Consider the following 144,179-nt stretch of genomic DNA (forward strand, 5'->3'; position numbering starts at 1 on the left):
TCTATGAAAAATACTATTGATATTTTGATAGGGATTACGTTGAATCTGTAGATTTCTTTGGGTAGTATGGACCTTTTAACAATATTAATTCTTCCAATCCATGAGCATGGTATGTCTTTCCGTTTGTTTGTGTCATCAGTTTCTTTCATCAGTGTTTTATAGTTTTCAGAGTATAGGTCTTTCACCTCCTTGGTTAAATTTATTCCTAGGTATCTTATCTTTTTTGGTTCAATTGTAAATGCAATTGTTTTCTTAATTTCTCTTTCTGCTATTTCATTAGTAGTATATAGAAACACAACAGATTTCTGTTTATTAATTTTGTATCCTACAACTTTACAAAATCCATTTAATACTTCTAACATTTTTTTGATGGAGTATTTAGGGCTTCATATGTATCATGTCATCTGCAAATAGTGACAGTTTTACTTCTTCCTTACCAAATTGGATGCCTTTTATCACTTTTTTCCACTCCAACCAGTAATCTATTATTTATTTTTATTATTATTATGTTATGTTAATCACCATACATTACATCATTAGTTTTTGATGTAGTGTTCCATGATTCATTGTTTGTGTATAACACCCAGTGCTCCATGCAGAACGCGCCCTCTTTAATACCCATCACTAGGCTCACCCATCCCCCCAACCCCCTCCCCTCAGTTTGTTTTTCAGAGTCCATAGTCTCTCATGGTTCATCTCCCCCTCCGATTTCCCCCCCTTCATTCTTCCCCTTCTGCTATCTTCTTTTTTTTTTTTAACATATAATGTGTTATTTGTTTCAGAGGTACAGATCTGTGATTCAACATTCTTACACAATTCACAGTGCTCACCATAGCACATACCCCCCCCAATGTCTATCACCCAGCCACCCCATCCCTCCCACTCCCCACCACTCCAGCAACCCTCAGTTTGTTTCCTGAGATTAAGAATTCCTCATATCAGTGAAGTGATATGATACAAGTCTTTCTCTGATTGACTTATTTCGCTCAGCATAACATCCTCCAGTTCCATCCATGTCATTGCAAATGGCAAGATTTCATTCCTTTTGATGGCTGCATAATATTCCATTGTATATATATACCACTTCTTCTTTATCCATTCATCTGTCGATGGACATCTTGGCTCTTTCCATAGTTTGGCTATTGTGGACATTGCTGCTATAAACATCAGGGTGCACGTACCCCTTTGGATCCCTGCATTTGTATCTTTGGGGTAAATACCCAGTAGTGCAATTCCTGGATCATATGGTAGCTCTATCTTCAACTTTTTGAGGAACCTCCATACTGTTTTCCAGAGTGGCTGCACCAGCTTGCATTCCCACCAACAGTGTAGGAAGGTTCCCTTTCTCCGCATCCCTGCCAACATCTGTCATTTCCTGGCTTGTTATTTTTAGCCATTCTGACTGGTGTGAGGTGATATCTCATTGAGGTTTTGATTTGGATTTCCCTGATGCTGAGCGATGCTGAGCACTTTTTCATGTGTCTGTTGGCTATTTGGATGTCTTCTTTGCAAAAATGTCTGTTCATGTCTTCTGCCCATTTCTTGATTGGATCATTTATTCTTTGGGTGTTGAGTTTAAGAAGTTCTTTATCGATTTTGGATAGGAGCCCTTTATCTGATATGTCATTTGCAAATATCTTCTCCCATTCTGTCAGTAGTCTTTCGGTTTTGTTGACTGTTTCTTTTGCTGTGCAAAAGCTTTTTATCTTGATGAGGTCCCAATAGTTCATTTTTGCCCTTGCTTCCCTCACCTTTGGCAATGTTTCTAGGAAGAAGTTGCTGCGGCTGAGGTCAAAGAGGTTGCTGCCTGTGTTCTCCTTTAGGATTTTGATGGACTCCTGTCTCACACTGAGGTCTTTCAATCATTTTGAGTCTATTTTTGTGTGTGGTGTAAGGAAATGGTCCAGTTTCATTCTTCTGCATGTGGCTGTCCAATTTTCCCAACACCATTTGTTGAAGAGACTGTCTTTTTTCCATTGAACAGTCTTTCCTGCTTTGTCAAAGATTAGTTGACCATAGAGTTGAGGGTCCATTTCTGGGCTCTCTAGTCTGTTCCATTGATCTATGTGTCTGTTTTTGTGCCAGTACCATACTGTCTCAATGATGACAGCTTTGTAATAGAGCTTGAAGTCTGGAATTGTGATGCCGCCAGCTTTCCTTTTCTTTTTCAACATTCCTCTGGCTATTCGGGGTCTTTTCTGGTTCCAAACAAATTTTAGGATTATTTGTTCCATTTCTTTGAAAAAAGTGGATGGTATTTTGATAGGGATTGCACTGAATGTGTAGATTGCTCTAGGTAGCATTGACATCTTCACAATATTTGTTCTTCTAATCCATGAACATGGAATATTTTTCCATTTCTTTGTGTCTTCCTCAATTTCTTTCATGAGTATTTTACAGTTTTCTGAGTACAGATTCTTTGCCTCTTTGGTTAGATTTATTCCTAGGTATCTTATGGTTTTGGGTGCAATTGTAAATGGGATCGACTCCTTAATTTCTCTTTCTTCTTTCTTGTTGTTGGTGTATAGGAATGCCACTGATTTCTGTGCACTGATTTTATATCCTGCCACTTTACTGAATTCCTGTATGAGTTGTAGCAGTTTTGGGGTGGAGTCTTTTGGATTTTCCACATAAAGTATTGTATCATCTGCAAAGAGTGAGAGTTTGACTTCTTCTTTGCTGATTTGGATGCCTTTTATTTCTTTTTGTTGTCTGATTGCTGTGGCTAGGACTTCTAGTACTATGTTGAATAGCAGTGGTGATAGTGGACATCCCTGCCGTATTCCTGATCTTAGGGGGAAAGCTCTCAGTTTTTCCCCAATGAGAATGATATTCACTGTGGGTTTTTCATAGATGGCTTTTATGATATTAAGGTATGTACCTGCTATCCCTATACTCTGAAGAGTTTTGATCAAGAAAGGATGCTGTACTTTGTCAAATGCTTTTTCTGCATCTATTGAGAGGATCATATGGTTCTTGTTCTTTCTTTTATAAATGTATTGTATCACTTTGATTGATTTGCAGATGTTGAACCAACCTTGCAGCCCAGGGATAAATCCCACTTAGTTGTGGTGAATAATCCTTTTAATGTACTGTTGTATCCCATTGGCTAGTATTTTGGTGAGAATTTTTGCATCCATTTTCATCAAGGATATTGGTCTGTAATTCTCCTTTTTGAGGGGGTCTTTGGTTTGGAGATCAAGGTAATGGTGCCCTCATAAAATGAGTTTGAAAGTTTTCCTTCCATTTCTATTTTTTGGAAGAGTTTCAGAAGAATAAGTATTAATTCTTCTTTAAATGTTTGGTAGAACTCCCCTGGGAAGCCATCTGGCCCCGGGCTTTTGTTTGTTGGAAGATTTTTGGTTACTGCTTCAATTTCCTTAGTGGTTATAGGTCTGTTCAGGTTTTCTATTTCTTCCTGGTTCAGTTTTGGTAGTTGATACATCTCCAGGAATGCATCCATTTCTTCCAGATTATCTAATTTGCTGGCATATAGTTGCACATAATATGTTCTTATAATTGTTTGTATTTCTTTGGTGTTGGTTGTGATCTCTCCTCTTTCATTCATGATTTTGTTGATTTGGGTCATTTCTCTTTTCTTTTTGATAAGTCTGGCCAGGGGTTTATCAATCTTGTTAATTCTTTCAAAGATCCAGCTCCTAGTTTCGTTGATCTGTTCTACTGTTCTTTTGGTTTCTATTTCATTGATTTCTGCTCTGATCTTTATTATTTCTCTTCTCCTGCTGGGTTTAGGCTTTACTTGCTGTTCTTTCTACAGCTCCTTTAGGTGTAGGGTTAGGTTGTGTACTTGAGACCTTTCTTGTTTCTTGAGAAAGGCTTGTATTGCTATATACTTTCCTCTTAGGACTGCCTTTGCTGTGTCTCAAAGATTTTGAACAGTTTTCATTTTCATTTGTTCCATGAATTTTTTAAATTCTTCTTTAATTTCCTGGTTGACCCATTCATTCTTTAGTAGGATGCTCTTTAGCCTCCATGTATTTGAGTTCTTTCTGACTTTCCTCTTGTGATTGAGTTCTAGTTTCAAAGCACTGTGGTCTGAAAATAGGCAGGGAATGATCCCAATCTTTTGGTACTGGTTGAGACCTGATTTGTGACCTAGGATGTGATCTATTCTGGAGAATGTTCTGTGGGCACTAGAGAAGAATGTGTATTCTGTTGCTTTGGGATGGAATGTTCTGAATATATCTATGAAGTCCATTTGGTCCAGTGTGTCATTTAAAGTCTTTATTTCTTGTTGATCTTTTGCTTAGATGATCTGTCCATTTCAGTGAGGGGGGTGTTAAAGTCCCCCACTATTATTGTACTGTTGTCGATGTGTTTCTTTGCTTTTGTTATGAATTGGCTTGTATAATTGGCTGCTCCCATGTTAGGGGCATAGATATTTACAATTGTTATATCTTCTTGTTGGAGAGACCCTTTAAGTAGGATATAGTGTCCTTCCTCATCTCTTATTACAGTCTTTGGTTTAAAATCTAATTTGTCTGATATAAGGATTGCCACCCCAGCTTTCTTTTGGTGTCCATTGGCATGGTAAATGGTTTTCCACCCCTTCACTTTCAATCTGGGGCTGTCTTTGGGTCTAAAATGAGTCTCTTGCAAACAGCATACTGATGGGTCTTGTTTTTTTATCCAATGTGATACTGTGTCTTTTGACTGGGGCATTTAGCCCCTTTACATTCAGGGTAACTATTGAAAGATATGAATTTAGTGCCATTGTATTGCCTGTAAGGTGACTGTTACTGTATATTGTCTGTGTTCCTTTCTGGTCTACGTTGCTTTTAGGCTCTCTCTTTGCTTAGAGGACCCCTTTCAAGATTTCTTGTAGGGCTGGTTTTGTGTTTGCAAATTCCTTTAGTTTTTGTTTGTCCTGGAAGCTTTTTATCTCTCCTTCTATTTTCATTGACAGCCTAGCAGGATATAGTATTCTTGGCTGCATATTTTTCTCATTTAGTGCTCTGAATATATCATGCCAGTCCTTTCTGGCCTGCCAGGTCTGTTGCCAATCTAATGTTTCTACCATTGTAGGTTGCAGATCTCTTCTCCCAAGCTGCTTTCAGGATTTTTTCTTTGTCTCTGAGACTCATAAGTTTTACTATTAGATGTCAGGGTGTTGACCTATTTTTATTGATTTTGAGGGGGGTTCTCTGTGCCTCCTGGATTTTGATGCCTGTTTCCTTTCCCAAATTAGGGAAGTTCTCTGCTATAATTTGCTCTAATATATTTTCTGCCCCTCTCTTGCTTTCTTATTCTTCGGGGATCCCAATTATTCTAATGTTGTTTCATCTTATGGTATCGCTTATCTCTTGAATTCACTAATCCCTCGTGATCCAGTAGTTGTTTATCTCTCATTTTTTCAGCTTCTTTATTTTCCATCATTTGTTCTTCTAGATCACTAATTCTCTCTTCTGCCTCATTTATCCTAGCAGTTAGAGCCTCCAGTTTTGATTGCACCTCATTAATAGCCTTTTTGATTTCGACTTGGTTAGATTTTAGTTCTTTTATTTCTCCAGAAAGAGTTTCTCTAATAACTTGCATGCTTTTTTCAAGCCCAGCTAGTATCTTTAAAATCATCATTCTGAACTCTAGTTCCAACATCTTATTAATGTCGGTGTTGATTAGGTCCCTGGCAGTCAGTACTGCCTCTTGTTCTTTTTGTTGAGGTGATTTTTTCCATCTTGTCATTTTGTCCAGAGGAGAATAGATGAATGAGAGAATAAAATGCTTACAGGGTAACAATGTCCCCAGAAAATATACACTAAACAAATCAGAAAAGACCTGAAACTGGGGGAAAGAAAGGGAAAGAAAGAAAAAAGAAAAAGAAAAAGAAAAAGATAAAAACAAACAAAAACAAAACAAAGCAAAAAAAACCAGAATATGATCAAATATGATCAGGTTGGTGCATAGATCAGTGCCACACACTAGATTTTGGGTGTATTTTGGTGTGTTAGAAGAAAGTCCGTCCCTAAATTTTAAAGAAAGAAAAACTTATATATGTACAAAAATAAGGGTTAATACGATGAAGGGATGGAATATGACTGTAAAGATGAAAATTATAAAAGATTTTATAAAAGGAATTGATAAGATAAGAAGTTGGTTGAAAAAAGAAAGAAGAGGATTTTAAAAAAAGAGAGAGAGAATGTGATCAGGCAGGAGACTAGAACTAAGCCATACACTAGAGATTTAGGGTATATTTTGATCTGTTAGAAGAAACTATATCCCAAAATTTTAAAGAGAGAACAACTTATATATATACACCAAAAATAAGGGTAACTACTATGAAGGGATAAAATATGACTCTAAAAATGAAAAATAAGAAATATTTTTTAAAAAAGGGATTGATAAGATGTTGGTTGAAAAAGGGAAAAAAAATTAAAAAAAAAAAAACAATTAAAAAAAATAACTTTGAAGGACTAAAGAATCATGGGAAAAAAGCCATGAATTCTATGTGCAGTATTCCCCTAGTGCTGGAGTTCTGCCATTCTCATTGATCGGTAAACTCGGTCTTGGCTGGCTGTTCTTGCTGATCTTCTGGGGGAGGGGCCTGTTGCCATGGTTCCCAAACGTCTTTGCCAGAGGCGGAATTGCCCCGCCCTTGCCAGTCTGGGCTAAGTAATCTGCTCGGGTTTGCTCTTGGGAGCTTTTGTTCCCTGCAAGCTTTCCGTACAGCTTTGGAGGCGGAGAGTGAAAATGGCGGCCTCCCAATCTCCGCCCCGGAGGAGCCGAGAACTTGGAGCCCCGCTCCTCAGTGCACCCCCAGAGAAAAGCAGTCAGTCACTCCCATCTCCCCAGTCTCTGGCTGCACTCCATGCTCACCTGGCCTGTGACCTAGCGTTTCTATTTCTGGCACCCGACTCGGTGTGGAGTCTCCAAACCCAGCAGATCCCTGTGGTGCACTCCTGCGCCGCTCCTCCCGGGGGACGAAGGGGAGTCTCCCCGGATCTGCCACCTGTTGGGTCCCTGCTGGAGGAGCGGTGGCCCGACTGTGCCGGGGATCATGGTTTATGGCAACCCTGAGCTCAGAGCCTGCTCCTTGGCTCCGTCTCTGCAGCTGGCTTCCCTGCTCTGATACCTGGGAGCTCTGCCGCACTCAGGCACCCCTGGGCTTCCTGTGACCCCGAGGGTCCTGAGACCACACTGTCCCATGAGGGTTCCACCCCCCACTTAGCCACCGGAGTGACGTCCCTCAGCGGAGTTGACTTCTAAAAGTTCCAATTTTGTGCTCCGCGGCTCTATCACTTGCCAGAAGCTGCTGATGGAGGCCCCCTCCCCTGCCGTCTATCCTCCCGAATATCGCCTCGGATTCACTTCTCCGCACGACCTACTTTCCAGAAAGTGGTCGCTTTTCTGTTCAGAGAGTTTTTGCTGTTCTTTTCTTTGATCTCCTGTTGAGTTCGTAGGTGTTCAGAATGGTTTGATCCCTATCCAGCTGAATTCCTGGGACCAGATGAAATCCAGGTCTCCTAGTCCTCTGCCATCTTGCTCCCAACCATTGGATGCCTTTATTTTTTTATCTGATTGCTGTGGTTAGGACTTCCAGTACTATGTTAACTAAAAGTGGTAAGAGTGGACATTCTTGTCTTATTTCTGATCTTAGAGGAAAAGCTCTCATTTTTTCATCATCAAGTATGATGTTAGCTGTGGGTTTGTCATATATGGTCTTTATTATGTTGAGGTATGTTCCTTTTAAACCAGCTTCGTTGAGAGTTTTTATCATGAATGGATGTTGAATTTTGTCAAATGTGTTTTCTGCATCTATTAAGATTATCATATGATTTTTATCCTTCATTTTGTTAATGTGTTATATCATGTTGATTGATTTGCAAACACTGAACCATCCTTTCATCCACAAAATAAATCCCACTTCATCATAGTAAATGATCCTTTTAATGTATTGCTGATTTCAGTTTGCTAATATTTTGTTGAGGAGTTTTGCATTTATGTTCATCAGAGATATTGGCCTGTAGTTCTCCCTTTTTGTAGTGTCTTTGTCTAGTTTTGGTATCAGGGTAATGCTGGCTTTATAGAAGGTATTTGGGAACTTTCCTTCTTCTGTTTTTTAGAATAGTTTGAGGAGAATAGATATTAATTCTTCTTTAAACATTTGGTAGCATTCACCTGTGAATCCATCTGGTCTTTGGTTTGTTGGAAATTTTCTCATCACCAATTCAATTTTATTACTAGTAATTATTCTGTTCAGATTTTCTATTTATACCTGATTCATTTTTGGAAATTATATGTTTCTATGAATTTTTCCATTTCTCCTGGGTCGTCCAATTTTTTGGCATATAATTTTTCATAGTAGTCTCTCATAATTCTTTGTATTTCTGTGGTGTTGGTGGTTATTTCTCCTCTTTCAAGAAAATAAAGATTTTAAGTTTCGGGGTTTTCCTAGGGAATCAGAGGGGAGTGTCTTTCTAAGCTCTCCAGGTCTCATAGAAAAACAAAATCTTGTTGTGAGTATGGCTTAGAGTGATCTTTCTGATCTCACCTGCCACTGGTACAGCATGCTGAAGTCATTGGTAAGTCTAAGGTGTATGTAGTGGAAAAGGAGAACAGGAAGGGGGAAAAGGAGAAGAGAAAGACAGTAGACAAGGAAAACATATAAAGAGATAAAAAGATTGGGAGAAAGGCATGTTTCTGAAGGAGAATCGTAGGGTAGTCATTAGGAATTGCAGAGCAGCACCTTACCTTACCTATAATTTATAATGCAAATAATCACTATGTGGTCAATGGGCTGCCACTTCCTATCCTGTACCCATGGCAGACATTGACAATCAATTCTCAGAGTTTTTCTTGATTAGGTGCGGCTCCAGAGTTCTAAATGGTGTTCCAAACATTTGCTACCCAATTATCATAGTGACATGAAAGATGGATATCATTTGCTGACCATAGACTAGATTATACAGGAGATAATTTACCAGCAATTGTCGCCCAAGTGGTAAAAACACAAAAAGGAGAAATGTCTACTTGGCTTGATGCTGTTTGTAAGGTCCTACTTACCTGCTTTATAGTTTCTTCCAGAGTCACCCTCTGGGCCTCCTCTTCCTTTTATCTCTCCATCTCTCAATCTACACTTCAAATTTAGCTCCCTCTCTCCCCATCCCAAATGCTCTGCCATTCAAGAATCTTACCAAGTCATAAGGTATTTCTGGCCACAAGCTCCACTGTGAATTTTCAACAGTATAAAATGGTGTCTGACCAAAGACCTGCAAAAGAAAGCTAGGAAATAGCCAAAGAGGTAGAGCTTCTCTTCACAAATGTGTTACACTCCAACGGTAGCCACAAGGGAAGGGGGTTCCATTGATTTCCTATTTTAAGCGACATTAACTCTTAAATTCATTCCCCTAAATCAACTTGCCTTGCAGAAAAACACCCAAAATAGACTAAACTGCAAGATTCATCAATCTTTTGGGTCTGCCCTGTCCCAACCTGGGAGTTATCTTGTCTGTGTATAAAGGCCAAAGCCCAAGATATTAAAAGGTATTTACTTTTGCATTGAATTATTAATTTCTTTTTTTTTAAGATTTATTTATTTATTTGGGAGAGAAAGAGAGAGAAAACACGAGCGGGGGAAGGGGTAGAGGGAGAAACAGAATCCTCAAGTAGACTCCCCAGTGAGTGCAGAGCCTGATGCAGGGCTCGATCCCAGGACCCTGAGATCATGACCTGAGCCAAAAATAAGAGTCAGACACTGAACCGATGAGCCACCCAGGCGCCCTGCATTATTTATTTCTGCATGGATTTAGAGAGAGCAGACTAGAAGCCTTTTTATGAAGAGAAACAGTTTTGGATTTGCCTAAACTCTTGAACTGGAGAAAGTAGAGGGACCTAAGGATGAGGATTAGGGGTACAAATTACTTAGTGGGGTCATTAAGAGTGTCCAAAATTGATAGATAATTCTATGTTACTGTCCTGGAGAAGGGACTGTGACCCAGGCAACCAGCTTTGAGACTAATGGGCAAGGGCTTCTATGTTTACAGGTATGTAAGCTTAGCAGTCTCACCATAGGCACCAACATGTCTCAAAGTATCCCCACATCATTTGTGATAAACTAGAGGGGCTGAAGCCCCAAGTCCTGGCTGCACTTTTAGCACATTATGTCAGCCTGACCATCTCCCCAAGACTATCAGCCCCATATTTTGTCAGTCTGAGGCCCTCTCCTTTTCTCCCCTTTGTCCTTGGCTATGAGATATAAAAGGAAGGCAATGGTACTGATTGCTTACAAATATCAGCCTGTGAAGGAGGCTCAGTCCTTAGTGACCCCTCTCTGCTCGGCACTCGGGGTTTGACATGACACGCCCTGCCCGGCATGTGAAGTTGTCTTTATGAGATGTATGGTAGGGCTATGTAGTCATGAGATTATGTGGGAGTAGTGCATGGAAGCAGTTTCACCATGTGACATTTGTACCACAGAGGGCATGAGGCTGATGCCAGGTATATACATGCCAGGTATAAAGCCTCAAAACCTGGTCAGATCCCAGAACTTCCCCAGACTTGCCATGTGTTCTTAGTCAAGTCATTTAATTTCTGAGATCCATCTGTAAGAAGAGAATGGTGTCCATCTCACAGGGTGATTATAGAAATTAAATGGTCAAAATTTATAAGTTGACAGTGGTATTCAACATGAACTAATATTGTCTCTCTAAATAGACCACAGCTGCCTAAATGGCCAAAACTTTCTTACATTCTTGGCTGGGATTCTACTTCCCACATCATTCTCACCATTTCTAGAACATTATTGTAGGCTGCATGAATTGTGTTGATGAATTAACTAACGAAAATGCCTCAAGATTACTTCTGTAACCTTTCATTAAGACAGTGATACCACCTTCCACCCAGGCACCTGACTCCTCCCCTCGTTACCACCTCTCCCCGACATTCAAACAGTGACAAATCCAATATTTTTCTTTGTAAAAAAAAAAAAATCTCCCTTACTTGTTCCATTCTTCATTCTCTTGCCTTTAGGCCCCCATCACTGAAATAATCTCTTAACTGGTCTCCCTGCCTCCACCATGATCCACCTGACAGCCCAACCTGTGGTCAGACTTCTGCAGAAATAATTTTCCCAAATGAAAGTCTGATCATGTTACTTCTTTACTTGAAGCCCTTCAATGGCTCTCTAGTACCTTCAGGATGATGCTCTCAGAGGCTATCTATGCAGTTTTGTCTCTTGCTATGTCTGCCTCTCACAACTTTTTCTTCAGCCTGCCTTAGTTGCTTAGAGTTTCTCCCCAAGTACCATAGGATTGTTTTCCCTGGTACCTTTACTTACTCTATTCTGTTTGTAAGGCCTCTGCTTCTTAATACTCAACCCCTCCCCCCACCCCCGTCTTTTTCTCCTACCTCTTTATCTACATTTTTCTCATTTTCTTCCCCAGCCAATTGTCAAATATGTTGTCTTCTTTAAAAACTTGGCTTGTATCACCTATTCATTGAAGCCTTTCCTGACCTATGAGGTAGGAGTGGCCGCTCCAGCTCTGATGCACTTATATACTCTTCCTGCCTTCTAAACACTCCTATCATGTCACCTGGAACCCTTTTTGCACTCACCTTAAATACTACTTTCTCTCATTAGACTGGGAATTCCTTGAGAACAGGGATGGCATCATTAATATCTGCATCCCCAGTACTAAGCCCACTGGCTGGCACAAACTAACTACCCAATAAATGTTTGTGAGGTAGTATAAAGTGTTCTTCCCCCAGTTGCATGAATTTCACCTTTTAATAGGTAGTTTTCCATGGAAAAGGACACACTGAGTCACAAATTATAAGGCACCAACCTTAAGATATAACCAGAAACTTAAACCAAAAAAGATATGGAATCAGTCTAGGTTTGGATCTAAGAATATTTTGATGTTCGAGATTTTAGTTGCACAGGTTAAGAAAATACATGTTTGGTTTCAGGCAACAGCTCAAAAAGTGCTAGGTTCCAAACACCTGGTAAGAAGAATAGAGCAAAATAAATAATCCAAGGTCCTTGTCCTCCAGGAATTCACATTCTCACAATTAAGTGGGAGAGACAACACCCATATAACACAAGAGGGTTGGAAAGTGCCAAGGGGCACAGAGGCAGGGAGAAATAAATTCTGATTAGGAGAAGATAAGAATTTCTCAAAAACAGGATTTAAGTAGAGATTTGAAAAATGGTTAAGACTTTGGTAGGTGGAGGGGTGCCTGGTGGCTCAGTCAGTTAAGCGTCTGCCTTCAGCTCAGGTCATGATCCTGGAATCAAGCCCAGCATGGGGCTCCCTGCCCAGCGGGAAGTCTACTTGTTCTTCTCCCTCTGCCCCTCCCCCGCTCATGCTCTCCCTCTCTCTTTCAAATAAATAAAATCTTAAAAAAAAGACTTTGGTAGGTGGAATTATAAAAACTAACAACACAGCCAAGAAGTGGTGCAGAGGTGAGAGAATGCCAGGTGTACTCCATGAGGGCACAGTTGCTGTCACTGCAGATCTGGGTACCAGCAGAGGGTGTGATGGGAAATAACTGGACAGGCAAGGGCAATCAAGGAAGCTGAGGGTTTGGGATTTATCCGTAACGTGAAGCTCCTAGAGATTTTAAAGGAGATTCGGGTTCCTATTTATTTCCTCAAATTTAAATAGTTTTGAGTTAGTAGCAGTTTATTTTCTTTTTTTAATGTACTCAGCTCTGTGAGATTCACTATTTGGCTGTTGATGAAACATTTGAATTTAATTCTGGGAATACTTACCGGAAGAGAAAGAAATGTGTTGAAAAAATCAGCAAAGATTTCATCCTCTAGCAGAATTATAAGATTTGTAGAACCGATTATCTCTATATGGGAAGAAAAAAAAAAAGCACCCCATGAACTAGGTTTGCATTCAGGATGAGAAAATGAAGCAATAGAATGGATTATTTCACATGGCCAAATCTCAGCATTTGATGACCCTTAGGGTCATCTATCTTGATTTTTCCCTCTGCAATACCACTCTGCAATATCACTCTGCTTAAACACTCCCAGCTGTGGGGACCTCACAGACTTACAGGGCTACCATTCCATTTATGAAGAAATGAAATTATTAGGAAGATTTTCCTACTGTAAACTGCCTTCTTTTATCTTCTTTCCATTTGTAGAAATTCTGCCTTCTGAAGCTCAACAGAATTCATCTAAGTCCTCTTAAATGGGTCGATGCTCCCATATTTATAAAAACATCTCAACCTTCTGTCCACCTCCAACCCCTCTGGCTAGGCAGTCACTAAGCCATTCTTCAGCCATTCCTCACATGGCCTCCTTTCTACCTGGGTCCTCCCTCTCTGGCTAGAGTGGCACCCACAACTCAAATACTCTGCATGCTTCCCAGGGAAAAGCATAGACAACTTTGCCCATTTATATGTTCTATTAGTGTGGCCCAAAATGGGATTAGCTTTGGGTGCTCTCACATTATACTATTAACTCCACTATCCTTTATTTATGCAGTCACTTTTCAGAAACCAAGGGCAAGAATTTACATTTATTCCATTTGAATTTCAACTTGTTGATTTGGGCCCAAAAAGAACTTTTTTGAATACTGATTTGGTCATGCAAAGTATTTATTACTCCTTTTAGGGTTGATCATTGTGTAGCAGAATTTAATCTGAGGAGATGAATGTTGAATGTCATGAAGCCAAGCATAGAGACCATAGGTGGACTAGGTGCCCCCTCAAAGTTTGCTCTAACTCACTGTCTATGCTCTTTAATGCACAATATTCAACTAGTGAATAATCCAGTTGTTTCATCAATGCCCAGCATTTTTCTATCAGACCAAAAGTTTATAATGAAAGACTTGTAAAATGAGCAACATAAATACTATATCAGTCCTATCTCTCAGTCTAGTTAAATGTCTGGTGAGAATAGTAAGTGCCACTCACAATTGCTAGAGTGCAGTTACGATAATTTAAGAAAACTAAACAGTCCCCTCCATCATTTTTCATGATGATGGTAGTTATTGTCTTTGTATAATAGAAACAGGAACCCAGACAATCAAACACTATTGTAACAGAGCCGATGTCAGTTTTTGCCCTTTGCTACACAGATGCCACTGCTCTTCTTTTTAGAAGCATTCCCTGATCTATTTCATATATTCCACATGAATGATTACAAAACATATGTTTTGAGTCCATACTTTTCCTTGGCTCTAGTTCTAAATACCAAATGAGCTATGGGACATCTCTCCATGGACATCTACCAGCACTTCTATCTCAACATTTTCAAAGCCGATCTGATCATTTTGCTTCCTAACCTAATCTTTTTCCTATATTCCCAGTCTCAATCACTAGAACCACCCTCTTCCAGTCATCTAAATCAGAATCCTGAAAATCATCTTTGATTACCCCCTTGTTCTTTTTCTCTTCCTCTCAAACACTCCCATATGCAATGGAGGACCATGTTATGTGGTCTCTCCTCCTACATATCTCTGGAATCTATCCTCTCATCTCCATCCATTAAGTCACTGTCTTTTTTAAGGTCCTATCATCTCTCACCTAATGGTCTATCTTTCCTTTCCAAGCATTTTCCACACACTGCCACCATAGTCTTCTAATGCTGTTATTGTTAAAGCCCTTCAAAGACTACTCACTGTCCTACAGAATCTAAAGCTTCACCAGATCTGACTTTCGGGTTGTGTGCCAGCACCATCTCCTACCGCACCATACCATGCTTCCTCCTGTTTGCCAGCCAAGATATTGCTCTTTCCTGCACATGCTATACACTCTCACTTCCAACCTCCATATCTTTGTTCCCATATTCCCATCACTTAAAATGTCTTCTCAACCCATCTCCTTTGCACATCACTAGTCATCTCTAAAGAACTGGTTTACATATGATCTTCTTGGTGAACCAAGCATGGTAGAATCTACCACAATGGTAAAATCAATCACTACTCCCCTGCACCATTATTTACATCTCCCATAATTATAATTAACAAGTCACTGTTTTCTTCCATTGATGTATCATCTGTCTTCCTCAATAGACTGAGCTCTCTGAGATGAGGAACTTTGTCTTTTCACCTTTCTTTCCCTAGGCACTAAAATTGCTTACATAATATCTAAATTCTATAAAAGTTGAACAAATTGTTCTTTCAAGAGTTCTTCGATCTTTTGAGCTTTTGTTCAGTTGTTGGTTTGTCATTCATAGAGCCTGGCATGGATTTTTTAAATAAGATTATTGAGACAATCTGAATGCAGGAAAGTAGGGTTTGCAGAAATTTCCCCATTGATTGTGTTCCATAGCTATACACACTGTTGGTGACAAGGGGCTTGACTATGACAGAATTTGCCATTAATAAGACAGTCTTAATGGGGTATAGCAACAAGGCTTTCCACATCTTCCCTTTCCCTAACCTACTATGTCTTCATTCCTGTGTTTCCATTATCACCTGTTCTGCCTCAAAACTTCCTAATAATTTGGGCAGGCCTTCAACATTCATTCCATACAATAAAAATACTGATTTGGGAACAAAAGAAATCATTGACCCCAAACCTCATGCTAGCCCTCTCCCTGGAGGAGACATGGCACATGATAGCCCAATCTGCATTTTTCTTCCTCCTTCTTAGTTGCCTTGTTGTTTTATGAATGGGGCTCTGTCCTATTCTTAAAGATCAGGTGGCATAAAGTGGGGGTGGGAGTTGGAAAGGAGAAGAAGAGAAAAAGAAAACAAAGGGCATAAAACATAAAAGCCACATGTGGTTTAAGACCCGGCAGGTGAGAGGTTTGCCTTATGTAGGAGGAGCTAAAACCCTCCGAAACATCCCTTTTAGATACTCACCAGCATTGCTCATGTTGCCATGCTTTCCCTGCCACTGTGATTGATTAGGAGGCAGAATTTTAGCCCCCAGTCAACAGAACTCCACCCCTTGTGAACACGCAGTGACATCCCTTCCAAGGGGTTCCAGATTCTATCAGGAAGTGGCCTATTTATCTTTGGTGTACACATCAGTCTGAAGATAAGTCTTTGTTACCTGATCTCCTGGATCTCCTGGAATGTACCAGACTCTTCCTATACTTAGGCTTTTAGTCCATACTATTTTGTGTGCACTGATAAGTTCTTTATAAATTGTTTTCCAATTATATAGATCCTGAGTTTTAGTTCTGTCTCTTTAACTTGATTCTATGCTTCAGGGAAGCAAAGATCTGTTCATTTATTTCTAATGTGTCTTTTGTATCTAATATCCTTCTAGAAATTTAACAGGTATTCAGTGAATGTTTAATGACTTATCTTTCAGATAAGCTGGCAAATTCAACCAAATATCCAAGTGTGTTTTCCACCCTGTCTCCTCTTTCCCAGATAGTTTCTCCTCTGGCTATGGGTTACTTCATAATCCACTGGCTTTGAAAAGAAATAGAATAAACATTCGTTGAATATCTTCCATTAGGTAAAACCTAGGCTAGGTATTTATACTTTGTTCTCATTCAATTCTTAGCCCCACAAAATAAGGGTTATTACCTCCCTTTCACTGAAAGATAGTAAGTACAACACAGATTTTAGTCTGCCCATTTGATGCAAGAACCCATGTTATTTCAAATATGCTAGTAAATCATACCTACTTTTCACATAAAAAATGCATTTGAATGGACTTAAAAATAAGCCCCTTGGACTTCCTCACAATGATCTATTTTTCTGTATCATTCCTCCTAACACTTCTTGTGTGTATCCTTCCATGTTTAATTAGACTTTCTTTCCTGCAGATGTTACAAAAGAAGTAAACCGTATCTCCAAATCTATATGGAAAGGAGATACTTAGAAAAAGTAATCCCGTATATCTAATAATTTACCAGAATATTGAAACAAAGCCATTTAACATTTTCATCAAATCATAGCATAGGCAACAACTGGAGATTTTCTGTGACCAATTTTGACCCCAAAGTTTCTAATCCTGATCAGTCCCCCATTCTTCTAGACCAATAATGCCAGAAAAGACAGAAGTAAGCAAGAAGCAATATGGGGAAGAAGCTATATTTATTTGTCTTCCATTTTAACTTTTCTCAAGATGGTATAAAGTTTTTCAATTGTAAACTAGGCCAGGCCTGCTTATGCGCTATCATGACCAATTCAAAGAAAAGAGCAGAACACTTTATCCACATAGAAATGGTCCTAGAAATGAAGAACAATCATAAATGAAAAGAAAGGAGAAGGAAGAATTTTCTAGAATATTTCCAGTTTACCAAGGTTTAAAATGTTTGTTGCAAGTTGGAGCATAAGTTTGCTCACAGAGAACAACTTGTGGTAAGATAAATGTTTAGAATAGTTTAATATGGAAATTAGATTTTGTTACTCATTTTTTTATTGCCTTAAATGGGTTTGAAGATTAAGATCTTGTTCACTTTAAGGATAGGTAACTCATTTTTGGGTAGTCCAGGCTTTGGGTCTGATTTACCACATTTGGATCTTTCTTTGCACTGTCCTAGGATACCTGTAAATTAGCCCAAAGAGGGTCCTGAACACTGAGTGGGGTCAGGAGAAAGTATGTTTAGTAGGGTTTTCTGCTGTTTTGTATTGGTCACTCAGTTTCTGACCACTTGTCCTATTTGGATGAATCTTTCTGCCCTGGCAGAAAGGACATGACACCTGCCCTACACTCCACCCAGAACTTTTCATCTTAAAGGCATGACTCAAAATCTGAGAGGCAGTCAGAGACTATTTTTGATGGTGCTATGAAAACCAATGCTCAATGGTGGGGTGCCAGCAGCAGTGGCACACTGTGAATGGCCACAAATGCTGAAAGAAGATGCTCTACTTGAAAATGAGCTTTGAGGGACGCCTGGGTGGCTCTGTTGGTTAAGCATCTGTCTTTGGCTCAGGTCATGATCCCAGAGTCCTGGGATCAGGCCCCGCAATGGGCTCCACACTCAGTGGGGAGCCTGCTTCTCCCTCTGCCTCTGCTTCCCCTGCTTGTGCTCTCTCTCTCTCTCTCTCTGACAAATAAAATCTTAAAAAGAAAAAAAGAAAATGAGCTTTGATTTAAATGGGAGGTGGTGCTTACCACCAATGACAAAAATATATGTGGGTATCATAATAGCAGCTATGGCAATGTGGGTATCAGAATGATCTAACCCACAGATTCCTTGTGATGGCTATTGATCATAGGATCCCTTGGAAAAATGTGTGGGTAGGCCATTAGGATTCTACTTCAGAACATAAGCTCTGTGATGGCAGGGATTTTTGGCTGTTTTGTTTAATGATGCATCCCAAACTAGTGCAGTTTCTGTCACATGGAAGTGCTCAATAAATATTTGTGAAGTGAATGAATTAACATAAATAGGACACTATTTATAATTAGTATAAAAATGAGCCATCACAGTGGAATATTGGGTCTCTCATTCAGTTTTCAGTCCTGAGTCAGACACAGGAGTTTTAAGTAAAAAGAAAGCATTTTTGCCCTTTAGGTAGAACTTTTGCAATATTTTCGCAAGAAATTACTGTGAATCTCTTTCTTAATCTTTGCTAAAGAGATGTGCTGCCATTTCCAGGGTAAAGATACATTGGGGTAAAGGAGACACCCAGAGCTTTGGGAAATCATTGCATTGTAGATCTGACCCAACACACAGCCACTAAGTATCAGAGCTGAGATGTGAACTCCAATCTATCTAATTCAAAAATTTCCTGTATTTGCTGGACAATAATAATCATCTTGGGTCACTTGTAAAATATATGGATTCCTGAGCCCCACCCCTGCCCTTCTAAATCAGAATTATCAGAGGAAGGACCTGGTAATGTACAAGTACCCCAGATGATTCTTATTATCACACAAGTTTGGGAGATATCTGATTCCCTTTCCTTTCGGCAACTAGAAGGTCTTGAAGGGTCAGGGATCAAGCATTTCAAGCCTGTAATTGGTGATGTTGGCTTTTAGTCCTTGCCATTGTTGGAGTGACAACACTCCCTTAAGTTGTTAATGGCTCTAGTAGTTAACCTCTGGGCTGTGGGGAAGATGGTGGATCAGTGATCAGGAGTAGAGAATGCCTGCACATAGCTTCACTGAAGACAAGTCTGAAAGCACACTGTGTTAAGGAATGTGGGTATATATCAGTGTCATATATGCCATTCTTTTAGGAAGAGACTGAAAGTTTTTTTTGTTTTGTTTTGTTTTGTTTTGTTTTGTTTTGTTTTGCCCAGGTTGTGATAGCTCTTTTCCAAAGAACATGATAAGATAAGGAATAGATGAGATTAGTAAACCATCCAGGGCTTCATCCTGATCTCTTTTAAGATGTGTGTGTGTGTGTGTGTGTGTGTGTGTGTGTATTATACTGATTAACAAATGAGGTAGTTGATAATTGATTGTCATATGATAGGCTACCAACTCATCTTGGAACACAAAACATCAAGATGTAATGAATCTCTTCACTTTAAAAATCAAAATCACTTTAAAAAAGAGTATTTGGTCTTTACATATACTAAAGAAAGTATAAAACTTTTTCAAATGTAAATGATATATTTTTGGTGGTTCATTATTAACATTCCTTCCAACTTCCAAAGTTCTTCTCTTCTATGGGACAACAAGGTTTTTTAGATATGACATGCTTCCCAACCTAGAACTTTTCAAGTCTTTTAACCCTCTCTTGGGTATGACATTGAATGACTCTCTTCTCAGTAACTTTTGGCTAAATTACTAGGGTTTATAGAGGTTATGGTCTTTCATCTGGATATTCACTTCCTATGAGAAGAGAGCCAGAGAAATGGAAGAATTATTTAATAAGATAACAAAGTGCCTGACAGCCCTTTAGAGAAAGGGAATTCAAGCCTCTTGTAGGCTGATGTTTTCAGTGAACAGAGTGTCCAGGAGATATTACTTGTCAAAATAATATTAACTAGTTTACAAAACCCTTGGAAGCTGAGTTTAGTGATTCAAAAGTCACAAGGTTGGAGAGGATGGAGTCATCTGGAAAGGGACTTAAGAAAGGTTGTTAAACAAATAGAAAGCTGGATGATAATAAATTGAAATAGCTGCCCCCTTGCAATCTGTTCTCTCAAACTGGCATCCTATTTTAACAGTAGGAAAAGAAATCACAACAATCAGGAATTGGATGAACTCAGCTGAAAGGAAATGGCATAGAGGCAGTAGTACTCCACGTCCTGTAGTGCCCAGCAGTAGTAGGTGCTGGATAGTGTTTGTTCAGTTCAGCTGAGAAATGGATGTGAAGGCAATATGGAAAGCTTGAAGTCCTGCACAAATATAAAGACCTAAAAACTGTGATTGAGGAATGGGGACACTGAAAGAGGGTGAGGGAGAGACAAAGCAAGTAACATAGAGTCATTGTCCAACTGTTAACTTACAAAAGCTTTAGATATAATATCGACAGACAATAGACTTCTAAGCAAACTATGCTTTCTGATTCGGAACTTTGTGTTCATTGCTGCTCCTTGTTAGCTACCTAAGGAAAAGATACAGCATGTAGAATTTAGACCTTATTCCTAACTGTTGCCATCTTTGCTGATGTAATAGATTTCAATCAAAGACTTCAGAATGGTGGTCAATGCAATACATGTAAGTTTTAAAGTCAAAGGAGGTGCAGTCTCATCCTAGATAAAGGGTTCAAAATGCTATTGGTACATAATAGGTCTTGGTGCAATTATCTACAGTAACACAGAAAGAGAATAAAAACTGGAAGTCTTTCACTAAGATACCCTATTTAGCTAACAATTCATTTTAAGGAAAGATACTGAGTTATAAGAAGTACAATCTTTTGTGACTGATGATTAGTGAAGTCTTGGCCAGAGGCAAAAACAAAACAAAACAAAACAAACAAACAAACAAACAAAAAACCCACAAAAACCCCAAAAAACCTCATGGATATAATCATACAAAGGGTTAGTCTTGATCCTATACTCTTTGACCTAAAATATGTATTAAAAATTCTGAGTTTTGGACAGAGAAGCCTCAAGAAGTTGGCAACAGTAATTTTCTTTCTTTTGGTTGAGTGGGTAAATTTAAATTTTAAATTTCATAATATGAAATGACTAAGGAATTTTAACTAACAAAATTTGGAAATGGTATCTGTTTAGGAAAATTTGATTTATCAAATGCATGATTTTATTGAAATATAATGAACAAATGATAGCAATTTTAAATAATATTACATTTATAAATAATTGTATATGTCAATTTTAAAAATTTAATAATTAGTATATTAAGTGTATGCCTAATATATTGAACGTTGATTACAATACAAGTAATTGCAATTATTTTTGTTGTTTTGGCACAATAGTCCCCTTCAATTAGTAAGAGCCCATTAATAATCTTCTGCCTTCAAATTGAAAAGTAAATTATTAAACTTTTCATAAAACAATTTTGTGTGGTTCTTCCTTAGCCACCCACCCTAAGGGACAGGAACTTGGTAGTTTTCTCTGTATCATTGGGCCATGAAATTCCGTCCCTGGAACTGCACTGCTAAGCTTGTGTTTGCTGAGCTTTGGTGTCTGAGCATAGGAACATATAAGACCTCAAAATTTCTGCCCTGAACTCCTCTAACAAACTCCTACTTATCCATCAAAACCCAGATCAGAATTAAACCAACATTTCATCTATGTTACCTGTACTAGATACTTTATTTACTCATTCACCAATTATTTGTTGCATACCTATTATGTGATGAGCTAAACAAGAACATTTTGATTATTTTATAAAGTTGCTAAAAAACAGTAGCCATTTCAGCTCAAAGGGCATTGTACACGGTTTTGTTTTTGAGATACACACATATCTGTATATGTATGCATAGACATCTATACATGTATATACCTATATATACGTTATGTATCTATGTATCTGTTTCCTTTATCTTATCCACATATAATCTATATTGATTGAATTCTGTGCTTATTCATGTCCACACATCTAAGTTTAACAAGAAACAGACCTTCATTATGTTTACCAGATGCCTGCATGACACTTGGTTATGTATTTTTTCCCCTCCTCTTCATCCCTTCATTTCTTTTAAATTGATACTTCAATACCAAATGGAGAGCAAGGGCCTTTTCCAGGCTCATGTAAAGATGATGGCCTCTGGTGGACAGTGGTGAATATTACACCTTTCTCTCCAGAACTCTGGGTTTTGTTGTTGCTGTTGTTGTTTCTAAACTTACCTGCAGTTGGCTTTACATTCCAAAATGGTTAGGATTACTTTCAGAGTGCTCATACCGACTGTGATGTGCTGTGAAGAGTACAGAAAGGCCTTTTCATCCAAACATCAGGCCTGTCCATTCCGCCATTATATCAGGCCTCAGTAATAATTCTTTGTGGCTTTGTAGGACCCTGCTAATATTTATTTTATCTCAAAGGTACATATTGTGAGACATGATAATATTGGGAGGCACTAATTTACTACAAGAGATGAGTTTATCAGTATCTAACAGGAGCTCAAAAGTACTCAGAAATGGGCAGATCTGTCAATAGATGGCTGTGGTATCTCTCGAACTTCTATCTTTGTAGAGAGATAATATCTTGAAATATTAATATATTAATATTAGGCTTTGCTTTTCCACCCTTGTAAATAACTTTTCTCCCAATTAGTGACAGACATTCTCTCAAGATGAGGTCTGATTGTAATTGTAAAAAAAGAAGAGTCGATTTTTAGTTTAAAAAAATCCAAAATATGCTCTTAATACAAAAATAGGAGGGCTGAGTGAAGTAGAAAATAGGGGTTTGCCATATTGGTAGGAAAGAATGTAGAGGAAAAACAGATTCCCTACTTTCCCCATCTCAGGACACTAGAGGAGGTTCAACTTGGGTTCAGGATGGAGATGCTGCAAAGCTAGGCAAGGCCTGAAAAATACCCAAGGTTGTGGGGGAGAAACAAGGGGAAGGGAGCCATCGGTGACAACCAGGAACAGGGAAGAACCTACAGGGAAAACTGCGGAGCTCCACTGGTCACCAGGACCAAGGAGAAACACAGAAGCTGAACTAATGCCTAAGAAATATTTTATTTCCACCCCAGGGACCACTGCTCATCTCCAGTGGAGAGCAGCATTGTTACCTGATTGGCTATCCCACTGGTGCAAGGTGAAAGCCTTCCATGGAGAGTTGCTGCCTGCTGCTCACATGCATGCCATCCCGCATTCGGAGACATTGCTGACCACCATTGAAATGGGAAGCACCTCCCCCCTTTCAGTAACTCAGAATGCTCACAAGCTCTTCAAACCACAGAGTAGAAAACCTTAACAACCAGACAATAATTCACCCCTGCTACACCTGAACTTTTGAACAAGAAAATTAACAAGGAAGATTAAGGCCAGAACCAAAGGAAGACAGGTACCTCTAGTCCTCCTGAGGACCAGAAGCAAAAGGGAAACTAGAAGGATGATGACCCCCTAGAATCCCTGCCCCAGCCCCACTCTGTCCTAAGCCTGGATATTAGAACCATGACCAAGAGTAAGGGAAGCCTAACAGATTGGCCATATCCTGTGGACAGCAGGGAAAGAAGCATAACAGGTGTCATAAAGACATTCTTTTCAAGTTGCCAACAATTTAACTCTACTACTCAGAATTCCACCTCCCTTGACACCCAGATATAGCATTATGTGACATAACTAAATAACTAGCCTTAAGCTAATTTTTTAACCCTTTTGAATTTTAGATTATCATCTATAAACCTACATGATAAGATAGTTGTGAGGATTAAAAAGAAAATTTTGTGGAATAAATAATCCATTGAATTTTACTACACATGAGAACCAGAAAGGAGTGGTTCTAGGTGAGTCTACTACTTGGAAATTGATTGAGGTAAGTGCAGAATAATGGGCTGATTTACCCAGGTAGAAGAATCTGACAGATTCTACACTCAAGGAGACTGATAGATAAATTCTGGAAGCACCTGGATCCTTTTGTGTTCTCACTATGTGCAAAATGTTGCTCTGTTCTCCTAGACCCCGCAGAGGAAATTGACTTCAAGGAGTGTGGTGATGTTATCATGGTATCACATATGTCCAAACTCATCAAAATATATACATTAAATATATGCAATTGTTTGTAAATTAAGTATATCTCAATAAAGCTGAAAATAAAAGATCTCTTTGTTGGACAAATCATAATCTAAAGAAAGAATTCAACAATAGTTCTCTGAGTCCTTTATCATTAAAATAACAGTTTAGATTTAGTATAGGTATTGAAGAGATCCAGAAAGAGAAAGGGTGAGGAGGTGGTTATTATGATGGGTCAATTATTATGATGTACTAAACGTAACTAGTGGTCAGTATTATCTCTCTGAGGATATTTATAAAGACCCAAAGGCAGGATCTAATACATTTATTTTCATTTTCTCCTGGGAGGGATGTGAAGAGTACAGAGAGGAGAAAGGCAAGGAGAACACCTTGGCTGGAGTTTAGGAGAGGGAGGGGAGGTGGGGGAAATACTTGGGGAGCCGAAAGTGAAGTTTATAGTAACATGCCTCCTGTGTTTCATTTGCCTGTCCCGGCTCACTGCTCAGCAAATGAGACTGAGAGAAGCCAGAAGAGGAAAGGGTATGTCCATCCCAGCAGAGTCTGTTGCCTTGGTCATCTTCCTCTCTAACACTCTCCACTTCCCACAACTTCTCATCCAGGTGTTCCAGAATGTGCAGGTGATAGGAACCATTCTGAGTTTACCCAGGTTCAGACATCAACAAATGTAACAATACCACAAAAAGGAGAAGCCATAGACCCAGATCATCAAAATGGCAATGAAAGCCACATGCCAGCAGAAGAAAGTGGTGACAAATATAATGTTGTTTTTGTCATCATCCATCCATTTGTAGCCAGAAATTGGTTTGTACAGCATGAAGCCTATCTGAATCAGCCAAGAGCCTGTCATCATATAAAAAAAGGCCTTCATCACCCAAAGCTGCAGCATATTGGGAGCCCACAGCTCTGCGATCACCACCAGCACCAGCAGGAATACGGCCTGAGTGAACAGGATGTGAGACTGCAGCTCCACACCTTCTGAGTCCTGCATGTGAGACACCATCAGAGGCAGAAACAGACACATGCCCAGGGCTTGGGCACCTTGCTCCAGAGCAGCACACCTCTGGGGCAGCAAGTTCTGGCTCACCACATCCACACACCCGCTCAGGAAGAAGGTCATATATAGAGTGAGATGTTGCCACTGTTTGCGGTACAAAAAGTTTCTCTGACGATATATCTTGCTGATAAGTACAAACTGTCCATGTATGTTATGTAGCTCTTGGGCTGCTAAAATGAAGGCACTTAATATCTTCACCAGCCCAACATAGTATATTTGCTGCAGTCTTGCCCATTTTCCTTTGCTCCAGGGATGGCGTGGCAGATATTGGACAGGGTAGTTGCATATTAAGGCCCTGGAGACTAGTCGTGCATGATAAAGTCCATAGAAGAAGAGAGACAGCCCCGGGTACAGATGACCCTCAAAGCCTCCCATGGAACTGAAGGTAGATCTGACCAAAGGTAGAGGCAAGCAGCTCAGGAATGGTCACCTCAGGTTCTAGAGTGTGGAGGGAGCTCCCTGAAGCCTACTTATATCTTCTCTCCAGCTCATTGCATCCACATACACAGGGGAAATGGTTTTGGAGGAAACCCAAACTTATGGTGGGGTGGGTGTCATGGTTTCCGTTCTGGTCTTCTGCTCTGGTTCATTGATAGCTAACCAACCATTGCCAAACAGTAAAATAAGCATATTCTCCATCACAATGTCTGGACATCTGTAGTTCTCAGAGATTATGCTATGGACTCCCCTTCCCTCTCCTCCTACTTGTCTTTCATGCTATTGCTACCTTCCTTACTTCTCAAATTCATAGAACATAAGGAAGAACTGAGAGAAAGCATGGAGAGCATACAATGTAGGGCATATCCCTTAAGATTCCTCACATATAATCTCATACAAGTACTAGGTACAAATGTATCCTCCTGGGTATAAATAGTCTTAAGTAAACACATACAATACTCAATTTCTCTGACGTTGTTTGAGGTTTGCCAGAAAAATATTCACTCCTGAGAATCTGTCTTCTGCTGATCTCCAGATCAGAAATGAGGTGCCACAACTTGAGATTCTTTCCTTTGGGCTGAAGCAATGTTTTTCCAAGTTAAAATGCAGGTGAGTAAGTTCTACTCAGAGGTACTGATTGGGAATTTCTTGAGGTTGGTGTCTTGAAATAAGCATTCCAAGACACCTTCCCAGGTAGCTCTTAGGCAGACTAAATTTTGAATCACTGAGTAAAATGTATGTACTGGTTAGAAAGAAGATCCTATTAAGCTAAGCTTAGTGTGAATTAGCCATCAAATATCTTCTCTCATGAAATAAGCATTTAGTTAGAATGTAATGGTCATATTACTCTTCATGACAGTCAAGTACAGGAATGTCTCAAGTTAAATTTGTCTCATATTGATCCTACAGATTTCCATTTTGGTTTATTTGTTGGTAAATTCTCTTTTGTTCTTTGTATGAATGGATCTTCCATTTTATTTTATAATTTTTACTGATATAAAAAACCATAATTTTAGATTGATCTTCATATTAACCATCTTGTTGCATGGACCTACTGCTCTTACTAATTTTCAAATGATTTTATATAATCATATTAACTTCAATAATGAAAAATGATCTCCTTTTAGATATACCTTTGTCTTTTCTAATTGTCTTTCCCAGTTGCATTAGCATGACAGAATTCTATTATTGTTTTAACTATGAAAGCTCCCCTCTCCTGGGAAGTGTTTCCTCAACCCATGTAGGTTAATGGGAGCTGTCATTTGCTGACAAGTCCTGCTTTCCTAGTCACAGATCAGTCAAGGGATTGAGCACCTAACCCAGTGAGGCTAATCTAAGCCCTTCACCAACAATTTAACTAAAGAAAACAGCTCTCAGCCCTTTCATAGATTATACAAATTCTGTTTACAGAAGAACTAATTCGCATATTTGGATTATATTTCCTTCTCCATGGATCCAATAATGTATTCATTATCTGTTGCTGTGTAACAGTTTAACACAATTTAACTCAGTGGCTTAAAACAACATGCATTTATCTCCCTTTATGTGGGTCAGGATGCAGACAGAGAGCTTCGTTGGTCCTCTGCTCAGAGTCTCACGAGGTACAATCATGGTGTCAGCCAGGCTGCACTTCACGCTGAAGCTGAGTCCTCTTCCAAGCTTACAGGGTTGTAGCAGAATTCAGTTCTTTGTAGCTGTAGGATTGAGGTCCTCATTTGCTTGCTAGCTATCATTTCTCATCCACTAGACTGACAAAAATTAGCTTGACAACTGTCTGACAATGTGAAACAAATAGAATAATTAATATATTGCTAGCAGGACTATAAATTGATGCAATCACTTTGGAAAAGAATTTGATGTTATATGGCATTATATAGAGAGTTGAAGATATACATCCTTACTTGTTTATACTATACAGTAACTCTCATACATCCATACAAGGATCATATGCAGGAATGTCCCTAGCAGCACTGTCTCTATAGCTGGCAGAGAGAAGGAGGAATAATCAAAATGTCCTTCAATATTAAAAATTTGTAAGATATTCAAAAAATAAAATATGATAGAGAAGTAAAAATGAAAAATACAGCTACATTCAACAACATTGTGATAGTTAATTTTAATGTGTTGACTTGACTGGCCACAAGGTGCCCAGATTAAACATTATTTCTGGGTGTATCCATGAGATTAACATTTGAATCAGTGGATTTAGTAAAGTAGATTGTCCATCCCAATGTGGGTGGGCCTCATCTAATCTGTTGGGGCCTGAACAGAACAAAAGGCAGAGAAAGATGGAATTCATCCCTTTTTCTTCCAGCCTGTCTACTGGGCTGGGACATAGGTCTTCTTCTGCCCTTACACTGCGGTTTATACCATCAGCTCCCTTGGTTCTCAGGTCTGTAGACTCTGACTGGAATTATAATACAATGTCTCCAGCCTGGAGACAGCAGATGGTGGATTTCTGTGCCTTTGTAATCACATGAACCATTTCCTCATGATCAATCTCCTTTATATATATCTTCTATTGGTTCTGCTGCTCTGGGGAACGCCGGCTGATATCAACATGGAACCTCAAAAATATAATTTTAGATGAAAAAAGAATGTCACAAAATAATATATACTGTATGTTTCCAAATATATATATGGAATATATATATATATATATATATATATATATATATATGGAATCTATATCTATATCTATATATATAGAGAGATGTGTATAAGTGTATGTGTGTAAGTGTAACTATAGAGCTGTGTATAAGTTGCATAGAGAGGTATCCTTCCTTGTTGGGAGGAGACAGTACTTGAGCTGAGCTTTGAAGGAGAAAGAAGGAGTTTATATATATATATGTTCAAAAACACACAAAATTAAACAATGTGAACACATACATGGAACCATAAACAAAATTCAGGAAAGTGGTTACCTCCCAGAGGGGGAAGAATAGGATAGATTTGAGAGGGACACAGGCATGGCAAATAACAATGTTTTTCTGCTCTTATAGTTGGGGGGACCACAGGAGTGCTGACTATATCCCAACTCTGTAGAGTTTATATGTATTCTATAAATGTTATTTTGTATCTACTCAATATTAATTTTTTTTTACAAAAATAAGAATTCTAAGTAGAAGCACTGTAGCAGATAAGTGTGACTTGATGTCTATTCAGCCTACTTTAGGGGGAGAAGGTAGGAAGACAGCTGTTTGCAATGGGCCTTTCCCAAATGCCCAAATGAGTTTTTCTCTAGAACATCAACACTTACATATATCATTCTACTACTGGCTGTTTTTCACTCAGTCATAATGTGTTGGAGACAGAACTATTTTGTTATATATATAGAACTATTTTGTTATATAGACAATAATACTGATGCATTTAATATTATATTCTTTATCTAGTCCCCTAGTGATGGACGTGTTGGTCTAGCTAAAATTTACTTTTTTAAAAAAATTTTTTTAATTTTTAAAAAATTTTACTTTATTTTATTATGTTATGTTAGTCACCATACAGTACATCATTAGTTTTTGATGTAATTACTGTTTAACAAACAATGCTGAGTAAATATTCTTCTTTAGAGGAAATAACCATAACTAGCATTTCTGAGTCATAGACTATTACCTTCTTAAGATTTAATACCTAACGACAAATCTCCCTTTAAAGTGGTGGTACCAATTTTCACTCACCCCTACAATATATTAATCAACAAATTCTCCAGATTCTTTATCTCCACCTATACTGTCTTTGTCCAAGCATCCCCAACTCTGCATTATTGCCACATCTCTTAACTGGGTTTCAATCCTCATCTATTCCTATCCACATTGCAACCAGAGTGAGCCTTGGGAAAAGAGAACTAATAATGCCACTGGCTGATTTAAATTCTCTAGTAGCATCACATGGCTTTGTGGATAAAATCCATACCCTTAGATTACCCTTGAAGGTGCCTCTCGCTTTGGCCTGGCCTCATTTCCAGTCCCTTCCCACATGTACCATCATTATCTCCAGGCATGTCAGAAGCTTCCAAGTTCAGCCTGGAATGGACTTCCTGATCCACATTCTTTCTCTATTTGGGAAACTCCTCCTTTCTCCTTCAAAGCTCAGCTCAACTACTGTGTCCTCCCAACAAGGAAGGATACCTCTCTATGCAACTTATACACAGCTCTATAGTTACACTTACACACATACACTTATACACATCTCTACAGTCACATGGTTTTACCACTCCTTATTTACTGGGAAGCATTTGAAGTTGGAGACCATGTCCTGTCTTCTTTGTCTCTTTAGAATCTAGCCCCATGACTGGAGGTACTCAATGAGAGTTTGATGAATGAATAAATGAGTGAACTATCACATGAACACATGATCTCTACCATAAAATGCTTTATGATCTAATTATAAAGACAGAACAGATACATACAAATGATGCAAGGCCACTAATGCTAAGAGCTAAATGCCAAATAAGTGAAACAAATGACCAGACCTATTCAATTAGAGGAAAGAGCTCATTCCAGCTGTAGAAGTAAGGGCAAATATGATCATTCCCAGTGAACAGCTGGAGACGCTAACATATGTGAGGTCAAATTTTATCTTCGACTCCTTTGTTCTTGGATGAAAGAGTATGGAGGACTTAGAATAACTGTAACACAAATACTCTCTTAGGGGCAATATTCCCTGTACTGAGAGCACATAGTATAAATCAAGGGAAGAGTGTAATACCAGCAAAGAGCTTGGTAATGCAGCACAGGGCTCATATTCAAAGAATGTTTGTCTTTCAGTGATAGGCATTGAGGGTTCATTAGTGAGGGGTAGACTAGATGGCCTCAAACCTCTACCAGGTTCTGCATGTGTGGCTGTAAGAGCCCACAGATTTCATGGTGAAAGTCCTGGTATAGTAACTAGAAAACTCATGTTCTATTAGAGGGACATAAATGAAAATTGCTCTCCTCTTACTCCTTTACAGCCAGTAACAGGGGGACAACTGTATGAAAGAAGAAAGTGTCATCTAAAAGGATGAAAGGAATGGTGATTCCATCTATTGATTTGGGTGTTTGTGGCCAAAAATAGGTGGAATGTAAATCAAGAGCTTCTGTTTGACCAAATGTGGCAGAAGCCAGGAGTTCCTCTTATTGAGCCAGATATACCACTGATGGGGCAGACACCTGGGATGGGGAAGGAGCAAGTGCCAAACTCACTAACTGAGGTTTCATAACCTACAAACAAGGCCTCCACCAGAGGCAACCCTCCTAGTACTGTAGTGGATACTTGGCTACTCATTGACTCACCCCTAGGGACAGGGTCTGGTGGGTACAGGCCCCAATAGTGAAGTATGAACCTTGCTGTTCACAATAATTATCTCAGAAGAGGTTTTAGAAATACAGAGTACTAAATTTTCACCCTGACCCTACTGAATAGTCTTTGGGTAGGGGCCTAGGAATCTGCATTTTGAGTTATAACCAACCACTGCCCCCTCCCCCCCATTGGTGATTCCAATGCAGCCATCTTTCCTGAGACTTGGAAACCATTGCACTATACTAGTAAACATCATCCTGATCATTAGGCCATGCTTGGGCACCATCTTCCTGCCCTAAACAACCCATAAATTCACCCAGGAGTATGGGGTGACATCTTTATAAAAGCAGAACCCACAACGTTTATCAAGAGAGGCTGGCATGCAGGAGGAGGAGGGGAGAGGGCAGAGGTGGGAGGAGGCTAAATGGGGGAGAGAGAGGGAAGGGAAGGTGGAGGAGAGAAAGAGAGATGGAGAAAACTGAGAGAGAACACAGGGAACTCAACAGAAAGGAAAGAAAGGGTGAAAGCAGCCCAGTCCCTGAGAAGAGAGACAAGGAAAAGGGGAATCAAGGGAGCCAGCTGCTGTGCTTTCTCTCCCAAGGGTGGGAGAGAAGTAAAAAACCCTCTTTGTCCAGACTCCAGAAAATCTTATCAGGTAGTGATTAAGAAAATGAGGAGTCTGATTGGTGTTTGAGACCTAGTTTGGCCATTTGCTAGGTGGTTGCCTTAAGACAAGGTATTCATTTTCTATAAGATTCATTCTTCTCATAGGTAAATGTGGAATTGTGGGGTATCCATGAAATATTGTATTTTAAAGCAGGTTATAAATGTAAAGTATTTTAAGTTGGTAATCTTAGGGCTGGATGAGATCATAGAGCCTATTTCTTCCAAATCTCTGAAGATTCACAAAGGAAGGAAGGAACTGAAGCACAGAAGGTGATTCACAGGATATCACATGGTTAGTGGGTTAGTTCGTAACAAAGTCTATGCTGAGATACTTAGTTAATCACAAGCTGACTGTCACTAAGAAGTACAAGGCAAGTCCAGCTCAACTTGAGGCAAAGTATAAGTGGGGCAAGGCTGTGAGCCCCCTTTTCACCTAGCTCCTCCACTGATGGGGCCCAAGACCCCAGAGAGACACAAATACTTGGAAACAAGAATGTATCTGTCTTTATCCAGCACCATCCAAGGAGAAAGACTATTGGGAGAAAATAAGTACTCTATTATAGAAGTAAAGTCTTTTTGGAAAAGGGACAATTTATCAAGCTTTTGTTTCTTTCTTAAGATTTTATTTATTTATTTGACAGAGAGAGAGCACGCACAAGCAGGGGGAGTGTCAGTCAGAGGGAGAGGGAGAAGCAGGCTCTCTGCTGAGCAAGGAGGCCAATGCAGGGCTCGATCTCAGGACCCTGGGATCATGACCTGAGCCAAAGGCAGAAGCTTAACTGACTAAGCCACCCAGGCACCCCTGTCAAGCTTTTCTTTTACCTGCAAGTTCATTTAGTTATCTACATTCAGTCAAGGTTCTGAGCTAAATTATCCAGAGCCACTTTGATCCTAGGGTGAGGGGTTGTGGGACAGGGAGCATGGATGGGTGGTGGGGAACAGGAGAGTATCTCATTGGCCAACACTGGTATTTCCATCACTGGAAAGACAGATCCTCTAATGCTAATTAATAAATTGGCCTTCTGGTTTACATCTTAGTGTCACTCAGTCTTTTAGAACCTAAACAGACTGACAAAATTGAGTTTCTGGATCTGTAATGCTGATTTATTCTGTCTTCCTATGAACCCCAAATCCTGCCCCACCCCACTTTCTGCCACCCCAGCTACAGCTGTCTAATGCTGCCCAGATCCCATATTTGCATTTAAAGGAGACACCTCAGAAACATCAATGCCTTAATTTGATTCATTTCAATTCAATGAATGTGTATTAACTACATATAATCAGCCAGACACTGTGCTAAAAGCTGGTATTACAAAGATGAATAAGACATGACACCTGCCCTCAAGGAACTCAAAAGCAGTACCTTGCCATTCAAAGTGGCCCACAGGCCACCAATGTCAGCATCACTTGGGAACTTGCTAAAAATGCAGACTCCTAGGCCCAAATCAGACCTATCGAATCTGAATCTCTAGGTGATTTGTATGCATATAAAGTTTGAGAAGCACTGATTTAGTAGAAAAGACACAACTAAAGCCATTTTGAATTAAATTTTATGTTGAATAAACCAAGCATGATGGAAACATAGGGGAAAGTGTGGTTAACTCTGATGGAAAGGCAGACATTTGCACTGAAATTTAAATTCAACAGGCCAACAACTTGGGGCTGGGGACCAGATGAGAGAAGGTGGGGAGGATTCAGGTGTGGAAAATGGCATGAACAAAGCTATGAATGTGTATGGTATCTGAGGGCAGGGATGAGGGTGAAGGTAGGCCACATGCAGAGCCAGACTAGGACAGACTGGAACAAAAGTCTTTTAACAGCTTTTAGATCTCACCCTGGGATGGATGCCACTATCTAGGCTTAGATGCCGTACCCTCCGTTGCTCTGACTTGGATGGGGAGTCTCTCCCTACCCTTGTTACCAGTCTTCCACACTAGGAGCTGATCAGTGTGTGGACAGGGAGAGACCTCTTCTCAACCTCTAGCCCTCAGTGACCCCTCAGGAATGAGGGGCTGATGTTTGCAGTCAGCAAAGGATGCCGAGTCTCAGATCTCATGCCAGGCCACCTGGTCCCTGGCAGCAACTCTGAAGAGTGGCCTTGGGAGGGAGTGGATGCACAGATTCCCACACATTCCCATGGACTCCCACGAATTCCTGGCAGCCCAAAAGGCTTTTAGGGAGAGGAATTCCCTCTTACTCAGGTTGTTAAGGGAAGTTGACTGTGGAGAAAGTCAAGAAAGTAATGACAAATGTTGGAAAGGGATTAAAGCAGGGTCTGGAGGCTGGGTTCCAGTCCTGGCCTGGCCTCTAGGACATGAAGAAGTCTGGGCCTCAGCTATAAAATGAAGAAGATGTATATATGATTTCCAGGGAGCCCCAACAGCCTGTAATTATGGCACTTTCTAGTTTTAGAAAGGGCTGCCATTTTCCCATTTTTCAAACTACTTAGATTCTCTTGATATTCACCACCCAGTGGCAAAATAAAACATTCTTCTTGGGGACACAGTCTCCACCAAACACAAGGGCATCTGGGTTAGATTGTCCATCAGGGTTATATTTAGGGAAATATATAATATATATATATTTTTACAAAGCCTCCTTTGCTCTGACTTGGATGGGGAGTCTCTCCCTACCCTTGTTACCAGTCAACAAAACCAAAAGACAACTGACAGAATGGGAGAAGATATTTGCAAATGACATATCAGATAAAGGGCCAGTATCGAAAATATATATTAATATATATATTAATCATGAAATATATATTAAATGTCTACTTTGTGTTTTGTTTGGTAGCTGAATTGGGCACCAAAGAAGCAGAAACTTGGGTTCTGGTCAAAAATATTCTCATATATATATTTGGAGAAATATGACACATCTTAGTAAAGAAGAAAGCAGTAAACAATTCCACAATGAAGTGTTTTATTAATGATAATTGTTAACATTTCACAGTGCTAAACACTTTATAGGAATTACCTCATTTATTCACATAAATCTATGAGGTAATAAATCACTTAGGATGTTTGGGATATAAATAATAGAAAACCCTGATTCCACTGACTCAAACATTAAGAAATGTATTCTCACTTAACAAGAACTTCACAGGTAGTGCAGTCCCAGAGCTGGTTAGTACAGTGACCGAGTGAAGTCATCAAGGACTCAGATTCTCTCTAGTTTTTCTCTCTACCATTCTCATTGGTCTTGTTCACAGATTAGCAACCATGATGGTTTCAAGCTGCTGCCACACTTCCAAACAGCACATCCTTACAGAATGTCCAGAGGCAGAGAAGAGAGCTTTTTTCTTCATTATGGGTATAAAGCCACCCAGTCTGGACATATATAGATATATACATAAAGGCTTTCCTTATGATGGGGACATTTCCCTGACTGGACCTGGATTTCATGCCCACACCTAAACCCAACACCAACAAGAGAATCACCAATGGGCTCAATCTGCTTCACTCTCTGCAGCTGGGGCTGGTGCCCAGGCCCACCTCCTCTGATACACAGAAAAAGAAGGAGAGTAACTAGCACAAAAAAAAAAAAAATTGGGGATGGGGGGAGGAAGATGTTTCTTTAGGATGAAAGAAGAGGCAGGGGGCTATTAAGAAGGCAAAAAATAATTGTTTCCATTTTACAGTTGAAGAAACAGAAGTTTTGAGAATTAAGTAATTAGTTCAAGGTCATACAACTTGTACACAGAAGAACTGGAATTAAAAATGGAGCCCACAGCTACAGACATGCTAGACATGTCTCCAAAGGTAAGGGAAACAAAAGCAAAAATGAACTATTGGGACTTCATCAAGACAAAAAACTTTTGCACAGCAAAGGAAACAGTTGACAAAACCAAAAGACAATCGACAGAATGGGAGAAGATATTTGCAAATGACATATCAGATAAAGGGCTAGTATCGAAAACCCATAAAGAACTTATCAAACTCAACACCCAAAGAACAAAGAATCCAGTCAAGAAATGGGCAGAAGACATGAACAGACATTTCTCCAAAGAAGACATACAAATGGCCAACAGACACATGAAAAAATGTTCAGCATCACTTGGCATCAGGGAAACACAAATCAAAACCACAATGAGATACCACTTCACACCAGTCAGAATGGCTAAAATTAACAAGTCAGGAAACAACAAATGCTGGCAAGGATGTGGAGAAAGGGAAACCTTCTTACACTGCTGGTGGGAATGCAAGCTGGTACAGCCGCTCTGGTAAACAGTATGGAGGTTCCTCAAAAAGTTAAAATTAGAGCTACCCTATGATCCAGCAATTACACTACTAGGTATTTACCCCAAAGATACAAATCTTCACCCCAATATTTATAGCAGCAGTGTCCACAATAGCCAAACTATGGAAAGAACCCAGATGTCCATCAACAGATGAATGGATAAAGAAGATATGGAATATATATATATAATGGAATATTACTCTGCCACCAAAAATAATGAAATCTTGCCATTTGCAATAATGGGGATGGGACTAGAGGGTATTATGCTAAATGAAATAAGTCAATCAGAGAAAGATAATTAACATATGTTTTCACTCATTTGTGGAATTTAAGAAACAAAACAGAGGAATATGGAGGAAGGGAAGGAAAAATAAAACAAGACGTAATCAGAGAAGGAGACAACCCATAAGAGACTCTTAATCATAGGAAACAAACTAAGGGTTGCTGGGGGGAGGGTGGGGGATGGGGTAACTGGGTGATGGACATTAAGGAGGGTACATGATATAATGAGCACTGGGTGTTACAAACAACTGATGAATCACTGAATGCTACCTCTGAACCTAATAAAAAAAAATAAATGTGAAAAAAATAAAATAAAATGAAAAAAAAAAAAGAAAATGAAGGCAGAAATGGAGGTGATGTTTCTACAAGCCAAGGAGTACTGAAGACTGCAAGTGAACCACCGGAGACCAGGGAAGAGGCACAGAACAGACTCCTCCTCACAGCCTCAGAAGGAACAACCCTGCTGACACCTAGAACTCAGATTCTTCACCTGCAGAATTGTGAGAGAACAAATTTCTGTTGAAACTGCTCAGTTTGTGGTACTTTGTTACATCACCTCTAGCAAATTACTACAGTCTCCTTCAGCAGGGGGCCATAAATTTGATTGTGAACCCACTTCTCCTGGGGTTACTTTTTCCTTTTGGAGTTTCATTTGCTTCTGCTGGACACCCCATGAGTTTCACTAGGCTGGTGCTAACTATATTTTACATTAATTTCATGGCTTGAGATTCTTGTACCCCCCATATTTGAATAATGTGAATTCAGAGAGGCTTCAGATTCTCACTTGGGCCTTGTTTTATTTTCTACCCTGGGCTCTTAGAGAACAGTTTCCTTACTTCCTGAGCTGGTGGGAAGAGTTGGTTTAGTCTCTTTTACATGGACAGGACCATTTCCAAATCTAGTCTTTATGTAGAAATCTATGTTTTAGCTTTCCCAATGTCTGAGCCCAAGCCCATAACTCCTATCCCCCTATTGGCATGAAAACCTCAGCTAATAGGGCCTCTATCTGGGACTGGTCAAACCCTGCCTGCCACAGAATCAACTCACAATCTTGCCATCTATGTCGGCGCTACAGTTTTATCACCTGGGGATTGGGAGTTTGTTCTTTAGATCTTGGATAAAAAAATAATAATCTTGTTCTGCTACATCTTATTTATTTTATCTCCCATGTCTTTTCCTGTGGAGGTGGGAGGGGGGTTAGATCAGTCTGTTATGTTGCCAAAAACATAAGTCCTTACAGTAGTTACTAAAGAGAAGCTCATCTTTTAAAGGGAGCAAAGGTGTTTGAGTTGTGGCAGTTCACACATCTAGGTGCGTGCTTTGCTTTCTTCTGAGGGCGTGGTGTTGCTGGTCCAGCCAAGCCACTGTGTGCATGGGGCTGGGACAGAGTGTTCCATAGTCTAGAAAGAGCCTCCTCTGGGGGCTGAGGTTGCCCTGATAGGAGGGCCCCTAATGTAACTAACTCTCTTTCCTCCCACATCCATTCCTGTCAGGAGCTTTATAATACTCATGAGAAATCAGAGAACATTGCTGGACGGCAACAGGAGCTTTACAATACTCATGAGAAATCAGAGAACATTGCTGGACTGCAACATTGCTGGAATGCAAATGAAAAGGGTTTTGATTTCTCCTTTCATTGGGAGGATAGTCATAAGGGAGCCAATCACAGAAAATCCTAACTACTTAAGTCAGGGTTACAGCCATCAGAAATATCCCACTAAACCCATAATCTGTGTTAATGATCATAACTAAGGGGACCTACCCACTCTCATTAACATTATCTCCATCATGAGCTTAAGAGACTCAAGCCCACAACAAGCCCAATTTCTCATGTGAGGGAAGGAGTAGAGGGTCTATTACTTTAAGGCCTTCTAAGAACCTGAAGTCTCCTGAAGTGTTCTTAGCAATTCCATCTGCATCTACTAGATTTGGCACTGTGATGCTTCAGCCAGCAAGTTAGCCAGCCGAAGATGCTGACCAGCTTTCAGAATAACCCTAAAAACTACGAAGTACTCCATGCAGTATGGAAGCTCTCATTTCTCACGATGGGGAATTCAAGCAAGTTTCCTCTCTCAGAGGTACATCCAGGGCCCAGACTTGATTTTTATGTGTTGCAACACAAGGCTATTCTGATATATCTTCGGCTGGCTAACTAGCTGGCTGAAGCATCACAGTGCCAAATCTAGTAGATGCAGATGGGATTGCTAAGAAGAAGAGCATCAAAATGACTCATCTCCTTTGAATAGCCATAAGAACGGATGGTTTGGTTATATGAACACCAGACATGAGAAGATCTAGCCCTTTTCCCTGGTCTCCTAACTATCAGATATAAAAAAATTATACATAAACAGTTTCACACCCTATGGACAGAAGTAATGTCACTCACTTCTGAAATGAAAATACAACTGGCTCCAGCCCCAATCTACCAGATTGTCAGGAAATGGATCCTTCATCATCTACCACTACTTATCCCCCTCCTTCTCCAAGAACCCCATGACTAATGCAGTCCCATAAGTCTGTCAAACAGCCTTTCTCAGATAGAGGAGAGACATGATACGGTATTCTTGCTGTTGATACAGCAACAATGTCCCTGCCCCTCCAGCTCAGGAGGGGCACTGAATCTCTATGTTTCTGGTGATTTAGCTTCAGTAAGGTAGTGGCTGCCACAGTCCAGTCCCTGCTCAAGCCAGCAGAGGCCTTCGAAGGAGGGCCACTCTGAGCAACACAGTCACTTGGTACGGCCTCAGACACCAGTGCTTGTTACCTGGGCCCCAGGACCTTGTCTCTTCCATTCAAGCCTGTCGGGCCCCTGGTGTCCCCTCCAAGGCCCTACTCAGAAGAAATGATTGCATTTACTCCCAGTCCCTGGGATTTCCTCCAGGACTAGGCTGCTCCTCGTTTTTAACTTCCTGAAGCCCAAAGGTCCATTCAGACTTTTCTGCTTCAAGAGTCTGAGCACCACCAGGAAGGGTCTGCATTTTCAGGACAAAAAGAGAGCCGTCCACCCTCCCAAGGAGGAGGATCCAAACTTTAGGAACACAAAGGCCTATTTGCCACCCTGTCAGCGTAGGCAGGACAGTATCTTTTATTCCTTCTGGATGAGTTTCTACCTCTTTTCCCAGGACAGAAAGGGGAACTTTTACTGCAGCAGGGACACACACAACATACAAGTGAAAAGTCCCACCAGGTCTTCCTGATGCACAGAAACAGAAAACTCAAGGTGAGTTTTTAATGGCTTACTCTTTTGTAGCAGAAAAGGATGTGCCATGACTTTGAGATCTGACCCACTGGTCCTCTGCACTTAATAATGTTTATGCAAATGAATTACTTTTTAGTGACAATAAAACCTAAGTTTGTCTGCCATCCAATTGCCCAGGAAATTGGAATAAAAATAGGTTTTCTTTTTATTCAATTTTTTAAAACTATTTTTGCATGATTATTGCTAAAATATATTAAAACATATCTGCTACCTTTGATAAGGTATGATGAATATATTTTACTTTTTTATCTTTTTATGGCTCAGTTATCTTCTTCGGGCCATCATATAGGAAGGCACACCATGAAGCAGGGGAGGGAGCACTGCGAGTATGTACCCTTAGACCCAAACTGTTAAATTCTTTTAAGTTTTATTCCGCTTGTCACAGTTTCTTTTTCTTTTTCTCTTGTCAGGCCACCAACTAGTTCTTATCTGCTATCAATATGTGAATTTTCTTCTTCAGTTGCTACGCTGCTTCTAATCTATGACCTAGGGAATGAATCAGTAAGACAAATTAACATTGCATATATAGAGAGAGTAAATTGGTTTTGAATGAGATTTTTAGGTACCTCTATGCATAATTGTCACTGCTTTAACCTTAGAACATTAACTCAAACTAAAATTTTAGGGGTGCTCCTTTCTTTTCTCTTGGACATTCTTTACATTCTGAATACTTGAGGTTCCTATATATGATCTTTCAAAGGTGAGTTGAATGTAACTACAGCTCTATTCTCAGAGATTCCACTAGTTAACATCTAATTCCGCATAAAAGCGCGGATTTGGGTGCCCTCTTGTTTTTCCTTCTGTGTGCCCTCCCATTCCCAATACTGCTCTGTCCCCTTCTTTCCAATCATTCATGTTGGCAGCATGTGGTGATAAAATAAAATTGGCATTGAAGTTGGACCACCCCATCGAATCCTAATTTTTCTTATGACATGAACTTGGGAAGTCACATAGCTTCTCTGAACCTCAATGATCTAATTAAAAGGAGTGATGATTCTTCTTATATATTAGGGTGTTTTGAAAAATGACAGTGATAATGCTTGGGAAAACATTTTTTAAAAATGTTGTTATTATCCCAATGTAACATTCTTACATCTCCTTGTTCCTAACATTTACTGAGGTACTCTGTGACAGACACTGAGTTAGGCTTTATTGTTTATGTGGTTTTTTTAAAGATTTTATTTTATTTATTTAATTTATTATTATTATTATTATTATGTTATGTTAGTCACCATACAGTACATCATTAGTTTTTGATATAATATTCCATGATTCATTGTTTGCATATAACACCCAGTGCTCCATGCAATACGTGCCTTCCTTAACACCCATCACTGGGCTAACCCATCCCCCCACCCCTCTCCCCTCTAAAACCTTCAGTTTGTTTCTCGGAGTCCATAGTCTCTCATGGTTCATCTCCCCCTCCGATTACCACCCCCTTCATTTTTCCTTTCCTTCTCCTAATGTCCTCCATGCTATTCCTTATGTTCCACAAATAAGTGAAACCATATGGTAATTGACTCTCTCTGCTTGACTTATTTCAGTTAGCATAATCTCCTCCAGTCCCATCCATGTTGATGCAAAAGTTGGGTATTCATCCTTTCTGATGGCTGAGTAATATTCCATCGTATATATGGACCACATCTTCTTTATCCATTCATCTATTGAAGGGCATCTCGGCTCTTTCCACAGTTTGTCTATTATTATTTTCTTAGATTTTATTTATTTATTTGACAGAGAGAGAGACAGAGAGAGAGAGAGAGAGAGCACAAGCAGGGGGAGCAGCAGATGGAGAGGGAGAAGCAGGCTCTCTGCTGAGCAAGGAGCCCAATGCAGGACTCAATCCCAGGACCCTGGGATCATGACCTGAGCTAAAGGCAGATGCCCAACCGGCTGAGCCACCCAGGCATCCCTAAGATTTTATTTTTATTTATTTATTTGAGAGAGAGAGAGAGAGCATGAGCAGGGGAGGGGTAGTAAGAGAGAGAAAATCTTAAGCAGTTCCACGCCCAGCATGGAGCCCGTCAAGGGGCTCAATCACACGACTCTGAGATCATGACCTGAGCTGAAATCAAGTGTCTGACACTTAACTGACTGAGCCACCCAGGTGCCTCTCGACTTTATAGTTTTTTGTCATTTAATCTTCACAAAAATATCTGAAATTATGCTAATAATAATGCTAATTATTATCTTCACTTCGAGAATGAGGAGACTAATGATGAGAAAGGCTAACTAGTTAGGGGTGCCTGGGTGGCTCAGTTGGTTAAGCATCTGACTCTTGATCTCAGCTCAGGTCTTGATCTCAAGGGTCATGAGTTCAAGTCCTGCATTGGGCTCCATGCTGGGTGTGGGGCCTACTTAAAAAAAAGAAAAAAGAAAAAGAAAGAAAGGCTAACTTATTATCACAAGTCCAGCTAATAAATGCTAGAGTCTGGGTTTGAGCTCCAGATCCCAGGTCTGGCTCTCCATACAATGGCAGAATTCAGGTATTTTGGTTCATGGAGATCAGGAAAAGAGAAGAGGCAACTTAGAAGAGATTCTGGAAGGCCCTTCAGATCACACCTTGGTGTGTGGCTGTCTCTCCACCTCTCTCTACAGGCACAGAGGCTGCCCTGGGCCCCGGTTCTCATGGCCAGCCTTCAAAGTTCTACTTGAAGAATAATTCAAACTCCTTTCCAGATGGAGGGGTCAGACTCAACTCCCTGACTGGCCATGCTGAATTCCTGTGGCTGCCCATATGTAGCTGGCTATTGCAATTTTTCCATGGTGGAATGGGGCAAGCCAGGCTCTCACACTCAAAGAAACGTATCTGGTGTCTCAATCATCCTAGCCAGCAGTGATGATCTAATAGAAAGCTACAGTTTAAGCTTCTTAGAGAGTCCAAAGTCACCTATTTACATTTTCTTTGCCTGCTCATTCCCTGCAGCTATGCACCTGCCTAATCTCTCTAGTAAAAAGCCCCAGGATCCAAAGAGATACTGATAATTAGATTATTGATATAATCTAATAACCTAAAAAATAAATCAGAAATGACTGCAATCTCCTGTTTGAGCTTTCCTTACAACCCGTACCTTGTGAACAAAATAGGATTGCCAAAGAGTGCACTATAATTTGAGGCATAGAGGGGTTTATCTTGGTGGAACCATCATGTTCCAGCCTAAAACTCTGCTTCTCCCCCATTGTTCTCCATTTACTCCATCATTTATTGCCTGGACAGAATTTAAAAACTAATGGCAGTAATAAATATTCTTCTTATCAGCAAATGCTGGTGATAACTAATCCTTGCAATCAGCATCATCTCTATTTGACAGATAAAGTAATCAAGGTTCAGGGACTTGCCAAAGGTCACATAGGCAGGAGGTAAAAGATTGGAATTCAAACTCAGGTCCAGATGGAGCCACTTAAACCCATCCTCACCACTCATTCCCCTGTGTCCTGGGACTGCACCAATCATACCTGGTCAGAACCTCAAGGCCATATGTGACAAGATGAATGGCCCTGACTCTAAAATATCCTGTGAGGTCACTGTTTCCTCACCCTGATTCATGGAAATGGGAGAGACGCCATTAAGGTGTACACAACCCTGCCTCAGAAACCAGAAACAGCTGCTAATGGGGCTAGCTGAGACAGCAGACCCTGGATTTCTGCAGAAACAGTCTGTTTTTAAGCCAACATCAAATGTGCTTATTCAGAGGACCCCTTCTCCCCACACCTCCTTAAATCCCTAAAGTGAGTTTCTATTTTCTATTAATCTTTATCCCTAGAATTTTATTCCTAGGATTGTCCTAGCCTAGAGAAGAAACTAAAGGTTGGAGTTAGCATAAAAACATGTGCTTCTCATTAGATTGGAACATGAGTTGTAACCTGCCCAACTTCAACACTTGGAATAGAAGCACAGCACATAGTTAAAAATATAATTATGCTATATTCCCATCATGTCCCTGACTGCTCAAGATCTCTGGCCCCCTACTGATTCATCAGACTCAAAATAAATGCCACAGTCTGGCATTCAAGGTTTTCTGTCAGCTGTGTCTCCAGGTCCTCCTCTTCAAGCCTCCTATTTGGAACCCCCCAAAACTCCCTGGCTTGGCAGACATCTGTCCAACTTGGTTCCCTGGCTTGTGCCTGAAACACCCTCTCACCTCTACACTCCTCCTCTAACTCCATCATTTCTTTTAAAGCTCAAAAGAAAAGACCCCAAGAAGCCCTTCCTGACAAGCCCCTATGGCTACATGTCTTTTTATTAGTACCCAGTCAATAAACCATTTCCTGAGCACCTCCCATGGGTCATCAAGTCCTCTTCTGACCAACATGTACTGAGCCCTTTCTGTGTGCTAGGTATTGCGCCAAATGCTCTGCATATCAACCTATTGCTCTGCTCCCTGTTACAGAAAGCCTTCTCAAAGAAGTTGTTTATACTCCTGTCTCAACTCCTGTCCTCTCATGCTCTTTTGAACCAACTTCAAACAGACTCTTGTCCCCACCTCTGCACTGAAATTGCTCTTTTCAAGGTCACTAATGATTTCTATGCTTCTAATTCCAATGGTCAATTTCCAGTGCTCTTCTTCATTGATATCTCAGCAGTATTTGTACAAGAATCTGACTATATTATATCTTCTCATAATGAATGAGTTTTAAGAGAAGTTAGATAATATTCCAAAAAAAATCTTCATATTTGACCTTATGAAATAAAGGTGGAATAAATATATATACACAGGGCGCCTAGGTGGCTCAGTCATTAAGCATCTGCCTTCGGCTCAGGTCATGATCCCAGGGTCCTGGGATTGAGCCCCGCATTGGGCTCCCTGCTCCTCGGGAGGCCTACTTCTCCCTCTCCCACTCCCCCTGCTTGTGTTCCCTCTCTCGCTGTGTCTCTCTGTCAAATAAATAAATAAAGTCTTTAAAAAATATATATATATATATACACATACACATAAAATCACTATAATTGTGTCAGCTATAATTGTAGTCTGACATAAGTACAGCTGCTTGAATAACTGGTGTTGCTGCTAGCAATGTATTTTTTTCCATAAATGGTAACTTTGATAGAATTCTAAACAAAGGAAAGTACAATGTTCCTTTGATTTAAATGATTAAATATTAAGTGTATAGTAAGCTATACTGAAGATATTTTGTAAAGTAGAAATAGAGTCTAGACTCAAATAATTCAAATAATTATATATTTTTTTCACTAAAGTGAATGCTTGACATTAAAAGTTGTATGGGACATGAGATAAGTCTCTTTGTGTGATATTGCCCATATATTACAGGATATCTAAAATCCCTGGCTCCTGCCTATGAAATGACAGTAGCACCTCAATCATTATAAAAACAAAAAGTGCCCCTTAAAATTACCATAGTGTTCCTTAGGGGGTGATACCATGTGAAGAAACTATTTTTCATGGTGTCTTGTGTTTCTGTACAACTCATGAGCAGAGATGATGACTGACTTTATTCTGAAGATGTTTGTATAGCAAACAGATTTTAAACACAGAGATAGTGTCCGCTCAGAGCAAAGGGTAGGCACACGTACTGCCTATTACAAAAGATTCAGGTTTCCTCAGCCTAGGGTTCCTCTCCTGTCATGCAACCCACTGCATTTCAGGTATCTCTGGCCCTTCCACGTTGCCCTGGGGAACTGAGACTCAGGGAACCAGGGAAGGAAAAGGTAGATACTCTGCCTACTGTGGTTATTGTAATAAAGGTCTTTATCTATGACCCCAGAGGCTCATGTCTTCTGCCAGCATCCATGATGCTGTGGGAGGCTGACTTGTTGGCTTGTAAATCAGGTAAAACTCAGATCCTTCAAAGTTCTTGACAGTCATTCCACTGACACTCACTAGAAGTATATGCTCACTCCCAAATTGATATTCTAGTCTTGACCTCTCCCTGAACTCCAGGGATTTCTAATTAATTGCCATCGTTACTTGAATAACAAACAGGCATCTCAAACTTTAAGTGCCCCAGGTAAACTCCTTATCTTTCTCCCAAATCTTTTTTCTCCTGAAGATTTTGCCAACACACAAAAAAATGCAAATTCATCTTTCCAGTTTTTCAGACTGAGAATCTTGGTGTCATTTTTGGTGCCTTTCTTGCTCTCAAATTACTCATCTAATGGCTCTCTCAATCCTTTTGACACTACCTTCAAAAAACACGCAAAACTGACCACTTCTCACCATCTTCACCCCTCCTCCTGGTCCACAACACCATCAGCCTCCATGTGGATAACTGCCATAGTCTTAACCAGTCTCTCTCCAAATATCCACGTGACTCACCAGCTTAGCACTCAGGTCTCTGCTCGAATGTCACCATTATCACATTGGCCTTCAAAGATGATCCCATTTAAAATAGCAATCTCTCACAGGCCTAGCAGGTCCTATTCCTTTTCCCCATTTCATTTTTCTCTCTAGCCTTTACCAGCATCTAATACATAGATGCTCATTTTTTATTGTATTTCTCCTTCCACTAATTTCTTTCCCATTTCCCTATATTCCATTGGAATGCTACTGTCAGTCTTTTTAGGGTGTGCCTTTTATTAAAGGTGTTCCTGTTCTTTAGCAGCTCCCAGATTGCAGGTACTGGGGTGTGTTCACCTTGTGACTCCCACAGCTCCTAACACAGTTGTGGTTATAGCATAGGCTCTAGTTGGTTAAATGAGCCCAACCTATCCAGGTGCAAGCTGGAAGCAATTTATTCTTTCCTACCATGGCCCCCTAAAACCTGCACTGTGGAACCAATTTTCTTTGCTCCTAGGCCAAAATCTCAGTTACTCAGATAAAAAAAGGTCCAGTCCGGCACATTCATCAAATAATCTAGCCCAGTTCGTATGCATTATCTAAACTCTGAACTTTTGTCCAGTTTAAAACTCATCTCCTAGCTTGGGCTGCTTTAGGCTGAGAAGTTCGCAGAGGTGGTGGAGGTGGCTGAGGTGGTGTGTGGTCAGTCTCTCTCTCTTCCTTGCTTCACCTGTCCACTCTCTAGCTACCCTTCCTGATCTGTCCCAGGTTGGCTCAGGGAAAAGGAGATTGGGGAAAGGAGCATGGTCTTATGAGGCTAGTATATTTGTCCATGTCCTCTTCATGATCCTCTTTCTAGAGATACCTCTGTTGCTTCCTCAGAGATTGTGCACTGAGGCTACCTCAATGCTGGCTATGCCCTTCCTTCACATGACCACCTGTGACTCCCCCTTTCAATTCCTTAGGTCCCTTCAGGCCTCCAGGGGGCTTTCTAGGGAAATAACCCTTGAAGAAGCCCAGTCCTGCCAACTTCCATAGGGTTCATATGCAGACTTTGGACACATCCGCCATTGCCCTTCTGTCAGTGGGCATGCACCCCACTCCCTCGGTGCCACCTCTCACCACTCTGCACCAGGTAGGCACAACCCCATGAGAGCCTCTTGCCACTGGACTCCCAGGTGAGAGTCAGACTTAGGCCCTCCATCCCTCCAGGTAACACATGTCCTGCTCTCCTCACAGCACCGCCTGGAGTCCCTGTCACATTCTTGATGTAAGGGGAGTGGACCTTCATCCCTCCCACTAGCCAGTGAGGATGATGCAGGAAATGCACAGGACACTGACAATTCCCTGCAAAGAAATCCCCACTTTCCAATCTTTTGTCAACCTCAGCTTCTTAGATGAGCTAGAGCTGGGTGGTGAGCAAAAGCCAGCAGCATGACTCCAGGTCTTTCCTTCGAAAGTCTTGCATAGAGGCTCCAGCACCTCCCCTTGAAATGACAATGGGGTTTCCCACCAACAGTTTTGTTACTAGCCTTTGAAACTCAGAGACAAAAGGATTAGTTACAATTAAGATCCTGTTTCAAACATTTGTTGAATTGAATACCAAAAATGATAATGACAAGATATAGCTCCAAATGAGTCTACTACTCTTGAGACAAGTCCAAAGGCCAACTCTGCTAATCTGATGGGTTAGATCATCTGATGGATTCTTAAGCTCCTTTCTGGCAAAGTCTTCAACCAGAAGCCTGGAGAAGCAGTGAAGGAACAGTCTTTGATAGATGAGTTTTTTGGTGGTGTGGCTGTAATGGAAACTTGGAAAAGATGACCATGCCAGCCAGGAGTTTGTAATAGGACAGAAACAGTGGGGATAGTCAGTCTAGGACTGGTTCTATCCAGGACACTAGGGCCCTTTTATGATAGGAGAAAACTGCCTCTGCTGAGGGCTACCTGTGGCAATCCTAAATGTCCTTATTTAAACATTAGTATTGACCTGCAGCTCCCCCCCCCCTTTTTTTTTGCCCCCAAACTCCATATCCCAGTAGAAATTCCTGGGGATATGCTTCTCACCAGCTTAGAGACTGGAATAAAGGAGAGAAACAGAAATAAGCATGAGGGACATTAACTACCATTATTCAAGCACATACAATGATCTACATGTTTGCCTATTATAAAACAAGTCATCTAATCTTTGCAATTATTCCAAGGAGTAAATAGAACTAGCCCCCAGGAAAACTGAGGCTCGAACTGATTAAGAGATTTTCTCATGAACACCCAGATAGAAGAAACAGAGTAGGTACAACTTGCTATTACCAAAACATTCCCTGGATTTCCCTGCCAGTTCTCACAGTGTGCTCCATCTGAAAGACCACTGCTCACCCCTACCTGTCCAGATCCCACCATTCTTAAAGGGCAGCTTCTATCTACCTTCCTGCATATAGCAGTCTTCGTTCCCTCCAAGGTGGAAGCAATTGCTTCTTCCTCCATCTGGTGGAAATTTGTACTTCTTTTGGGACATGTCACAGTCTTCGCACCCTCCCAGTCCCAACACAGAATGTGGCCATTTGTGTGTACCTTATTTCCTCTACTGTGACAGTGCCTTATCCACCTTGATATTAACCAAAGCATATAATAAAAGCCTTAGAGCACATTTCTTGCTCATAGTAGCTATTCAACACATGTTTGTTGAATGAGGAACACAGAGACATTGCAAAAGATGAGATCTCAGGTATACTGATTTCTCAGAGCACCTTGTTTGCAGCTCAAATGAACAAGATCTGAAGGTTCACTGTCATCAAAGGCAAACGCTGGCCCATCTCCAGAGGGCATCTACCCCATCCTGGCTTCTGCTTCAAAGTTTCCCCTAAGTTCCAGTCGCAGCCTCTTGATCTTTCCCTGTTTGCTCATTAAAGTTAATTTGGGACATGAAAAGGTCTAGGACTGAATATTTCATTAAGGTCAGATCTTCTTAATGCGGCAACTGCAGACAAAACATAAACATGGGACAGAGGTTGCCAGTACGAGGCCAGTGCCCGTAGCACCTGTTTAAACCCCAAATCCTCTGTTCATGGACTCACATCTTCACTCAGCTTTGGGAATGCTAAGAATACTAAGAGAAGTAGATTATGTCTCTTCATGAGTCTTCAATGAGCTCCAAGGCTCTCCTTCAGGGAAGGGGAAGGGCAATAAGGAAATAGCAATTTGTCTGAAAATTGTCTGTCTAGAGTCCTGGGTGTGGACTAAGATAATTGCTAACAACGTCAGCTACAATTTTCTGAGTTTTTATTGTGTATCAAGGAGTGTGCCTAATGTTTTTACATGTAATATTTTTTTTTCTAATCCTCACAGTAACCCCCTGAGGAGATATTATTATTGACCCTATATTATACTTATGGGGAATAAATAAAATTCCAACCATGGAACAAGGCAGAGTACTCCTAGAGTCTGTACTACTAACGGTTTCACTCTATTGTTTCTTAGGATATCTCAGAATGTTCTAGCCTTTCTTAGCAGGCAAGAAAAGATTCTAACCCATAACTGGTGCATTGGATGGTGCAGCTTTGAATGAGATACTTGTGAGGTGAGGCCTTGATTTTTATTAAATTTCATATATAAAAATTCATTTATGAGGAATGAGAGAATAAAGGGTGTCACTTCAACTACTGGTGCTACAAGAACCACAAGAACCCAAGGACAACTTGGCCTTATGTGACATGCCCAGTGGCACATCAAGTTTCCAATATTCCACAGGATTGTTTGTAAAGTTTAACAAAGCAGGAGCCAAAGGGGTGAGGAAAGTTGGAGAACAAAGAAACACAGTAATGTGTCACCAATCTCAAGTCCCCAAACCTTCAATTCTAACAGACATGTTTATTTCAGTGGAAATTTTAAATCCAGTAAATGTAAGTTACTCATTCCTATGGAAATATTTTCAAAGGAGGAACTGGGGTCAGGACCAAAAAAGGAACATGCAACCATAAAAGAAATCCAAATATATCAATGATCACAGTAAGAGTGAGTATCTTAAATTCCCCTGTTGAAGTAACAGACTTTTCAGAACAGGTTAAAATACAAAGTTAAGCTAAGTACATGACATGCTTAAACAGTGGGCACAGGAGGGTTGAAAACATAAGCATATAAGTATACTAGAAAAATAATAAAAGAAAGTAGATGTTGAAATGCTAATATCAGACAAAAGAAAACTAAAGATGAGAATCATTAATAATTAAAAGGGACAAATGTGTTTTCTTCTATTATATTCAATTCACCGAGAAGACATGATGATTATGAATTTAATGTATTAATATTGGGCAGCTATATGCATAAAACAAAAACGGGAAGAAATATAAAGTGAATGAACAAATTTAGTCATAGTCCAAAAACCATAATACAGGGGCACCTGAGTGGCTCAGTCGGTTAAGGGTCTGCCTTTGGCTCAGGGCATGATCCTGGAGTCCCGGGATCCAGCCCCACTTTGGGCTCCCTGTTCAGTGCGGAGTCTGCTTCTCTCTCTTCCTCTGCCCCTGCCCCCTGCTCCTTCTCTCTCTCTCAAATAAATAAATAAATAAACAAATAAAATGTTTTTAAAAAAATGACCTTTAAAAAAAAACCATAATACAGCCATCTCAGAAGTCATCATATCATATCAAAATGAATAGGAATATAGAATATTCAAATACTTCTCATGGGGCATTTATGAAGAAAAATGATGTAGTTTTAAAAAGCAGAAATAACATCAACGTAAAAAGGATAATTAAAAAAGGATGCAATTTGTTTGCAAATTAAAAGATGTTTTCCTAGATAACTTTTGGATTAAGTAGAAAATAAAAATAGAAATGTAAAAATTGAAAAGTGAATGGTCATGAGAGCACTGCATATTTCAAAACCTGTAGGATGCAGCTAGAATGGACTTAGATAAAAAACAAAGTGTCCTTGCCATTCCCCTGAGCCTTCAGACTTCCTACACTAGAACTGCACCTTTCAATACAATGGCTATTATCCACGTGTGGCTAGTTAAATTTCAATAATTAAAAGGAAAAATTCAGTTCCCTAGTTGCACTGGCCACATTTCAAGTGCTCCAGAGCCACAGGGAGCTAGAAGTTACCATATTGGACAGGACAGATTATAGAAAATTCCCATCTTTGCAGAAAGTTCTCTTTGGCAGTGCTTCTCTAGAGTTTGCCAGGGAAATTCCAGTATGTCAACTTCACTGAATGTAAGCCACCATTAAGTCCAGGTTTCATTTGGCCAACCTAGCAGACTTTTATACCAGAATCTCAGGAAAGTAAACTCATGTTGATGACTGTGGCTCTATCAGTGATCCAATTTCACTTGACATGGTCAAACATCTTTAGAATTTATTCACATCCATGCTCCCCACACTCTTGCTAATGCTGATTGGTGAGGCCTTATAATTTTTTTGGTGTATTGGTTTCCTCTCCCACTTCAGACTAGGTCTTGTACATCCTTGTCTGGGCTATACTGAGATCTAGTCTTGTTAAGGATATGGAGGTATTAAGAGTGATGGGAGTGGGTCCTACAGAAACTGGCATCCCCTTGGACAGGACTCTCCCTGATGCAGACATTGAAAGGTGTTCATGCAGAGGAAGACTTCTCTCAGTTGGGAGGAGGGGTTTCCTCCATCAGAAAGGCAGGTCCAAAGGAATTGAGGAGGTCAAAGTTCTCAGCCTCACCCGTGACCCGGTCCTGTCCCAGTCCTACTCTTTCTCCTATTAGTGCCCTTGACTTAGAGACCAGTGGGCCAAGCACTTGATTGACTCTGCCACTCTAGAACCCATATGCTATCCTGGTTTCTTAGCCATATCTGCCCGGTAACAATAAGAAATGAAGGATTCCTTGAAAATTGGTATAAAGGCTTTTGAAAGAATCTGACACTAGAACATTCCCTGAGTTACTGACAGTTTTCTAGGACATATCTAGGGATGATTCTGCTTAAACTTGAACCTCCCCCATGAACAACTCCAGTCAATGAAATCTTCTAAAATGCACTCTATACACCACTCAGCATGACATTCTCTAATTCTAAATAATTCTGTAATTAATGTCTGTTTGTATATTTTCTGTGTGTGTCCTGTATACTACACATTTAATTATATTGTAAGCTTTGTGAGGACAAGATTATCTCACAGCATTTAGTAAATTCATGTTCACTAACTTCCTGAGGACATTCTTGCTCACCCTGGCATTTCATACCACAAGTATCAGTGTATGTGCCTGAGGCTCCTTGAGAATGGGGGTGGGAGGGCAGGTCTGAGGGGCATCTCAGTGTGGAACAGGCAGGACATGAAGGACCTCCAGGGGCTCCTGTGGTCAAGCGGAGTTTCCCTCATGAAACAACTGTCCAGGCACTCATTGTCCACAGACTCTGGGGCTGTCTGCCAGTTCCGCTAATCATTCACCACCTTTGGCTTCCTTCTTGGCTACTTGTGGGCAGTGTCTGGTTTGGGACGGGTGATTCCTATCTTCAAAGCCTGAGATCAGGATGTTCATGTTTTAATGAGCAACATGTAGTGCTGATGCCTGGCCAAGGTGGGGGGCCTGAGCATCCCAGATGGGACCTTAAGTGGAGCTACTTGTCCCCATACGTGCCACTTCCAACCTCACGTTGCTATTGGGTCAGTGCTGCTCATCTCCCTCCTCTCCTGACCACTGCTTCACAGCTGCCAAGAGTGGCCAAACATGGAGATAAATGTGGTGGTTGGGAGATGAATGGTATCTGCTTGTTGCTCAATGTCTACTATGTCCATTAAACTCACAGCACCTAGGTGCTGGAGATAACATTACTAGTGACCCCAAATAGTCTTTTCTGACACCTGTCCTACCTAGAATGGGCTACTCAGAAACACACTGGCTCTTTGCTGATGGTAAATACTTAGTAGAGCAATGGGTTTTGCTGTACTGAGAGCCAATTCCCCTCAGAGCAGCTCAACAATTTCCCAGGTCAAGGCAAGAACCACAGAGAGTACCAGAAATTTCTCCTCCCTAGTCCACTCTATCACAATGTCATACTCTTGGCTTTCCTCTGTACCTCCTCACCCTGAGCATTTAGCTCTTTGATGTTTCCTGAGTGTTTTGACCACTTGCTAAAAAGGGAAAGTTGTGGGGTGACAAAATTACTCCTTTCTATGCAAAAACCCCCAAGTGTTTCCCTCCCTCCTCCTCCCCATCCATCCCCCCCTCTCATCTTAGAGAACACAGATGTCACAGTTTTTCTTTTCTTTAATAGAGAAGCCAGAAGCCAATTAGGGGGAAACTGCGATTGGAATCCTGGTCTCCCAATTTCCAGTCATTTTTTTCCCCCCAAAGCTGGGATTTTACAGCAAAATGTTAACAGTGGTTATCATCAAGTTTGGAACTGCAGGTGTTTATTTTTCTCTCATTTTGCTTATGGATTTTTCTAATTTTTTTCTATAAAGGCTATGTGTTAGTTTTGCATTTGCTTGGGTATTCCAGCTACAATAGCAAAGAGATGTGAAAATTTTCATTGCTCAAGAAAAACAGTTCATTCCTTGTTTATTTATAGTCCAAAATTAGTGTTCCTGAACAATGTATAATTTCCTAGGAGGAGTAATCCAGGAAACCTGTTCCTTCCATCCTAGGGCTCCTCCATCCTCAACAATATATAGTAAGCTGTGATATTTTGTATAAAGCCAGAGAAAGGAAAATAACATGGAAGAGTATGTGAGGGAGGATTTTATGGGTGAGACCAGGAAGTAATCTGTATCATTTCCATTTATACCTCATTGGCTAGAACTCAGTTGCAAGGCTAATTCTAACTGCAAGGCAGGGTAGGAAATGTAGTTTATCAATGCACAAAGGAAGAAAAGGAAATGAATATAGTGAATTGCTGGCCAATGTATGCCATGCTTGTGTAAGAAAGGAAAGTTGAAATGAAAATGGAATAAGGAAGTCAGGTCCCTCTGTAAAGCAATCTTCAGCTCTCTCATACAGCACTTTTACATCCAAATCCTCACTCTCCCACTATCAAGAAATGGCCTTCATCCCCAAGAGCATGGACAGATTGGATTTTTCCCCCCTGAGATTAAGTGGGTGTAGGAAAGGGAGATAGGTGGTGAGGGCTCAGAATCAGTGCTGTGACCTGGGTGTAAATACCCCTCCTCCCCATTGGGGGTGCTATCCGCATACAGGTGCTGCCTCTCTGCCCCACAGCATTGCTCTACCCTAAGGACAAATCATTATGCAGAAGACTGTGATGTCAGCAACCTTCATGTTGAGTGATGAACTTCCTCCTCCTCCACACACTTAACACTGTCAGAGTAACTCCTATTCCATGTACCTCCTGCAATAAACCCAGAACCACTTCTGCCAAGGGCCTGCCTCACATTCCCTATACCTTGTTCTCTACGATTCCCTCTAAATGAAGACTCTTGTCCTGGATGCATTGCCTTAGATGCAACTGGCTGTCATCTACTGCTTAGGACTTTTTCTACCTATATGTATTAGACATAGTAAATGATAATTAGAAACTAAAGTTTATGAGCTAATTCACATTAAATATAAGTAGCTCGTTGAATCTACTTGTCTAAACATATCTACTTTTTAACAACAAATCACACCTTAACATCCCAAAATTGATCTCAAAAAGTGGGTTTTCAAGTTTATCTACTATCCACTAGAAAGAGATTTGGGGGCAGGTGAGGGGCTTTCTTGGTGGTCCCCCCAAATCTGTTATAGAAAAATACAGAGGCCAGGTAGATGCTCAGTGTGTGTATACATGAGCACATCCCCAAAAGTTTATAAATTTCCATGTCTGGAAAGAATATAATTGCTTTCAATATATGACCAAAGATGTGAGTATGGGTTCTTAAAAGATGCACAAATATTTGTGAGTAGCCCAGGCCTTTTCTGGGTAATCTCCAGTTCATGTACCTCTCTACTGCTCCTCTAAGCACTAGACAGGAACAGAAGAAAGCAGGCCATGGGAGAGAGAGACAGTTTGACCAGAAGCATCTCAAAAGTCCAAACACAGAGCTCATGAGAGCATACATTCTCACAGGTGCATACTAGGAAATATTCATCTTCCTTTTTTTGGCAGAAGTCAGTTTGTTCCCAGTGTACTAGAATGGAATGGAACAATGAGACTCATATCACCAAAAGTATAGGCTCCTGTCCAGAACTTTGCATTCTCTCTGGGAACAGTGGGCAGAAGGAGATGATAAAAGTAGGTAGAAGTTAGCTCTGAATATGCAGTCTGAAACTTGAAGGGCCCTCAACGGAGAGGAGAGCAGAGAGGTCCTGAGTTTTGGTCCTCACTCTGTAGTAAGACAGATCTGTAATTTCATGGGGAAGTTCATAGGTCATTTATGCCCAGGGCTGTATCTTTTCTCTTATGGACTGTATCAGGCCACAGTGGTCTTTAAGGCCATGATAGTCAATGACTCACTCCTCTATCCTTCGTGCCCCCCCAGGAATAAAGGAATATGGGCCAGGCTGTGGAAAATATCCTATAGAGGTTTGCTGAAAATGGTGACTGGTTCCATCTTAATGGTTTATGTGGTCTTCTGTCTTGATGTGATGATACTCATGGATACAAAGAATGCACTAAGATTTCTATACCCCAAAGAGTGGCAGCACCTCACCATGTTCATCCTCCTCACCCTCAGTGGCTGTGTCGATGTCATGAGCAAGAACTTGCTGCCTCAGAGGTGTGTGCTTCTAGAAAAAGGTACCCTGGCCCTGACCTTCTATGTGCTCCTGTTGTTGTTGACGTCACATGTCCAGGACTCAACAGGGATAGAGCTTCAGACACACCGTCTGCTCATCTTGGTGGTGTTCCTACTGATGCTGGTGTTGACTATAGAGCTGTGGACTCCTGACACATTTCACCTCTTGCTGATTGAGACTTTTCTGTTTCTGATGATGGGCTCCTGGCTGATACAGGCAGGCTTTATTCTGTACAAGCCAGTCACTGGCTACCCATGGCAGGATGATGACATCAGCGACATCATGTTCATCACCACCTTCTTCTGTTGGCATGTGATGATCAATGCTTTGTGTCTGCTGGGAATCTATGGCATCTCTTCCCTTTGGCATCGTTGTTACGGTACCAGCTTGAAGCTGATGGGATCCAAGGAAGCTCCATATCACAAGAGCACTGTAGGATCCCTCTACAAATTGCTGCAGGAAGTGGATCCATCAGAGAAAGATGACCAGGCTCTTCTCCTTTCAAAAAACCCTTCCTGAGACAGCCTAGAATGCTTGGCACATTGTCCACCCATCTTCCTCCTCGCAGGTTCTCTCAGACATGTGCACTGTACCCTTTTTGGTCCCCAGTGAAGGTAATGGCCATGAAGGAGTGCAGCTGGTCTCCATCTGCTGGTACATCTCCTGCCCTTGAATGTCTAATTGCTGAGGAGATGAGGAGAGAGGAGCCTGAGAAAGGGATGCTGATGGGATTGGGGGTGGGGTGGGAAGAGCACCAGGGTAGTAGGTGAGTGTGCAAGAAAAGCCACGGCGGACAGAGGATGTAATAGAAGGGAGGCTTTCAAAGGGAGGAGAGCAGAGTCCAGCAGTCATGCCATCACCAGCTACTTCTCCAGGTTTTACTCAAGGAACAAAGACTCCTCACAAATCAAAACTGCTATGTTGGGTATTTCTATTTTCCAACTAAAGTGACAACATCATGTGGAAACAGATGCAGTACAATTCACTTATCCCACCTGGCTGAAGTGATAAGAATCTCATGTATACTTTTTTACTTGGATAGATTCATATCATTTCAAATTTTGTACATATATGTGAGAGTCAGTACTTTCATATCACAATTTTTCAACTTTCCATAAGCCAAATTTTCATTAAATACCATCACATATCTTATCCCTGACTTCTAATCTAGCCAAAGCAAGGTACTTATGAGCTACTGTTTACCAGAAGTCCCACCAGCAATCTACTAGATTCTAATTTACTATATGCTACAATTGTGTCTTTGCCAAATAATATGTATGGTGTATGATTTAGAAAAAGCCAGTGCCAGTCACATATTTACTACACAGAGTTATTTTATATTCAGCATTAAATCTCCTTGCACTGCTACCACAAAGAATTCCTTCTTTAGAAAAATTTTTTATGGTCCTTTGATCTGAAACTCCAGAACTTATCTCATTCTGCTCTGTTATTTTGCCCATGGTGCTGATATATTCAGCTGTGTCCTGTTTCTCATGGGCAAGTTTTGCCTCACTGAAAGGCAAGCTCCTTAACAGTGGAGAATCTGTCATATCCTAGTTACCTGATTTGCTTTGCATATTCCAGGATATAACATTGTCCTCTACATGACTGATGCTCAATAAAGTTTCACTTGCTTCCAGAGCCTCCCTTTCCTGTCTCTGCTAAATATAATGTTTGACTGCTCCATGAACTCTCAGAGAGGCCTCTACAGTCTAAAGTTCAAATCATCTGAATGGTGGGTCCACTCTCTTCCTGGTCTGTGTGTAAAAAAACCCCACTGACCTATTTGAAATAGTTTCTCTGTATATTATTGCTTAGTATATCTGCATAGGGTACCTCCTGTTGGCTTTCCAGAAGTTTCTACAACTAAGACTCTGACAGACTAATTTGTTCAAGGATTCATGGCTGGTCAGAAGCAGGACAGAGACTTAAGCTGGTAGGTCTGAAAGTCAAGTCCCTTCTTCTGTTGACTGATCCAAACCAGGAAATGGGGAGAAAGTAGGCAGCAAGGAGACCCAGTGTGCATGAGTAGAACAGTGCAATTATACCCCTTCCTCCTAAAGAGTTTATTTATCTCGCCCCCTTGGCTCCTTGGGGTACCCTGCACTTCTGGCTGGGGCTTACATTTCCGGGTACAGGTCAGAGCAGAGCCTGAGACAACATGTTTCTTTGAGTATTTCTAATCCTTCCTGTTTCTCCTGTTACACCTAATTCCTGAGTGCTTTCCCATTGTTTTTTTTTTGGGGGGGGGGCTTCCAATTTTTTTATTGCCATTTTTTAATATACTCATGGTAAATGATGAAGAAATACAGAAAACACCTCATTGTTCTTAACAATTTATTTGTGCCCCAGTTCTAAACTGCTAAGGAAATCTCTAATAATAAGTGAATTTCTCCTAACATAACACACCATAAAACATATCTTCCAGGTAACATACCTGAGTTTACAGAAACATATTTAAATTAAATGTACTTCCAGTCAAAAAATTCTCCACGTGAGTTAATAGAATTCAACAAACCTACGCTAAAATGTATCTGGGAAAGAAACATAGAGAAGAGCCTAGGTCTTTTTTTTTTTCCTAGAAGAAAAAAAAAAGAGGAATAAATTGCTTTGTCAGCTTTTATAATACATTATAAGTATTCAATAATTATAACTGTGGTGTAGGAGTGAGTATCATCATAGAGTCTCATCAACATAGTGTAATGAAACAGAGACTCCAGAAACAGAAATATGTAGTGGGAGAATTAAATACATGTTAAAAATGGTCTCTTCAAATAATGCAAGGAATAATTAGCTCTCCACTTGGAAAAACAAAACAAACAAACAAACAATAGCTTAAGTTTTACCTCATACAACACACACAAAGAATTATAAATAGACTGAAAAGTTAAACATGAGCAACAAGACTATAAATATATTTTGAAGGGATTGAAAGATATTTTATAATGAAAGACATGAACATTTTTCTTGAGAAAATCTCTGAAAAGATTACCCATTTTATTTAGATTTCCTATAACTAAAAGACATAAGAGAAAGAGATAAAAGGGACACTGTGAAGAATATTTTCAACATATAATAATCCAATGCCCAGAATATATAGAGGTGTTCAAACATTAACGAACAAAAGAGCAGGGGCACCTGGGTGGCTCAGTCAGTTAAGCGTCTGCCTTTGGCTCAGGTCATGATCCCAGGGTCCTGGGATCGAGCCCCACATCAGGCTCCCCGCTCAGCGGGAAGCCTGCTTCTCCCTCTCCCTCTGCTGCTCCCCCTGCTTGTGCTCTCTCTCTCTCTCTCTGTCAAATAAATAAATAAAATCTTAAAAACAAAACAAACAAAAAGACAAGAGAGCAACCTAATATTAAAAAAAAAATGGGCAGAAGATAGAAATGACTATGTCTCAGAACAAATGGCTAACAAACATTTTTTAAAAATTGTTAATCTAACCAATTTTAAGAAAAAGCAGATTTTTAAAAAGCAGGATCTTGTTTTTCACTGTCAGGTTGTCAAAAAAAAAAAACCTCAAAAGTATTAAAGAAATAATACTATCCATTCCTGGAAAAGATGTAGGGAAAGGGATGTAGGGAATTATCATACACTGTCTACGTTTCCTTGAAGTCAGTTTGGCAGAGTGTGCCAGAATTTAAAGTGTACATATCCTTCAAGCAAACAATTCCACTTCTTGCTGTCTGCAGTGGATATATTAGTGGATATATTAGTGCATATAAGCCTAATACCATCTTTGCAAGAGCCTCCCAACATTTTGGACAATTTCTGCATTATCAGGCCTGCCTTTTTGGTAGATTTTTATTTTTAATCCCTAGCCTCCCTTGTAGCTAGCTAGGGTACAGGCATGTGACTTAAGACTTCAACTCACAAGTGAGCAATGTAAGGAAATTGGCTGTGCATGGCTTTTCTGAGAACAGAAGAGAAGTGGCTAAGATAGGAACCTATGTTCATCATTACACTGGTCTGCCCTGTAGTTCTGGGGTTAGTGCCAAAAGCAGCAACCTAAGCCCATTTTGTGAACTAACTTATCTATTTCAATAAATTCCTCCTCTTAAACTAGACAGAACAGATTCTTACTGTCTGTAGCTAGGAATTCTGATACAGTACCTCATCTGGAAATATACATCTATATGAACAGCATATACAAGAACGGTCACTGAAATATTTTTTTTCTGTCAAGAACTTTAAATAATAAATATTTACCGGTAGGGAAATTGTTAAATAATTTATGGAGCACTATATAGGAATTAAAAAGAATAGAGAGATCTGTATGTCCTGACAACAAGATCTCCAAGATGAAGTGAAAAAAGCTAACTCCAAAAAATATGGGGTGTATGATCCAGATTTTGGAGACAGGTATGTTCTTGTTAACCTCAGAATGAGGTCTTAATTTTTCTCCTTACACCTGCCAAGAATGGTCAGGACCACGGAGCAATCAGGAGAGATGGTATCCTGATGGTGTGGTGACTCACTTCACTTAACATATCCTACAGAAAACTCTCTATCCATCTGAATACTAATCCAATTGGATTTTAACCTATAACTAATATGACCATATTTAATTTATCATTCAAACCTGGATACTTGAGAAAGAAAAGGCAAAATTAATATTTGCACTGGGACAACAGGTAAAAACCAACCTGTACAGACACACTGGGATTTATGGTTACCCTACCTTAAACCTAAAAAGAGATGTGCTGTATATCTCCAGTTTGCCCCTCCAAATGCACCTTTCACCTCCGTCCTGTTCTCTCTCCCAGGAGACTGCCCTGGTCTGTAGCACACCACTGAGCTCCTTATCCTCTGGCTTCAAGCAACATTTGGCCAGTGATGAACCCCAGGAGGAGGAGGATGGATAAGAGAGTCAGATTAGAGTTTTTATTCTTGTAGCTTCTGCTTCTGGGGTAACCTAAGCCTGGCAGTACCCTGACCCCATGACACCATTAGTATCAGTTTCCCAGGCTACCATAACAAATTACCACAAACTTAGTGGCTTTAAAACAGAAATCTACTCTCTCACAGTTCTGGATGCCAGAAGTCCAAAATCAGGGTATTGATTCCTTCTAGAAGCTCTCAGGGAGAATCTGTCCCATATTTCTCCCCTAGCTTCTGATGACTGCTGGCAGTCTTTGGCGTTCCTTGACTTGTAGATACATCACTCCAATCTCTGCTTCCATCTTCACATTGTCTTCTCTTCTGTGTGCTTCTGTGTCTCAGATCTTCCTCAGACTTTCTCATAAGGTTACCTGTCATTTAGAGCCTACCCTAAAACCAAGATGATTTAGAGCCTACCCTAAAACCTACCCTAAAACCAAGATGATTTAGAGCCTACCCTAAAACCAAGATGATTTCATCTCAAGATCCTTCACTCTACAAAGACCCTTTTGTCAAATAAGGTCATATTCACGGGTTCTAGGGGTTAGGACTTTTTAGGGGCCACCATTCAACCCACTACACTGTCCTTGCATATACCAGAACTTCTCCTATTCTATGTCCCTTGGGGACTAGAGTTAATAACAGCCCCAATTGTTACTCAGCTATCTCTTGTGGTCTCCTTCCACCCTGCTGACATCTGGATAAGAAGTACCTTTATGAAACCCTCCTTAAACTATACCAATTTGTGTTGCCATCTATTTCCTGTTGGGACCCTATCTGAAACACCAGTGGAGCAATTGCATAGGAGGCCAGAATCCTTAAATACAATTCACCCTCAGATATTCAGAATAGTGACAATAGAAAAACTACAACTGAATTTCACAAACGTGAACATACAATGAAGGAGACTAATTTGTAAACCTGTGGGTAATAAATTAAGGGGATCTTCCAAATTCAATCAAGATAACCAAAGGATTAAATTAATTTATTAAAAAATCCTAAACGGCTACTATTTTCCAGGTACTATGCAGGGATTAGCAATACAATAAGGAGAAACATACAAAGATGTACATAATTACAGGGCAACTTATAATAAGGAATGGAAAGGAGGGTTGGGTGGTGTGGTAAGCAGAATTCTGAGATGGCTCCCGTAATTCCTGCCCCTGGCGTACATGTTCTGTACCATCTCCTCCCCTTGAATGGGACCAGTGAATATAATGGGTTATCACTCCCATGATTGGTTACTGATTGGGTGAGTTTGAATTACTGAAAAGAGAGTTTGTCCTGGATTGTCTGACTTTGTCAGGTGAGGTCTTTAGAAGAAGGTAAATCATCAAGGAGATATACTCCTGTTGGCCTAAAAGAAAGCAAACAGCCATGTTGTGATCTTCCTTTGCGGGGGGGGTCACATGGCAAGGAACTGTGAGTAACCTCTAGATGCTGAGAGCCATCCTGGCTAAGAGCCAGCAAGAAAACAACAGCTTCAGTCTTAAAACTGCAAGGAGCTGAATTTTGCCAATAGTCAGTGAGCTTGCAAGAGGACATGAGCCTCAGATCAGAATCATAGCCCCAGCCAACACCTTGATTTCAGCTTGGTGAGATTCCCAGCAGAGGTCTCAGCAAACCCATATTGGATTCCTGATCCATGGAAACTGTGAGATAATAAATGTCTCGCCTGAATTCCTAAATTTATGTGAATGTGTTATGCAGCAACAGAAAACTAATATAGCTGGTATTAGTTTTGGGTGAAGGTGTATCCGGCACTGGTCAGTGATTAGAAACACTGTATCTCATTAAGATGTGTGGCCTATTGCTGAAAGATTGTAACCAAAATGAAACAGGGATCCTAATTAGAATGAGAATCTTCAGGACTATCAAGTTCTTTTGCTCTCTGTCTATAATCATAAAGCAGCCTTTGTGAACTTAATTTCCTGGGCTTCAGAAACAGTGGCGTGGACAGGGCACATGAGAATAATTCTAGACTTTGAGATACCGAAAGCAGAGGAGAGAACTGGTTGGGAGAAATCAACATAACCCTTCAGGTAGTTTGTCACATCAAAGTTGACAGCCAAGTGTTGAATTTACATGAGCTTCCAGGGGCCTCTTGGAGGCTTGGCAGACAATGTATACTAACTAACTGATTTAAAACAGATAAATCCTTAAATCTTATTGGCTTAACACAAAAGAAGGTTATTTCTCCCAAGCTTATAAGCCTTCTACCTGGTCTTTCAGATATGACTCCTCCCATCTTGTGACATTGTCCTTTTCTAGTGCCTCACAGTCCTCTGTAATCAGCCAGTAGATATGGAAAAATAAAGGGTGAAGAAGTGAAGGAAGTTTCTAGAGGCCCTGTCTTGAAGTGGTGTACATCACTTCCACACACAGTCCACTGGCCCAAACTCAGTCACTGAGTGGCTGGGAAGTGTGGTCCCAGAAACACCCTACATTGTGGGAGGGGAGCAAGAGTATTCAGTGGTCAGATAGCTATATCTCTCACAGAAAATTTTAAAATTTACCATGGAATTCCCAAATTACAGAATTAAGAATTCTGAACAAGAGAGAGCAAAGGTTAACTCCTAATTTGGGCATGCATACCTGGTTTAGAAGAGAAATGATCTATGGAAAAACAGACTCAGGGTCCTTGAGTTCTGTCCTCAGCCATGCGTATGAGTTAGTCGCATAGTCATAAAGGAAGAAATAGGTATAGCGGAGGTAAAGTGAGTATATACTTCCACCTTGCCAAAAGTTTCCAGAAGAAAAAGAAATTTGCAGCTATTGAAATGTGATCGTCGAAAAGTACCTGAACTCAGTTATATAAACTGTGAAACCTAAGTCATAATTAGGCAATGAGGTATAAAGCTCACATTTTAGAAAAATTCAGAGGAAAATTATGGGCTGGTGTGCCAAGAGAAATAAAGTACATATATCCTTTCAAACTAAGAAATTAGAATGTTGTTTTCCATCTTCTGTGAGCCTTGTTTTGGTAAGTCAATGACAAACCCCAAGGCTTAGTAACTCTTACTTGAAATAAGATGAAAGTTTGGCCCATGAACAGATGGGCTATCTCTGACCTTGTGCGTATTTCCAAGGACACACTTCCTGTGTGGTTCTGCTTGAGTTCCCAGCCTCTGGCTTTCTTTCTTCCTGTGGTGTATTTCTGCCTTGCAGCAAGGTGAGTTGCAATCATTTTTTGTTGATGATGATGAGGATATCCCTCCTAAACAGAAAGGGGATAAATTAAAAGATGCTTTTGGAAAGCATCATACTAAAACCTCACAGCTATTAAGAAGTTTATAATGTAGTTCTCTAGATGCCATTAAAAAATTTTTTTTATTTATTTGAGAGAGAGAGAGAGAGAACGAGTGGTGGGGAGGGGCAGAGAGAGAGAAGCAGGCTCCCTGCTGAGCAGGAATCCCGATGCAGGGCTCCATCCCAGGACCCAGAGACCATGACCTGAGCTGGAGGCAGATGCTTAACTGACTGAGCCACCCAGGTACCCTGCTAGATGTCATTTTTGACCAAACTTTTATCTCCATGATCTGTTCTTTTCACTAAAACTTTAAAATTTACTCAACATGTCATTCCATACTGTCTAAATCTGCACAGTCCAACATGGTAGCCACTAACCACATACTGGTATTGAGTGCTTGTAATATGGCTTGTCTCAATTGAGATGCACTGTAAGCATAAAATATACACTGGAGTTTGACGACAGTATGAAATGAGGAATCTGACATACTTCATTTATGATTTTCATATTAATTACATGTTGAAATAACATTTTGGATATACTGGGTAAAAATAATATCTCATTAAAATTAATTTCACCATTTTATGTTTTCAATGTGCTATTAGAAAATTTAAAATTACATGTAATATTTGATTTCTATGGAACAGAGGTAGTCCAAATAGTTTCTAATGTCTGTTTTGTATGTGTGTGTATGCAGAGGTATAGGTCTTCAACTAAATTGTAAGCTCTTTGAGGGTAAGAACTATGTCATATACTTTTTTTTTTTTAAAGATTTTATTTATTTATTTGACAGAGAGAGACACAGCAAGAGAGGGAACACAAGCAGGGGGAGTGGGAGAGGGAGAAGCAGGCTTCCCCGCGGTGCAGGGAGCCCGATGCGGGGCTCGATCCCAGGACCCTGGGATCATGACCTGAGCCGAAGGCAGACACTTAATGACTGAGCCACCCAGGTGCCCCGTCATATACTTTTTTATATGCCCTGTTATACTCAGTAGAATCCCTAGCAGTAGCAAATTCTTATTTACTGAATTCCTAAAGACCTTCTTGCTCATTCTAGCATTTCATGCCAGACATGTGGGGTGGAGGGTGAGGCAGGTCTGAGGGGCATCTCAATGTGGAACAGGCAGGACATGAAGGACCTCCAGGGGTTCCTGTGGTCAAGCGGAGTTTCCCTCATGAAACAGCTGTCCAGGCACTCATTGTCCACAGACTCTGGAGCTGTCTGCCAGTTCTGCTAATCATTTACCACCTTTGGCTTCCTTCTCGGCTACTTGTGGGCAGTGTCTGGTTTGGGATGGGTGATTCCTATCTTCAAAGCCTGAGATCAGGATGTTCATGTTTTAATGAGCAACATGTAGTGCTGGTGCCTGGCCAAGGTGGGGGGCCTGAGCATCCCAGATGGGACCTTAAGTGAGGCTACTCGTCCTCATACATGCCACTTCCAACCTCCCATTACTGTTGCGCAGTGCTGCTCATCTCCCTCCTCCCCTGACCACTGGCAACCAGCTCACAGCTGCCAGAAACAATAGCAGAGATGAGTGTGGGGGCTGGAATGAACCCTGCTGCCCCCACCTCGTATGGACCACAGCCTTGAAGTATGAGGAACAACAATAAAAGTGACTAAATGCAGCTCCCTGGGGCCTGTAGACCATGCACTCCCCAGCCCAGCCCTTCTATTACTTAGGGGAGTGATGAACCCTGTGCTTCTCCCAGAGCAAGTCCAAAACCACCAAAGAGAATCCCTGGGGTCCTCTCCTCCCTGACTCACTTCAGAAGTGTCACTCGGATTTTCCTTTTGAATCTCCCTGCTCTGAGCATTGAGCTTTACTGTGCTCTCCAAGCATTTTGATACTTCGCCAAAAGGAAGAAAGAAACAGGAGATAAATATGCTCACTTCTATGCAACAGTATGCATGCTCTTTTATTTTCACTTCAATAGAAAGTTAAGTTCAACGCCCAATTTTTCCAGATACGAGGTATGACATTCAGCAAATGAAGGGAGAACTGGAATTAGAACTCAGATTTATGACTTCTGGTTCATGCATTTTTCACTGCCTTATGCTGTCTTCTTAAAACTGCATTTCTATACCTCAGTGGTGGCAATGGTCACCTCCAGATTACAGTATTAAATACGATTTTTTTTTTTTAAAGATTTTATTTATTTGACAGAGAGAAAGACAGCCAGAGAGGGAACACAAGCAGGGGGAGAGGGAGAGGGAGAAGCAGGCTTCCCGCCGAGCAGGGAGCCCGATGTGGGGCTCAATCCCAGGACCCTGGGACCATGACCCGAGCCGAAGGCAGACGCTTAATGACTGAGCCATCCAGGTGCCCCTTAAATACGATTTTTAATGTTGTTCTTTTTACTTATATATTTACCTGATTTTTTGACAATGACTATACATTAATTGAAAAAAAAAAAAAAACCACCTGGGGTACCTGGGTGGCTCAGTCAGTTAAGCATCTGACTCAGGGTCCTGACATCAAGCCTCACATCGGTCTTCACACTGGGCGTGGAGCCTGCTTAAGATTCTCTTCCCTCTCCCTATGCAACTCCCCCACCCCCGCTCACATGCTCTCTAAAGGAAAAAAAAAACACCTAAATTTTAAAATAAGCAAATTCCTTCATAAAGCAGAATTAAGCTTCTTTTTTCCAACTTGCCTTCACCTCTCAAATCTTAGCCCCACCTAATCTCTCAATAGGAAGAAGCAATCTGAATCATTGTCATCCTCAAGGACAGAGAGAGATTTAATTTTTTTGGAATTAAGTGAACTTGAGAAGAAGTTCTTGGATGGATAGGAGTAAGGGCTCAGAGAGAGTGCTATAACCTGGGTGTAAATTCTCCTCCTCCCCTCTAGGGGCGCTGTTGGCACACAGGTGCTGCCTCTCTGCTCCACGACATTTCTTGTACTGTGAGGACTGATGATTATGCAGAAGACTGTGATGTCAGCAGGGCTCATGCTGAATAATGAACTTCCCTCCCCCTTAGCATAATTGCTATGCCCCAAAAAACTCCTATTTCAGAATCTACTGCAATAAATCCAAAACCATGTATGGGCCCAGGGCATGCCTCATATTCCCTGTACCTTTTTTTCTCCACCATCCTCTCTGCTTTATTTTCGTTATTATTTTTTTCCATCCTCTCTGCTTTATACTCAGCTGCCTATTACCCAATACCTAGGAATCTGTCTTCTGAGATGCATTTAGACACCAGTGGAGTAACAGATAAATGAAGCTGATGGGCTAAGTCACATTAAAATAAAATGGCCAACACCAACTCACAGGAGTCACTCACTCAACAGTATCTGCATTTTAAGGATTTGACCTTAATCCCTTGTATCCGTAAGGGATGAATCCTGGGAGCAAAGTGATATGAAATATGTATTTCTTATGGCTATTAGACCTTACACATTTGTAGCAGAGAAGTCTATGGAAGGCTGCTATGTAATGAGGCCCAAGGTCATTTCAGGTCAATGTGGCAGTGGTCAGGAGGAAGAATACTGCAGGAAGTTAGGGAAGAGCAAGGACAAACTGAAACCTATGAGAACAAAATGGAGCCTGTGTCTGCCTCTTGCCACCTCATACTTCAATAGCAAGTGACCTGCAGAAGAAGCTGGTACCCTGACTCTAAGTGAAGGGAGCTATAGGCTTGGCTGCTGCCCATGCCAAGGAGATGAGCCAACGGATCAGGAACAGAATGCATGACCTACAGTGGCACCTGGCACCCTACACCTTCAGTGTGTACTCAGGTTGTTGCTTCAGAATCTCATGTAAATTCAGATTCTCATGTAAATCTCTCTTGTAGCCAACTCAACCTGGAGCCATATAAGGAAGGACATTCTGGGAAATATGGCTTAAGCTTAGTGAGGTTAACACACTACAAAACCACCACAGTCCCGGAAAATCAATTATCACAGATCCATTTATTGGCCAGTAGAGATGTTGACGTGGGGGTAGGGGCATGTGGAGATGGGAAGAAGTAAGAGGATGAGGTGAAGGGAGATTTCTTGGGGATCTTCAGGATGTGTCTATAAAAGAATAGAAAAGCCAGATTGACAGGGCGGAGCAAGATGGCAGAGGACTAGGAGACCTGGATTTCGTCTGGTCCCAGGAACTCAGCTGGATAGGGATCAAGCCATTCTGAACACCTATGAACTCAACAGGATATCGAAGAAAATAATAGCAGCAACTCTCTGGACAGAAAAGTGACCACTTTCTGGAACGTAGGACGTGCAGAGAAGGGAATCCGAGGCGATATTCGGAAGGATAGACAGTGGGGAGGGGGCCTCCATCGGCCACTTCTGGCAAGTGATAGAGCCGCGGAGCACAAAGTCGGAACTTTTAGAAGTCGGCTCCGCTGAGGGACGTTGCTCCAGTGGCTAAGTGGAGGGTGGAACCCTCGTGGGACAGTGTGGTCTCAGGACCCTCGGGATCACAGAAAGACCGAGGGGTGCCTGAGTGCGGCAGAGCTCCCAGGGATCAGAGCGGGGAAGCCGGCTGCAGAGACGGAGCCGAGGCGTGGGCTCTCAGCTCGGGGTTGCCATAAACTGTGATCCTCGGCACAGTCGGGCCACTGCTCCTCCAGCAGGGACCCAACAAGCGGCAGATCCAGGGAGACTCACCTTCCTCCCCTGGGAGGAGCGGCGTGGGAGCACACTGCAGGGATCTGCTGGGTTTGGAGACTCCACACTGAGTCGGGTGCTAGAGATAGAAATGCTCGGTCACGGGCCAGGTGAGCACGGAGTGTGGCTGGAGACCGGGGAGACGGGAGTGACTGACTGCTTTTCTCTGGGGGCTCACTGAGGAGTGGGGCCCCGAGTTCTCGGCTCCTCCGGGGTGGAGATTGGGAGGCCGCCATTTTCACTCTCCGCCTCCAAAGCTGTACGGAAAGCTTGCAGGGAACAAAAGCTCCCGAGAGCAAACCTGACTGGATTACTTAGCCCAGACCCAGCAAGGGTGGAGCAATTCCGCCTCCGGCAAAGACATTTGGGAACCACGGCAACAGGCCCTTCCCCCAGAAGATCAGTGAGAACAGCCAGCCAAGACGAAGTTTACCGATCAATTAGAACGGCAGAACTCCAGCGCTAGGGGAATACTGCACATAGAATTCATGGCTTTTTTCCCATGATTCTTTAGTCTTTCAAAGTTAATTTTTTTTAACTGTCTTTTTTTTTTTTTTAATTTTTCTTTTTCCCTTTTTCAACCAACATCTTATCAATCCCTTTTTTAAAAAATATTTTTTATTTTTCATTTTTTTAGAGTCATATACTATCCCTTCATAGTAGTTACCCTTATTTTTGGTATATATATATATATATATATATATAAGTTGTTCTCTTTTTAAAATTTTGAGATACAGTTTCTTCTAACAGATCAAAATATACCCTAAATCTCTAGTGTATGGCTTTGTTCTAGTCTCCTGCCTGATCACATTATCTCCCTTTTTTTTTAAACCCTCTTCTTTCTTTTTTCAACCAACTTCTTATCTTATCAATTCCTTTTATAAAATCTTTTATAATTTTCATCTTTACATTCATATTCCATCCCTTCATCGTATTAACCCTTATTTTTGTACATATATAAGTTTTTCTTTCTTTAAAATTTTGGGAGGCACTTTCTTCTAACAGACCAAAATACACCCAAAATCTAGTGTGTGGCACTGATCTATGCACCAGCCTGATCATATTTGATCATATTCTGGTTTTTTTTTTGTTTTGTTTTGTTTTTGTTTGTTTTTATCATTTTCTTTTTCTTTTTCTTTCTTTCCCTTTCAAAATTTTCCCCCAGTTTCAGGTCTTTTCTGATTTGTTTAGCGTATATTTTCTGAGGACATTGTTACCCTGTTAGCATTTTGTTCTCTCATTCATCTATTCTCTTCTGGACAAAATGACAAGATGGAAAAAATCACCTCAACAAAAAGAACAAGAGGCAGTACAGACTGCCAGAGACCTAATCAACATCGACATTAGTAAGATGCCGGAACTAGAGTTCAGAATGATGATTTTAAAGATACTAGCTGGGCTTGAAAAAAGCATGGAATTTATTAGAGAAACACTTTCTGGAGAAATAAAAACTAAAATCTAACCAAGTCGAAATCAAAAGGCTATTAATGAGGTGCAATCCAAAATGGAGGCTCTAACTGCTAGGATAAACGAGGCAGAAGAGAGAATTAGTGATATACAAGAACAAATGATGGAAAATAAAGAAGCTGAGAAAAAGAAATAAACAACTACTGGATCATGAGGGCAGAATTCGAGAGATAAGTGATACCATAAGATGAAACAACATTAGAATAATAGGGATCCCAGAAGAAGAGGAAAGAGAGAGAGGGGCAGAAGGTATATTGGAGCAAATTATAGCAGAGAATTTCCCTAATTTGGGGAAGGAAACAGGCATCAAAACCCAGGAGGCACGGAGAACCCCTCTCAAAATCAATAAAAATAGGTCAACACCCCGACATCTAATAGTAAAACTTACGAGTCTCAGAGACAAAGAGAAAATCCTGAAAGCAGCTCGGGAGAAAAGATATGTAACCTACAATGGTAGAAACATTAGATTGGCAACAGACCTATCCACAGAGACCTGGCAGGCCAGAAAGGACTGGCAGGATATATTCAGAGCACTAAATGAGAAAAATATGCAGCCAAGAGTACTATATCCAGCTAGGCTGTCGTTGAAAATAGAAGGGGAGATAAAAAGCTTCCAGGACAAACAAAAACTAATGGAATTTGCAAACACAAAACCAGCCCTACAAGAAATCTTGAAAGGGGTCCTCTAAGCAAAGAGAGAGCCTAAAAGCAACATAGACCAGAAAGGAACACAGACAATATACAGTAACAGTCACCTTACAGGCAATACAGTGGCACTAAATTCATATCTTTCAATAGTTACCCTGAATGTAAAGGGGCTAAATGCCCCAATCAAAAGACACAGGCTATCAGATTGGATAAAAAAATAAGACTCATCGATATGCTGTCTGCAAGAGACTCATTTTAGACCCAAAGACAGCCCCAGATTGAAACTGAGGGGGTGGAAAACCATTTACCATGCTAATGGACACCAAAAGAAAGCTGGGGTGGCAATCCTTATATCAGACAAATTAGATTTTAAACCAAAGACTGTAATAAGCGATGAGGAAGGACACTATATCATACTTAAAGGGTCTCTCCAACAAGAAGATATAACAATTGTAAATATCTATGCCCCTAACATGGGAGCAGCCAATTATATAAGCCAATTAATAACAAAAGCAAAGAAACACATCGACAACAATACAATAATAGTGGGGGACTTTAACACCCCCCTCACTGAGATGATCAGATCATCTAGGCAAAAGATCAACAAGGAAATAAAGACTTTAAATGACACACTGGACCAAATGGACTTCACAGATATATTCAGAATATTCCATCCCAAAGCAACAGAATACACATTCTTCTCTAGTGCCCATGGAACATTCTCCAGAATAGATCATATCCTAGGTCACAAATCAGGCCTCAACCCGTACCAAAAGATTGGGATCATTCCCCATATATTTTCAGACCACAATGCTTTGAAACTAGAACTCAATCACAAGAGGAAAGTCAGAAAGAACTCAAATACATGGAGGATAAAGAACATCCTACTAAAGAATGAATGGGTCAACCAGGAAATTAAAGAAGAGTTAAAAAAATTCATGGAAACAAATGAAAATGAAAACACAACTGTTCAAAATCTTTGAGATACAGCAAAGGCAGTCCTAAGAGGAAAGTATATATCAATACAAGCCTTTCTCAAGAAACAAGAAAGGTCTCAAATACACAACCTAACCCTACATCTAAAGGAGCTGTAGAAAGAACAGCAAGTAAAGCCTAAACCCAGCAGGAGAAGAGAAATAATAAAGATCAGAGCAGAAATCAATGAAATAGAAACCAAAAGAACAGTAGAACAGATCAACGAAACTAGGAGCTGGATCTTTGAAAGAATTAACAAGATTGATAAACCCCTGGCCAGACTTATCAAAAAGAAAAGAGAAATGACCCAAATCAACAAAATCATGAATGAAAGAGGAGATCACAACCAACACCAAAGAAATATAAACAATTATAAGAACATATTAGGAGCAACTATATGCCAGCAAATTAGATAATCTGAAAGAAATGGATGCATTCCTAGAGATGTATCAACTACCAAAACTGAACCAGGAAGAAATAGAAAACCTGAACAGACCTATAACCACTAAGGAAATTGAAGCAGTAACCATAAGTCTCCCAACAAACAAAAGCCCAGGGCCAGATGGCTTCCCAGGGGAGTTCTACCAAACATTTCAAGAAGAATTAATACCTATTCTTCTGAAACTGTTCCAAAAAATAGAAATGGAAAGAAAACTTTCAAACTCATTTTATGAGGCCAGCATTACCTTGATCCCCAAACCAGACAAAGACCCCTTCAAAAAGGAGAATTACAGACCAATATCCTTGATGAACATGGATGCAAAAATACTCACCAAAATACTAGCCAGTAGGATCCAACAGTACATTAAAAGGATTCTTCACCATGACCAAGTTGGATTTATCCCTGGGCTGCAAGGTTGGTTCAACATCCACAAATCAATCAGTGTGATACAATACATTCATAAAAGAAAGAACAAGAACCATATGATCCTCTCAATAGATGCAGAAAAAGCATTTGACAAAGTACAGCATCCTTTCTTGATCAAAACTCTTCAGAGTATAGGGATAGCGGGTACATACCTTAATATCATAAAAGCCATCTATGAAAAACCCACAGTGAATATCATTCTCAATGGGGAAAAACTGAGAGCTTTCCCCCTAAGATCAGGAACACGGCAGGGATGTCCACTATCACCACTGTTATTCAACATAGTACTAGAAGTCCTAGCCACAGCAATCAGACAACAAAAAGCAATAAAAGTCATCCGAATTGGCAAAGAAGAAGTCAAACTCTCACTCTTTGCAGATGATATGATACTTTATGTGGAAAACCCAAAAGACTCCACCCCAAAACTGCTAGAACTCATACAGGAATTCAGTAAAGTGGCAGGATATAAAATCAATGCACAGTAATCAGTGGCATTCCTATACACCAACAACAAGATAGAAGAAAGAGAAATTAAGGAGTCGATCCCATTTACAATTGCACCCAAAACCATAAGATACCTAGGAATAAATCTAACCAAAGAGGCAAAGAATCTGTACTCAGAAAACTATAAAATACTCATGAAAGAAATTGAGGAAGACACAACGAAATGGAAAAACGTTCCATGCTCATGGATTGGAAGAACAAATATTGTGAAGATGTCAATGCTACCTAGAGCAATCTACACATTCAATGCAATCCCCATCAAAATACCATCCACTTTTTTCAAAGAAATGGAACAAATAATCCTAAAATTTGTTTGGAACCAGAAAAGACCCTGAATAGCCAGAGGAATGTTGAAAAAGAAAAGCAAAGCTGGCGGCATCACAATTCTGGACTTCAAGCTCTATTACAAAGCTGTCATCATTGAGACAGTATGGTACTGGCACAAAAACAGACACATAGATCAATGGAACAGAACTAGAGAGCCCAGAAATGGACCCTCAACTCTATGGTCAACTGATCTTCGACAAAGCAGGAAAGAATGTCCAATGGAAAAAAGACAGTCTCTTCAACAAATGGTATTAGGAAAATTGGACAGCCACATGCAGAAGAATGAAACTGGACCATTTCCTTACACCACACACAAAAATAGACTCCAAATGGTTGAAAGACCTAAATGTGAGACAGGAGTCCATCAAAATCCTAAAGGAGAACACAGGCAGCAATCTCTTCAACCTCCGCTGCAGCACCTTCTTCCTATAAACATTGCCAAAGGCAAGGGAAGCAAGGGCAAAAATGAACTATTTGGACCTCATCAAGATAAAAAGCTTTTGCACAGCAAAAGAAACAGTCCACAAAACCAAAAGGCAACTGACAGAATGGGAGAAGATATTTGCAAATGACATATCAGATAAAGGGCTAGTATCCAAAATCTATAAAGAATTTCTTAAACTCAACACCCAAAGAACAAATGATCCAATCAAGAAATGGGCAGAAGCCAGGAACAGACATTTTTCCAAAGGAGACATCCAAATGGCCAACAGACACATGAAAAAGTGCTCAACATCGCTCGGCATCAGGGAAATCCAAATCAAAACCTCAATGAGATATCACATCACACCAGTCAGAATGGCTAAAACTAACAAGCCAGGAAACGACAGATGTTGGCGGGGATGCGGAGAAAGGGGAACGCTCCTACACTGTTGGTGGGAATGCAAGCTGGTTCAGCCACTCTGGAAAACAGTACGGAGGTTCCTCAAAAAGTTGAAAATAGAGCTACCATACGACCCAGCAATTGCACTACTGGGTATTTACCCCAAAGATACAAATGTAGGGATATGAAGGGGTACACACACCCCGATGTTTATAGCAGCAATGTCCACAATAGCCGAACTATGGAAAGAGCCAAGATGTCCATTGACAGATGAATGGATAAAGAAGAGGTGGTATATATATACAATGGAATATTATGCAGCTATCAAAAGGAATGAAATCTTGCCATTTGCAACAATGTGGATGGAACTGGAGGGTGTTATGCTGAGTGAAATAAGTTAATCAGAGAAAGACATGTATCATATGACCTCACTGATATGAGGAATTCTTTATCTCAGGAAATAAACTGAGAGTTGCTGGAGTGGCAGGGGGTGGGAGGGATGGGGTGGCTGGGTAATAGACATTGGGGAAGGTCTGTGGTATGGTGAGCGCTGTGAATTGTGCAAGACTGTTGAATCACAGATCTGTACCTCTGAAACAAATAATACATTATATGTTAAAAAAAAAAAGAGGAAGAAGAAGATAGCAGGAGGGGAAGAATGAAGGGGGGGAAATCGGAGGGGGAGGTGAACCATGAGAGAGGATGGACTCTGAAAAACAAACTGAGGGTTCTAGAGGAGAGGGGGGTGGGAGGATGGGTTAGCCTGGTGATGGGTATTAAAGAGGGCACGTTCTGCATGGAGCACTGGGTGTTATACTCAAATAATGAATCATGGAACACTACATCAAAAACTAATGATGTATGGTGATTAACATAACATAATAATAATAAAAAAAAAGAAAAGCCAGATTGACACTAGGTGTGTATTATATGGTCACATATCCAAATGTTTATAAATATAGGTGTTCAGAAAGAAAGCCTTACAACTGGACCAAAGCTATGTCTGAATGGCCAGGCTACCTCAGGATACCACAGCGACCCCTACCCCTATCCCATGCCCCTCTCTCCTCGTTTGAGTGCTGGGCAGCACAAGGGGCAGGAAGACATGGGAGAAAGGGACAGGGGTGCACAGGAGTACCTCAAGGACCACAGAGAGGAGCCTCTAAAAGCACATTCACAAGCTCTTCTTTGGCAGAAGTCAGTTAGTTCCCAATGTACCGGAATGGAATGGAACAATGGAGGCTTTACTCCACCAAAGGCGTAGGCTTGTTTCAAGAAACATTTCCTCTGTGGGGGAGCAGTGGGTGGGGTGAGATGATAAAAGTTGGTGGAAGGCAATTCTTTCCAAAGGCCAGACCTTGAAGTGGCCCCAGAAGGTGTGGACTTGCCCAAATTTTGCTCTTCTCTCCTTTGTTAGATACATCTGTAGTTCAATGGGAACCTTTATTGGTCATGTGTACCCAGGACTATTTCTAATCTTATATGGACTGTATCAGGCAATAGTAGTCTCCAAAGCCATGATACTCAAAGACTCTCTGCTGGATTCTTCATGGCATCCTAGGAATAAGGGAAGATGGGCCAGGCTGTGGAAAATATCCTATGGAGGTTTGCTGAAAATGGTGACTGGCTCCGTCTTGATAGCTTATGAGATCAATTGCATTAAAGGAGGGTTGGTACTGGTGAACAGAGAGTTGCCACCAAGATTTATGTACCCCAAAGAGTGGCAGCACCTCACCATGTTCATCCTCCTCACCCTCAACGGCTGTGTCGACGTCATGAGCAAGAACTTGCTGCCTCAGAGGTGTGTGCTTCTAGAAAAAGGTACCCTGGCCCTGACCTTCTATGTGCTCCTGCTGTTGTTGACATCACATGTCCAGAACTCAACAGGGATAGAGCTTCAGACACATTGTCTGCTCATCTTGGTGGTGTTCCTACTGATGCTGGTGTTGACTATAGAGCTGTGGACTCCTGACACATTTCACCTCTTGCTGATTGAGACTTTTCTGTTTCTGATGATGGGCTCCTGGCTGATACAGGCAGGCTTTATTCTGTACAAGCCAGTCACTGGCTACCCATGGCAGGATGATGACATCAGCGACATCATGTTCATCACCACCTTCTTCTGTTGGCATGTGATGATCAATGCTTTGTGTCTGCTGGGAATCTATGGCATCTCTTCCTTTTGGCATCGTTGTTACGGTACCAGCTTGAAGCTGATGGGATCCAAAGAAGCTCCATATCACAAGAGCACTGTAGGATCCCTCTACAAATTGCTGCAGGAAGTGGATCCATCAGAGAAAGATGACCAGGCTCTTCTCCTTTCAAAAAACCCTTTCTGAGACAGCCTAGAATGCTTGGCACATTGTCCACCCATCTTCCTCCTCGCAGGTTCTCTCAGACAATGTGCACTGTACCCTTTTTGGTCCCCAGTGAAGGTAACGGCCATGAAGGAGTGCAGTTGGTCTCCATCTGCTGGTACATCTCCTGCCCTTGAATGTCTAATTGCTGAGGAGATGAGGAGAGAGGAGCCTGAGAAAGGGATGCTGATGGGATTGGGGGTGGGGTGGGAAGAGCACCAGGGTAGTAGGTGAGTGTGCAAGAAAAGCCATGGGGGCGGGGTGGGGGTGGGGGGAAGACAGAGGCTGCAATAGAAGGGAGGCTTTCAAAGGGAGGAGAGCAGAGTCCAGCAGTCACGCCGTCACCAGGTACTTCTCCAGGCACAAAAGATTGCCTTTCACCTGAGAGTATAATGATTTCTCACAATTCAAAACTGGAATCATTCAAGTCTCATCCTGATAAAGTGGGTATCTCAGTTTGCTCACCAAAGTTGCACCACCATGTGGAAGTGATATAAACAGAATTTAGAATTAATTTATACTAGTTGAAAGTATGCTTTGTATCCCCCCTCCCACCTTTAAGGATTGCCTTCATTTCAAATCCAAATTAATAAAGTGAGACTTTATTAATCCTTTAATTTAGTAACACTTCAAATATGCAGAATTCAAATATAGAATTCAAATGCTCATTACTTCTTCAACTTCTTATTCTATCACTCCTGTTCCAGTCAAAGCTTACCTATTTCACCACCACCACCTCTGCACATGTAATTTCCCGGATTGTATACTTGGGTCTTTGCAAATTCCACTCCCTTGCATCTCACAGAAAGCCATCAGACAATCACATGTTTATCATGTTGTTTGGTACCCAGCATAAAACCCACCTTCACCCTCACCCCACTGAGTACCCCCAAGGAGGCCCTCTCCAAGAACTCTTACTGACTCCTTTGTTCTGGAACTCTTAGGTGCTTATATGAAATCTGCTTTGTTAAGTTATTCATATAGCTGATACATTGTGCTTTGTACGGTCTCTGAAATCATTTCTTTGGGGGAGGTTTTTCTCACCACCTGAAGACTCCCAAAGGGTAAGGACTTTGCCAGATCCAAGTTACATAATTTCCTAATGCCCCGAATATGTAGCATAGGTGATGTTTAATAAAGGCTTATTTGCTTCCAGAATCTCCGCCTACCCCTGTTCCTTCTAAATGTTTTTCAGGACAGGTCCAGGGTTCTGTGAACCTCTGGGAAACACCAACAGTCCTAAAGCCTGAGTCATCTCCTTAGTAATGGGCCCACTCTCTTCCTCATTCATGGGATAACAAAATCCACCAACCTATTTCTAAATTGTTTACTCTGTTATTGCTTTTTAATCCTCCAAAGTGTTTCTATAAGGAACTTCCTGAAAACTGAGACCCAGCAGGTTGACTTACCCACGTCTTAGAACTGGTACAAGGCAAGACAGGAATTCGAGTACAGGGGTGTCTGACTCAAGCCAGTGGCTGTGTCCTCTGGCCCACAGTGACTTTGCTAATAACAGTGGTAAAGGAAGTGATCCTCAAACTGAAATTGTTTTAAAAAAGAAAAAAGGAAAAAAAAGGAAGGAAGGAAGAGAAATGGTCACCCAGAAGGCCCAGTTGCAAAGAGTGGCACAGTGTAAATACTCTAGGAGTCCCCTAAAGGGCGTGTCTATGTCAGATTTCTGTCCATCACCCAATCCCCCCCACCCCGGCTTCGCCTGGGAGTGAGAGTCTGGCAGACTCTCAACTTCTGGCTGGGTCTTAAATTTCTGGGCTCAGATCCGAGTGAGGACTGAGGATAAGACTTGTTTGTAACCACGTTTTCTGATCCTCACCATTTCCCCCTTAACTCTTGGGTTCTAGACTCTTTTCAGTTACTCTTCTTGGCGGACGGACGTCCTTTTCTCTTTACCTCTTGCACACACTGGTGGGAGATGAGGAAAAAGCACAAAACATTCTTAAGCTGCTCTTTCCTAGTCATTTGAAGCCTAATTTTATAATAATAAACAAACCTCTGATAATCAATTAATACTCCCAACATAGTATCTCTTAGGTATCCAATGTAGGTAATAAACTTACATGTTATTGATTTACTATATTTGAGATAACACAGAGGCCCTCCCCTCGAAGGCCAATCGAAAAAAAAAATTCCCATTCTTACAGTTCGGGGAGATTCTCAAAAAAATTACACCAGAGGGCGCTACGATCACACCGCCCCAGCTAAGCCTCTGGCTCTCCAACCTGGTAAACAAGTCTCCTCGAAACTGGTTTAAAAGTGGGGGGAGGGGAAAGGAGGTCAGGAAAAATAAGGAACTAAGTCTAAGTATTGCCCAAGCAAGCACCCCGAGAACGTATCTCAGGGTTGTTTGTTTCCCATTAAAATCTGGCATGTGAACGTGAAGTAAACAGGGATTCAAATCAACTAATGGGATATAGGGTAGGAGGCAGGACTGTGGAACCAGTTGAAGCTATCTCTGAGAAAAGTACCGACTAAAGGTCACACTCTGGTCCAAGCAATTTTTTTTTTTTACCACAATGCTAAATTTCCTAAGCTTTTAAAAATAAGCTTCACTAATGTTCCAATCAATCTAGAGAACAAAGAGAGATCCATACATATATTGAAAATAAGGAACAAGATTTATCTATGAAAATCCCAGATTCACGAAATAACAAAACTGGGGACAGATGATTAAATACGCAAAATGTTCTCCAAAGATTCCTTTAAAGAGAACCTGACATAGAGCATCCCCCCCACCTCCCGTCATCTAGTTATTCACAAAAAGTATATAGAATGTCCACCATGTGGAAGACACTGGGCAAGCCACCATGTAGGATTCCGACATAGACTGGCTGGTCCCCTCACTGAGCCCTTTCCTCAGTGGGTACGAGAGGGATTGCAGTGTTGCAATGGAGGTGGGGGCCCAGGAATGTACCCACACCAGCAAAGGGAGACTGGATGGAGGGAAATGCAAAAGGCTCTCAAGGGAGTTACACCTGGGAAGTGCATTTGGCTGTGAAATATTGCCCTAAGGTGACTTCAGCAAGCTATTACAGGTTATGGGCGCCTCAGCCTCCTCATCTTTCAGAATGATGGGCAGATTTGTTCCAGAAGTGCACAGCTTTAATTTTCTCAGTAGGACTTATTTCTCCATGTTCTTAGCTAAGATCAACTTAATTCCTCCCAGCTCCCCAGGTTCCTATTGGAGTCAAGATCTGGAGTAGGGATCAAGCCCAAAACTTCAGTCATCACACACACTTTAGGAAATGGAGTGTTCCCTATATTCCAGTGATTTCAAGGGGCTTTCAACAAATCTCAGATTAGGCTAAAGAACAAATAGCTGAGACTTGAACTTTTAGTTTTCTAACCTGAGCTTAAGAACATCAAACAATCAGTCTAGGGCCATACCATCCTGGATGCACCCCATCTCGTTGAATCTGGGAAGCTCAGCAGGGTCAGGCCTGATTAGTACTTGGATGGGAGAACATCATACAACCAGAAAAGATATAAAGAACAATTCTTCTGTGTTCAGTGTTCGGTACTGAATTGAGGTAAAACCTGGTCTTTCCTTCTTTAATTATGGAGAGTGAAACTGGAAAGCTTGGCCAATGGTAGCTTCTCCCCAGAATTTGGTTTAAGAGTCATGACATCAACTTCCAAGGCTGTTTGTTTTGTTCTTTTTTTTTTTTTTTTTTTAAGATTATACTATGGTCTATTCTTTGGGAAAGAACTGGTGTTGGTTTATTTAAAAAAAAAAAAAAAAAGCATAGTTTACAATTCTGGGTTGGGTTTCCAGGGTGTTCCTCAAGTCTGGGTCTCAGCTCTGTTTCTTGAGCCTGAGCTAAGAGTTTTGTCGAATGCTTATTGAAATCATTCAAATATAGGGAAAACTCCATTTCCCAAACTGCCTGTTACAGTTGAAGGTTTGATTATGTTTGAGTCCTACCCCCAATCCTATCTATGATGAGTGCAAGACAACCACACAGGCCCTAAGAAGGCACTTCCCAGATCACTAGATTAAGAACTTTACAGGGCTCCTGGGTGGCCCAGTTGGTTAATCATCTGCCTTTGGCTGGGGCTGTGATCCTGGGGTCCTGGGCTCTCTGCTCAGCGAGGAGCCTGCTTCTCCCTCTCCCTTTGCCTGCTTCTCTGCCTGCTTGGGTGCTCTGTCTCTCTCTCTCTTGCTGTCAAATAAATAAATAAATAAATAAATAAATAAATAAATAAAAATCCTTAAGAACTTTACAACTTGCAAGTGAGAATCGGCCCTGTAGAAGAGAGAAAAAGAAATTGCGAGAAGAACTCACAGATAAAACCCACCCAAGACAAGGCCTTTATTACAGGTAGCAAGGCCTTTATTACAGGTAGCACGGAAGGGATGCTTTTAGTCCCCAGTGCTTTCTGCAGATTCCAAACAAAAAATGTTTACCTGTAATACTGCTCTCCCATTCCACTCACCTGTTGGACATATCTACCCTACTCTAAGAGAGAAAAACCTGACTTCAAAGCACATGTCCTAGAACCCCCTATCGGCTCTGATACTCGGTGCACCAAGAGATGGAACAGTTCACCAGTTCCTGCATGCTAATGCTCTTTTATGGAAAGGGTGGAAAAGGGGGCGAGTGGCAACTTAGGGAAGAAGGGGGAAGAGACCAAAGGGCCAGAGACACAGCAAAGTCAAACTGAATGGAACAGGCAGTCCTCCTTTTAACTTCTCTAAAAGTACAGTCTGGGTTGCTGGGGGTGAACCAGTTAGCTTCTTCTGATTTTTCTTTCCCTCATACTCTTTAAAGCTTCCCTGATCAGTCCCCAGACTCATTTGGGCCCTAATTGGGCTGGTTTCAGTAACCATGGGGCTGACCAAGGACTAGGCCTCTTGTTCCCTCCTGAAAGACTCAGTGGTCATGTATTACAGTTTCTAACCCTCACAAAGTATGCCTCTGGTCACATGAATGGATCAAAGCAAATCCATTTGCATTCTCGGAAAAGCAGCTCAAAGCACATGTTTTCCTGATGGTGCCGCTGTCATTTCTGTGTGATCAACAAACATCACTTATTGAACACTCACTCTGGACACAATTGGGGGATAGAAAGATGAATCAGTTGCTCAAGGAGGTGAAGATACCTAGCAAGTAAAGCAGGTCCTCACACAGCAAAATAAAATACCAGAAGTTTTAAAAACTGCACTTGCTTCCTCCTATCCCATTTTCTATTATGTTTGCCCCGTGCATCTCAGATGCTGGTGGTGATGAGTTCAGTAGAAGGCTCTGGTTTACGCTGAGGCAGTTGGGCATCTGAAAACTACCATCTTTTATAAAATAAAAACATTACCTTTCCTCTCCCCACTTCCCCTTGTCAACTCAAGACTGAGTCAGAAAGTTGTACTTCATGGGTTGTTATGGGGAAAGAAAGAATCCAATCTCTTCGGATTACCTTGACCTATAATAATTATAATTACTGTTTTCTAAGTTTACTATATGCATCTAGTGTATATGTTTACCAGACGGAATCCTTACAATATACAAAGTAACTGTTATCCCTATTCTGTAGGCAAGGAAATGGTGGTTTCATGTGGCTAAGAAAGCTAACACAAAGCTGGTAAGAAGTGAAGCCCAGATTTGAACCTGTGTTTGTATGACCTGAAGCCCAGCCTTTAGCCACGTCGTAATACTTCAGCATATAGCACTGACACTTAAGATGGACTCTCTTACGTTTGCAAGGAAACTTTACCCAGTGCAGAATGTCACCTGTCTGAAATACATCAAAACCCCGTTTGAGGTGAAAGCTGCATCTGTCACTTAAAAGCACTACAGTGTCAGATACTCTGGAATGGAAGGATGTTGACCAAAGAAGCCAAGTTATGTGTGTGCGGTCACAGGCAACATTTCTTTTACATATTTGTGGTACGAAAGATAACCACAAGAACAACCTTCTTCCCTTCCTCTTCCAAAGGCAATGAAGACTGACTTGGTCTTCAAACAGAAAAATCTCCAAGTCTCAAATACTGGGGCTCCTGAAAGATGCAATAAAGACTAGACACTATCAGGTGTATTTTGGCAATAAAAATACATACTCAGGCAAGGCCACAGGTAGCAATGAAAATATCGTATGTGTGCGTGTGTTGTGTGTGTCTATATAGACCACAGAGTTATTATGCATCTGTTGACAAGCATCCACTTCAAGATTGTGCTCACATACACATTTTCTCAACCATCATAGCAAGGCTGAGAGGAGGAAGGGGTACTGATTTTAATTTTCCAAATTAAAAAGAAGGCACAATAAGTTACTTGGAAAGCAAAACAAAGCATTATTTTCAAAAATTCTAAAATTTTGACGTACCCTGGGCTTCAAAGGGGGCATGCGAAGACCTCACTTTTCTTTCAGCTGCCCTTGGGAAACAGTTTGCACACAGAATTTCAAATGTGGTGGGCGGCTCTAAAGGCCCTTTCTCCAAAGGCTTTATTTGCAGATGAGGAAGCCTGGGCCCAAAGAGCCGCTGAGAGACGTGTCTCGGGAGTGACAGAGGCGAAATATGACAGGTCTCCCGACCGTTCCTATGCCCGCCAGGATCCTCTCTATGGCAGGACCTAAGCACAGCATGTTGATTACTGATGTGAGAACGCAGACTGCCGTTCCCTTCCCCAGTCCCACCGCGAGGGCGGGCGGGCGCGCGACAGGCCCACCTCGGGCAGCCCCCTGGGTGCCCCGCCACCGCCCCGGCCCCCGCTTCCCGCACCGCGCCTCGAACTAGACGCGAGCGCCGATGAGGGCTGGAGGTTCTCTAACAACAAAAGGCAAAATTACGTTCCCGGGGATCAGAATGTCCTTAGGGAGCCTTGGGGTCTGCAGTACGACCTCGAAAAAGAGAGGCCTCTCCTGCAAAACTATCCAACCTGAAGACGGCAGGGGTGAAGGCCGGGCGGTCTGCTGGGCGCCCCGCTCCGGCCCGGGGGTGGGGGCTAAGGGGACGACCCCAAGCCCGCGGTCTGCGCGCAGAGGCGAGTGGCAGCCGGGGCAGGCGGGGTCCTTCCTGGCAGGAACTCGCCTGTCGGCGCGCCGCGGGCCAGCCCTTCCTCTGCTCCCCTCCCCCCGCACGCCCCCTCCCCCCAAGGCCCTTTCCCTTTCTTTCTTTCCCGGCCCTCGCACCCCCACCCCGACGGCGCCCGCTCGGCCGCTCGCCCAATGGCAGCGGGGCCCGGGCGCGCATCAGCCGATCCGCCCCGGCTCCCGGCCGCTGGGAGCCAATCAGGGCGCCGGGGGCGGCTCGGGCCGCCGATAAAGAGTGCGGGGCGCCGAGCAGCCCCGCAGAGCCGAGAATGGGAGAAGAGTGGAGCTTCTGAGCAGCACACCGGCCTCCTCTCCTCGCCGCACCTCGCTCTCGAGGCCTGCCCACCCTGCCGCCTGCTCGCCGCCCAGGTAAGCGCGCCGCCGGCCCGGGGGCTCGAAGTGGTGCGCGCTGCCCCTGCAGCCCCCCACCGCCCCGAACCTCCCGAGCCCGGCCTGCGGGCCCCGCGGCTCGGGGCAGCCCCTTGCACCTCCCGCCCCTACGGTGCTCCTCTGCCCCCAAACCCTCCGCGTGCTTTCGCCGTCCCCGGCTCCCGGAGGCTCTGGGCTGGCGATTGTGGGGTACGCTGATCGCCAGGCTTGGAGGAGGGCGGGGAGTTGTTTTGATCTTTCTCTCGCTGCTCGCGGCCCTAAGCGCCGCCCCTGGAGGTCGCTCAGCGAGGCGAACGGTGGAGCCACTGCTCGGGCCCAGCGCTCCCAGCTCGGCGGTGTTGTGTGCGCTGCGGATGGAGTGGCTGGGTGGCCCCACGGGAGCCTCGCTCTTCTGCTCCGCGGTGGCGGGCCTTGGGGGATCGTCGTGGTCTTGAGGATCTCTAGACGCCTACACTGAGGCGAGTGGCCGTGAGCGTCGCTAGTACGGGCCGCTGTTGCGCGGGGTCCCGGGGGCCTTGCACTGTGACTGAACAATGGGGAGCCCGGGCTGCGGCTTGGCCGGCGGGCGCAGCGGGCGGAGAGGCCGGGCCGGGCCGAGGCAGCGGCGGTGCGCTGTCTCCCCCCTCTCCCCCGCCTCCCGCCCCGACTCCCCGACTCCCTCCCAGCCTCTGCCCTCGGAGGGGTATGGCTCCTTCGGCCAGGCCTTGAGATCTGGACGGGGGCCCGAGGGGCGGGGCGCCGACTTTAGGGACATTTCAGTGGGAAAGGGCTACCCTCAAAGTGGATTATCCCAACTGCCCGGGGGGCGGGAAGCGGGGAACCCCCCCCAGCCACAAATCCGCCAAGACCACAAACAACGAAGATGAAGACGACGTGGAGTCGCGGTCCTCGGAGTCCCCCTCCAACTGCTTCGGCTTCGTCGCCTACTCCATGAACTCCGGAGAGAAATCGCGAGTCAAGATTAAGACCGTGACCCACCAGCCCTCGTATTCCTCCTCGTCCCGATGCGATCCCGAACGCTCCCTGACCCCCTCTCCGTCTCCGTCTCCCTCGCCCAGAAAGCTCCGGTGCATGGACCAGCAAGAGCCGGAGAACCAGGAGAGGCGCGAACGCAACTCCAAAAGGAGAAGGGCCAGGGAGGGCTACCCCAACGATCCGATTGACCTTCTGTGGCTGGGGTGAGTGAAGAGACAGGGAAGAAGACCCCGGAGCCGGCGACAGCTGCAGAAACAGCTAGAAAGTGCAGAATCCCATTTTTGCCCTACATAAACTCAGGGCACTGGGTTACCAGTCGATAACAGTAGACTAGAATGTTGACATCTAACTCATCTCACCGAAAAGAGCAGGAAGCCTGGAACTGAGGCTTAAAGGGATAAAGTGTGGCTTGATGTTGTTGGTGTTAACAGGTTGGGGAGGAAGACTGGGTTGTAGACTTTTTAGTGGGAACTGAAGGGGTCAGGTGTTGTTCCTTCTGGCCTTTAAAGGCGGGGGTGGGGGAGGGTTGGGGGCGATGCGTGACCGAGACCTCTGCACGGGTGGTATGCAAAGGGATATGGAAAAGGACCGGTTCTGCAATGCAGTGTGGAGACCAGACGGAGGAGGTTCTGCTCTTCCCCAAGGGAAGGGGTGAGGCTCTTGGAGGGAGAAGCAGTTCTGTTTTCAGCTGGGCAAACATGGACGGTTGCCCATAGAAACTTAGCCACTGTACTTCAGAAAGTTGCCCAAGTCGTTGGGGAACAAAGTGTTCCGTTTCCATCCACTCTGGGCGACTGAGCTGGGGGTGGGGTGGGGTGGGGTACGACATTTCCTCTTGTGTTGGGTTTCTCTTCTTTCAGAGGTTTTGTGGCAGTGGCTTGCAGTTTTTAGCGTGCCTCAGCTTTTGAAAACCCAGACCTTTTTGTTAACAGAAGTGGGAATTTCCTCATTAAAGTTCTCTGGAATCTGAGAATGTCCGTTGCAAATGTAAATCTGCCTTCCTAAGTGAGAAGACCAATGGAAATGTTGGCAGTGTGCATCTTAGAATCCAACGCAGATCAGCTCTTTTGATACCTCGGGGATTTGTAATGACTGCCCTGCTCTTAGGAAGCCCATCAGCCTTTTGAATCTTCTAGCTGGCCCCCTTGTTTCTTCTTCCTACTGTCTCAGTATGTGGGGTGCTTTTGGGAGAGGTGGAGAAATCTCCAAAAAGAGTTTTTCACAGAGGTGCTGGCTAGGATGCAAGGAAGACGAGACTGACCCAGACACCATAAGCAGCCAAGCTTTTCTGTGGCTGGATTTTACTCCTATTGGGAGAGAGCTACCTTCTGTAAATGCTCTCTTTCTGAACTTCAGTGTTTTGCCCATAAAACACTATGTAAAAAACACTTCCCCTACCCTGGCTACACTGAGCAAATAGAGCTTAGTCCTCACAAGGGTGGATTCTAGCTCGAGGAAGCCTAGAGGGAGATTTTTGTCTAATGTAAAAACTTAAATCCCTCTGAAAGGAGCATGAATTAACTATACCCTGGAGAGGCTTCCAAAGGGAGGGGACGACCTTCCCATTGTGACTTTTTGCTTTAATTGTCCTCACTGAGTCATTCCTACAGAGGATCAGTTTGGAGTCGGTGATCATTGTTTGGTCGGTTCCTTTCTGCAGAACACCGTCCACCATGGCCACCTCCGCGAGCTCCCACCTGAACAAAGGCATCAAGCAGTTGTACATGTCCCTGCCTCAGGGTGAGAAAGTGCAAGCCATGTATATTTGGATTGACGGGACCGGAGAAGGGTTACGTTGCAAGACCCGGACCTTGGACAGTGAGCCCAAGTGTGTAGAAGGTGAGAGACCAAGCAGAGTGGGAGCCATGTGGGGGTGGGAGCAGCCTGAAACCAAGCCATTTTAGATTTAGATTTGGCCACTTTATTATTCTGTTTGTCAAGCTTTCCTAAGGCAGGGTTTCTCAGACTTCAGTCGACGTTAAGCTCCTCCACTGCCTCAAAGCATAGCAACAATAGACCCCTTTATTTCAATAGAGTCTTCCATGCAAGCCAGTATATTGAATAAAAAAGATTGCAAGTCTAGTTGGGGCAGGAGGGGGAGCCGGAGACTTTGCTGACTTGGGCATCCCTGCTTAGTTGGCTCCAAGGCATCCCCAAGATCCCAGTTTGAAAACCAGTGCTCTATCCTGACTATGCTCTCTGCTTCACAAACTCTTTGGATACTGTTTCATGTTCCTATCAGTGAGGTTCTAGATGCAAAGCAGACTCTGTAAAGTGGTTTCTAAATAGGACTGGCCGTTCATTTGTTTCTAGTTGATTCTACTTTTGGAAATTCTTAAGCCACCTGATTGCTTATCACACTAGGAGCTCTTATATAAGTCGTGACCTTCAGTTTTCAGTCTAGAGCAAGCCATAGCCCTCCTCCTTCTGGAAGGGGACCAGAGAAAAAATATCACCTCTTAACCTATTTTTCGGATGGCTTACTCTTCTGATAGTATTCCCACTGGGGTGAATGCATGACCATAAAATAAAGTATATAGTGTGTATTTGCTGTGTGGCAGATATTAGACAGGCATTGGGTGGGGGGGGGCGGGTACAAGGTAAGAGTCTGGTCTCTCTGCCTTCAGAGAACTCATAGTCAACTTGAGAGATGAAGAAACCCACCTTTAAAACATAGTGGGGAAAGTGGATAAGTGATAATGGGAGCACCCTTGACTAAGTTATCCTGCTAGTTGTCCATTTCCTCATCTATAGAATAAGGACATAACTTGAGCTAGAACAGTCCCTAGACGCAGTGGGGGGATGAGTTAAAGAAGCAACACAGGTGGCCTAGTAGGGGAATCAGAATCTGTTTCTCCTATTCTCATTTTTTAAATGATGACTGACTTCCTGGTTATGTCAGAATATTTCAATTTGTCTCCTTGGTGTCTAGTAGATGGACTTAGGGAAGATACATCAGTCACTCTCAGGCTGTTTTTGTGGCTGTCATTTTTCTTAAGAAATTGTTGCAGTGGTCTTACTTGCCCCTCACATAGGACATGAAAGCTATGTGCAGTTGTCAAGAGTTTGCATATGAATAGCAGGAGTCATGCATCTCTGCCTTTCTGGAAAGAAAGTGTAGATCTTTAGACATGGAAAGGTTAAATAAGGGGCTGTACTCTTGCCTGAAAAGGTCTGCATTTTTAACTTAATTTTCCCGTTTCTTTTTCCTCCAGAGTTGCCTGAGTGGAATTTTGATGGGTCTAGTACCTTTCAGTCTGAAGGCTCCAACAGTGACATGTATCTTGTCCCTGCTGCCATGTTTCGGGACCCTTTCCGCAAGGACCCCAACAAGCTGGTGTTCTGTGAAGTCTTCAAGTACAACCGGAAGCCTGCAGGTGTGTATAGGATAGGTATGGCTCCTCAATCCATGAATGTTGTAAAGGGGAAGGACAGGAGATTCCAAAATTGGTCCTGGGAACACTGGACTAGACTATCTCATGTCTCAGAACTGTTTTCAGGAGTCTGGCTGATTGGACATGGCATCTCCACTCCAAATTTCCTCAGAAAGGTAGTGTGGTCCATCTACCCATAGTCTCCTATTGGTTGTATAAAACAACAGTGAATTCCTTTAAATCTATCTACCAGTAGAGTTCCCCATGACACAGCCCTCCCGCCTGCCTCTAGATTTAAAAAACATGGATTCTGAAGTTGGAATGATGGGTTTGAATTCTGGATCTGTCGCTTAACTGGCTATGAACCTTGGCAAGTTGTTTATCCCCTGTCCTTAGTTTCCCTGATTTTAAAAGAGGGGAGGGGGAATAAAATCCATCTCCTGTCTGGGCTCACCAATAACCTACATGTGCCTCAAGGTTCACTGTAACTGCATTTTTGGTTTTTGCCTGGTGTGGCCGTTGATCCTGACTCTCTCGCCGTTCATGTTTTTATCTCAGTGGAAGTGCCCCCCACCCTCGCCGCTATTTAGGCTCTTGCTGCACTCTGCCAGTGCGAACTTGCGACGAGTCACTTCATGCCTGGACCTTAAGTGCCTTTGTTTAGAGAGGCAGTACCGTATTGTGGTAAAGGGCATGAGCTCTGAAGCCAAGGTAGCCGTGGACTTCCCGGTCCTGTTACATGCCCTGTAAGCTGGGTAGGCTGCCTGGTGTCTCTGAGCTGAGCTGCATTTTCTCCTTTGTAAAACTAGAGGCTTTAAAATACTTCCCTCACGGTCACTAGGAAGACTCTGTTGTGGGTTTTCCTTAACGCAGAGGTCTTAAAATGTTTTTTTGGGGACATAGTTAAGCAGCTGATAGTAAGTATTTATTTTAAAGTTCTTTTCCAGCTTAGAAATTGTTTCCAGTTGAGCTCATCTCATTTTAATATTTTACTTTTGTGCTAGCCGACTTAGCCCTTCATCTTCTCACCTGGAATGGGAGGCCCGCAATAGACAAATGATTCTCTCAATGAAAATTGTAGGTTTGGCTCTAAGTGCTTGCGAAACTAGGGATAAGTCTGACAACTAAAAGCGGCTGTCTTGTGCATAGAGAGTTTAAGTGCATGCAGGGTCGGGCCTGGTTAGTACTTGGATGGGAGAGTTTAAGTGCCTGACATTGGTACTTGGGAGGTGGCCAGCATGCTGATAAGGTACAAACTTGCTCTGTTCTGGATCCACGGTCATGGGATCTGTTTGTCACCCAGGAGTCTCCCTATAGATGTATGATTACTGCTTCTCCCATTTTCCCCACTTAGGCTGATGGGACACAGAAAAGGTTTATTACTCTGTGTCAGTTCACCTTATAGTCCACACTTCAGCTTTGTGGAATCTAAAGATCTTTTTCCCAGCAGCACTGGGATTCAGTGGATTTGCCCATATGTGTCTAATGGTGCACTGACTCTTTTTTTCTAGAGACCAATTTGAGGCATACCTGTAAACGGATAATGGACATGGTGAGCAATCAGCATCCTTGGTTTGGAATGGAGCAGGAATATACTCTCATGGGCACAGATGGGCACCCTTTTGGTTGGCCTTCCAATGGCTTCCCTGGGCCCCAAGGTAAGTCCCCCGGTGAGATGTGAACCTCCTGTTCCCTAGTTGCTTCATTGCCAAGGAAAGACTCCCTCCCCAGAGCTGACAGTGACTCCTTATGGATCAGAAAAGCTATGGGAATACACTGAGGCTGACCGAAATAATATGGTAAAGATCCCTCCCGTTACCTAGATCCGGACATGGATATTTAGACATTAACATGGAGGGAAACCCTTTGGCTCCACTGAGGTTATGGCCAAGAGGAGTCCCCTGCACACCACACCCCTACCTCCCAGTGAAGACAGGCATAGTGATTCCAGAGAGCAAGTGTTGAGAGCTTTCTGATTTCTAACTTTTGTGCAAAGGGATTTCTTGGTTTCCTGTCTCTTGACCTCTCATCTTAATGCCTCTGCAGGTCCATACTACTGTGGCGTGGGAGCTGACAAAGCCTATGGCAGGGATATCGTGGAGGCTCACTACCGGGCCTGCTTGTACGCTGGCATCAAGATTGCTGGGACAAATGCTGAGGTCATGCCTGCCCAGGTAAATGGCTTGTTCCTCTGTAGGACGTATGGGCCAGTGGGGACTTTGGCTGGCACCCCTCGTTTACCCAGAACTTAGGTGGGTTGGAACAGAAGTGAGAAAAGAGCAGGGTTTGGAGCTTGTGAAGTGGGGTGAGAAGTTGGCATTATTTTAAAGGCCAGGCGTGTTGTTCTCTCTAGTGGGAATTCCAGATAGGACCCTGTGAAGGAATCGACATGGGAGATCATCTCTGGGTGGCCCGTTTCATCTTGCATCGCGTGTGTGAAGACTTTGGAGTGATAGCAACCTTTGACCCTAAGCCCATTCCTGGGAACTGGAATGGTGCAGGCTGCCACACTAACTTCAGCACCAAGGCCATGCGAGAGGAGAATGGTCTGAAGTGAGTGCCTTCTCCTGATGGGGCCATCTTCCTTTCTTTGCCAGCATACTTGCCAAGGGTTGGATGTGTTGGGGCTAATAATAATAAGTAAGCTGGACTTCTCCGTTTGTACCTTAGCTTTTAGCACTTGGCTTTGAAAATTGTCTTCTAATTCTCTTGTTTGTTCCTGTTTGAAGAGTATCAAAACATATTCTAGGAATAGAATCCAAGGATTGCGATTGGAAAGGGGGACCTAATTTAAACGTGTTTGAAAATCTTCAGTATGAAATAACTTAGTAACAATAAAAGCATGTGAATGAACTTAACCCTTCTGGGTGGGGCAGGGTCTTTGATTAGGGTCTTTTCATTCAACAAATACCATCTACTGAGCGTCCAGCACCATTGTGAGGCATTGGGTGGGACACACAGGGAAGAAGGCAGAGTTGCTGCCCTCATGGATTATTTGATTAGTGGGGACAATGTTTTGGTGAATTGTGAACAGTCTCTGAGAGATGAGTCCCTCCATTCTTAGCTCCATACCCGTGCCCCTGCCGTTGAAGGGCAGATTTCCTAGTGCCAGGTTGGACCCCCATCTTTTCTCTTACCTCTAGGTACATTGAGGAGTCCATCGAGAAACTGAGCAAGCGGCACCACTACCACATCCGAGCCTACGATCCCAAGGGGGGTCTGGATAACGCCCGGCGCCTAACGGGATTCCATGAAACATCCAACATCAACGACTTTTCCGCCGGCGTGGCCAACCGTGGGGCTAGCATCCGCATCCCCCGGACTGTCGGCCAGGAGAAGAAGGGTTACTTTGAAGACCGTCGCCCCTCTGCCAACTGTGACCCCTTTTCAGTGACAGAAGCCCTCATCCGCACGTGTCTTCTCAACGAAACTGGCGATGAACCCTTCCAGTACAAAAACTAAGTGGACTAGACCTGCAGCCGTCAAACCCCTCCTAATTCTCCATCTTGCCTCCATGTTTGCCCCTGTCTTGACTGTCCTAATAGCTGTAACTCAAAGGGTGGAATATCAAGGTCTTTTTTTATTTCTCATGCCCAGTTAATATCTCTTTGCTTTCTTTGGCCAAGATAGAGGGGTCAGGTTCTTAATCTTTTCACAACCCGCCCCCCCCCTTTTTTTTCCCTGTCACTGAAGCTGTCTAGTACGTTAGTGGGGAGGGGGTGGGGAGACATAACCACTGTTTCCATTTAATCAGGTGTGTTTGTCCAATAGGCGTAGCTATCCGGACAGAGCATAGTGTTTGTGAAGGGAGGGGGCGGGCTCTTTCTTCGAGGTAGCTGAGTGTTGGGGACGGGGGGTTACTTACTCTGGGGTTAGGTTAGGATTTCCCCCTCTTGGTAGGAAGTTCCACTTCGTGTAAGGTTATAACCAACTTTCTATTAAAAGTGAGACTTAGGAGAGAACCAGGCAGGAAAATGCACCCCTGTCCTCCTGGTACAGTGCTCCCCTTAGCTGGGGCTAAATGGCCCTCCCCTGAAGACAAGCTCAGCATAAGGATGGATTGACCTTCCCTAGAAGAAAAAGTTCTTATTGCTTGGTCCTCCATTTATAACACAGCAGAGTAGTATTTTTATATTTAAATGTAAAAACAAAAAAAATTATATATATGGGTGTGCAGATATGTGTGGTCTTTTTTTTCCTAAAGGAGGAGGAACATTCTGGTCACTGGGAGCCAAACTCGAAGTGAATAGTCTGGTTGGAAATAAGGATCTCTATTGAGTGGGGGTGAGGGAGGCAGTGCTTACAAAGCTGGCTATCTGGGGCTCTTCGCTATTACCTCACTGCCACTGTAGGGTCCTCTGTGCTCTGCCCACTCTTCCAGGGTTGGGGGGAGATGGACACCGGTCGGGTAACAGGTGGAAGCACATTGTGGAAGGAGCAGTCGCCTGAGCCCCGTGGCTTTGGTTTAAAAGACACACATGTCCACACAGGTTTAGAAATAAGAGTTGGCTGGTCAACTTGAGCGTGTTACTGACGAGGGGGGTTATTGGGATTATTTTCTGGTGGGACTAGCATGTCACTAAAGCAGGCCTTTTGATATATTAAAATTTTTTAAAAAGCAAAACCAGAAGTTTAGATTTTAATCCTGTTCGTAGGGTTTCTGAGTCTTTGTTTTTACAGAATCGCTTGTTTGCTTCAACTGTCTCCTTCCCATGTGCGCTCTATGAGGAGGTGGGGACAGCCCTGGAGTCAGAACACCTGTCATTTTGTATCCTGGTGTCTATACTCTTGAGTATGAGATTCTCCTTTCCTTTGTTAAGATTCCTGAGGAGTTACTTTTTCTTTTATAATAAAAAGCAAACCCCACCTTCGTCCCTACATTTTCCCTCCTGTGTCTGGCTGTTTTCGTGTTCATGTTGGCTGCAGCAGGCCGGCCGTGGCTTTCTCGTGCCATGACGACTTCTAACTGCCATGTACAGTATGTTCAGCGTTAGGTAGCTCCCATTGTAAACAGACTGTTTTAACTGCCCAGAGCAGCTCTTATAAATCAACCTAACATAAGATCTCTTCTAACTTGATTCTTTGTGTCTTAAATCCCTATGTGCCCTTTGGTTTTCTGTCCTACCCAAAAAGGGGAATTTCTTTTTTTTTAAGAGACACAGGAAGCTCAAGTTTACTTGTTCTAGGAATTTTTTAAAAATCTATCCTGAGTCACGTTGCCAACCAGCTCTTCCCTGTTCTTTGGGTGTTTGGAATCTCAGGATGAAGGCATATCCTGGCCCTAGAGTTTAGTAGGAGGGTACAAACCCCAACCCTCCCCTCCTTGTGCTCCAGACCTTGGCTTTGATCTACAATGCTGTAACATTGTCTTAAGCACCCCTCTGGCTTAATTTTATAGCAGCCTGAAATCGTTAATGTTTCAAAGGCTTCTCAGTATTCCTACTGGTCTTTTTTTTTTTTAATATGATGGGGAAGATTTTTTTTTTTAAAAGATTTTATTTATTCATTTGAGACAGATAGAGAGAGCACACGTAGGGGGAGAGGCAGGGGGAGAAGCAGACTTCCCACAGAGCAGGGAGCCCGGCGTGGGGCTCAATTCCAGGACCCTGGGATCATGACCTGAGCCCAAGGCAGACGCTTAACGACTGACTCGCCCAGGTGTTCCTCCCTACTGGCCTTGATTTCATCCTTACCCACCTGCCAGTGGTTCTTCTAAATAGCACATGTTGACCCTGCGGCTACCCTGGTTGAAACCTTCCGAGGCTGGCTATGCTCAGGGCCAGCTAGCCCAGATAGGCCTTGGACATGCCTTTCCTGGCACTAGCCCAATGAGCTGCTCAGGATTCCCCCAAAAGCTCCAGGTGACACCTCTGTGCCCTCGTTCTTGGTCATTTTACCTGGAAGTTAGTTCTTCCACCTCGCCTGGTTTATTCCTACCTTAGTTCACGTCCATGCCAGGCCAGGTAAGAGCGCCCTTCTCCATAGTACTGTGCATGTATCTCTAGCCAAAAGCACTAGTCATCCAAGACTTTAACCTAATGTGCCAGGAATTGTGTGCAATAGTAATTACTGTCTTTAAAAGGTACTGTCCTCTATCAGTTTGGAAGTAGGTGGGTCCTGTCACAGCAAACTTAGAGATCACCAGTTTCTTTGGGCAAGTGTGTATTTTGCTCTAATTGTAAGCAATCCTAGATATTCATGTTTTGTTTGTTTGCCTAGGAAGGTTGGCTCCCCACATTTTCAAAGTAGGATGATCTTAGTGGTTTGCTGGGTATGATCCCAGTTTGTATTGGTTATTTCAGCATGATTATTAAGAGTGCCCTCTGTCACTCAGCATTCTCCTGGTTTTGCTGATAAACTGTGGGGTGTTCTTTCTATTGAAGCTCTTCCCTCTTCCCAGCTGAAACTGGCTTCCCTTCACTGGAGTACCCCTTGCAGTCCCTGGGGCTGGGGGAGGGGGGGGAGGAGGAGGAGATTTCATCTGTAGCACAAGCACTAGATCAAGGCAATGGCCTGAGCAGAGTACCCCAGCAAAGATTACACGAAAAGGAATTCTAAATTAATGTGATCAGACTTAGCTGGAAACGAGTTTATTTCCTTCTCTACCCTCGCACCTAGAATTAGCTTTGACCTACAGGTCGCAGGGCAATCCCCTTGTATTTCTAAGGTGTTTTTTTTATAGCTCATTTAACAGACACTGGGTTACCTGATAAGTTATCAGTGATAGATTAAGAAGAATGGCGGCCAAACCTGCCGCGTTAAAGAGACAGGCCAGTGTTCACAAAAGGAGTTCTCCATTTTAAAAACATGAGTTTCTTTAATATCATCCTGCCAGTTACTGGGTAGGAACTAAATGATGGCACAGGCTAATAGAGGAATGTCAGGGAGCAAATGGAGGATTCCACGGCAGTCCTTGGATGGTCACATTGGGGCCATTTAACAAGCCGGATCTGTGCTCCTGGGTGGGATCACACAGGAGTATGGAAGTTCCTGAATATACCGTGGCACCAGGACTTCACCAATCTCACCAAAGGCTTCTCTTAGGTAATTCTAGCTATTGCTCGGCCCTTACACCAATAAAGTCAAGTCTAGAAAGTAACTTGCTATCCTAAAGACAGCCCATCCCTCAACAGGACTTTTTGATTATAAACTTCAGGAAGGCAGGGGTCCTGGCTTTCTCAGCACTATATCCCAGTCCTGTCATGGTGCCTGAAGGACGTGCTTAATTAATTATTTTTAAGTATCCGTTTTGTGAGTTCTAAGCCTTTGGCTCTATTGGTAACATCGAACCCATGAGGTCTCGGTGGTCTGGCTGTGTTCTAACCCAGGTCATGGCACTGAAGTTAAGTTCTGTTTTAGTGACCTTAACAACTGCTGGCTTGGTTCACTCTGGCTGGAGTCAGGCTGCCAAGAGCCTTGTGTTGCTTTACGAGTTATAACTAATATAAAGTGGCAATTCATTATGTAAGTCCAAAGGCTTCAGGTAAATTGCAACTGTAAACAGATTTGAGCTGACTAGAGCCCTGCCATTTTATAGCTTTTAGCTCAATTGCCAACCACTCACTTAAGAAAATGTCATACTTGATTTTACGACATGCAGATACACGCACATTGACATATCCTGTGACAGGCATACACCATATTTGGACATGCATGTATGTACACATGAGACACACAATACAGGCATCCTACATGAGCCTGGTCCCCAAGATACAGCATCTTATGAAGGAGACAGGAACTTAGGAATATCTCTTCTAGAAGCAGCACACCCTCAGCACAATTCATTGGGCTGATAAGCTGTCACTAGGAGCAGGCCGGCTGGCCAGAGAGCTGTTAAGTCTTCAAGCATGGTTCCGCCGCCAACCCTTTCTCTGCTTCGTGGGTAGGAGATTTTCAGGCACTGTCAACTTAGAAGTATTTGTCTATGGTGCACTGCCCAGAGCCCTCTGATGTCAGGAGCTGTTGCCCTAGTCCAGCTTTACCGAGGAGCGTTGGTGTGGTTCCTACCGCCATTTCATGAGTTGTTTTCCGGGGGCCTTGGACCTCAGCAAATTGTCCTCTTTCTCATGGATTTCAGGTTGAGTTACTTGCATCGTCTTGAGATGGCAGCTTGTCTCAGTGTGCTCAGCTCCTGCACCCTATCTATGGCCTCGTCGGCAGACCTGTGCACTTCTCTCCAGCAGACGTGCTCACGAACCTAAACTCTGCCTGGAAGCCTTTCTGCATTTGCCTTTCGGTAAAAGTTCAGAGTAACTTCTTCCTTGTAACTATTATACCTCTATTATATTGACATTAAATGGAAGAGGCATTCAAGATACCTCCAAAATTTAATAGGCACTGTTTGGGGTATTTTGGTGCAAGCACATGAATGAAGGGATCAAATCAATGGAAATTCTTCTCTTTCTCTTATGCCCTCCTCTTCTTACAGGTAAAAGAATGTCATTGGCATCACCAAGCAATATGAGACTTCTGGTCCTATCACTACATATACTAGCTTATCTTCAAATGATTTTGCAAACTGTTTTGATAACTCAAATAATGTTATATATACAGAAGTACAGTATTATATTGGTAGAGGGGAGAGAGGAGGATTGTTTTTTGTTTGGAAGAAGTGAACACTTGTCTCTGGGAAGGAATCTGTGATTTGTTAGGAACTAAGTTTAGAGAGACAGTACTGTAGGCATATCTACTTCTCCAGGTCTTTCTTTAGAAGAGGTCATAAAATGAACATATTGGAATTCTCCCCAAAGAACCTGCCACCAGACTCATTCCTAGGTGGGCTTAGGACCCAGAACCGCCGACTTAGAAACATTTTTATATAACTATATTATGACCTAGCCCACTTCAGGTACTTAGCCAAGTAAGCCTTCAGTAAATGTTTGTTGAATTAGATAGTTAGAGAAAAGTCACTACCAATATCACTGGCTAGGGGAAGTGGATAAAAGCCTGGGGCAGGGTAGGGGGCAGTTCATTCACAAGCATCAGTCTTAGGTGCTAATGGCTTGTGTATGAGCTGTCCCACTGCTGCAGTTAATCCCAAAGTACCTGGTCCAGAAATATCTTCTCCCTCTTCCAAAATGCAGAGCCTTTTGGAGTGATCGTCCCAGTTGCTATATCCTGGTAGCAGCTGAGTCTTCCAGGTTATTTTCTTCCCCCCAGGAGGGGATGAGATTCCTTCCAGATTTAGAATTTTGTGCTATGAACTATCATCTCCAAAACTGAAATAAAGCAGTTCAGTCTTAAATTTGCTTTCTTGGAGGATAGGAGTGATCTTCCAGTTTATGATTACTTGTTTGCCATCAGCGTTCTCAGCTGAACTCAGAAAGTCAGATATGTTAGAGAAGTCTGAAAGAAATGACCAAGCCATATTTTAATACAGCATTTCTTTGGGGAGAAAATTATGAGGTGACATTTTAGTATGAGTAGTAATAGGAATATTTAACCCTAAGTCATTTCTTCCAGGTTAGAGAGAATCATTTCACTGTTCAAAGACTCCAGCTTCATGTATAGGCATCCTAAAGCTGGGTAGCAATCTTCCTTAGGTGGCTCGGCCCAGTGCTCTCCATCCCTGAGGAATGCCTATCATTTGAAAGCATCCTAAGTGTGTTATCTGGGGTTGCATAACAAAGTACCCCAAAATGTGGTTCCTTGAAACAGCAAATATCTGTGATTTCATACAGTTTCCTAGGACCAGGAATCTGGGAGTGACTTAGCTGGATGGTTCTGCCTCAGAGTTTCTTTGGAGGTTGCAGTTAAACTGGCAGGACTGCAACCCATGAAGATTTGATTAGAACTGCAGATCATGTTTCACATGACTGTTGGCAGGAGGCTTCAATTCCTTGCCACGTGGACTTCTTCATAGTGCTCCTCAGGACATGTCTTGCCCCAGAGTGAATGAATCAAGAAAGCAAATCAGAGAGGGAGAGAGAAAGAGAGGGAGAGAAAGTATATGGAAGCCACAGTCTTTTTATAACCTAATCTTAGAAGTGATAGCCCATCACTTTTTGCCATACTCTATATGCTAGAAGGGAGTCACTAAATTCAGTCCACACTTAGAGGAACGAAAAGCTCCACCTCTTGAGGAGATGTGTATCAAAGAATTTGTGGGTAAATTTTAAAATTCACCACAATGGACTCTTGCTCCCACCCTCCCTTGTCAACTTTGGCCCTGAGGCAGTAGTAAAGATTAAACTATTATCCTAGGGAGAAAGTCTTTTATTTAAGGTTTCTGGTTTCTTTCCTTTGACTCTTGTTCTTAATTATGCCCTTCTGTTCTTCCCTTTCTCCATCTCAAAGAGCAGGAGGGTCCTCTGGGAGCCATTCAGGGAACCTGGAGCAGGCAGGAAGAAAGAGACAATGGCTACAGGGACCAAAAAAGCCCCAAAGTGTGTGTTTATGCATATCAAGTATATGGCTATCCTGGACGTTCCTTTGGCCTTCCCAAACCACTTGCAACATCTGCCTTCACATTAGACCCACCGCAAGCCCGTGCCTGCATGCTTCTCTGTGACACATCTTCCCATCAGAGATGCACTTGAGAGTCATTGTAACCACATTTCACCTGGATTAAAGGGTTGGGAGAAGACATATACACATAATGTGATTGATTCCCTCCTTATCCTAGGCTAACCTTTCTCTAATCCCAAAGCCAAAATAAAACAAAACAAAGAACTTCATGAACGAACCCTTCTTCTGATACTTAAGGAAGACAAGCAAATCCTCAGTGGAAAGAATATAAACTCAGAAACCCCAAAAGACTTCTATATTCTTGCCACAGCATTCCCGGGAGGGAACCTAAAGGGGCCCAATTAATATTTCTGCTCGAATAATCAGGATGTGGGAAGCCAGGGACATCCCCCGAGGGACAAGGTTATCATAAGCCGTTTCAGGACGTTTCAAAATACCGGTCTGGCCCTGCCCTTTTGTCTACACAACTATTGAAAAAGCAAGAAACACTTCTAGGGCCCACTAAACTGATGTGGATCATGCAGTTTTTAAGGAGAGATGCTGACTAAGAATTCCAGAGGCAGTCACCGAGGTTGGAAAGGATGGAAGACCCTTGTCCTCCTCCTCCTGTGATTCAACCATCCGGTCTCCCCTTACCAACACCCACTCCACCACCACCCTCCCTTGTCTCTGACCTGTTCTTTCTCTGCCTTTTAGCAGATTGGGAATCTCCAAGACCTGACTGAGTGCACCTCGGGAGAGACTCAGGGGTCCGGTGCCCTCAGGGCCCGTGATCCCGGGGCCGCTGACCCGCCTTGCAAACAGTCCAAGAAAGTCCGAGAACACCAGGTGTTTCTGTTCACTCTGGGTCTCGCCCAGCCTGGCACGGCAGGCGGCAGGGTTATTTTGCTTTCATAAGCCGTATTATGTAAGATCTGGAACAGTGACGCTGAGCCAACTTAGAGGTCACAACAGAAGGGGAGGAGAAGAACAAAGAAATGGAGAGAGAATGAGGAAAGAGCAAGAAGAGAGATAGAGGAGAGAGAGAGGACAAAGGGATGGGAGGGTGGAGACAGAGGGACACCGTTTAATTTTTACTGCCTGTTCATATGTTCTTGGTCTCCAGTGACAGCGTACGCTACCTGTAAAGTTCTCCCCCCCTCATTTTAGCTGTGCCAGAGGCCTCCTTGGGTTCGCAATCTGTGGAGGATCTCGCTGAGGGCCAGCTGCCTGCAGGCGTCGTCACCCCGGGGCCCATTGGTGTCTCCTTTGGAGGCCGCAGCCCCTGGCACGGTGGAGCACTGAGTGTTCTTGTGAGAACACACACAGGGGTGACGTTGTCTCCATTCCCGAGCCTCCATCACCGTGCCATGCTTGCTGGCAAGTGGGGAAGCTCCAAAGGGAGCTGGAGACCTGACACATTCTTCTTTGTTGTATTTCAGAAGGTGATAGCCCACTTCCAGGAACTTGGATAGACAGGAAGAGCAGGTGCCAAAGTTAGGGTAGAGGGTTCTGAATTTACACCCACAAAACATCATTTTGAATTAATTCAGAGCCCTCTACCCTATCTTTGGCACCTGAAGTCTATCCAGTATCTGGGAAAATACCCAATCAATGTTTTTGAATGAGTAGATGAGTTCTTATGGAATTGAGCTGCTCATCTTTCTTCCTCTTCTACCTTTTGAGCATCTGCTTTAAAAAATTATAAACTACAAAAATCTGTATCAGGGATGCCTGGGTGGCTCAGTCGGTTAAGCGTTTGCCTTCGGCTCAGGTCATGATCCCCAGGTCCTGGGATCGAGCCCCACATTGGGCTCACTGCTCAGCGGAGAGCCTGCTTCTCCCTCTCCCTCTGCCTGCCACTCTGACTATCTGTGCTCTCTCTCTATCTCTCTGTCAAATAAATAAATAAAATCTTAAAAAAAAAAAAGGTCTCCTAGAATTTAACGCCAGTGAGAGCTGCTTAATAATTCATAGAATAAAAGGCATTTAATTTTTGGGGTGCCTGGGTGGCTCAGTCGGTTAAGTGTCTGCCTTCGGCTCAGGTCATGATCCCCGGGTCCTGGGATTGAGCCCCACATCGGGCTCCCTGCTCCGCGGGAAGCCTGCTTCTCCCTTTCCCACTCTTCCCTCTCTGTCTCTCTGACAAATAAATAAATAAAAATCTTAAAACAAAAACAAAAGCAAAAACAAACCTGTACCAGGAAAGACTTTATCTGTAAAGATAAAGATGAAGATGAAGATTTTACCCTGCATTGGTAATTACTGCATGTCAGGTGCTATTGACTCATTTCACTGTACAACAGCCCTTTGTAGCAGCCTTACTCTTATTATTCCCATTTTACAGAGAAGAAGGCTGAGGTACTGAAAGAAGAAGTGACTGGCCAAGGGCCGCACACTAGTAAGAAGCGGAGTCAGGACCTAATTCCACAGTTTGCCAGGGCTCAGTCTGTTTGCTCATCTTGAACGTGGCAGTGAGAACTGGCCCGTGGCTGTGAGGACAGTCAGTGTGAAAGTTCTCTGAAACTTGTGCAGTGTGGCATCAAGGTACACTTCTTAGACAAGAGATACAAGAGTCACAGGTCCCTTACTCTTCGTCTTACCGTTGTTTGTGACACGGCCACAGTTTGGTTTGAGAGCTGGTGCTCCCGGTGCCTGCTCCTTTGCCTTCATGTCTCCCAGGAGAGAGCATTTCTGATGCCGAGAAGGTGTCTGCCTTCCTGGCGCTTTCTTCTTCTCCCTTACAAAGTGCAATCTCCCAATGTATATCTTTATTTTAACACTGACTGGGAAGCAACCTGGCACTGGGATGGAGAGAGGAGGAGACGGAGAAAGATCCTGAAGGGAATATGTCATATCCACTTAGCTGTCTTGTGTGGTCTGAAAAGACTGAAGCGTAACAATGACGACTCTGTTGTGTTCTTTATATAATTCTATTTTTATTTTTTTTAAAGATTTTTATTTATTTATTTATTTGACAGAGAGAGACAGCAAGAGAGGGAACACAGCAGGGGGAGCGGGAGGAGAAGCAGGCTTCCCACTGAGCAGGGAGCCCGATGCTGGGCTCGATCCCAAGACCCTGGAATCATGACCTGAGCCGAAGGTAGACGCTTAACAACTGAGCCACCCAGGCGCCCCTGTTGTGTTCTTCAGCAACTGCAACCAGGGGCTAAAATGACCAGATGAATGAAGAAGGAAAACCAGCAGCATGCATTTTCCACTATGATTCTCACAGTTAACTTGGTTCCTCACATCTAGGTATTAGGAGGTGGTCGTATTAGCAGACAACCTCTTGCATTCTTAGGATATCCCTAAAAGGCAGGTGGAAAGGAAGTTCAGTGAAGAAAGGAACATGGCAAGTAAGTGTGATGTCCCCGAGGTCCCTCAGAGAAATGCTTTCTAGATGTGGAAGTGGCAATTACTTTACAGCGAGTGTATTCCTTGACCATATAAATGTTGCTTTTCCAAAAAGGCAAAGACTTATTTGCATGCTGTTTGTTTTTAATCGGCAGGGAGACATTAGTCTAAGCTATAACTAACTTTTTACTTCCGTGCCACCTTTTCCTCAAATTTTGCAACCATATACAAGATGGTCTTCTAAAATTCCAAACTAACCAAAGAGTTCTGTGCTCCTAGCACTATTGTCTTCCCACAACTGTTGTAATGGGGACAAATTGTAAACTTTCAGAGTCGGGGACCTCACCCTAAAGCTAACTACATAGTAATCTCCAGAGGAGGGAGAGAGGAGTATATATTTGTAAGAACCATCCCAAATCGACCTCAGGAAATACCTACTGGTTTTAAAGGGCTGAACAAAGCCATGATTTGGGTCTCCAAGGGCCTGAGTTCACTCTCTACCTGGCATCAGTTTACTTGAACTCAGCAAGATTAATTGTCCAGTCTTGTAAAGTCAAGCTTATAATACCTCAAGCTGCACAAGGGGGTTTGTCGCTACAAAGCCTAGTCTGCTCCCACAGGCATTGATGATTCTGGACCCTACTTTGAACTGATTATCCTACACTAATTCCATCAAGCCCCCATCTCTATTTTTCTCAAACCAGCTGGAACTTCAAACCTTAGCCTTTATCACAGAGTCTCTCATGTCCACGCTCTCCACACATTCCCTAGTGTGGACCCATTCATTCCCCCCCTTCTCCACATCTGACCCTTCCACTGTGCTCTCTGGTACTAGTCCTAACTTATTCTCTGCATCTGCCCTCCAACTCATTGCCTTGACCAAAACCTTCAGGACAACGCTTTCCTTCTGGGCCAGTTGGATGTATGAACCCAGAACTCTGGATTTGCAGATACCTCTATGTGTTCTTGGCCCCTCCTTATCTCCCACATCTCATGTCCTTTCCTTTTCTGTCTCCTTCACTGACTCCTACCCCCCTTGACTGGCTTCAACCTCTGCATTTTAGAGAGTTTCTAGGGCTCTATCCTAGACTTTTTAAATGTACATCCCCCCCAGGTAACCCTCAGCCTCTGTGCCCTAATTTTTCTCTCCTCTGGGCTCTAAATTTCTGTATCCAACTCCATACTTGATAACTCAGTTGGCTGACTACTAGGAACCTAAAACTTAAATATAACCAATATGGAGCTTTTTATTTCAAAGCACCCTTTCCAAGACTCTTCCTCCCCATCTCTCTGGCACCATCCATTCTTGCCCCAAACCTAGTCATTAATTTTAATTCTTCCTTTTCATTCATGACGTGCTCTCTTCCAATCTTGTCCCTCAGCAAATCTGTACTTTTCATTTACAAATATATTTTGAATCCTTCCATTGTTATTCACCTCCACCATCACATTCCCAGCCCAAATCACTACATCTCTCACTTGTACTTCAACTTTAGCCTCGCAAATGGCCTCTCTCCTTCAATTCTAAGCTCCAATTAATTTATTTCCCAACAGCAACCAGAATAATCTTTCAAAAACCTAAATCAGATGATGTCCTAGCTCTTCTAAAACTTTTCAATAGTTTCCCATTGCTGTTGCAATGAAATGTGAGCTCCATTCTGCTGTCTGTTAGGCTCTGCATTGATCTGCACTCTTTCTGCTTTTCTGATTTCATTTCAGACCAGAGTGCCCTTCCTCCTTGTGTTCAGTCCTACTGTCCCACTTTCTGGTCTGTGAACACACCAAGATGGTGATTGTTGAGTGTGTTATTTCTTCAGTCAGAAAAGCATCTTCGCCATTTCTAAGCAGAGCTGTCTGATCCTCAGGGACTCAGCTCACTGCCACCTTCCCAGAGAAGGCTTCCCTGACTGCACTCTCTAAAGCCTCACTCTGTCCTCTCGTTATTCCATCCATGTCAGTCTTAGGGTTTCTTTCATCATAAGTATCGTAGTTGGCATAACATTACCGATCTATTGTACCAATCTACCAAGCTAATCTATTTGTGCATTCATTATCTGTATTCCTTGCAATAATAAGTATTATTCAATTATATTCAATATGATGTACTAGAAAGATTTAGGGATGTGGAATTTGATGGAAGATTAATTGTTGGTCCCATTTTTTAACTATTTTGTGATATTGTGATTTACTTTCTCTCTCTGTGCCTTATTTTTCTCATCAGTAGAATGGGATTAACAGAGCATTAAAAGGTTATTGTTAGGATTAACGATACAACATACATAAAGTGCTAAGCAGAGTTTTTCCTGCTACTACATACATATTGGTCATGGTATTTCTAAAGATGCTCACTTTCCTATAATTGCATCCCAAGTAAAATCTTTTAAGAATTATTTAAGATGTCTTCATATAAATGTCCCATTTTTATGACATGAATCAAGGAAATGCTGTGGGCACCTTCATCACACAAACCAGTAGAATCAACATGAGTAGAATGGCCATCATCCTCAGACACCAGGGAAGGAAGGCAAAGCTTCCTGGGTCCACATGGTGAAACATTGCCCCCCAGATAAGCCCAGGAGATTCAGCAGAGACAAGGTGATGTTTTCAAGTAGCTCTCTGCCTGCTCTGGGCTATGAGGCTCAGAAATAAGGCTGGCCATTGGAGCCTAGGTTGTTTAGTCATTTGTTCAAAAGTTTGGATTGCTTTCTTTACTCCTAGGAGCTAAGCTAGGTAGAGACACTATCCCTTCTATTTCATCTAAATTCTGACTTTCTCCCACCTCTTTTAGACCATGTCTATGTGGAAGGTAACTTTTGCATAAAAGTAAAAATAAACACTAGACTTAAAACCAGAAGTCCTGGGTCTGGGCACTGGTTCTGTCAGATACAGCATAGAAAGAGAATCTGGACCTTTCTGGCAGGTTGGAATCACTGGCAGTCTTGCAGACATTGCTAGTGGAAGTATGAATTAGGACATCCTTTTGAGAGGGCAGTTTGGCAGTTTAAATCATTATTTCCAATGCACATATCCTTTGGACACCCAGCATTCTCTTTCTAGGAATGTACATGCTTGCATATGTGCCTAAAGACATGTACAGGAAGGATCATTGCCCCATTGTTTATATTAGCAAACTATTGGAACCAATTGGTTAGAAAAATATGGTCCATCCATATATATTATGCACTTGTTAACAAGAATGAAGGAGGTCTATTTGTACGGATAGGGAAATAGGAGCTATATTGTTAAGTGAAAAAGCAAGGTGCAAAATAGCATACCGTATTCTACCATTTGTGTGTGTGTGCATCTAACATACACACTCACAGACACACAAACTTATACGTTTATATTTATAGGCTATTCCTGGAAAAACTTACAAGTACTGATGGTAGTAACTTAACTCGAGACAGGGGTAGGAAAGAATTGCTTTTGGTTGTTTTTCCCCACAGTTGGGGTTTAAAAAAAATCATGCATTTGTGATCTTTTGAGAAAAAAAGTCTGTACTTTTTAGCATCATGGCACTGAGTCTACAACACTTAGTGAAGGAGAGGTGTCTAATCCTATTATCTTTGGGCAAGTCACTTAATCTTGCTGAGATTTTTCATCACCTATAACATGATTGTAATGATGTACAGCCCTCAGGATTAAGTCAGGCCACCTTGTGGATGTGTCAAAGCACACTAGTAGGGAACACAGCAAATGTCTAACGATTGCTTGTCAGGCCCGCCCTCTGTCCACCCGCACCATAGGTAGAGCCATGGGCACATCATCTCCCATGGATTGGGTTTCCTTTCTTAGGCCAGGAAAATTGCTGTGGATGCCATAGCTATTTAAATCAACTGACCTTTCCTGCTAAGGCTCCAGGACATCTCTATCTTAGGCTGGGGATGACTAAGGTTGCTGATGACGGAGGTTGCTGGGGATGTGTTGGGAGGTGGGGCAGGGGTGGGGCCGTGCCTTCCTCAGACCCATATGACCTACTGGCTCTCATGCTCTGCAAATTTCTCTTGATAGAGATGCCTGCCAGCCAGACTGGTAATCTCTGAAAAGATAGAAATAGCAGAGCTCATGGCTCCGATTCCCATCCTCTCCTTGGCCTGAAGTCTTATTGCCAGAGTTTTAATTTCCTTTCTCCATTGCTGCCTTGTGGCTGCCTCAAGGCCTCTCCTGAGGGTATAGAGCTTTGTCAAAGCAGCAGGGTTGGACCTGCAGACTTTCTGGAGAACAAATGCCTTGATCTAGAGAAACAGACAGGGACATTTCATTTTCTTCTTAAGAGTACTGTCGGGATTCCATTGTCCTGCTGGGTCCCTTCAAGCCAAGTGACCCCACCAAGGGAAGTCATGTGATTTAACCACCCCCCACCTCAATTTCCATCAGATCTACTTGCTCCCATGCCCATCTTACAACCTAAAAAAAGCAGTGTGCTTGCTAACTCCAGAGAGTAAACCCATTCCTCTCACACCACCACCACCTACTAGAAAACTCTTGGAGTTAAGCTGAACATGCTCAAGGCTGAACACCTGACATGGTTTCCACAAAGCTTTGCACAAATACCATTACGGTATGAGAAACAACTTATAGAGGTTCATTTGATCCTTCTAGCTTTTATTTATAAAAAGCTTTTATAAAGTGTTACTTTTACGTATCAACTAGGCTGAGCCATGGTGCCCAGATATTTGGTCAAACCTTATTCTGGATGTTTCTGTGAAGTATTTTTGGATGAAGTTAACATTTAAATTGGTGGACTTTGAGTAAAGTTTACCCTCATCCAATCTGATGATGGCCTTTAATGGAACAAAGACTGGCTTTCTCTGAGCAAGAAGTAATTCTGCTTTGACTCAAATTGCGACTCTTCCTGAATCTCCAAACTGCAGGCCTATGCCATCAGGTTTTGGACTCGCTAAGCCTGCATAATAGTGTGAGCCATTTCCTTAAAATAAATCTACCCCCTCTTCTCCATTTTCCTCCTTCCCTCTCTCTCCCTGTCTCTGTCTCTGTCTGTCTCTCTTTCCTCTCTCTCTCCGTTTGTATTAAAATTTTCTCCTATGACCAAATAAAACCCAATTAGATAGTTTTTATCAACATCTTACCAAAGTCAACACAAAGAAAGGCATGCTTTGATAAACTTGGAAAAAATATGTTAGATGTGAAAATTAAATGGTGGAACAAAAGTTGATTTTCCTAGATTTTCTAAGTGTTGAATCATGAAAATGTATTACTTTATAATAAAAACATTTAACATTCATTTCTTAATAGGGAAGCTTATGTTATGACAAAACAGAATTTTGAATTCAAAGTAAAACAAAACTAAAGAAAAAAAAAAAACAGCCCTGTATTTGCTCTGCAAATCTAGCTTTAAATCAAATAGCCCAAGGTTCTCTTTCTACCAGATTCTACCTCTAAGATCTTCCATCTGAGAGTTCTGCCATTGCTCTGGTGTTCCTGATTTGGCAGTCTGCAAAGGCTACTTGCCAAGCTTGAACTAGCCAAGCACTTGCTTGCAGCTAGTTTCCATCTGATTCTCACCGCTATGGGAGAGGTAGGTTATTCTTACATAAGAGATCAAGAAGGTGAGATTCCAGGAAGTAATGTGATTTGCTTAAGGCCACACAGCCAGTTAAGAGGCAGAGGCAAAATTTGAACCCTAGTTTCCTAACTCCATCCCCAGTGCTCTGGCCTCTGTATCATAGCTGTATTTCCCCGGATCCTAGGAGATACGGGAAAGGGCAACAACAAGAGTCTGGTTCATTCTAGATCAGCTTTTGTATTGATGCGGATGGGATGTTAAAAAATGCCTATGATCAGAATTTTTCATACCACCTCCTGGGGGTCATCTTCCCCACCTCACCAAGTCTCCATGCTCTACGCTACAAGTGCTCCAAAGGAAGGCCAGTTCACCCCTTACACCCAGGAGGGGCTGTAGGCCCTGATCCTCTTTGGCTTGTGCCTCAGCCCCTTTCTGGCCTCCATGGTGGCCAGGTAGGTCCTTTTTATTCTCCCTTTACCATTGTTTTCACAACGGAGAAAACCATCCTCCTTCCCTGCCTCCATCAGAAGCTGGGAGCAAGGGGGGGACTTCTGTGGACATTGAAAGGAAGGGGTGGGGTGAGGGAATGGGAGGGAAGTAGAGGGGTGGGGCACTGTGGAGGTAGCTTGGGAGAGTGGAGAAAAGGTTGCTGAGGGACGCAAGGAAATCAAAAGAAGTGGTCAAGAGGACAGAGTCTCTGGAGCAAGATTATGTGTGTTCAAATCCCAGCTCTTCTCTTGACTGTCTCTGTGTGACCTCAGCTGAATTACTTTGCCTGTCAGAATATCTATGTCTAGGGCGGATGCAAAACTTACAAGAATTAATGGATATACAAGTGTAAAGTTCCTGCTATATGTGCTGTGTATTTGCTTTCATGATCCCCAAACCAGCTGCGTGCCTTGCGTGACTCACTTCCTTTCTCTGACCTTCATTTCTTCTCATTGTTAATTAAGGGGGTTTTGGATTAGGTGATCCAGATCCCTTTCTAATTTTCAAGTTCTAGGCTTCTGACCTCTTTTCAGTCATTGGAAAATACTCTCAAGTTTCTATCCAGTGCTGGCTCGATGTAGAGTCCTTTGAATGACCATTTAAATAAAATGTCATTTCAATAAAAAGTCATCACACACAAAAGGATTACACTACCCTCCCTCACTCAGCATCTACCATGATAACTTTGTGTCTTTGGACTTGACAAATGTTTTGAGTTTTAAGATTTTCTAGTTGAAGTTCAAATTCTCTGGGAGATCCTAGAAGCCAAAAAGATTGAAGGACCCTAACGGCCAAAAGGGAGAACAGGCACCTTGAGAGGTGAGTGGCAGAGGGTCATGGCTACAGCCTGCCCCAATCTAACATCCCCGCTCGCTTTGCCCCCGCAGTCCAACCAGCTACTTCCTTTGCCTAGACAGGCCTCCCTTCCTCCCTTGCACCGTGTTGTTAAGCTACTGCCATATTTGTTCCTTCATCGACAGATGTTAGGAAAGGATGGTCAACCCCAGCTGCCTACACTCCCTGGCCATCTGCCTCATGTCCCCATCCTCCCTGGCCTCTCTTAAGGAGCTCCACCCACTTGACTCTTTCTCAAAATGCTCCTCCCACTTTAGAGTCAGTGACTGACACTCCTGTCTCTTCTTCGGCTCTTTTTCTGTCCCCCTTGGACTTTCGGACAGCCTCTAACTCTGCTGGAGCTGAGCCTTGGACAAGCCCGGCCCTTGGGGGTGGTCAGGCTCAGGGCACTGCCTTGGGGAATAGAACCCTCAGACAGTCAGCCCTCACTACTCCGTTTCCAGGGTGTGTACCTCTCTTCTTTTCCCCAAGCTCCTCCCTGCCCCCCCCCCCACGCCCCTTGCCTGCTTTTGAAACAAATGTTCTGGGAGCTGCCCAGGCAGGCAGGTTCAAAACAAGCAGCTGCCAGAGCCCTGCCCTTCCCCCCTGCACAACTTGCTGGTGCTATAAGTAGACTGGGATCTATAGCCCTCAACACTGGAGTCAAGTTGCAGGTGCTCAGCTCTAGTGGACTGTCCTTCTGCCCTGTGTGCTTTTTGCTGAGGGGGATCTGAGGCCCTGTGGAGCCCCTGGCTCCATTCCGCATTTCCCTGTGTCTTTGGGGACTGACGTTCTGTCTGATGGCTGGCTGTGCCTGGCACGTGCCCTGGGCCCGGTGGTCCCTGGGGAACTTGGAGCGAAGCAGCCAATCTCTTACATTTCCAAAGCCAGGTGAGGCTGAGACCTTTCAGGCATCTTGTTCTTTCTCCCAGATGAGCCTCTCTAGACCCCCATGTGTTCGTTAGACTGCATTCATCAGCATGGAACCTGACTTCAGGCTTAACCTAAAAGAGGTTTATGTTTTTACACAACAAGAAGTCAGAGGTAGGTGCCTGGGCTCTGCAACAGTTCCAGGATGTAAATAATGTAGCAAACTCCTTTTAGACGGTTTTTGCCTCTCCAGGATTATTTCTGCCTTCTAGGCAAGAAAAAGGAGCAATGGTGAAGGGCAAAAGGCCAAAGTGGCCCTTATGAGCGACACTGGCCGCTTTAACAGGCTCTCCTGCAAACAGGCTCAGCTTGCATCTCACCGGCCAGCACCCGGCTGCCCCTATGTGCAGAGGGGCCTGGGAGAGTTTTAAATGAATTCTGACACCTAGCACCACGTCAGAGTTCTCTAGTGAAAAAGAAAGGGGAAATGAATATTGTGTATGTGGGTAGCCCTGTCTGCCATAACGGGTACGCCCCCCCTGAGGGCCCCCGTTCAAGTTCACAAACATTTCCCGCCGTACTGCCATAGACCGCAGGCAGGTTAAGAGTCTGGACTCTGGAGTCAGAAGTACATGTGTTCGAATCCCTGTTGTGTACTCGCTGGCATTATGGGCTTGGTCATGTCACTCAGCGCCTCAGTTATCATACGTGCAAAGTAGGGGTAATAATTGTTCCTACCTCTAGGGTTGTGGTCAGGATGAAATGATTTAATAAATAGATAGCCCATGGTACATAATAAGAGCTCAACAAATGTTAGCTATTGTTATTTGATTGCTGCACAGATCATATTGAATTATATTTTAATGCATCATTTAAAAGATTGTGAGCTGCTGAGCAAGGATGCTGTCTTCTCCTCTTCTCTGCTTTTAAGTATGAAGACAGCTATTTTCACTAAACAATGGATCCATAAATTCACTTGCTTTGTCAAAGTTAAAAATACTACAGAGAAGGCTAAAGGCACCTTTGACGACGCCATCGCTTCACCATCCCTTTCCCTGCTCCCTAGAAGTGAACACTGATCACTTTGTTTTTCCTTCAGACCTTTTCTTACACATTTCATATATGCATGTGTCCCCACAGAAAATATGGAGGGTTTTTTTTTAACATTTCATTTGTACCTTATGATATGGATCATCCTTCAACTTCCTTTCTCTTTTGTTTTCAGCTCAACCATGTATCTTGGCAATCTATTCTTTTATTATCTGTAGCTTTTCCAAATTGTCTTTTATTTTCCTTTGCCAAATTGCTTTGTGGTATTTCCTAATATGGATATATAATACTATAGTTTTTTTTAGCCAATCCCTATTAATGGACACATAGGTCATATCCAACTCAGGCTGTTGCAAAACAATGATGCAAAGATTATCCTATGCATATGCCTTTTTTGCACATGTGGACACCATAAAATGAAATTTCTGGGCTTTAGGATGCGGGTATTTTAAACCTTTAAGATACTGCCAGGTAACTCTCATTCCCTTACAGAGATAGCTGTATCCAAGAATGTGGTTTTTTTCATCTTCAACTCCGGTCTACCTTTGGGTCTAGCACAGCCTAAGCTCAATAAACTTTTGTTGAATTGCATGCTCCACCAAGATTTTGTGTGGAGATTACACAGGGAAAGTGATGTATTTGGAGGCCTCCTTAGACCATGACCTTAGATAATTCTTTCTGTTGAGTCTAATATTCTCTCTCCTCTCTCTCTCTCTAATGTTACACTTTGGTTCTTTTCTACTACTAAGAACCAGGGAGAACAAGCCTGATTCCCATTTCACATGATGTGCCCGGCCTATATCAGACTATAATTCCTGCTTCCTCACTCCACTGTGCCCATTTCAAATTTTTCAGGGTTTTTGTGAAGATAAATGAGATAATATTTGTGAAAGTAGCAGGAGTTCTTTTCAAGGCTGGAATGTAAGTGTGGCAACGAAATGTCCTACATTTCTTAGAACAGATAGATTTTTATCTGATGAACTTGCATTTCCTATTCCTTAAGCTTTTGAATATGGAATACATTCACGTGGCTGAAAAATTCAAAAGTCCAAAAAGGCACACATTGAAAAGTCTTGCTCCCATCCTGATTCCCCATCTTTCCAGTTCCTGACTCCGCTATCCATGCCCCCAGGTAACCACTTTCATTAATTTCTTAGGTATTATTTTATAATTTCTTAACTACTTACATATGTAAAAATAAGAATGTTTCCCCACTGTGTCCCCTCTCATACTGTCCCTCCCTTCTTTCCATTCACGTTGTATCTTTGAGATATTTCCATCTAAGAACATAGAGTGCTTCGCAATGATTACTTTTGACTCTTTCTATCACAGAAATTTAAAACTTGGTGTATAAAAAAAAGAAATTTAAGACTTTATTTATTTATTTTAGAAAGAGAGAGAGAGAGAGTCGGCGGGGGGGGGCGGGCGGGGAGGGAAGCAGAGAGAGAGAGAAAATCTCAAGCACACTCCATGCTGAGTGGGGAGCCCAGCTTGGGGCTGGATCTCACGACCCTGAGATCATGGCCTGAGCCGAAACAAAGAGTCCGATGCTTAACCGATTGAGCCACCCAGGTGACCCAAAACTTAGTGTATAGAAAATTTAACCTCTCATATAACCTCCACTCAGCTTCAGCAATCGGTAATTTGCCTATTTTTAAATCGATTCTTCTACTTTAAAAATTTTTGTTGTAGGATTTTAACACAAATCCCTTACAGCATGTCATATTTCCATTTTTGTTTTTCTTTATTATTTTTACTGGATACACAGATACTCTGATATAAATATATGTACCATAATGTATTTTAGCAGCCCTCCATTGATGGATATTGAAGTTGTTTCCATAGTATAGTTCTTTTTAATAAAAGGGAACTGCTATATATGTATGGATACAGACTGCTTAAGAATTTCATATAAACAAATTCACTAATCAGAAAAAGAAATCCTTGGGGCACCTGGGTGGCTCAGCCGTTAAGCGTCTGCCTTCGGCTCAGGTCATGGTCCCAGGGTCCTGGGATCGAGCCCCACATTGAGCTCCCTGCTCGGTGGGAAACCTGCTTCTCCCTCTCCCACTCCCCCTGCTTGTGTTCCCTCTCTCGCTGTGTCTTTCTGTCAAATAAATAAATAAAATCTTTAAAAAAAGAAAAGAAAAGAGAAAGAAATCCTTGATCACTCAGTTTGGAGTTCATAAAATATAATCACTGAAGGACCCGAGCTGGAGGCTCCGATCTGGGAAGCTAGGAGCAGCCCTTTTCCTATTGCTTCTCTCAAAATGCTGTAAGAGCTTTGGTTTTAAGTACCTGCCTATATTAATATTCTCCTCACATTATCATGATTAAGAAAGCTATGAATTTCCTGAATCCCATCTTCTGTTTTTTCTTTGCAAGGCCTTTCTCGGCTTACCCAGATTTGGTCCAGAGTTTCTCAATCTCAGCACCATTGACATATTGGGCTGGATAATTTTTTACTTTGAGGGGCTGTCCTGTGCATTGCAGGATACTTAGCAGCACGCCTGGTCCCTATCTATTAGATGTCAGTAGTACTCTGCTCCCCCAGTTCCATTGTGACAATCAAAAACATCTCCAGACATTGCCAAATGTCCCCTGGGGAGCAGTCTCCCCACCTTGATAACTATGGCTTCGGACTTAGGGCAAAAGGAGGAAAAATGGACAAGAAGGCCAGTAGCAGACATAGAAACACCTCATGGTCTACTAGTTAATATCTAAAGAAGAGCAATTGGACTGAATTATGACTCGGTTTCATTTTCTATTCCAGAGCCAATTGCTTATCTGTTTATTTAACCAAGAAGTTCTAACTTACTAATTTAAACAAGGTTTGGGAATAGAAGTAGAAGCAGAAGGCTAATGAATGAATTTGTTAATCCCTCTTTCCAGACTGTGACCTTGATTGATAATATTTCTCAGCAGTGACATATCTCAAGTACTGTTTATCTTTTTACCTCTGATAAGTCATATTTTGTGCATTTATTTTGGATTCAATGCCTTGTTTTCCATTAAATGTCTCATAGTTAACTGGATGAAGTTGAAACATTTTTTTTTTGAATATGTGATGTGCATTTGTATCCAAGTCTTGATTAATTTCTGCATCAAAAGCTCTGTTTCAATCTCAGGTCTCTGTGGCTCTCAGAATGTGTATTCAGTTTTACACTTGGCCACTGACTTCATATGAGAAAGTGGAAGAGGAGTATGAAGGAGTCTCCTTCATCCTCCTTTTTGAGAAACAACTTGTCTTCTTTGCAAGGGAAGAATGGAACTGAATTTTCTCAGCCTAGAATGTAAACGTGCTGTCAGATGCCTAGAAATCCTGCCCAGGTATGAAGGATCAGTTCCCTTGCCTACTCTTCTGTGAGGTTCTTGCACTTGCTAAGCAAAATGGTTTGTCTCATCCTCTCTGCTCTGACAGTGTTTTAAAACTGCCTGAGATCATGGCAAAGTGGGGACACATGTTCCCCTTTAACCTGGACCCTTCATTTGGTTGTGAGCACCTGAAGAGCATGAACTCATTTATATAAATCCCTGTAACCCTCAATATCCATTATCTTATTTGGCACAACTAGTTGTCAAATAAACCTCAGTTTGGTTTGAATTGGTTAAATAATTGAACCTTTTCTTCTCAAAAGTTCTGACTGCTTGACAAATATTTATTGGTTACTCCTTTTGGAGTTTATGCCTTTGGAATATTTCCTCCATGCCTGAGATAAGCATTGCTGTGTTGCATTCAGTCATCATCATCCTCATCCTCAACATCATCATCATCATCACTGTTAATAAATGCCTCTTAGGGACGCCTGGGGGGCTCAGTCAGTTAAGCGTCTGCCTTCGGCTCAGGTCCTGATGCTGGGTTCCTGGGATCGAGCCCCACATCAGGTTCCCTGCTCAGCAGGGCACCCACTTCTCCCTCTCCCTCTGCAGCTCCCCCTACTTATGCTCTCTCTCGTGATTTCTCTTTCTCTATCAAATCTTAAAAAAATTATAAAATAAATGCCTCTTACATGCTGGACATTTTACACATAATCTCATCTGAAATTTTGCAATTGCATTGCAAAGTAGGCATTCTTATACCCACTTTTCTGATGAATTAGAAAACTAAAGCTCAGAGAGGTTGACAAACTTACCCAAGATCACCCAACTCATAAGTGGGTAAGCTAAAATACAATTTGGATCTTTGACTGCTAAATGCCTGCTCATTCCACTGTGTCATTTCACTATGGGATAGAAGAGAGTGTCTGGCGAAGCCCCAATGTGGAGCAAAAGCTTTGGTTGAAGACATTCTTATTTTCCTTCCTTACAGGACATTCAGAACCTTGGTGATCCCTCTGATTTCTCCTCCACAGGCATGTCCTTTATCTGTTAGGGTTGGAAAGACATGGGTCACCTGCACAGAGGCTTAGTTTATTTTCAGTAATGTAGGGATCCACAGGAAGGGTCATCTGGGGTACTGAGAACCCTCCAGCATGCTGATCTCATTTCCTCCTGTCCTGTAGGTCATAGCGCCAGCATTGTGCAAGAAGAAGTATGGCAGCACGGAAGGCAACATGTGAGGCAAAGCCGGCAAGAGAAGTTGAGGTGGGGCAGACCCTGAGAACATCAAAGCCCTATTGAGGCCTTTCTATGCCCACTGCCCGGTGACCTCTTGAGCAATTTTTTTTTTTTTTTCGTTTTCCCACTCCTTTGCTCCTTTGGATAGGAGGACTATGTCACTTATTATCCAAACAAAGATGATTTTGAAAAAAGAGCACTGTTAATAATACACAGGGATATTAGAACTCTCCTGGGGACACCAGGATGCCTGGTCTCCCTATCTGGAAGTCCTATTTCCATAACATTTCAGAAACCCAGAGGTGAGTGTCCTTGTCACCTTTAAACACAGAGAACACATCTGTCCAGGCTGGCTAGAAAACCCCATAAGGCAGTCAAAACAGATGGGGCCTTTTCCGAGTTGCAAGACCTTGCATAAGCCACTCCACCACACTGAACTCAGTGTTCTTATGTATATAATGGGCATGATGGTGTTTATCTTAAGGGGGTTACATGGAATAAATAAGATGTCATATGTACTATGTCTGGTGCCCAGTAGTGTCTTTCTCAGAGGGGTTGGGGCCCCTGGTGGCTGGTGGGGGCAGGGGGACCACTGAACATTCGGTCCAAGTTCAAGGGGAACTTTGGAAAGCTTGAGAGATGATCTGAATTTCAGGTTCCTGTGCTTTGAGGGTTCTTGGCTCATTCTTAGTTGATGGAAGTGGAGCCCACTCATTTTTACTGGTTAAGAACTATGCATCCACTAACTGCGAATGAGGAGGGAACAGAAGAAGAGAAGAAAGCGCTTCAAGAACTGCTCCAGCTGCCCTGGAGACAAGGCAGGGAAGGCTCAGGGGATGTGTGGACACAGTCCACCTGTGTCAACGTGGAGAGAGTATGGAAGCTAATCTTGGTTGCTGTGTTGGCAGTTTCCAGCAGAATAAAAAAAGAACTAAAGGAAAGAGTTGAGATCCTAAGCGTGGGCTGGAAAAGGCCTCAGTTTTGACCTCTTACCTGTTTTCTTGGGCCTGGGAATAGGCTTGCAATCTCCTGATTGGGCAATGATCCTTCAGGCATCCAAGGTCAGGGAGCATTTTCCAAGACTAATTAGAGTTTCAGAGAGACAGTCTGCTCAGAGCTTCCCTGTTAAAATGGCCTCCACCTTAGGCTTCCTTGTTCTTAGGGAAGGAGAGGAGTGCGGGTACCCCGCTAGCCTGAGACCTACCAGTTTGCTTAGAAAGTAAGACCGGTGAGCCTGATGCTTGCGTGGGTCAGTCCTGACTTTGTTAGTTATGCTGGAACAGCTAGAAGATGGGCCATGTGACGTCTGTTCCTTGAGACTAAGTGGAGAACACCAAGTAAATAACAGTCAGGAATTCCAGGGAAAGGGGCAAGGACACAGGTGACTCGGGTTACAGGCTTTCAGAACAGCCCGGCACGCAGCTGGGCCTGGCCTGGTGCCCAGGGGCAGGCAGACTGTCACGCGTTCTCCTCATCTTCCCTACTTTTGAGCCCCTCTGCAAAAGGCTGGTGTTGTCTCTCTTTTTCTGCCCTCCAGCCTTCTCTGCTTTTCCAGTGGGATGAGGAGCAAATGTGCTGAAATGCTAGAAGGCACATGGCTGGGGTGCTATTTCTGGTTTGAGCTGAACTCAGAAGTCCTAGAAAGAATGTTTCCGACACCTCTCGCCTTCTGATAATTCATGAGGCTCAAGGACAAACTCTGCCTGGCTGTGCTCGGTACTCATTCAATCGGCTTGCAGACCGTGGCACTCAGAGGTACCAGGGCAGGAGGGCGATGGAGGTGGTGACCTGGACCCTACGTTGCTCCCTGGCGGCAACTCTGGCTCAGAGCAAGCCGAACCCCTGGCTGCTTCATTTATTTATTCATCCATGCATTTATTAAGCAGCTACATCTGCTGCCAAACATTGTTCTGAGCACTCGATTAGACATAAAAGAGCAAAACAGACTTGACATTCCTGCTTTCATGGATTTTATATTCTAGCAAAGGGAAGATAGATAATACATAGTAACATAATAAAATAATGAAATGTTTAATGTTAGAAGATGTGAAACACTCTGGAAAGAAGAAAGAGTGGAGCGGAGGAAAGGGGATGGGGAGGAGGCTGCAGTAAGACTGGATGTCATGGAGAAAGAGATTTCAAAGTCTTGAAGGAAGTGGTTAAGTTAGTTCCTATCTGAGGAAGAATGATCGAGGTAGAGGAACCCGCTAGAGCAAAGGCAGAAGATGGGAAGATGCGTGGCATGTTCAAGAACAGCAAGGATGCTAGTGGAGCTGGAGCAGAGAGCTCAGACAGGAGAAGAGCATGAGAAAGGGTCTGGGAAGTGAGTAAGGGAGAGGCCTTGATCCTATAGCACCTCATAAGCCATCGTAAAGACTTCGGCTTTTACTTTGAGTGAAATGAGAAGTCATTTCTGGACTTTTAAAAAAAGATTTTATTTATTTATTTGAGAGAGAGAGAGGATGCACATGAATGGAGGGGAGGAGCTTAGGGGGAAGGAGAGGGAAAGAATCCCAAGCAAACTCCATGATGTGGGGCTCCATCTCACAACCCATGAGATCATGACCCATGAGATGATGACCTGAGCCAAAATGAAGAGTCTGAAGCTTAACAAATTAAGCCACCCAGAAGCCCCATTTCTGGACTTTTGAGAAGTGGCGTGATCTGACAGTTTTCAGAAGGAGCGTTGTGGAAAGATGGCGGCCGCAGGCGCAGTATAGTATTTGGACATTTCTGAATTCCCACATCACAACTGACAGAGAGACTGGAATGAAAACTAAAAACCCTTGGGCAATATTTCCCTCAAAATTAGGTGACAAGGTATTCTCACAAACCCCAAAATAGAAGTCAGCAGAAACCAGTCACCCAAAGCCACAAGACCTGCATGGTATCGGCATCTCTGCAGAGGAAAGGGACGGGACCTGAAGACAGGAGAGCCACAAAATAGTCAACAGTTATTCACTGGAAGGCGCAGGAGGCCAGTCTGAGAAGAGCATTCCACTGGTGGAGGAATGTGGGGCCCTGAAGCACGCCAGCCCCCGAGCTTTTGAAACAGCCCACTCCAGGATCCCTTCCTGAGCACGGTCCTACCTGAGGAGAAGCTGCTGGGGGTGGATTCAATATAGAACAAAAGAGGACAAAAGAAACGTGGGAGGAGGAGCTCCAGAGCAAAGTGGTGGAGGAGAACAGAACCAGGAGATCTGAGAGAGCAGGCTGCCACCGTTCCTTTTGTTTCATTTTGTTCGTTTTCCGGTACTACACGGAAACAATGGAGGAGGAAGCTCTGTGAAATGACATCAAGTCTCCTTCTAGCAGTGCTAGAAAATTTAGTCCACGTAACAGTGAGCAACAAAAAGTGTCAAATTTAAATCCATGCAAAATCATGGATGAAATCATGCTAAAATGTATGCTCCAAAAAAAAAAAAAAAAATCAAAAATAGAATATGTTTTCTCAAAATGAAATAGAACACTAAGAAAATGTCTTATATCAGAATTAGGTATGTTCAGAAATGAGGTGACAAAACTCAAGAGAGGATTGGAAATAAAAGGAAAAATAACCAAAGCATTATCAAATTAGAAGGCCCACAGAAGCAAATGAACATACGAAGTAACACCTTAACAGAAATAGAAAGTAAAAAGACACATATTTTTTCATTTATTTTTTTTCATTTTATTTTATTTATTTATTTTTTCATCATGATAAATGCATCTTTAACCCCCATCCCCTATTTCATCCCCCCACCCACCTCCCCCATGGTAACTACCAGTTTGTTCTCTGTAGTTAAGAGTCGGCTTCTTGGTTTGTCCCTCTCCTTTTTCTTTCCTTTTCTCATTTGTTTTGTTTCTTAAATTCCACATATGAGTGAAATGATATGGTATTTGTCTTTCTCTGACTGACTTATTTCACTTAGCATAATACACTCTAGCTCCATCCATGTCATTGCAAATGGCAAGATTTCATTTTTTTTTTTTTTTGTGGCTGAATAATATTCCATTATATATTATATTATACCATATCTTCTTTCTCTATTCATCTGTCGATGGACACTTGGGTTGCTTCCATAGTTTGGTTATTGTAAATAATTCTTCTATAAACATAGGGGTGCATGCATCCCCTTACATTAGTGTTTTTGTATTTTTTGGATAAATACCCAGTAGCGCAACTTCTGGAATGTAGGGTAGTTGTATAACTTTTTGAGGAAACTCCATATTGTTTTCCAGAGTGGCTGCACCAGTTTGCATTCCCACCAACAGTACATGAGGGCTCCCCTTTCTCCACATCCTCACCTCCCCTGTTGTTTCTTGTGTTTTTGATTTTAGCCATTCTGAAAAAAGGTACAACATCTTAAATATTAAGGGCACGAGCTGTGATGAGCACTGGGTGTTATACTTAACTAATGTATCATTGAACGCTACATCAAAAACTAATTATGTACTGTACAGTGGCTAACTGAACGTAATAATAAAGAAAAGAAATGAAGAAGACAAGGATTTGAGAAAACACTACAAGTATTTCAGATTGGCAAAAAGATCCGATGTAAAGTTAATGAGAGTTCCGAAGAAGAAAACCAAAACAAGGAAACAGAATGAAACTCAATATTATGACTTAAGAAAACCTACCCAAATTGTAAAAGAGAAAGAAAAATATTTGAAACAACATATTGGAAGAGCATATAATGTGAGGGAGAATAAACACATGCTAGTAAATTTTTAGGTTTAAAAAAATGAAGTGTTTTGGGCACTTCTGTAAAAAGAGCATGTTACTTATAAGGGAAAGAAAATTAGTTTATCATCAGATTTTTTTTAAAATTTTATTTATTTGAGAGAGCGAGAATGAGAGAGAGAGAGAGCACATGGGAGGGGGGAGGGTCAGAGGGAGAAGCAGACTCCCTGCTGAGCAGGGAGCCCGATGCGGGGCTCAATCCCGGGACTCCAGGATCATGACCTGAGCCGAAGGTGGTTGCTTAACCAACTGAGCCACCCAGGCACCGTATCATCAGATTTTTGACAGCAGTGATTTATTCCAGAAGCAAATGGAATGCCGTGTTTAAGGTACTCAAGGAAAGAAAATATGAACTAAAGATTTTTTCTTTTTTTTTTGAACTAAAGATTTTAAGTCCAGCAAAACTTACCTTAGAGTAGAAAGGACCCTGACAAATGTATCAACATTGTAAGACTCAAGGAATATTGTTCCCATGAGTCCTTCTCAAGGAATTTTCTGAAAAATGTACTTTCTTTTTTTATTATTACTTTTTAATTTTATTTTATTATGTTATGTTAGTCACCATACAACACATCATTAGTTTTTGATGTGGTGATCCACGATTCACTGTTTTCGTATAACACCCAGTGCTCCATGCAGTACGTGCCCTCTTTAATACTCATCACCGGGCTAACCCATCCCCCCACCCCCATCCTCTCTAAAACCCTCAGTTTGTTTCTCAGAGTCCATAGTCTCTCATGGTTCATCTTTCCCTCTGATTCCCCCCCCTTCATTTTTCCCTTCCTTCTCCTAATGTCCTTCATGCTATTTCTTATGTTCCACAAATAAGTGCAACCATATGATAATTGACTTTCTCTACTTGACTTATTTCACTTAGCATAATCTCCTCCAGTCCTATCCATGTTGATGTAAAAGTTGGGTATTCATCCTTTCTGATGGCTGAGTAATGTTCCATTGTATATATGGACCACATCTTCTTTACCCATTCATCTGTTGAAGGGCATCTGGGCTCTTTCCACAGTTTGGCTATTGCGGACATTGCTGCTATGAACTTTGGGGTACATATGGCCTTCTTTTCATTACATCTGTGTCTTTGGCGTAAATACCCAGGAGTGCAATTCCTGGGTCATAGGGTAGCTCTATTTTTAATTTTTTGAAGCACCTCCACACTCTTTTCCAAAGTGGCTCTACCAACTTGCATTCCCACCAACAGTGTAAGAGGGTTCCCCTTTCTCCACAACCTCTCCAGCATTTGTTGTTTCTTGCCCTGTCAATTTTTGCCATTCTAACTGGTGTAAGGTGGTATCTCAATGTGGTTTTGACTTGAATTTCCCTGATGGCTAATGACGATGAACATTTTTTCATGTGTTTGTTAGCCATTTGTATGTCATCTTCAGAGAAGTGTCTGTTCATGTCTTATGCCCATTTTTTGACTTGATTATTTGTTTTTTGGGTTTGAGTTTGAGAAGTTCTTTATAGATCTTGGATACCAGCCCTTTATCTGTAGTGTCATTTGCAAATATCTTCTCCCATTCTGGGGGTTGCCTCTTTGTTTTGTTGACTGTTTCCTTTGCTGTGCAGAAGCTTTTTATCTTGATGAAGTCCCAAAAGTTCATTTTTGGTTTTGTTTCACTAGCCTTTGGAGATGTATCTTGAAAGATGTTGCTGTGACCAATGTCAAAGAGGTTATTGCCTATGTTCTTCTCTAGGATTTTGGTGGATTCCTGTCTCACATTGAGGTCTTTCATCCATTTTGAGTTTACCTTTGTGTATGGTGTTAGAGAATGGTGAAGTTTCATTCTTCTGCATGTGGCTGTCCAATTTTCCCAGCACCATTTATTGAATAAAAATGTACTTTAGACAACAGCATGACTTGAGAATAATCAGCCTAAGAACTGTTAGTATTAAATATGTAGTTACCTGTAGAATTAGATTAAATGAGAGTTAAAAGACATAGGCCATAGTATATATAATAGCTATATGTTCTGACAATGTAAATTTAGTATAACCATTTTTAAAAAAGTGGGAGAATAGGAATAATATGACCAAAATTTTAAAATTGTTTTAGTAATCAAAACTGGTGGTGGTAGTATTGGTATTCTGAGACTGTTGTATTTATAACATAAGAAAAAGCAAGGAAATTTTTGTAGGATATTCTGTTTTTCCTAAGTCCTTGAGAAATAGGACTCTCAGAATTTGAACTGGAAATATCATTATGCATTCATGAGAATTTTACCTTCATTTTATCTTCACAGATGTTTATTCCCCCCCCCCCAAGTTCTGTCTACTAAAATGTTCAAGAAACACTCCAGATCTGGGCCACAAAATAGCCAAGATGAGCCAAGAACCTTTTTTCATACCAGAGAGTGAAAAAGTTATCAAACGCTATGTTTTAGCTTCCTAGGGTTACCATAACATAGTATGACAAACTGGAATGCTTAAAACAATACAGATTTATTATCTCACAGTTCTGGAGTCTAGAAATTTGAAATCAAGATGTCAGCAAGATTGGTTCTTTAGGGAAGCTCTGTGGGAGGATCTGTTCCATGCCTTTCTTCTACCTTCTGGTCATTGCTGGCAAGTCTTGGCTGGTAGATGCATTACTCCAATCTCTGCCTCTACATGACATATTTCCTGTGTGTCTGTGTGTCCAAATGTCCCCCTTCTTATAAAGGCACCAGTCCTATTGAATTGAAGGCCTACCCTAATTCAATGACCTCATCTTAATTTGATTACATCTACAAAGACCCTGTTTCCAGATAAGGTCACATTCATAGGGTTTGGGTGGGCACAGATTTTGGGAGGACACTATTCACCCCACCACAGACTGCTAAGATCATGTCAAAATAATTCATCTTGAAGAAGCTTTCTTTCTTTTTTTTTTTAAAGATTTTATTTATTTATTTGACAGAGACAGAGACAGTGAGAACAGGAACATAAGCAGGGGGAGTGGGAGAGGGAGAAGCAGGCTTCCCGCTGAGCAGGGAGCCCGATGTGGGATTCGATCCCAGGACTCTGGGATCATGACCTGAGCCGAAGGCAGACGCTTAACGACTGAGCCACCGAGGCACCCCTGAAGAAGCTTTCATTGGCCAAAATTTGGATAAAATAAAGCATTTTCTTCCAGAGGAGCCTCTTCAACTTGGATAATTATTGGCAGACAAATAAATGGGGAAAAAAGTCACAAATCTAAGATGAAAACTAAAGGGTCATGAACATCTTTTCATTTCAGTGAACTTGGTTGGAATTTCTGATAAATATAAGCATTTTTGAGCTTCAGTAAGGATAAGAAATACAAAGAATTGAAACTCATCATATACGTTTAAATCTATGAGTTCGCAATTATACACACACGACACAAAAATTGGTCAGTTTTTGAGGATGACAGGAAATCAATTCATTATCTTGAAAACCAAGGAAATAAATGGGAAGAACCAAGCACATATCCTGCCTATCCTATGTAAACTGTAATACTAATGGAAGGAAACATCTCCTCATACAATTATTCCACCTAATAAATGGAAACAAAATCATGCAATTAGGATATGCCTATTTTGCAAACCCTAATGAATTAACGGGTCTAGGCAATGAGCATCATCGATTGCTAACATCAAAAAGAGTGAAAGCTAAGAAATGAAGTTTATTAAAAACAATAAAACAAAAAGAATGAATGCCAGACTTTATGTGTTTCCTATTGAAAGAATATACCACAGCTTGCCAAAGGAATCAGACCAGACTCTGATCTGACTCTGGATCCAGCTTTCTTTCTTTCTTTTTTTTTAAACAGTTCAGGGTTTTTTTCTTTTGTTTTGTTTTTAGATTTTATTTATTTACTTGTCAGAGAGAGCGCACAAGCAGGGCGAGCTGCAGGCAGAGGGAGAAGCAGGCTCCCTGCTGAGCAAGGAGCCCAATGCAGGACTGGATCCCAGGACCCTGGGATCATGACCTGAGCTGAAGGCAGACACTTAACTGACTGAGCCACCCAGACATCCCAAGATCCATCTTTCAATGTGCAGGACATCAAGAGGACAGAGGAACGTGTTGAAATGCATCATGGTGTTCAATCTATAAAAACCCACACTATGGGAGAGTGTGCAGGTCACACGGCCCAGGTTCTTCAACAGGAAAAAAAGAAGGAAAAGAAAGTGATGGAGGGGATCCTGTAGATTAAAAGAGACTCAGAAAACATCAAGTTTTAAAAATTAGGCAAGTCTGAGCTGTGGTATGTGGGGATGCCCATGTGGATGATAAAACCATGAAGAAGCACAAGGAAGTGAGGGCTATACAAGTCAGGATAATGCTTAGTGTTGGGGGCACAGAAGGACTGTGTGTTTGGGATGGGGCACATGGAGGGAGGCCTAGGGTGGCCCATCACATTCTTGGTCTGGGTGGTCATTGCAAGGGTGTTTACCTCATACAGATTTGTTAAACTAGACATTTGTTTGTAGCTTTTTGTATCTTTGTGAGTTTTCTTCACATTAAAATGGTAAAAAAAAAAAAAAAAGTGGTGATCACTCTGGCTATAGTGTTAAGAATAAATTATAGGGTTACAAGGGTAGGAACAGGGATACCAAATAGGAGGCTCTTACTATTATTTGGGTAAGAGAGAAGATGCTGGGTCATACTAAAAGAAGTGGTACCAAGTGGTCAGATTCTGGATGCATTTTGAAGATAAGCCAAGAGTATTTCCTGATGGTTTGGATGTGTGATCTGAGAGAAAGGGGAGGAGTCAAGGATGATTCTGGGGATTTTGGCCTGAACAACTAGAAGGATTAAGTTGCCATTAGTTGAAACAGCAACCACCATGCATGTTAGAGGTTTTTGTTTTGTTTGGGGAAGTAGGCAACTTAAACATGTTGTATCTGAGATAGCTTTTGGAGGTGCAAGTGTTGAGTGAGGAGTCCTGGAAAACTCCTTCTCCTCCTTCTTCTTTTAAAGAGATCAGGAGTCTGACAGTCAGGAGAGATGCCTGGGCCAGAGGTTCTATCTTTGGGAGCCCCTAGCATAGAGATGGTACTCGCGTGCATGTAAAAGGCAGATGGAGTCAGATGACTTGAGGGTTAATCTCCTTCCTTCTAGCTTGTGCCATCCTTAGCAAATTATTCATTGCCATTGTACCGATAGTGGTACCTACCTCATAAGGTTGTGGCGCTGTGAGTCTGAAATGAGGAAAAGTGTCCCAGCTGCTTAGCAGAGTTTTTACACAGCAAAGCGCTCAGTAATTGTTGGGTAGGATGATGTGATGGTGATGTTCTCACCTCACAGCCTGCTTTCTTAGGCATCCAGTGAACTTTGCTCAATGCCTCAAGCCCTTCCAGAGCCCCACCCCAATCATCACTTCTGGATACCTGTTCCACAGCCCAGTTTCTTCCCAGTTTTCTAACTATTCAGTGCTCCATTTTTTCTTTCTTTCTTTCTTTCTTTCTTTCTTTCTTTCTTTCTTTCTTTCTTTCTTCTTTCTTTTTTCTTTCTTTCTTCTTTTTCTTTCTTTCTTTCTTTCTTTCTTTCTCTTTCTTTCTTTTTTCTTTCTTTCTTTCTTTCTTTCTTTCTTTCTTTCTTTCTTTCTTTCTTTCTTTCTTTCTTTCTCTCTCTCTCTTTCTTTTCCCTCCTTCCTTCCTTGTTTTATTTATTTATTTATTTATTTATTTGAGAGAGAGAGAGACAGAGACAGAGAGAGAGTGAGCTCAAGCAGGGGGGTGGGGCAGCAGAGGGAGAGGGACAAGCAGACTCCATGCCAAGTGCGGAGCCTGACTTGGGGCTCCATCTCAGGACCCTGCACGCCCTAAGCTGAAATCAAGAGTCGGATGCTTAATTGACTGAGCCCCCAGGTGCCCCTGTGCCCCATTTTCTTAAGCCTCTGTTTCTTGCTAGTTGATTGGATAGATAAAATTTGAATCCATTAATGTTGGTATTTAAGGAGCTGTTTAGACACGATCAACACATTTCCACAAATGTTTTTGAAGCCATGACTTAAAGGAGGAAGTCCTGAAGGAAACATTTGGCATTCAGGGGAAGCAGTGAGACCACACTGCCAATACATCCTGTATTCTCTGCCAAATGAAAGTCCTCTCTTGAGTCTTGCCCTAAGAATAAGCTCACGATGAATGCACTGCAGGCAAAAGTATTTGCTCTGATTCGACCCTTACCCAGACCTCTCTTCCTTCCTCTTAGCCTTAGTAGATTAAGCTCAGTTATTTTCTTGTTGAGCCATTGAGCAAGGAGAAGGTAGCACAGAGTGATGGAGAAGGGGCACTGAGTCCAACTTCTAAGGGACTTTGCAGAATAAATGTGCAGAGTCTTATGCTCTGGGCTCTGGAGGACCTGGTCACTGTCTCCCAGGGCTGGTCTAGGCTCAGGGTTCACAGTCATGGGTGTGTGAGTAGAATTCACTGCCTCTGTAATCTCTGGCTCACCCCATAGTGCAAGGTTGCAGAAGCATTTGGTGATGGAAACATTGCCTGCGTTTTCCTTGCTCTCTCCTTAGCACGCAGCCACTGTTCTCTTGGTCAGGCAGTGCGCAGAGATCTATACTCAGCGCCCATCCTCCCTGACACACCGTCCAGGCAATGGACAAGAAAGTGGGTCCAGCCACCAGACAAGTGGAGACACCCCTCCCAGCTCCAGCCTTACACTATGCAAAGATTCACAGTTCAGTTCCCAGAAGTTGTCTCTGGCTTCTGAGACAGGGGTGGAAGGGTGTTTGTCCCTTAGCGGAGCGTGTTGGTGTGGTTGAAGATTTTCAGGGTTGGTGTCTCCTTGCCTCCTGTGGATTCCCAAAAGGCAGGCGTGGGCCTTGTGAGCACTAATCCTTTACATTATAGAACTTTTATTTTGAGATTTATATTAGCCCTCAGAATATCTAGAAACGTGAAATTATGTGAAAATTTGGTAAAAAAGTGTATTTTTCTCCTAGAGTTTTAGTTTTTTTCAGATTCTTGTGTGTATGTGTGTGTGAGAGAGACCGAGAAGTTATTAATAAAAACAATAACAACATGTCCTTTTGATACCTCTTTTCACTTTCTGTCCTTTCTCTCATTTTCTAACCATTAAAAAAATTAATACGAAGCACTAACAAATGTTTGTCCAGATATTTAGAGTATCCAAAGATCTCAATGAGCGCTTCTTTAAAAGCCTTCAGAGAGACCCATGAGGTTAGGTAGTATGACCACCACATTTTACAGAGGAGGAAACTGAGGCTCAGATAGGCAGGAAGATGATCAAATGTGGATCCAAGCTTCAACTCAGGTCTTTCTCACTCTGAGGGTGGTTCTTTTCTCACTCTATCCAGAGCTGAAATTATACAACATCATGCCACTTTATTTGTACCCAGATGCCAAGAAATTGTGTGCATGTTGAAAAAAGTCCTACTAAAGCAATGGACACTCAGTTTATGGTGGGAAAGAGTGATTTGCTTCCTCTGTAGACAACTTTCCTTTGACACATCTTATAGGGTATGCGTGGGGGGTGGGCAGGGTTCTGCAAGGCTGCTTTTCCAGAAGCAATCAAAAGGCTAGGGTGGAAAAATATTCTTACAAAGGAAAGTATCCACGAGTTCTCAGGAATGTCTCCTACCATAGCCAGTCTCTTAATCTTCATCTGTAAAGGGGTCTTGACTGAAAGGAGCTTTGCAGCAAAGTTCAAACGGCCACCCACTCACATTTTTCCTAGCCCACGGGCTGTTTCCCTCTCCAGACAACACCGTCCTATGTCATTGCAGTGCTATCTCTTGTGTCTGTGACAGTACCCCGAAGACATTGCTTAGACAGTTCAGGAGTTCACATTTTTATGAAGTTCCTCATTTGCCACCTGTGTTCTTTTTGGACTGGCTTCACATTCCCCAGGCGGTGAGAACAGGCTGCGCGGGACCGGTGCCTTACTGATGGAAAGTTAAAGTCCCACGTGTGGCCATTCTCCTTCATCTGCATCTGTAATCCAAGGAGTCCTGCCACATCCTGTGTGCGTGCGTGAGCCCTCTCGCGATCTCCTGGGGCCACAACGACTTCCTGGCACCGCCAGGCCCCAGGGTCCCCAGGACTTCCCCCTCCCGTGCCCCCACCGCTGCCCCCAGGCTCACTTCCTTCTTTTCTGTCCCTGAAGCTTGAGCCTGATGTACAAACGCTTGGAATCAGGCTCGTTATGTAAGTTTCCTGGTCCCTGAGCTGGGTGACTCAGCATGAGGTGGTGCCCTGCTCTTTCCCAGCCTGGGGCAGCATGCTAACCAGGGCCAGGTCAGCAGCAAACTGGAATGGAAAACAAGGCCCGCTAATGAGGTCCAGCTGAGCAGCCTTCATTCCCAGTGGTGTCTGGGGAGCCCAGGAAACCCATGGGAACCATCGGAGGGCCCTTGCCAACGAACCCACAGGAGGAATTCTCCATTTCCCTGCTCACTTCCTGTTCTCTCCTCTTATCGCTTTGGCCGAAGATTACAGAAGATTCGCATTTGGTTCCTCTTTGCCCCGAGGCTGCCACTTTCTGGGTCCCTGTTATAAATTGAATGTTCGTGTTACCCCAAAATTCATAGGGTGAAGCCCTAACCCTCCAATGTCATAGTGTTAGGAGGTGGGGCCTTTGGAGGTAATTAGGTGGAGATGAGGTCATTAAGGTAAGAGCCTCCATGCTGGGATTAGTGCCCTCCTAAGAAAAGGAAGAGACCAACGTCTTCCCCTCCACACTCCCCCATGTGAGGATCCAGCAAGAAGATGGTCGCCTGAAAGCCGGGAAGAGGGTCTTCACCAGGACCCCGCTGATCTCCAACTTCTAGCCTCCGAAACTGTGAGGAAATCAATTTCTATTGAAGCCACAAAGTCTTTGGTATGTTGTTAAAGCAGCCCAAGCTAAGACAGTCACAGCTAACCTCAGGTCCTAGCGAGGCTCAGGCAGGAAGTGATGCTGGTGCATGAGGATGCCCCTTGGGTGCAGCTCAACCTGGACCCAAACTCTCTCTCTCCTCCGCCCCAGGTCCCAAGCACAGAGTTGGAAATCAGTTGGAAACACTGCTTATAGAGAGGACAAACTTTGGCACTGAATTTGGGCTTGTGTCTGGCTCGCCCTCATTTCTCTCTCCTGCAAGCATGTCGGTGAGTTTTCTTTCCTTTGCAGGACGGGGACAGGTGCTGGCTTCCTGCGAACTATTGGACTAGGAGCTAGAGACCTCAGATTCTGTAACAGGTTTTGCCACTAACACACTAACCAGGTGTTCAGGGTTAGGTGGCAAACTTTCCTCTCTGTGCCCCAGCGATTCATCTAAATGACTCCTGCCTTAGAATCACTGCTCATTCTTTAATAAAAATTGTGTACCGGCTCTGTCCAGTGTTGGGATACGGCGCTAAACAAGACAGCTTGCTAAACAAACAAGCCCCTACCCTCATGGAGCCTGCCTTCCAGAGCAAGGAGACAGCCAGGAAAGGCGTAAATAAGATAATTACTGAATGTGGCACGTGCTCTGAGGGAGACAAACAGAATGATGAAATAGAGGAGGGGATATTTATTTAAAAGCGTCCCCCTGCAAGCTGAGAGAAGGCAGGACTGTCAACCAGGCAGAAACTTTCCAAGCAGAGTGATGGGCTAACAAAAGTAAAAATGCTTTACAAAACATATAGATAGCCAGCTACACAGATATCCAGTTTGATGTGAGTTAGACCACCTTCACTCCCTGTGGCTGCTTGCCCCACGTTCCCCTGCTCCTCCCACAGCCTCCCATCCCCAGTGCTTCAGCTCTTTGTCACCCATCTTCCAGCACATGGCTGGTATTTATGGAGCACCTGCTGAGGGAGAGGGATCCTCCCTTCCTCTGAGCAGGAACTCAGGAAGTAACACGCCCTCCTCCGTGTCTGAGGCCTAAGGAGGTCACTTCTCCCAGCTGTTCGTGTTTGAGTCCATGGTGGCTCCAGTCCATTTTGTGTGTTATTTTGCTCTTCAGCGAGATTCCTTTTGGGAGCCAGTGGGGCTCCAAGCATGCTGTGTTTGTAAATTGATGCCATTAACCACCCAGAGGGGCCATCTAGGGACTGGAATGTTTCAGCATGTGTGTTCTCTCTCTGGACAAATGCCCAGAAGTGTGTGGAGTGGCCGTGCAGCATGTGTCCCTCAGGGGACCCCAGCAGCTAAGGTCACTGACTGACCTGCTGAGCCAACCTCAGCACGCGGGCACAGTGCAGCCTGCTTTAGATTCTGTCTGCGCGCATTTCCTTAGGGCCAAGGATACTGCACAGGGAGCCGCAATGTCGGGGTTCCCACGTCCTGGGCATGGGGCCTGATCTGCGCTTTTATATCTGTGAGTTATGCCCTCTCGGCTCTACCATCCTCTAGCTGCGTGACTTTAGGGGGAGAGTGGTTTTCGAACGTCAGCCATCAAAGTTCTCGAAGAGCTGGTGAAAGTGCAGAGTTCTCACATCTGCTGAGTCAGCAGCTCATTGAGTAGGGGTGCAGGAATTTGCATTATTAACAGACATTGAGAAGTGTCTCTCATTGCAAGTAAACTGCAGTTTGAAAAACATGGCTGCTTAACGTGGCTAACCACCAAAGCGCGATCCAGTCAGTTCCTCCCTTACGGGACTCATGGTCCCTTGGCTAGCCTTGAAGCCAACTGCCAGGCAGCGGTCCTGGAGGCAGCACATGTAAGGAGAATGGCTCCCCAGAGGTAGCCCCGACACATCACACAACGCCAGGGCCCAGAGCCTGTGCTCAGTAATGCTGGTTGAATGAATGAGGGGCCCAGTGACGTGGAGAGATGGGAAAGGGAGTTGAGCTAGACTACTCGTATGTGCCACTAGAATGCAAATTCCAGAAAAGTAGGGGGCTGTGTTCTTAATGATTCCCGGGGCCTGATATACTCAAAATGCTGAATAAATTAATGGTACCACCTACTTCTCTCTCTCCCTTGGGGGAGAGAGAAGGTCCAAAAGCCCATTGAAGTAGACTTACCCTGTCTGAAGGAATTCCCTATTTCCCCAAATATCTAATTTAAACTGACTAACAGAATCAGCATTGCATGACTAAAAACCAAATTCAGGTTAGGACATGAAGGTATTTTTGATACCTAGTGGCTGGCAAACATATCACCTGGGCATAATAAAGTGAGTCATACAATTTCTTATATAATAAGAAAAGATGGGGTAATTTATTTCCCTTAAACACCAGGGCCAGAACAGCTGGGCCGTTTGGAAAATTTGCTAAATAACAAAACTCATGACAGACAAAGAAACAGCAAATTGAACTGATCATGCAAAACCATTTTACACCCATCAGATGGGCAAAAATTAAAAAATATGACAATAGCAAGTGTCAACAGTAGCATGTGGTATAATAAAAACGTTGGTAGACTGCTCGTGATTCAACCCCTTTGAAAAAGAGGGGACACCCCGAAGTAAAGTTGTAAACGTGCCTGCATGCTTTATGACTCAGCAGTTCCACTTGTAGGGAGGTATGCTATTCTTGCACATGTACAAGACACACAGAGAAGAATGCCCATGGCAGCATTGTTTTATAGTAAAAAACCTGAAACAAGGGGGTGCGTGGGTGGCTCAGTCGGTTAAGCGTCCAACTCTTGGTTTTGGCTCACGTCACGATCTCAGGGTCTTGGGATTGAGTCCACCACTGGGCTCCGTGCTCAGCGTGGAGTCTGCTTGAGATTCTCTCTCTCTTCCTCTGTCTCTGCCCCTCTCACTAGTGCTGTTTCTCTCTCTCTCTCAAATAAATAAAATCTTAAAAAAAAAAAAAAACCTGAAACAAGCAACCCAAAATAGTAAAATGAAGTGATCACTAATTAAGAAATGATGAGTATGGGGCACCTGGGTGGCTCAGTCGTTAAGCGTCTGCCTTCGGGTCGGGTCATGATCCCAGTGTCCTGGGATTGAGCCAGGCATCGGGCTCCCTGCTCAGTGGGAAGCCAGCTTCTCCCTCTCCCACTTCCCCTGCTTGTGTTCCCTCTCTCACTGTGTCTCTCTCTGTCAAATAAATAAATAAAAAATCTTTAAAAAAAAAAGAAATGATAAATATGACTTGTTTGTAATATGATTTACTTCATTAAAAGTTTATGTACGTTTTCAAATGCACATCAACAGTAGAAGAATAAATAAACCAGTAAGTGGATACAATGTCAAACTCTATAAGCAGTAAAAATGAATGAACAGATGAAATCCAACAATATGATGCTAATTGAAAAAACCAAGACATAGAAGAATATATACATCATGATTCCCCTGACATAAAGGCCAATAACAGAACAAACAAAGCAGGGTGTGGAATTTGCATAAAATGTTTTATGATCTTTGTGGATTCTTTTCCTGGAATTCTCATCCCCATGGTATTTAACTTGAAAACTTCTCCTTCTTTCCTTTGGATAAAACTGAAGTCACTTCCTCTATAATGCCTTCCCCAGTTGCTCCAGGTGAAGCTATTGCTCCCTATTTCCTGATAAATCCTTGCTTTGCATGTACATTATCATAGCTCTTGTCATACCGTATTGCAAATACTGGCGATGTCCAAGCCAGTTGTGTGCTGGTAACTGGCTCTTCATGGGTAAAAAAAAGACATATAAAGACATGAATATTTTCTCAGTTTTCTGTGCCGTTGACAATAGAGTAGCTACAGATAGGACACACTTTGAGTTTTTACCTGTGTTATTTACACTTTCTTCATTACTTAAGTCTGACAGTCAACAAAACAATAGATCAAGCATGGATTTGTAGCGTTTGCCGATCTCCATGGTGTAAATTCCTCCCGTGTAGAAAATTCAGGGTTTTAACATGAAATCATTGAATGAGGAGCTGCAGAGATGCATGGCTACCCCTGTGCTGAGGAACCCTCTTCTACACTTTCATTCATTCAGTCTACAAATATCTACTGAAGGCCGAGACTACAGTAGTGTTCAGGACAGGCAATGTCCTCAACCAGAAGGAAAGGAATGGAGCCAGCAATTCACAAATGGAGCCAGCAAAGAACAAGAGGAAGATTGTTGTGAGTCCAGTGAAGGAATTAATAAATAAGGTGGTTGGTGAAATAAATGAGGGGGGATGACCTAGAGAGGCGAGTGAGGGCTTCCCTGAGTTGGTGACATCTAAGCTCTGACCTTCTGAAGAATGAGAACAAGCCATCCTTTTAAGGAGCCAGAAGAAGACTTTTCAGACAGCAGGAACAGCAATGTCAAAGCCTCTGAGGAGACAAAGAGCCTGGGCTATGAGAGGATGAGACAGAGGGCCGAGAGGTAGGAGCATATTCGGTGGTTGGTGCACTTGGCTGCAGTCAGACTGCAGTTGGATTTTACTCTGACAGCAGTGGGAGCTCATGAAGGGAGTCTTGTAGGCTGGTTTCTGTTTAGGGTGCATGGCAAGAACTAAGGATGTGTTCAGCCATCAGTTTTGTTCCTGGGTCTGACCCTTAAAATAGACAAAATCACAGCATTCGATTTCAGGTTGATGCCTTCTAGGGAATACACAATCTCCCTTAGTTCTTGCCATGGTGTGCTGAGAGACCATAGTTTGGGAGACACTGCACAAGATCACACTCCACCTGAACCCCTTTAAAGGGCATCTCTTGGCCAGTCACAGGAAGGAGTCTAGGAGGAGGGATCAGGTTGAGAAAGAGGAGAAGTCAAGATAAGTTGACCTCAAAGTTACTGTGGAAAAGGTAAGGGGCTCCAGGACAATGGTCAGGTCTCTTTCTACACAGAGATCCTGGGCCTCTGAGATAAAAGGCTATTTTTCTAATGAGGAAGCCCTGGTGGACAAACAGATCATTGTCTCCTCAGGGGCCAGAATAAGCAGAGCTAAATAATGGTTTGGAGGCCCCCAAATGAGTATCCATCATATCCTTGAGTGGCTGGGTGACCTGTGTTCTAAATCCGTTCTGGCACAGATATAGTGAAAAGAAGGGCCATATGCAACCCAATGTTCATAGCAGCAATGTCTGCAATAGCCAAACTGTGGAAAGAGCCCAGATGCCCTTCAACAGATGAATGGATAAAGAAGATGTGGTCCATATATACAATGGAATATTACTCAGCCATCAGAAAGGATGAATACCCAACTTTTACATCAACATGGATGGGACTGGAGGAGATTATGCTAAGTGAAATAAGTCAAGCAGAGAAAGTCAATTATCATATGGTTTCACTTATTTGTGGAACATAAGGAATAGCATGAAGGACATTAGGAGAAGGAAGGGAAAAATGAAGGGGGGGAATCGGAGGGAGAGATGAACCATGAGAGACTATGGACTCTGAGAAACAAACAGGGTTTTAGAGGGGATGGGGGTGGGGGGATGGGTTAGCCGGGTGATGGGTATTAAGGAGGGCACGTAGTGCATGGAGCACTGGGTGTTATACGAAAACAATGAATCGTGGATCACCACATCAAAAACTAATGATGTAATGTATGGTGACTAACATAACATAATAAAATAAAATAAAAATAAAATAAAAAATAAATCCATTCTGGCTACAACAATCCCCAAAGATTCAAACCCGAGGTTAATAAGTGTGAAAAAGCTTTTTTTGCAACGGGTTTGCCGCCAGAACACAGGTGTCTTGAAAACCACCACTCAACCTAAACCAAAATGGGAAAGGAAAAGACTCACATCAACATTGTCGTCATTGGACACGTAGATTCGGGTAAGTCTACCACTACTGGTCATCTGATCTACAAATGTGGTGGGATCGACAAAAGAACTATTGAAAAATTTGAGAAGGAGGCTGCTGAGATGGGAAAGGGCTCCTTCAAGTATGCCTGGATCTTGGATAAACTGAAAGCTGAACGTGAACGTGGCATCACCATTGATATCTCCCTGTGGAAATTCGAGACCAGCAAGTATTATGTGACCATCACTGATGCCCCAAGACACAGAGACTTTATCGAAAACATGATTACAGGCACATTTCAGGCTGACTGTGCTGTCCTGATTGTTGCTGCTGGTGTCGGTGAATTTGAAGCCGGTATCTCCAAGAATGGGCAGGCCCATGAGCATGCCCTTCTGGCTTACACACTGGGTGTAAAACAACTAATTGTTGGTGTTAACAAGATGGATTCCACTGAGCCACCCTACAGCCAGAAGAGACACAAGGAAATCGTTAAGGAAGTCAGCACCTACATTAAGAAAATTGGCTACAACCCCGACACAGTAGTATTTGTGCCAATTTCTGGTTGGAACGGTGACAACATGCTGGAGCCAAGTGCTAACATGCCTTGGTTCAAGGGATGGAAAGTCACCCGTAAAGATGGGAATGCCAGTGGAATCACAATGCATGAAGCTCTGGACTGCATTCTGCCACCAACTCGTCCAACTGACAAGCCCTTGCATCTGCCCCTCCAGGACATCTACAAAATTGGTGGTATTGGTACTGTCCCTGTGGGCCGAGTCGAGACTGGTGTTCTTAAACCCGGCATGGTGGTCACCTTTGCTCCAGTCAATGTTACAACTGAAGTAAAGTCTGTTGAAATGCGCCATGAAGCTTTGAGTGAGGCTCTTCCTGGGGACAATGTGGGCTTCAATGCGAAGAACGTATCTGTCAAAGATGTTCGTTGTGGCAATGTGGCTGGTGACAGCAAAAATGACCCACCAGTGGAAGCAGCTGGCTTCATGGCTCAGGTGATTATCCTGAACCATCCAGGCCAAATCAGCACTGGATATGCACCTCTGCTGGATTGTCACACAGCTCACATTGCTTGCTTGCAGATTTGCTGAGCTGAAGGAGAAGATAGATCGTCGTTCTGGAAAAAAGCTGGAAGATGGTCCCAAGTTCTTGAAATCTGGTAATGCTGCCATTGTTGATATGGTTCCTGGCAAGCCCCTATGTGTGTTGAGAGCTTCTCTGACCATCCTCCTCTGGGCCGTTTTGCTGTTCGTGACATGAGACAGACGGTTGCTGTGGATGTCATCAGAGCAATGGACAAGAAGGCAGCTGGAGGTGGCAAGGTCACCAAGTCTGCCCAGAAAGCTGAGAAGGCTAAATGAATATTATCCCCAATACCTGCCACCCCAGTCTTAATAAGTGGTGGAAGAACGGTCTCAGAACTGTTTGTGTCAATTGGCCATTTAAGTTTAATAGTAAAAGACTGGTTAATGATAACAATGCATTGTGAAACCTTCAGAAGGAAAGGAGAATGTTTTGTGGACCATTTGTTTTTTTTGTGTGTATGTGGTAGTTTTAAGTTACTAGTTTTTAAAATCAGTACTTTTTAATGGAAACAACTTGACCAAAAATCTGTCGTAGAATTTTGAGACCCATTAAAACAAAAGTTTAATGAGAAAAAAAAAAGTGTGAAAAAGAGAAATTCTTATCTTTATCCAAAGACAGCTTTTCCCAAAGTGTATTCTGAAGACTATTAGTTCCATAGAGTCACGTCATGATGAAAGAGTTCCACGGTCAAATGAAATAAAAGGACGCCGAAAGCCATAGCCCCATCTTGGAGACTCACTGCACACGTGGGAGAAGTCTTGCAGGCAAGAAATCAGGTTTTTATTGTTCAACTCAGTCTCTGGAAATAAGGCCGAAGAGCATTTTTGCTTATGACCTTCTCTGCTGCACATATTTAGAGCAGCGCTGCCTTTGGATACCTTCTCTCTTCAAAGGGAGGAATTTTGTTTTGTTCAGGATGGAAACTTCACAGGGGCATGCGAGAACAATCTGATACACACACACACACACACACACACACACACACACACACACACAGCTGCTTCTAGCCTCAATCACCAGATCGGTAGGACAGGAAGCATCTTCAAATGACCATTGCTGTTCTCTTCCCTTCCAGATGTGATGCTGGCTGGAGGTACGGTATTAGTTGCTGCCTGGGTGGGGCATGGGGGCTGCTCTTTAAAGGGGCAGTCAGGGTGGGCAGAAGAGGAGGAGGAGGAAGCTCTGGGAGTAGGGGATAGGCAGCCAGGAAAGCCCTGGCCTAGTGAGCATCAAGTGGAAATTTCCTCGGGCAATCCTTTTGAACTAAGTGGATTTGAATGTTGCACCCCTGGTTGCCTAGATCCCATGGCTAAGTGACTTTGTCTTCATTTTCCAGTAATGATTAACATTGCTGTAGTCACTGCAGTCTGGGGCCATTTGTCTAACTGTGGTGATGGAAACAAGGAGGAAGCTTCTCCCCACGTGGCTCAGCAAGGTCTGCTTTCCACGTCTGACTGTTGGTGGGAAGAGGGGGGGCATTCAAAGATTCCTGTGTTTGGAAGGATTGTTCAGCCTTTCCTTAAATCAAACACTTCTCAGTGTCTTGTATTCTTTGAACAAAACACCAATTTGGGGCTAATGGATGATGTTTTCATTATTCATCCTAATGAAACTGTAATGATGGTATTTTTAGGTCAGGAAGCAGAAGTCAAGAGGCCCACATCTTTCTGGTGCAGGGGCTGGGAAGGATGTGGTATCTTATCTCCTGATCCATTGGAGACCTCTGATGCCACCTGGCAAGTTGTCTGGGTCCTACGTTTCACTTTGAATAAACAAGTTGGATCTGATAACTAAGTGAGGTCAAAGACTCATGGCCCTGGGATAGGGGGCCACTTACAGAGCTCCTGCATCACAGAGAGGCCACTCTATCCCCCATGCCCAGACCCCGAGCCACTCTAAAAAGCATGGCTTTGTCCCGTGGTTTTAATTTTGTTTGTTTTCAAAAGATTTTCTTCCTTCCTTCCTTTCTTCCTCCCTCCTTCCTTCCTTTTCTTTTTTTTTCAATGAAAAGGGAAAGGACAACAAAGTATCACTCCTTTGAGAGAGGTAACAATAGAAAGCCGTCAGAATCTGCACCTGGGAGTAAGGGGAGCACTCCCTTTCCCATGACACAGTGCACATCACAGAATGTCGAACAAGGAGCGACCTTAGGGATTGTTCCGACCCAACCCCTCAGAGAAGATGGAGACCCAAAGGGGAGGCTCCTGCTCAGGACTCTTAACCACAGCGCTGCCTCTTTCTACCCTTTCATGCTGCAAGTGAGCGGTATTTATTATGGGATTTCCTGAGTTCTGCTGGAGCTGTCTCTGAAGCATAGCATGATATGGCACTTTTTGGAACCTTTAGCAGGATCCATCCATCAGCATCCTGGTGAGGACTTGGCCACCTTGGTTGTATTCGTGGGTTGAGGTAGAGATGAGAAAGGCTGCTTATCCTAAAACTAAAGATACTGAAAACATGTTTGATGCTTTTCTGAACACTGAATCACAATTAGTTTGCCAAAATTAGACTGTATGAGACTTTTATGATGGAGAGAGAGGGAAACTGAGCAGGGTGTGGAATACCGCCGGCTGGGGAGACATATCAGGACTTGGACATCACTTGAAGCCCTGGGTAACTCCATCTCTCATGAGGTGATGGCCGGGTGTAAATTCTGGGCCCCTCAGCCATGCTGCAAAAAGTAGATTCCTACAAAGGATGGCCACCGTGTAATTCAGGGCCTGCCGCTGAAACAAATCCCATCTCGTTCCTCCTATAAGGGCGATCTCCCTGCTCATAGTTTTATGTCATTTGATGTTCTGGAGCCACTGATGGAGAGCATGATAATGTCTCTTCTAGATACTTTGTTCCTTATTCTTGTGACAGAGGGAAATTCTATTATACGGACATTTTTATGATTGGCAATATTATCAAGTATCAATTATTTATAAACCATGTTTTTAAAGGTAATATGTAATGACAGAAACTGTTAATTATACCTGTGCTATGCTAATAAAAATAATCTTTAATGTGGCATATAGGGATAGACACAGAAAGAGAGAAAGTATGGAGTATAGAGACAGTGAGGACAATAGCAAGGAAAGGGAAAGCGACATGGAGGGACACAGGGAGTTCTGCGGGTGATGGTGTATTGCTGTTGGGGTCTCTGAAATCTCTAAATCTTGGCCATGTCTTCATGGAATCACATATGTTGTGTTCTCTGGATCCAGAGTAATGACTTGAGCTATGAATAGGAATGAGAAAGCAAGGGAAATTGCATTTCCCAGAGTACGTGTGTGAATATATGGTTCACAGCCTCGGAGTATGTCCGCATGACTGGACCAACTCATGCTGGATAGAATCCGACTTGACCCATCCCTCACTTACAGTTATAAAGAAGCGTGGCCGTCAGGGACATGGGATTGCTAAGGACATAAAGACCACCAAATGCTAGTGTTGGGAGGACTTTGAAGGTCATCTGGTCTCTTCTCTTGCCTTTTAGCTCTCAGACAAGGAGTGAATTGTTGGGGAGGAAGGGCAGGGGGATGGAGTGTTTGCCTCTGATTTTGTCCTAAATATCCCAGAAATGAAGATGATGTCCTGGCCACCAAGATGCTATCCATCTATTCTAGTGTTTAGTTTTATTTTTTTTATTTATTTTTAGTTTTTTAAAGATTTTATTTATTTATTTGACAGAGAAAGACACAGCGAGAGAGGGAACACAAGCAGGGGGAGTGGGAGAGGGAGAAGTAGGCTTTCCCGCTGAGCAGGGAGCCTGATGCGGGACTCGATCCCAGGACCCTGGGATCATGACCTGAGCCGAAGGCAGACGCTTAACAACTGAGCCACCCAGGCGCCCCTCCAGTGTTTAGTTTTAAAGGAACCCCAGTGAATGGATAAGAGCGATTCATATTATCGAGGGCACATCATGGTGTGAGCTGAGCACCTGCCATGCATCTTACCTCATGTAATACTCATAGAAGCCCGAATGAGGAATAACACATGGAAATGAGGGATAACTTACTCTAGACCACAGTTAGCAAGGGGCAGAGTAGGGCTCAAGACCAGGTTTGCCTGATTTCATACTTCAAGCTCTTAACAGTACTATTTTATGCCCATTATGAAACTCCTACTATTATGAAATGGTTCTCTTTATATGTTGAATAATTGGCTCTGATTTATGGGTCAAAAGACATTGCCCTTACAAATAATAAGAGGTTCATTATTAGGGTTGCCAGATTTAGCCAATAAAAATAAAGAGTACCAAGTATTTTTGAATTTCAGATAGATAATTTTTTAGTTTAAATAATTTTAGTATAAGTGTGTCCCAAATGTTGCATGGAAACTACTTAACACCAAAAAAACTATTCTTTGTTTGATCTGAAATTCAAATTTCCTGGACATCCTGTATCTTATCTGGCCTCCATCGTCATAATGAATGAGACCAAGTTGGTGGGTTCAGTCCCTTTGGAGGCCACTTGTTACTCTGTTCCATGGTTGACCCCTCCCTACTGGGAACCTCTTCCTCTAAGGCTGCTGTGAACCCCTTTAGTCCCATGGTCCCTCAACGTCTATGTCTATCATAGACTATATTCTAATTTGTTTATATTAAGATATTTTTACTATTAAATGGTTGATACATACAGACGAATATATGCAACAACTGCTGGGTCAAAGGTTATAGGAATGTTCAGAATTACAAGATAAAGCCCACTGTTTCCCAAAATGATGGTGCAAATATTATTCTCCTGTCGGTGTACACGAGTTCCCTGTGTTCAATATCCTCACTGCCATAGGGTATTGTCAGACTTTTTAATTTTTGCTTTTATAGTGGGTGTCAACTGCGCTCTCACTGTGATTTCAATTTGCAATTCCCTGATTTCTAAGCAGGTTGAGCATCTCTTCACAAACTCATTGTCTCTTTGTTTTTTCAGATGTCTGTTTGAATTCCAACTATGTACTGGGGTTTAAAAGTCCCTTGTTTTAAGGAAGGTACTTAGAAATAGTAACTTGGGAAAAGATTAAGCAGAGAAGGCCCCAGACACAGAGTGTACATTGCCCCTCGGCGAGCAGAGTAAGTAAACTATGCTTTGTCTAGAGCACTCCTGGAAGCCTGGAAACGCTTTGGTGCCCAACCAACACTTAGCTCCTCCCTCCTGGCAGCCAGGTGTTGTGGAAAGAATTTCCAAGCCAGATAGACCTGGACTTAAGTTCTATTTCTTAGCTGTGTGACTGCAAGTTAGTTTCTTTCTCTGAGTGTCTGTTTTCTTATCTGTAGAATTGGTAGGGGAAAAAAATGTGCCTTGCAGCGATGCTGTGGGATTCAACAAGACAGCAAGTGAAAAGACTGCCAGGTAGGGGCTCAATCAACGTTGCTTTCATTCAAGCTTGCTTTCTTTCTTTCTTTCTTTCTTTCTTTTTCTTTCTTTCTTTCTTTTCTTTCTTTCTTTCTTTCTTTCTTTTTTTTTTTGTAGGCTCCACACCCAGCGTGGAGCCCAATGTGGGGCTCAAACTCATGACTGTGAGATCAAGACCTGAGCTGAGATCAAGAATCAGACACTTGAATGAGCCACCCAGGTGCCCCTCTTTCACGCTTTTTTTGTACTAAAGAACTGACTAGAAGAAAAACACCTCAAGGCAACCAGTATTCTGTTCCATTAGAATAAAATTGCCAGGAATTTGCATTTAAGATCTTATTTGTGACAAAGAGAAGCCCAGGGTTTTTCCTAGAATCAAAAGAGTGGCTGGATTTTGGAGGCAATCTGACTGGAGGACTCCTTTCCCGGCCATACTGTGAAGAGATCATCGGAGAGCTGTCCACTGCAATCCCCACACACCTTCAGGAGAGTCCACAACCACCCAGATAGCGACTCAGTGTCCTGACAATCCTTAGAGAGTTCAGAGTTCTTCCTGATACCTTGCTTGGAATCTCTCTTGCTTCAGCATAAACTGTGTGTTTTTTTTTTTAAGATGTACTTATTTTAGAGAGAGAGAGAGTGCATGAGCACAAGGGGGGGAGGGGTAGAGGGAGAGAATTTTCAAGCAGACTCCCTGATGAGCATGGAACCCAACTGTGGGGCTCAGTCCCACCACCCATGAGATCATGACCTGAGCGGAGACCAAGAGTTGGACCCTCAACCAGCTGAGCCACCCAGGCGCCCCTGTTCTTTTCTTTTTATAGTGAGGGAGTACGGCTGTGAGACAGACATTTGAACTACACAGCGGCATCCTGTTGCATTAAAGTCCTGCCATCATTGGCCTGGTTCACAAGTCATTATATTATAGGAGGTTGGGCCTAGGCCTGACCTCTGAATTCACAGGAGAGAAAACTAAGGCCCGAGAGGTCCAGCACCCGGCTAGGATATGACCACAGCTAGGAAGGGCAAGAGCTGGGTTTCAATTCAAGTCTTCCGAGCCGCAAATTTAGGATTTTTTTTTTTTCCTGTTCCCTTTCACTCAGGATCTCCTTTTACTGGACATGTGTCCAAAGGTGACCCAGAATCCTTCAGGCATCTCCAAGGGCCAATTTCAGATGTCTTCGCCCGGAAGTTAGAAGACCCTAGCCTCAATCTTGGTCCTTTTCAGAAGAGCTCTTCGGGAGAATGTGTGACATTAGAGCTTTTGTTTATGTGCTTTTGAGGGATACTAAGTGTCACAGGTGAAGCAGGAATATCCTTTGGAAATTGGAGTCTTTGCATGGGAAGATTCAATTTATCTGTATCTGTATCTATACACACACACATATATATATGCACATTATATATGTATAAGGGAGAGAAGAGTTACATGTATATATAAATATATAAAATGTAAAATATAAATATTTTATAAATATTATAAATAAAATACAAATTTATAAATATTTATAAATAGCAACACAAAATAAAAATATATATGAATATATGTTTTATGGAGAGAGGAGTTATAACTTTTACCCAGTTCTTTTTTTTTTTTTTTTAAGATTTTTATTTATTTATTTGACAGAGAAAGAGAGAAAGAGTTCACAAGCAGGGGAGAGGCAGAGGAAGAGGGAGAAGCAGACTTCCCGCTGAACAGGGAGCCCGATGTGGGGCTCGATCTTAGGACCCTGGGACCATGACCCGAGTGGAAGGCAGCCACTTAACCGACTGAGCCACCCAGGCGCCCCTTACCCAATTCTTTTTAAAGATTTAATTTATTTGAGAGAGAGGGAGAGCACGAGTGGGGGAGGGGCAGAAGGAGAGGGAGAAGTAGACTCCCTGCTGAGTGGGCAGTCTGACCGACCTGACCTAGGGCTCGATCCCAGAACCCTGGGATCATGACCTGAGCCGAAGGCAGATGCTTAACCGACTGAGCCACCCAGGTGTCCGAACTTTTACACAATTTTCAAAAAGAAGTCCAGGACCTAAAAAAAAAAAAAGCTAAGTAATTCATGATTCATTCAGTCAGCAAATATTTTCCAAGCTCTTACTCTATGTGAGGTACTCAACTGAGTCCAGAGAATTTAATAGAAATAAAATAAATGTGATCCCTACCTTCATGGCATTTACATTATGGTGAGAGAGGCAAATAATAATCAATAAGCAAATAATAACAAATGAAATAACACCTTATGATAGACTGAAAGAAAAAAAAAAAAACAAGTTAAGAACTACTGATCTAACTAGACTGCATTTCTCTCCGGACTTTATTTTTGACCTTTCTTCTCCTAAGAAAGTCAAACCCCTCCAGAAACAGACTCAGTTTCAGAAATAGACGTTTAACTTCTCAGTTGTAATTTGAAGGCGTGTAGTTAAGTCCCTAAATCCTCTGACCCTCCTTCCCTTGAATATGGCTGCTTTGTGCAGTCAGGCTGATTAGATTAACCCTTCATTCCTCCCTGCCTCCCAGGCAGGCAGGATAATTCCAGGTCTCTAGACATGAAAGACAAGTCTGTTTGGCCAGGATCAGCAAAGTACTTCCCCTTGCAGAATCTCCCTCCTGATTACCACTGCTGCTTGAGCAAGAATAAATGATCTGAAAGCCCCAGAAAGACAAACGACCAAGAAGTGCTGGCAAATTTTAGAAGTCTGTGGATTCTCATAATGAGGATATTGTTCAGCATTTTCTCTCAGATCAGGTTTTTATTCATTGCTGAGTGGATTTTTATATGTGCACCTCTATTGTTTAAAAATGCAAGTGATTTATGCCACCCCACCCCCACCCCATTTTCAATCCTTAATAAACTCCCAGAACAATGTAACATTGTGCAACTAGAATTGTTGCTATTTTTGAATTGGTGTTGTCCTAAATTCACCTAAGGAGGTGGGCAGTAGAAAGAAGGGGACCTGTTGAAAGACTTACAACTCAATGGCAAAGTTGAAATTTGAATCTAGGAAATCTGATTTCTGGGTCTCTGCTCTCCAGGCACTGATTAGATCCAACGGCCTTGCTCAAATTACACATGCATGCGCACACAATATTATCAGAATGCTGGGGGTCAATTGATTAGAATTTTCAGTCCTTACTAATTCTAGGGAAAGTGTCATACCACCGACTGAAGGGCCAGTTCTGATTTGGAGAAAAGACTCTGTCAAATAAACATGAGTGCGTGGTTGTAGTATCTTGAAGTGAAAACAAAACACAAGTAAATGGGAGGGGGAAAAAGCTATTGGGTAAGGTTGTGGATATCACTCGGAGTGTGAATAATGAAAGGTTAATCATGGCGTACAATTAAGGTTACCAGGTCAGGATCTAAAGTCCTGTTGGTTGTCCAAACGGGCCTGACTGATCTGGACTCAGTTAATGGCTTCTCTCTTCCATTACTTTTCTTCCTACCTTCATCTTCTACTCCATTTCTCCCTCCTATCCATTCATATCTTGGGTCTGGTGGGGAGGTGACATCCCTTTCCCCTGAGAGTCTCTTGGGGAAGGGCTTCAGGTCATGGTATTCTATCTTAGCAATGAATTAGCTTTTGGGGTCTCCTTTGCACAACATTGCCTTCTTCAGACCCCCAGTAAAGGCATGGACAAGTGTCAGAAAAGGAAACAGGTGGAGAGAAAGTCAGGCATCCTTCCCCGAGAACTACTGACTATTCCCGGAAAGCCAGCC

General features: G+C 42.6%; 4 protein-coding genes, 1 long non-coding RNA gene and 1 pseudogene across 7 annotated transcripts; 4 read left to right on the top strand and 2 right to left on the bottom strand.

Moving 5' to 3' along the window:
* Positions 1-24,237: 24,237 nt before the first annotated feature.
* On the bottom strand, positions 24,238-25,769 carry LOC118527058 (transmembrane epididymal protein 1-like). Its single transcript, XM_036078648.1, has one exon. It carries the CDS (start codon positions 25,375-25,377, stop codon positions 24,604-24,606), a length of 774 nt encoding a protein of 257 aa, XP_035934541.1. The 5' UTR covers positions 25,378-25,769; the 3' UTR covers positions 24,238-24,603.
* Positions 25,770-26,955: 1,186 nt separating this feature from the next.
* LOC144382493 (uncharacterized) lies at positions 26,956-82,465 on the bottom strand. The gene is made up of 3 exons (XR_013449491.1): positions 82,158-82,465; positions 63,058-63,203; positions 26,956-27,214 (listed from the first exon to the last, which is right to left on the bottom strand). It is a non-coding gene; the product is annotated as an uncharacterized LOC144382493 (long non-coding RNA).
* LOC118527057 (transmembrane epididymal protein 1-like) lies at positions 54,722-55,624 on the top strand. Its single transcript, XM_036078647.2, has one exon. The coding sequence runs from the start codon at positions 54,722-54,724 to the stop codon at positions 55,622-55,624; it is 903 nt and encodes a 300-aa protein (XP_035934540.2).
* Positions 74,901-75,806, top strand: TEDDM1 (transmembrane epididymal protein 1). Its single transcript, XM_036078667.1, has one exon. The coding sequence runs from the start codon at positions 74,901-74,903 to the stop codon at positions 75,804-75,806; it is 906 nt and encodes a 301-aa protein (XP_035934560.1).
* A 614-nt stretch (positions 82,466-83,079) lies between the features above and the next one.
* Positions 83,080-92,482, top strand: GLUL (glutamate-ammonia ligase). 3 transcript variants are annotated; one of them, XM_078078094.1, is made up of 9 exons: positions 83,111-83,234; positions 83,518-83,713; positions 84,314-84,433; positions 85,891-86,069; positions 87,446-87,607; positions 89,116-89,262; positions 89,651-89,778; positions 89,958-90,157; positions 90,748-92,482. In XM_078078094.1, the coding sequence occupies exons 3-9, from the start codon at positions 84,327-84,329 to the stop codon at positions 91,064-91,066; spliced, it is 1,242 nt and encodes a 413-aa protein (XP_077934220.1). In that variant the 5' UTR covers positions 83,111-83,234; positions 83,518-83,713; positions 84,314-84,326; the 3' UTR covers positions 91,067-92,482. The 3 variants fall into 3 exon arrangements, with proteins under 3 accessions (XP_035934537.1, XP_035934539.1, XP_077934220.1); XM_036078644.2 differs by lacking the exon at positions 83,518-83,713 and having other exon boundaries at positions 83,080-83,234; XM_036078646.2 differs by lacking the exons at positions 83,518-83,713; positions 84,314-84,433 and having other exon boundaries at positions 83,080-83,234.
* A 41,477-nt stretch (positions 92,483-133,959) lies between these two features.
* Positions 133,960-135,703, top strand: LOC118527055 (elongation factor 1-alpha 1 pseudogene; annotated as a pseudogene).
* The last annotated feature ends 8,476 nt before the right edge of the window (positions 135,704-144,179 follow it).

The sequence above is a fragment of the Halichoerus grypus genome, chromosome 7 (genome assembly GCF_964656455.1).
Source record: "Halichoerus grypus chromosome 7, mHalGry1.hap1.1, whole genome shotgun sequence".
In the NCBI taxonomy this organism is placed as follows: domain Eukaryota; kingdom Metazoa; phylum Chordata; class Mammalia; order Carnivora; family Phocidae; genus Halichoerus; species Halichoerus grypus.

What these genes read in the sequence shown, in the direction of transcription:
- LOC118527058 (XM_036078648.1), bottom strand. Translation starts at nt 25,377, where the DNA reads ATGGGAGGCTTTGAGGGTCATCTGTACCCGGGGCTGTCTCTCTTCTTC.
- LOC118527057 (XM_036078647.2), top strand. Translation starts at nt 54,722, where the DNA reads ATGGGGAAGTTCATAGGTCATTTATGCCCAGGGCTGTATCTTTTCTCT.
- TEDDM1 (XM_036078667.1), top strand. Translation starts at nt 74,901, where the DNA reads ATGGGAACCTTTATTGGTCATGTGTACCCAGGACTATTTCTAATCTTA.
- GLUL (XM_036078644.2), top strand. Translation starts at nt 84,327, where the DNA reads ATGGACCAGCAAGAGCCGGAGAACCAGGAGAGGCGCGAACGCAACTCC. An exon ending in ATTGACCTTCTGTGGCTGGG is followed by an intron (nt 84,434 to 85,890) that starts GTGAGTGAAGAG and finishes TCCTTTCTGCAG; the next exon opens with AACACCGTCCACCATGGCCA. An exon ending in TGGCTTCCCTGGGCCCCAAG is followed by an intron (nt 89,263 to 89,650) that starts GTAAGTCCCCCG and finishes ATGCCTCTGCAG; the next exon opens with GTCCATACTACTGTGGCGTG.